We start from the raw sequence: 143,728 nt of genomic DNA on the forward strand, positions 1-143,728 counted from the left end.
TGCATACTTACCAGCTAGGTGACCTTGGGCAAGTCACTTAACTTCTGTCTGCTTTAGTATCCTCATCCGTAAAATGGAGATGAAAATAGCAACTATCTCCCAGGGTTTTTGGGAGACTTTAATAAAATAATATGCTTTACAAAATTGCTATAGAAATGCTAGCTGTTATCATCAAGAAATTCTATTACAGGAAGAAAAGATAAACTGGCAATAGTGGTGAAGGGCAATAGGCAAATGGCCAGTACCAAAGTGCTCCATTGGTATCTTCAAGATGTAGGAAGAAAATTAGGAAGGCCTCCAGAATATTGGATGGTGACCTTTTGGGAGAAGATGGACAAGAGTCAAATAAGATGGGTGTGCATGGATTGGTTATGACCTGAACCATTGAAAAGAACTCCCCAAACCAATGAGATCTCAGGTCCATTTGAAAACTGGAATTCTGAAGGCACAGTGCCTTGTACAAAGTAGGAGCTTAAAATAGAATTGAATGCAAAGCTTGTAGGTTGAACTGAATTTAGCAGCTAAATTTTTTGAGTGGGGCTAGGTGATATAGTGGATAGAACACTAGGCCCAGCATCAAGAAGACCTGAGTTTAAATCCAGCCTCAAACAGTTCACTAGCTGTGTGATCCTGGGCAAGTCATTTCACCCTGTTTGCCTCAGTTTCCTCATCTGTAAAATGAATTGGAAAAAGGAAATGGCAAACTACTCTAGTATCTTTGCCAAGAAAACTCCAAACAGGGTCATGAAGACATGACTGAACAGGAAAATGTTTTTTTAGAAAAAGATTTATCAGATTGGGGAGGAATAAGATTGCGCGCGCGCGCGCGCACACACACACACACACACACACTTATACTTGCACATCTAAGTATTTGCACATGCTAAGCAAGGCTCAAAAATTGTTCCTTAGGCAATACCATCCATATAACGGGTTGAGTTTTCACTATAACACGTGAGATTCCGGATCATAGGACAAATGCTTGCCTGAGCCTCAGTTTTCTCAATCTGTAATATCAGGATAATAATTTCTGGGTTTTATGTACCCTTCATTCCCAGTCCCCCTCCACCCTCCAGCAAATGAGATCCTGTATGCAAATTACCTTGCAGACCTTAAAGAGCCAGAGAAATGTTAGCTATATTGCTAACATATAGAGATGGAAGAGATCTTAAAGGGGAAGTGACTTGCCCCATAGGTCTGTGTTAGGGGCAGCTAGGCGGCTCAGTGGATAGACCACCAGGCCTAGAGCTCATCTTCCTGATTTCAAATCTGGCTTTAGACACTTACTAGCTGTGTGACCCTGGCAAGTCACTTCATCCTGTTCACCTCAGTTTCCTCCTCCATAAAATGGGCTGGAGAAGGTAATGGCAAACCACTCCAGTATCTTTGCCAAGAAAACCCCAAATGGGGTCACAGAGAGTCAGACACAACTGGACAGCAACTGCCATGGTTATGGATTAAAGGTTTCCACCTTCAGAACCAGCGTGCTTTTCATGACACTGTTACCCTTGGACAATGGAGAGCGCAATTTTTTCTGACCTTAAAAATATGGAATTTGTTTAAAAAGTCTCTCATCAATGCTTCCCACTTTGGGTGCTTTGCCATGACTGCCTGCTTTGTTTGTTGATTGAATTGCCTCCCTCTAGTATTGATTCAAGGGCATATATGTGCATAGAAGGTGGAAGGCAAAGAGGGAGAATTCCTAGTATAGTTTATATTATCCCAGAACCAGTGGGCATCAGCAGCCTGTGGTCCTTAACTTAGATACCACACTGGTCTGGCAGCACTCAGTCTGGCTAGGAAGGGGCCATAGCATAGATGAAGTATGAGAAAACAGTAATGGATGTACAGGAAAATAGCTCGTACTGAGACCCAAGACAGAGTCATGAAAAGAACGTTGCCCTGACAATCTGCAAACACGGGAAGAGGCATCCTCTTTATGGATACAGGGGGTGAGGTTCCCTTAGCCTCCGCTCCTTCCTTTCCTCGATCCGTAGGCCCCCCAGGTCGGATTCTGCTGCAGTCTCCTCCAATCCGGAGACCCTAGGCCTGGACACCAGCCTGGTCACTAGCCAGTGGGACAGCGAGCCATCCATCACCGTCTGGCTTCCAGCCAATCAGAAGGGCTGTTGACTTTCAGCCAGCCAATGACCAGAGGATGGTTGGGGGTGGTGGTAGTAGAAACTGGCTCAGTGAGACTATAAAAGGAGGGGGGGGGGTGGCGAGGGTTCAAAGCCGGAAACTCTCCAATTTGCAGTATCCCTCCCATCATCCATCTATCCACCCTGGCTTTAAGGGGTAGCGGGAAATGTGTGGTCCCTTGTTGCCCAGTAAGCGTGGAGTTCACATTTGATAGTGTGCAGGCAGGAACCTTGGTTCGTATACCCAGTGTTCTGAAGTTTCCTGGTGCCCATCTAATGAGGAGAGAGGGGGCACACTGAACCCTAGCACTCCCATCGATTCTCTCCCCCCCCCCCCCCATTTCTCCAACTGAGACCCTCTCTGGCTCTCTGGAGGTGGAGAGGAGAGAGTCTGGCCGGTGAGGTGTGGGGGGCGGAGTTGGGGAATGGAACGTACAAGATAAGGTAGGAAGCCAGGGAATAAGAAAGGAGAGCGGGAAGGCCGGGGCAGCAACCCGGAATTAGCTAATTTGCCTTTCCCGAAAGTCTGTCTTCTGCTAGTTCACGCGCCTCCTCTACATCCACGTCTCCAATTCTCCCACTCTCCTTTCCGCCAGGGGACTCCGGCCCCATGTCACCCGCTAATGAGGTCGTCTAAGGGGAGGACTGGTGCCAGCGGCTACAGCTCTGGGCAGCCAGCCAGACCCGCTGGGCTCTGGGCGCCAGGGAGGAGAGGGATGTTGGGGGAAAGATGCAGCCCTTCATTTCTCTCCAGAGGAATCTCTGACTTCAAAACTTTACACTTTTTTTCAACTCCCAGGAATAATTGCTGCAGCTCCCCAGTGCACCCCGCCCTTCCTCTCTTCTCTCCTCCCCTCCCATTGGGTCCTCTAGCTACCCTTCCTTTCTCGGCCCTTCCAATCTACCTAAGGTGGGGGCAAGGGCTTTCCCTGCAGTCCATACCTCCATCATCTGCAACCCGCACCTCCATCCCCTGCCACCCACGCCTCCTTCCCGTTTTGCCCTGGCCAGGGAAATTCTTGGACCTCCGCAACTCTCTTCGCCCCTAGCTGTCTCTCAGCTCCCCCCTCATTCTCGCCCCCCTCCCCTTCATTCCTCTTCTCATAACTCAATTAACTGAATTCTAAGGCGTTGGCACCGGATGCCAGGAAGGAACTGTGACCCCTGGCTCATCGCCTTACTGTTTCTCTTACTGTTCCCATCTCCTCGACTCTTGCCCACCCCACCCACTTTGGGTCAGTCAGTGTGATCCGGTTTTACTCTCCTGGGAGAGACTCTAACCCCTTCCTGCCTCCGGCAGACTGGAGTAGGAGGAGATGCGGAGGGAGGTGGCGGAGCCGAGTAAAGGCTGGGGCAGGATAGCCGCCAAGCTATTTTTGTAAAATCCCTCATTCTTTGTCGCCGCACTACTCTCTTGGCAGCCAGAACCAGAAATCTAAGTTGATTGCACTAGTCTTTCCCCTTCCATACTTGTGCCCACGTTGGGTCTATTATTGTGAAGACCTGTTAAGCTAGGTCGTATAAGGTGAGGGGTGGTGGGGGTGGGGGGACGGGATAGAATCTCAGCTGCCAGCATTGGCTTATTATTTATTCCCTGTTTGCTAGGAGTTGCAAGCAGGGTTTAAGTTGCCAGGTTGTTCTGGAGTCTCTAGGGAGGTACCCGAGTCGTACCTAGCGGAGGTGGAGGAGTGAGATGGAGGGTGGGGCCTGAAAGGCAAATCAGGGCAGAAAGGAGGGGCTGAGCTTACAGTTTTGACTGCTTTGCCATGCTCTTAGTTCCCCTCCAGGTGGTGCTACAGGATTGCAAATGTCGTCCCGGGGGTGGAGCTAACGTGAGACTGAAGGCTTAGACCGGGTCTAGCCCGGCCTAGAGACGGAGAACCCAGCACTTCCGAGGAAATGAGCCGATTGGGACCTGGATATTAGGCATCCTCAAGAAAGTTCTTAAATTGAATGCAGTTTCCAGGTCATGGCAGAAAATAGGAAAACAGATCTCTAGGCACTCTGACCACCTCTAATTTATCTCATCTACATCTTTTTTGCACATAATTGTTGCAAGATTATCTTCTCCATATCTTCTGTAGGGCAGGGACTGTTTTCTACCTGTATATCCCCAAGGCTTCGTACAGTGCCTGGCATGTAATAGGCAATTAATAAATGCTTGGTTCAACTTCATACTAAGGAGGAAGAAACTAGAACCCAGAGAGGTGACTCAAATTTCCCCTTGGTCATACAGGTTAAATGGCGGTTAGAATTTGAACCCAGAACCTGTGACTCCAAATCCAGGGATCTTTTTACTATCACCCTGGAGAAGGGGAGGGGGGGGGGTGATGGTATTGTAGAAGGAGCACGGCACAGAGCACACTAACATAGGTTCAAATCCTGCTTCAGACATTTTACTCTTGTCACCCTCTCTAATCCTGTTTCCTATCTATAAGACAATGGTAGAATCGCACAGGGTTGTTATGAGGCTCAAATGAGATAATATATGTAAAGGGCTATAAGTGCTATATAAATGTCAGCTATTATTATATTTCAGAGGGATGCTTGTTCATCTAGGACCAGATCTTGGGGTCCCTTCCAGCTCCAAAGGACAGATAACTGAGTCTGTGGTACCTGAGAAGGCCCCTCCACCAGCCTTTCTCCTCCCTTCCCAGAATGCTCCTGCGATTCTTTTACTTCCTCCCTGTGCACCCGCCCAATCTGACAACAGGTGTGTTCTCATAACCTATTTGGGTAGGTGTTCGGTCACATATTTGTGGTGGGCGATCCTCCCTGCTTCCTCCCAGCTCTTTCTTTAAGCTGCAAATCTTCCCTCTTCAGCATATAAACACAGACAGTATTGTTGTTTCGTCTTTTCGGTCATGTCCGACTCTTCCTGACCCCTTTTGGGGTTTTCTTGGCAAAGACACTGGTTTGCCATTTCCTTCTCCAGCTCATTTTACAGATGAGGAAACTGAGGCAAACAGGGTTAAGTGACTTGCCCAGGGTCACACAGATAGTAAAGCATCTGAGCCCAAATTTGAACTAGGAAGATGAGTCTTTCTGACTCCAGGCTCAGCACTCTATCCGTGGTACTGCCCTGCCCCATAAACACAGGCTACCTGTGCATATACGTGGCTGGCCTGAAGATGATGGCTAGGTTGAGGAACTCTCCAGAGTAGAGATAGGACAAAAAAAGACAAATGATGATGGCTAGTCCATTGTAGGTAAGAACCTCTGATGCATTGTGGAAAAGCAGGAAAAAGTGAGTGAGTGACCAAGGATCTTTAGTGAAGCCACCCACCATGTGCTGGCAAATACCACATGCTACTAGCATCCCTCCTCCCCCTTATTCTCTCATAAGATGTTTCACATGATCATCCTCATAGTCACACACAAACACAGGGTCACATACCCTGGGACAGGGGCACACATTGCCCAAGTTCCAGTCTCATACAGACACACAACCTCCTGGGTCAGGAGAAATAGGAAACCCCGGACAGGAGACAAAAGGTGTTTTATTGCAGTCCTCAGTGCCTGGTCTCAGGTCCCAGACAGGGAGACAAAAGAGTCCACCATTAAGGAGGCAGATCACTTGGTTGTCTTGGGGAGTGGGCAGGGGAAGGGATGACTAACTGATTCACCCATGAGAGTGATTCAAAAGTGGCTGCTGGGGAGTAATGAGTTCCCTATCACTGGAAGTCTTCAAATGGAGGCTGGTTGTCCCCCTTCAGGATCCAGCCTGTTTGGATGTCTGGGTACAGAAGATGACCAAAGTCCCTTCCAGCTCTGTGATTTTATGACTCAAAGGATAGGGTCCCCTCTGGTCAATGCATCAGAGGTCAAGAACTCAGGATTCTGCATTGGTATGAGGGGGAGGCTTGGGGAGGGTGAAAGGGAGGGACCCTCTTGTCTCTCTGGGTCCTCAGCATTTTACAGAACTGAGGAAATGGTCCGTGGAGTAGGCAGGAAGTTTGGTTCCTATGGTTTTCACTTTAGTAAAGACCACTTAATTTGCTCCTTGGCAGACTGCAGAACCTATTTTGGTTGGGGAGGGAGAGGTGGGGGAGAGAGAACAGGAGGAAAGAGAAGGAAAGTCATTCACCCTGTGACCCTGCAGCCCAAGGACTCTTTGTACTAGGTGAGAGGGCTCAGCTGAGTCTCAGCGTTGCCACAGGGCTGGCACTCAGCCACTAGGTGGCAATAGAATTTCTCTACCTGGCTAGGGGGAGGGAGCATTTGGGGAGTTTGAACTCTGGCTTTCTAGTCTTGGTTGGGATCCAAAAACTAACACACCCATCCCCTATCCCTCCTGGCAGCTCAAGGTTCTCTGCCATCTGCTGACACGTGGGCAAAGGGAGTGGCAGTCATGTTTCCCCAGCCCCCTCCACCAGCGTAGCAAGGCCAGAGGGAGCCAGGTCCCGCCCACGCTGATGCCAGTGCCACGTCCAAGCCTGGAGGCGAAGATAGAGAGGAGCTCCAGTGTTCGCCCCACCCAGGCACCTCTCAGCACACTGAGGGGCCCTGGGCTACTGTCACCCTGTCCAAACAGTCTGACTTTATCCTCTGGGGAAGGGTCTCTAAGCCGGAGGTGGTACGGCTTGGGTGCTGATGGCTCATCCCCACCCCATCTCCCTAGCACACCCAAACACAAACACGGAGGTATACAGAACGCTACGTGGCCCTGGAACTTGTGGAGACAGGCCACTCCTTCCTTTACAGATACACAAAGACACTCAGACACACCTGCAACCACCCAGGACCCTAGCATTTTACCTCTCTCTACTTAACAAGGCTGTGCTCACACAGGTCTGGGCTGTGGACATACCCTCCAGCATTGGCCCCAGGGGCATTAACCCTCCCCCTCCGCCTTTCCTTTCCTCCTCATTTCTTCTGAGATAGGCACTGAGCCAGAGGCTGAATGTTGAGTTTTCTGGCATATCCCCACCTGGAACCTGGTCTCTTATCAATCCTTTCCTCAGGGATCCCCCTCACTGAAGGAGTTAGCTCCTCTCCATCCCCTCCTGGTGACAGCTAGTCATCTGGGCTTTTGGGAGCTGTGCTAAGTGAGCACCTTCTAGCCTCTGTCCACCCCAAAATCTCTCGATGCAGCTGGCTCAGCCTAGCTGGAGCGTGAGGAGGCACAAGAAGTGGTAAGCTCGGGGGTGAGGAAGGAGCCCAGATCAGCCAGAGCTAGGGCAAACTGTTACAAGCTGCAGTAGGAAACATGGGTACCAAACCTGGGGCCCAGGGCAAGAGACAGGGTGAATGTGAGCGAGTCCTCTGGCCTCAGCTACGATCGCAGGGGAAGAAGGTGGTTAGTGAATGCCTGGAGCAGGGAGCTTCATGCAAACGGGATTAGTCTGGGTGGAAGGACCTGTGGGGGTGGATCAGGAGAGGAAGACAGACAGATAAGCAGGAAGTCTGTGTAGCTGGAAACCCAGTGGGACCAAAGCTGGGGGAACCCCACCTCCCCGCCAGGCATGGTCTTTAGAGGATGTGGCAAGTGTGGCTAACAGACTGAGTCCCTGAAGAGCCTGGTGTTACAGGTTTAAGGGTGAGTGGGAATATGGAGTTGGTAGGGGAGGATGAGAAGCAGGATCAATCCTTCCACAGGGTCCAAAAGTCCCCAGCCATAGCCATGAACTCCAAGGGGAAATGGAGAGGAAGGAGGGTGGTAAGGAGGTTCTTCTTCCCCTTCTTCCGTCAAAAGGAGAGAAGGGAGTAAAGACCTCTTATGGGAGGCTTGGGAAGGATGAGATTAGTTGATGAGGTCAAGTTCTTCTCATCCCTCTGGGGATCCCCAGGAGCCTTCTGTCATGTTCTTTCTTCCCATCTTTTCCCCCTCCCTCATCTTTGCCCCCTCCCTCCTGCAAGTTTCTAGGCCTGCTCCCTCTGCCCTGCCCTTCCTCAGGCTATCCCTTGAAATACTCTTCCCAACTTGGATTCCAGGTTCCAGGGTGCCTACCTGGGCCACACTCTGCTCAGACAGGCCACTGTCATCGACCTGTGGAGAAACAAAGCCAGTGGTGGAGGGAGTGTTAGAAAGAGTGGGGCATAGCAGGGGGAAGGGACACAGAGGCAGAAGACAAGAGCAGAGGAAAGGGGGCTCGGTGGAATGGTGGGGACTGTGGGGGATCCAGGGGCACCTATCTCCTATCTCACACCCAAGTTAAACCCTGAGATGGTGCTTTGGCAACTGTGACCCCTGGATTCCTCCTGATGTTTAAGGGAAGGAGTGAGGGAGGAAATCTCATCCAGCTGTGCGGGGAAACTAGACTAGAACAAATGACCTTCAAGGCCAAAGCAACCAGGAGACTTCAGGATCGAGGAACTTAGAGGAAAGGACCTAAGATACCGTCTAGCCTCACTTTATGGACAATATAATAGACCTCCCCTATGTAGAGCCTTGGGCCGCTAGGTGGTGCAGTGGATAGAGCACCAGGCCTGGAGAAAGGCAGGCTCATCTTCCAGAGTTCAAATCTGGCCTCAGACACTTACTATCTATGTGATTCTGGCCAAGTCACTGTTTGCCTCAGTTTCCTCATCTGTCAAATGGCCTGGAGGAGGAAATGGCAGACCTCTCCAGTATCTCTGCCAAGAAAACCCCAAATGGGGTCATGGAGAGTTGGGCACAATTGAAAACAACTACAACAACATAGATCTTTAAGCTTTAACACATGCTTTCCTTAAACAACCCTCTGAGATGATTAGCAAAAGTATTACTACTTCCATTTTATAGATGGGTGGTGTCAAACTCAAGTAGAAAAGGGGGGCACTTAGGGGCAGCTAGGATAGAGTACTGGCCCTGGAATTAGGGGGACCTGAGTTCAAATCCGGCTTCAGACACTACCTGTCTAATTCTGGGCAAGTAATTTAATCCTGACTACCTCCCAAAGAAAAAGAAAATCTGTACATAAGGATCCCTGTAGGCTGCATACTGACTTAGTTTTAAAATGTAATATTATTTACATTTTATTGTATTTCCCAATTACATTTTAGTCGGGTTTCCTGTCTGACCTAATATGACCTAACACCCAAATCCAGTGGCTTTCCTATTACCAACTCACTGCTTTTCTTAGAGGACATGGTTTTTACACCTCTTTGGCAAAGAGAGCTTCCTCCCAGTAGTGAGGACCAAGTGCTAAGAGATCTAAAGGGGTTGGGGTAAATGGGTAGTAGTTGGGGGTGGTGGAAGGTGGGTGGTTTGAGGTATAAAGGGGCAATGATCTTTCACTTATTACATCATCTCCACCTTTCTTTCTAGGAAACCTGCCCTTTTCTCCATTCAGTTCCTGGCAGCCCCAAATCGAGACAACCCTTGAGGGCCAAGTCAAGGAACAGAATGTCCCTGGAAGGCTCCAGCCTTCCAGGTATTGGGTACTCCAGTATCCAGTTAGGGAAGAAAAAGAGAAGGGAGAAGGAAGGGAGGTTTCCAGCCAACCCTCCCTGCTACCCGTGACTCAGGCTAGGACAAAGAAGGGAGAGAACAGAGATCCTTACCCGGAAGTTCACTTTCTGGATCACCTGCTGGGGATCATTCTCCAGAATTACACTAAAAATAAAAACAACAGGAGGAAAATGGCACAAAACTAGTTATCTTCCCCATTTCCTTTCCACTAAGCACCCCCTGAGACCAGAGACTGACTTGCTTTTGTTTGTGTCCTCAGCACTAACACAGTGCTTTGCATATAATAAATGCTTCATAAATGCTCTCCCTTCCTCTCTCCATTTCTTCTTTCTCCCCTTCCCTCCTTCTTTCCTCCCTCCCTCCTTTCTTTCCTTCCTCACTTCTTTCTTTCCTTTCTCTTTCTTTTCTCCCTCCCTTCATCCCTTTTTTCTTTCCTCCTTTCCTTCTTTTTTCCCTCCCTCCTTTCCTTCCTCCCTCACTTCTCTTCTTTCCTTTCTCCTTCCTTTTTTTCTCCCTCCATCCCTTTTTTCTTTTCTCCTTTCCTTCTTTCTTCCCTCCCTCCTTTCCTTCTTCCCTCACCTCTTTCTTTCCTTTCTCCTTCCTTTTTTTTCCTCCCTCCCTTCCTCCCTTTTTTCTTTCCTCCTTTACTTCTTTCCTCCCTCCCTTCCTTCCTTGCTTCTCAAAACCCAGGTGAACTCTCACCTCCTCCTGGAAGTCTTCCCTGATTTACTTGAATTGTATTTCCCTTTCCTTGCCCTTTTCCTTTAAATCCTTCCTCTGACCCCCATCCTGGCCCAGCATTTAGGCCTCTGTACTAAACAGTAAAATTTCATTCATTCAGACCCTATGACTTTGGACTTGGCACTAACCACACACACTGTGACTGGCATGACTCTCAAGTCATGATGCTCAAGCAGGCTAAGTGCTTTATCCATATTAGCTCAATAGGAGAAGTACAACAATGCTGGCAGGCAGATACCCTTGGTCTTATTATTCCCATTTTCATCTTACAGAGGAGGAAACCAAGGCTCAGAGAGGTTAAGGTTCCCACAGCCAGTGTCAGAAGCAGAATTTGAACCCAGGTCTTCCTGACTTCAAATTTAGCACCATACATATGTGTCTGTATATGTATATGTTATATATGTATGTGTATATTACATATACATATATATATGCCTATGGGGTAGAAATATCACAATTTTTAGACTAGCGGGCAGAGAGGATCCAATCTCAAATCCATAGCTTTTTTTTTTTAAATCCATAGCTTTTTAAAGCTACAAAATTAAGAGCACTTTCATAAACTATGCCCTCAACCTCCAGAGGCAGCTAGATGACACAGTAGGTAGAGCTCCCTGAACATCAGGTCCCTGGGATACTCCAGGGTGGGGCCTGGATTCAGGAAGACATGAGTTCAAATCCAGCCTCAGATAATTACTAGTCACTTCATCTGCCTGCCTCAGTTTCCTCATCTGTAACATGGGGATAGAAACAGCACCTGCCTCCCAGGGCAGTTGTGAGGATCAAATGAGATAACTGCTGCAAAGCACTTAGCACAGTGCCTGGAACATAGTAGGAGCTTAATATTTATTCCCCTCCCCCTCCCCTCAATCCAGCAATAAACTCCTGTACTTGAAAGGGCTCTGATGTTTGGGGAACATTCATATATATAATAATTAGGTCCCATTGCGAGTTATAATTTTTTCCATCCATTTTCCTCATTTTACTCATGAGCATCCCACTTCTGCCTTCAGTTTTAATATGCACCATCCTTTAAAGTATGACATGTTTAATAATTTAATTTTTAAAATAATCTTTAATAACACCATAATCAAAGGAGGCACCTTGCTTTCATGGATGGAGAGCTGGCCTCAGAGTCAAGAAGACTCTGTCAAGTCCTCAACTCCTACTTCTGACACATGTTGGTTGTGTGACCCTGGGCCAGTCACTTAATTTTTCAGTTTCCCCAGGTGACTCTCTGGAACTACGAATTGTGGAGCAGATGCCATCAGCATTGATCTAGGGAATGTCCTCACTGGGAGTGCCCAGTGCCCGTGAAATCACTGGTCCAGTCTCAAAAACTTAAAAGAGTCAGACTGGCCTTTTCCTTCTCTTACTCCAGATCACTGAGGTTTTACTCTGCTCCTTTATATTTGTTTGAATGTCAGGTCTGACACTTACTAGTCATGTGATCTTGGCTAAGTCACCTAACTTATTGGGGCTCGTTTCCTTATCTGTGGCATACTGGATATGGAGTCAGGAAGACCTGGGTTCAAGTCTTACTTTAGACACTAGCTGTGTGCCCCTGAGCAAATCAATTAACTTCTCTGTGCCTTCATCTGTAAAATGAAAATATCAGACTCGAGGGTCTATAAGGTTTCTTCCAGCTCTAAATCTACGCTCCTGTGATCCCTATGATCTCAGAGTGTTGTAAGGTAAGTGCTTTGTAATGTTCAGATGCTATAGTAATATGAGTTATGTTCTTTATATAAATGTGAGTTATTGCTAATTGTTTTCACTTTGCTTTATTGAACCCTTAAGTAATTTGTATAAGAGTTTGTGTGCATTGTGTCCCATCTTTCCATGCAGCTTGGGTGGTACTGTTTTCCCCCATCAGTCTATGGGGACTCCTAGAAAGCTGGGAATGCATCTACTTCCTCCCATAATGCCCCACCCTGAGCTCTGTCCAGGGTTCAGTCTGACAGCAGGGTATCCCCAGGGACCTGACTTTCAGGGAGCTCAGGTCAGTTTCTTTAGCTACTCCCTCCTGATTTCATAGTAAACCTCTCGAGATGTTCCACTCCTACCCGGTAAAAAAGCAAAGATTTTCCTAGTGCCAAAGCACCTCATTTTTTCCTGGACATTCTCTTGTAGAAATCCACTTCTTGATCAAATGTCTCCTCTTTTCCCAAGAAAGGTTGGGGCTTCAAGGAGACATTTGCTCTACTTTACATTGCATAAACTATCGGCATTCTCCCTATAGACACTGAGATCTTTCTTAGGGAGTGGAAAGAGTCTGGGTATAGAGTATCTTATGCTGTCTAAAAGGCCAAGGACATTAACCATTTTCTGATTATCTGCACCAATGCTGGGTCACCACGATTTAGATAATCCCCAAATAGTAGATAATCTAAAAAGTCATTTTTATTCAATATTCTAGCCTGTGTTTTTTCATTAAATCCAACTTCCTAAATCTGTTTGGCCTTGGCTAATATTAAAATTAGACTGAATTCTCCAAGCTCTCACTAAGTAGTGCGGGAAAGTGAATGGAGCCCATGCTGCACATTAGGAAGAAGCTGACCCAGGATTTACAAATAACATGTAATGTAGATAGTGGAGAATGATCCATATTGGTCCAGTTGTGTTTTTAAATCATAATAACTCATATTTATACAGGTTTGGAAAAGGGAGGAGACAGACAAATGATTTTATCTATGTAAGGAATTCATGATGGGGAAATTCCTTCTACCAAAGTAACTCAACAACTTAATGGTAATTTATTATCTTAGGGTTGCTTGGAGCCCTGAGAAGTTAAGTCACTGGCTCATAGCCACCCAGTTAGTATGTGTCAGAAGCAGGAACTGAAGCCAGGCCTTTCTGATTCCAAGGCTGGCCCACTATTCACAGGCTCCCTCTCGTGTAGAATTTTAGGTCTACAAAGTATTTTCTTCACACTCACACCCTCTGTTAAAGCTGTAGCTCAGAACCTTATCTGGATGGCACCATATGGATATCCTTGACAATTCTTGTGGAATGTCCCCGGTGGCCCTCTTTCTTACCCATGCCCTTCTTACCCGCCATCCACGATCTCATCCACCACCAGGAAAGCTCCATCCATGTTCTCCACCAATGAGCGTTTCTCTATGTTCCTCCTGAAGGTATAACCAGTCATCTGAACCACCTCCTGCTTCTGGCAGGGGATCATGGTCCCCCAACAATTTACCCTCTCCCATAAAACATAGAGGTGCTCAAGGGTTGGAGGGGGGGTATGGTGAGAGGGAGAAAGAGGAACATGTCTAGATATCCCTGATCCTTTGGTAGGACTTCTATTATCTATCCTGCCTCTCACTGGTCCAAGCCTTCACTTAAGGCAGCAACATCAAATCCATCAAGGGACCTAACCTGGATCAAAGTCCCCAGTGGCCATACCTTCTAAATGGCCATACTCTCATGGGTCAGCAGGCTAGGAATGAGAACTAGAGGAGGGAGGGTTCTCTTCCCAGTTCTGAGGAGGCTGAGGATGGGTGAGCATTAGAAGAAGGCACCTCCTTGGTGTAGAAGGTATCTGGAGGATGAGAGTCTTCGGGGCTCAGGGAAATGGCTCAACTCTGGGGCCACAGTGTCACTTACCGTAACACATGGTTCAGGGAATCAAACAGGCAGGTGAGGACTGACATGAGCATCAGCTGGGTGGGGGGAGTGGGGAGAAAAGAAAAAGAGAGTGGACCCAGTAAGGCCAGTGAGAGACTTCAAAAACAATACTAGATACCTGGGGATAAGTGGTTTTTCCATTCCCAGGAGGTATTGGGATGGTCCTGAAGTAGGGAGACCTTAGTAGGGAAGTGAATAGCTTCACATCTGAATGAAGCTGGATCATAGTATGAAGAGAGATCATAGAACCTCCTTTTATTGAGATGAGAAAAGGATAAATGGCTAACAAAGATAAGTCTAGCCTCATTTCACCTGGAGGCAGTAACATGGATGAGATTTTTCAAGGTCTCTTTTGGATCGAGGATTTTCCTCAGGTAGTAGGCTTGCATCACTGTGCCCCACAGAGAAAGTCAATACTCAGCCCATCAAATCCTCAGAGCCCCCAGCCCCTCCCCCAGTCCATCCCAACCCTCTTTCCCCCTCAACTCCCCCAGGCCCTTGTGTTCACCTCATTCTCCTGGGATGAGCCCACCACATACAGGAAAAGGTCGATGCTGCTCTTGTAGACAATGGTCATACCCCCAAAAAAGGCAATCTCACCTGAAAGGATGTTAGGAGGGAAGAAAGGAAGGACATTCAGGCTCCCTCCCACTGGCCTCATGGCCTAGCCTTGTCTCTCATCCCCATCTCTGTAGCTCCTAGAGATCAGGCACCATCCTTTGTCTTTCTTTGTATCCCCAGTGCTTAGCATGATGCTTGACATAGTTATCTCTTCCAAACATCACAGGAATTAGGGGCAGCCCCCCCCACCACCAGACATCTGGAAAATCTGAGTAAAATTTTTTGGCCCTCCCTTCGTATCAGAAAAGTCTGAATTTTTCCTTTTTCTTTTATGGGGTGTTTACGGTACCTTATTATAAAATTCGGATTGCTATTATAGCATACTATATATACATTCTATGCATTTCTGAGTCTAAACTTTTTCTGTGTCTTCTGCTGGACTTCAGGTGTTATCTGTGGCTTCCATAAAAGTAACCCAAAATTCCCATTTAATTTCTTGTGCTGACCCATGATATAAGAAACCTCAATGGGGAAAGTGGCGATGTGGAAGGGATAACTGTAGTAAGTGCTTAATAAATGTTTATTAATTGACTGACTACACATATTTCCACAACTTCCTTTCTTTTCCTCCTTGGAGCCCAAACATATTTTCCCAGGCTGGGTCAGGAAGGCTTTCCTGAAGGCAGGGATACAAGCCTACAGCCTAGAGATATAGTATTAAGTGAGGCAATCTACTGTCTAAAGTTTTCAGAGAGAGGAGAATTGCCACATGGAGAGCTAGGCTAAACATAATTTCTGCCCTTAGGGAACTCCAAGTTAGAGGAAGCCAGTAGGGAGGGGAGAATGGAACCCAAGGACTTAGAGGGACAGGCCTTCAGACACTAGTCTTGAGTAACAGGAGAGCATGGGTGTTGAGTGGGTTAGGAAGGCTGCTCTGAAGAGGCAAGCGGGAGGGATGTGGGAAGAAGGGCAGAAGGAAGGCAAGGAGCGTCAGAGTCAGAGAGCAATCATCCCAAGTAAAAGAAGTGGCCTGGATGAATTCTGAGGTGGGAAAGGAAGTGCAGAGGAGCCAGGGCCAAAGTTTGCCTGGTTGGAGGGTGGAGTTTGGGGGTGGAGAGTGAGGCTGAGGTGGGTTAAGTTGGGGGACAGCAATGGAAACACAATCACTTACTGTCAGTCCTATTAGTCTTATTGAAGACATTTTTCTCGAAGGCTTTCTGCTCCTTGATGGAGGGGAATGTATCATCGTAATACTAGAGAAAAGGAAGAAGAGATAACCACATTGTGGGCTGAGGGAGTGAGGGGCGGGGCTGGATGTTAAATGAAAGTGGCCGAGCAGCAGGCTGGAGTCTCAGAGCCACCTCCCTGCAAAATGCCCCCCTCTTATTGCTCCCTAGGGTCTGCCTAGGGCAGACACATTCAGCACAGCCCCACCCCATTGACTGCCAATTCCAAACAAAAAGATTCTAAAAAGAAAAGTATTTGTTTTTCAAACCTGCTAACTATCTTCTTTGAGAAAAAGCTGGAGGTCAGTCTGGTTTTCTCTTAACGGTCCTGCACATTTGCTTTGAGGCCTTAATATGCCAACTAGACTACATTAGGAGAATAGTCACCCTGCTACTGGCCTCCCCAATGGTTTTGGTCGCCAAAAAGTGGGTTAGCCAGAGTCCTGCATCATTTAAGGAACTCAACTCCTTCTGCAGAGAACTTTCCCAGAAGCAAATCTCACCCAAGTTTTCAGGGCCTGTGATAATTATTGGTGTTCTTGAATAGAATGAAGAATGGAACATTCCAGCTCTAGAACCTAGAGCCTCAAGACTTGTGTTTGGGGCCCTGCGTCCTAGTTTCATGACCTTGGGTAGATCACCTCCCCACTTGGTATCCTTATCAGTAAAATGGAGGGGTTGGGCTAGCTGATCTCAAAGGTCCCTTCCAGATCTGATATTTGGTGACAGTGAGCTGCTTTAGCATTCTGGGAGGGAAAGCCACCCAGTCAGGCAGTGAGGCACCAGGCTGGGGACTTTGTACAACTTCCTCTTTGCCTTGCTTCAAGGCAAAGAAGCTATGGCCTGAGCTTTGGACCACTATCGGACAGCTTAGCATGATGTGTCTGGGAGGACAAATAGCCTGGAATGCTTGGGACTAGGTATTTAGTTAATGACCTGGGACAAGGAGGGAACCTTGGGCAAAGAGACCAAAGCTCTATTTTTTTTAATCAAAGTCAAAGAAACTTGAGCTCTATTTCCCAGCACGCTGTATTGTATGAACTTACAATGTCATTTCTGGGCCTTAGGTTCACCATTTTTTAAAACAGGGATTTGCGTAGTCAGATGATAAATGAAATGAAATTGGTGAAAAACACTTTTCCCAGAAAGGAACTATAGAAAAATGTGGCATTTACCACGTCTGGATAGAACTTTAAATCTTAAGCTAGTTCAAAGGACCTGGGTATAAATCCAGCCTCTGACACTTACTAGCTATGTGCCATGGACAAGTGATTTCCCCTCCTCTGGGCTTCAGTTTACACTTCTTTAGAATGATGGGGCTGTACCCTTTCAGCTGAACCCTTTCATCTCTAAATCCTATGACCCTATGATTGTTCTCAGCTATAAAGGGCTAGGTACAGTTGAGTCTCAATTAACTGACTTGTGGATTTTCTACAAATTTTCTACGAATACGGTACTAGACCAATGAGCTGCCTCACTCCCTCCCCCAGAAAGCTTTGGGAGCATTGTCTGCCTGAGAGTACCAACTCCATTCAAATATTGTGAAAAGTAAAGCATAATTATTTAAATATCCAAAAATTCACTCCAAACTCCAGAGTGAGCAATTTGGAGCTTATGTACCCTAACTGAGACAACTATATAAGTGATGTTTTTTTTTCTAGCTAGGTCATGACTCTCCTCCGCCAATAAACACATAATGGATACATGACTGAGCGGTAATATGGCAAGATAGATAAAGCAGATTAGTAATCAGGAGACCCGGGTTCTAATCCTGCTTCTGCCACTAACTAGCTTTGTGAATTCGGGCAAGTTACCTCCCCTCTCTAGGCCTTTGGTTCCCTGTCTGTCAAATGCAGGGGGACGGACCATATAATTTCTGAACTATCTTCTAATTCTGACATTGGGATATTATGGCTGTTTGCTAAATTGAAAATAATGAACATAGTTAGTTGCTAGATCTGGGGAAACCGGGACTGCCGAGTTCCATTTATTTGTGGTGTTAGAAGACTGAATATGGTGTCCCTTCATTTTCTTGGGATCCATCTAGCCATTGGAAAGGGTGGAGAAAGATAAGACTCTATTCAAGGAGATACTGAAGGATAAAAACAACTCCTTTCCCATACCACATGCAACCCAAACTGAAAATCTGGAAGTGGCAAGGGAGTAGACCTCTCATAGAACCTATTCTGATACACCGTGGAGGAGGTCTAGTGTTTTACACTGGCCTATAGTCTAGGGGGCTCTCATCTTTGGGTTTCTGGATTGTTATATTCTCTCTGATGAGCTGGGGCAGTGGAAGCTATAGGGAAGAGGAGAGGTAGGGAGTTACCTTGGCCAGAAGCCGGTGTCCATCATTATCCAGGATGAAAACTGCTTTGACAGTGTAGAGAGATGGTTCCTGCAACTGACCCCAAGCAAAGGTAGAGTAAGCTGGCTGAGGACGGAAGTGACTCTCAGACCTATTCATCCCAAGGATTCCTCAGGCTTCAAGGGATCCCTTCCTTGGAGAGCCACACAGTTTCTGACTGCTCTGCAGAGTCACCTCCCTGCCCCAACACTGAAATTCCCACTGACTCCTCTTTTCTGAGGCTGCTGAGTTTCCAGGCAGCTTCTACTCTCTGCCTTAGAGGCCAAGGCCTGCTGCTGGGTGACCCCTTTCCGTGCAGAAGGTCCACCCAAACCCAAGTTCTGTCATGCACTGACTGCTCCAGAGTCTAAGTCGGAGTGTATCACAGAACCTGGGCTGGGGAGACTGATGGGGGTCCTTGTCTGACCCCCCCAGCAGAACCTTCTCCCTATTGATTCCAGAGCTTCAGGATTTGATCCAGGGCTGGGATCCACTTTCCCAGAGAGCTTGGGAATGTCAATCAGATGCAGAATCCGACACATCCACAGGGCTGGGTCTCGAACTTGACCAGGAGGAGGGGCAGCTTCCCCTTTCCCCACCCCCACCCTTCATCCCTTATCAAGTTGGCAGCCTTGCTCTTCTCTTTCGGGTTCCTAGAGTTGGCATGCCCACCTGGGACCCCCAGAAAGCAATGGGCACTCGGACTTTTTCTCAGTAAAGGTGCCCAGTCGAACTGTTCATTGTGCCCACACCCTGCACCCCCATCCCGGTCCCAAATCGATCTAGAATCCCAGCCAACCCCAGATCCAGAACCTTCCCCGTGAGTTTGGACCAAGAGCTCATAACTTTTTTTCCTCTCGTACCCCAGAGCCTTTCCTTATTCGGGCTCGGGACACCACTAGCCCTCCCATCCCTTCTGGCACTTTCCCACCCCCGCGCCCCAGCCCGGACGACGGCAGTGGCCGAAAGTTCCTGGAGCTGCGCCCTGGCCGCCGCCGCCACCGCCCCTGAAGCTGGGGAAGTTGTGAGTTGGCCGCAGCTCCGAACGCTCCCGAGCGCGCAGCGTACCCGCAGCCCCGGGGGCTCCGAGGCCCCAGCGCCCTGCGCCGTTCCCCCCCGGGCTGCCGCCGCCGCCTCCGCGGCGGCCCCCTCCCCTGGGTGCGGACGTGGCCAGGCCTCGGGCCGCTGCATTCCGCTCAGCTCCGCACTGACAGCGCCGCCCGGCTCCGGCCCCGCCTCCGCCGCCCTCCCCCGCGGGGCTGGCCTGGCCCGTCCTGGCCCGCGGAGCGCGAAGTACTGAGCGCTGAGCGCAGAAAACCGAGCTCGGAGCGGGGCAGCCCCCCGAGGGAGGGGACTGCAAGAGATCCTGGGCTGGGAGGGCGGAGGGGAGGCAGGCGAGAGCCTCGCCTCGTCCTCTGGTCCCCTCTCTTCTGCACCACCCGCCCGCCCCCCTCCTCTCTCTCTCCTCCCTCTACTTTTCATTCCCTCTTTTATGCTCTTTTTTCTTTCCTCCCTCTTCTCCCCTTCCCTCTCTTCTGCCTTTTCGCTCCCCATATTCTTCTCTCTTCTCCTCTTTTTTTCTCCCATCTCCCTTTCCCCCTCACCACCCCCCACCCCCTTCTCTACCTGCTGGACTGGGAGTCAGGAAGACGTGAGTTCAAACGTGGCCTCAGACACTTAACTAGTTGTGTAACTCTAGGCAAATCAGTTAGGCTCTGTCTGCTTCAGTTTCCTCAACCGTAAAATGAAGATAATAACATTACTAACTTCCCAGGATTGTCGTGAGGACCAAAGGAGATGATATTTGTAAAGCAGCGTGTGTCTAGCCTATATAAGGCACTTAATGAATGCTCGTTTCCTTCCCCCATTCTCCTCTTCTCCTTTCTCTACTCACTTGTCTTTTTCTGCTCTCCTTTGTTCTCTTAAGTAACTCTTTCAGTTTTCTTCTCCCTTTCCTGTGTTTCTTTTTTCATTCCTGCTTTTTTCCTTCTTTTCTTCCCTATTCAAATTCCTTTAAATTCCCCCATCTCTTCCCTCTGTCCTACTCTCTTTTCTACCTTGCCTAGCTTTCCTTCCACTTTTCATCCATTCTTCACCCTCACCTGTACTTCCTCTTCTCTTTTCCCCCTCAAAGTTTTCTCATGCCCTTGTTTCACTTGTCTCGACTACACACACACACACACACACACACACACACACAACCAATCAATAAACATTTATTAAGCTTCTACTATCTACTGGGTATTGTGTTGAGACCTGGAGGATACAAAAAGAGGCAAAGAGACAGTTTCTGTCCTCTTACAATCTAATGGGGGAGACCATATGCAAACAAACAAATGTATAAAACAAGCTATATACAGGATAAATAGGAAATAATTAACACAAAGAAGATATTAGAATTAAGAGGGGTTGGAGAAGGCTTCCAGTAAAAGAGGAGATTCTAGTTGGGACTTAAAGGGAGCCAGTAGGTCAAACAGTTGGAGTGTAATACAAGGAGAATTAGGAACCCCTGAGAAACCCCTAGCTACTGACAAGCACCCCCAGAAAGAATGGACTCAGAAGTCTTTGGCATTTAGCAAACCCCCTGGGACTCCATGACTCCACCAAGGAATGTCAATAGATAGGACCATCCCACTGAAGGATAACCTGGCAGACCCTTTCTAGCAGATATCCCTGGGGCTGCATGACTCCACCAAGGAATGTAAATGAGATTATCCCACTAGTACGATAACCTGACTGAATCTTTTGATCAGCCAGGACCTTTGTTGCTGTTCCCCCCCCCCACTCTGTACCCCCCACATAGCCTATATAAGCCAAGCCATCACCCCAACACATTGCCATTGATTTGTGGTGCCGTACCCCAATGGCCGCCGGCTAATAAATTCTCCACTTAAAACTTATACTCTGTGGTGTGTCTCGCTCGCTTCTGGTACAACATTTTGGAGGCCCTAGCGAGATGAGGCAGTATTTCGTGTTACCGCCCTGGAGACACACACAGAATTCCAGACCTCAACAGGGAGTCTCTGCCCCCGATCCACCTTCTCTTGCTTCAGAGGGCTGGCTCCTGGGGATTTCTTTTCCTAGGACTCTGATGTAGAGTGATGGTCTCGGAGAATGGGCTCTTTGCTGACCTGTCCCTTTTCGGCCTACGGAGAATTCTGGTTTTTTAGACCTCTAGAGGTAAGGTTTTTCTGGTTTGGTTTCTGGTTTGGGGCTAGCCATTTGGGTCTCTGTTATCATGCTAAACCCTGAGGCTGTGGTACAGAGCTAGAGGGGCTGGGACGCCACCCTTCCTATTGGGGTGTGGGAAGATTGAGGTATTTTCCTTGAAGAGGAAACCTGGTTTATTTTCTTTCCTCTGAGGGGACCTGCTTAGCCCCAGTTAACTCATGCCATTGGTTATCTGTTTTGTGTTGGGTATGGGAAGATTGGGGTGTTTTCCTTGAAAAGGAAACCTGGTTTATCTTCTTTCCTCTGAGGGGACCTGTTTAGCCTCCAATTAACCCATGCTGTTGGTCTCCGTTTTGTGTTGGAGGTGTGAGAGAGGTTGGGGGTCGTATCTTTGAGGAAATCTTTCCTCTGAGGGGAACTGCTTAGCCTTCAATTCGATCCACACCGTGAATTTTGTTACGTTTTGAGTTTGTCTCTGTTCGTATGTCTATGTCAAAATTGTGAAACGTCGTTTTAAAAAAAAAAATCTGAAACATAGGCAGCCAGAGATATCAGGCTGCCACTAGGGAAACAGACTCCCTTCTTTGTGGCTCCCGTTTGGCCAACGTGGAACTACGGGGGAATGGGTTAAAATTTGGCAAATTCTGGGTTTTAAATTGTTAAAAGTTTGGAAATTGGTTAGTTGAATTTGGGAAGAAAGAACTCCTGAAATTGTAAAGTCATTCCAGGAGCTCATTCTTGCTGAAACATCTCCTCCCAATGAATGCCTTCTGGCTAAAACCTCCGTTAAAGTCTTCAGTGGGACTCTCAAATTTGTCTTAGTCCCTGATTCCCTTAGATTCAAGTACAAAAGAGGTTTTTTGGGAGTGAGCAAGGGGGTGAAGTTTACTTGAATTACAATCATTGAGATCTTTTCACTAGGGCTGCAGTAAAAGAGCAGTTAAATCAAACTCCTCTCCTCCCAGATCAGATTAGAAGAGAATGCAGGAGAACTGTAGGGAAAAACTTAAATCGCCCTCCCCACCGGGCAAAAGGAGGAGAGGGACAGAAATTCACAGACTGACAGTCAGTCCTGTGCCCTTGAGTACCTTTGTAGCCTGTCCTTGTGGTAAAGTTTAAAAGGTAAATTTGTGAAAGAGATAGAAAACCTGTATAAGGAATTTAGGGTGGTTGTAGAATTGATGAGGGTTTGGGGTGAGAGGTGCTCGACACCCCAAAGTACCGACACACCGAGTCCTGCCGAAAGAATTCGACTCAAGCTTTCTCAGCCAAGGGAAAAAGAGTTAGTTAAATAAGCCTGCCCCAAGAGATCCCACCCCTTGTGAGGCCTGTAAGGAAAGAGGGCCAGATCAATCTGACCTAGATTGGATCTGACCACCTTCATGGAGGCAAGATGGAGATTATATACACAAAGATTGTGGGAGGGACTGAGGGGTGGTCTGGGGTGGCCAGAGGAGGGGTCTAGGGAGGGACTTAAGGAGGAGTCTAAGGAGGAGCCTGAAAGGACTGGGATGAGGTCAGACTCCAGGGTGGGGGAAATAGCTGAAGGCTATATGGAAATGACAGACCGTAAAGGGCTAGGGTAGCAGAGCTAGGGTATAGATATTTTGATCAGGATTAAGGATGGGAAACAGGATTAAGGGTGGGAAACAGCTGGAAAATAGAGGACTGGGCAAGGTAGGCATTTGGGCTTAATGGTTATAGCCTCAGGCCAAGGCCAGGTCAAGTGCGAAGATTCAAGGAGGGTTCAAGGGTTCAAGGGGTTCCCAGAGACTGTGCCCTCATCAGAATAGCAGTTTGAGATTACCTGTCTAGTCAAGAGTCCATGTGCTCCTCTTGACTGCCATGTGCTCCTGGCCTCACCCTTCCCCCACCCTCCACATTGAAAGGTTATCAGAGCTGAAGCTAAAAGGAAACTTGTAAAGAAATAGGGCTGGTTAGTTAGTGCTTGGAAGGGTAGGCTCCTTGCCCTCAAGGGGCTGCCAGGCCCCACCTAGGGAGGGGCCCTTAGAAAACTAAATGGGATTTTTTTCCTGCTCTTAAGGACCTTATCTTCCTTGGGAGTTGGGGGGGGGGGGCCGGGGAATCCTTTTAGGCATTTTTGTATAAGATGAAGCTTGGAAAAGTGGGTGCAAAATTAAGTTTCTCTTTCTTTCATAAGTTCATTCATGGCCAGGCAAAAGTTCCTATACCTGGGCCAGAGGTAGTGGTGCTGAAGAATATACATCTAAATAAAGTGTATTTGAGATGTTAATGTATTAATATATGTGATACATGTATTTATATATTAATGCGTTAATATATAATATCAGAAGTAATAAGACCAACAATTCCTATATTGTATCTGGAGGTTTATGGACTAATTTGTGAATGAATCCAAATGTTTAAAGGTTATTTTGCTTTAAGAAGGGAAAATGCTTTTGAAAAATGTTCTGTAAAAATCTTTTTGTATAATTTTAGAAGGCCTGCTGAATTTCCACCTGTAAGCCAATTGGTTGCAGTTCAAACCTATTGTGAGTTCTCGGAGTTTCTGGGTGAGAACCTTATTAGAATTATTAGAATTAATGCTTATCTATAGAAGCCTTGAGAGGGAGGTTGAAGGCCCATTTGATATCTTATTCAAGTTTTTTTTGAGTAAGGAGGTTCCAAACGACAGTCTGAATTCCTTACTCCTCCCCGCCCTTAGTTTAGATAAGAAGAAAAGAATTTCACCTTAGCCCACCTGTCAGAAGGGAAGGGAAGGGGAGGGGCAGCAATAAGAGGACGGTAGGGGCCAAGAAGCCTCCAACCTGGCTTCTTTAAAAAAACTGATAAGATTAGACTAAGACTTGAGATGGGTTTGGCCTGGCAGTTTAATTAGTGAAGTCTGCCATCTGATGGAGAAGAACCCACCCTCAGGGGGAGATGAGATGGCAGATCTTTTTAATAAGTGTTCCTTTTGTTTTAGAATGAGTTATCATGAAAAAACAAATCCCCTTTTTGTGTCTTTGTGTGTTTAAGAAGCTGGAATGGGATTCCAGTATACACAGTTATGACAATGAAAGTACTAACTTATGAATTGTTTTGTCTTATGGTTGAAATGTAAAGGAAGACTGAGTACTAGGTTTGAAAGATTTGGAAAGGTAAATTAAAGCTGAGGGAAAATAGGAAAGGCAGATAAGAAAGTTTGGGGACAAATGGGAGTTAGCTAAGCCTCTCCTGTCCCGAGAATGATAGTTTCAGAAGGTCAAAGTAAGTTGGAGATGAGTGTGAGGAAGTATTTAGAAGATAGAAAAGTTATGTAGCTTGATTTGATAATTGTTAGCTCAATAAAATTTGGGCAGTCTTATCTGAAGGACATTTATTTGCTATTTAAGATTTTATGGGACTACAATTTAATATTGTCTTAAGCTCTGATTACAGGACTAGGTCACATGAAGCCAGTTATGGCATGGCAGGCATTGCAAGCTGAGAACTTGAAAGGTCTGTGCCTGGGAAAAGTCTTGAAGATGACCTTGGACACAGCCTAGGTAGGATCTTCCTGACTTTATTTCCCAACTCTGCTATTTCCTTTCTGAAAAGGAAAGTCCCCACCTGGTTACTCCCAAGCCCTGCTTTCAGCACCTGGTGACTATAAGATTGGCTATGAGATGTGACTCGTGCCTGGAATCAAACAGAGCTAAGGAAGTTCTTTCCTTCTCTTAAGATATATGACATAGTCCCTCATTTCTTTCATAGCAAATTTAAATTATCAAGAAGTTTTGTAAGCACTATGCTAAATCTGTTAGGTAATAGATAGATGAATATTGAAATATCTCTGAGTTATTATAATAGGATACAGGTATGAATAGTTTACAATTTTAACTTATGTTCATGACCAAATAAAACACTGAAATAATATAGGGATAACATCCTCCAAAAGGGAAAATGATTAGGCAAAGCAAATAAGGCAAACATGTAATGTGATCAATGTCTAATAAAAGGAAGGGATAGCGAATTTTGAAAAAGGCAATAGGATCAAATTGATTCCCCTAAGAATTATGTACAGATGTGTATGATTGGCTCTAAAAATTTATCAATTCTGGAAATTCGAGCTGATAAGTGTGTTTTGGTAATAAGATCTTAAATTTGGATGCTAATACAAGAAAATTGTATAAGATAAAGGTACAAGTGAAAATATATCCCCTTTGTAAAGTATCTGTAAGTTATAGTAAGTTAAAATTGTCTGAGAATTTCTAGATCTGAACCAGAGAGGCAGAACTTAGCCCTGCGTGGCTGGGACCTATGTTGTGTTTCTTTCTTAATCATCAAATTACATGTGTTCTGGGAACCCCGTGTGAGGAGTGGACATCTGGGCCTATAGGAGCCTTGCCCTGCGGTTCCAAGAGCCTGAGAGGGACAGCACCGGACGCGGACGGCTTTCTCACGGGATCCTGAACCAGAACCTGAGCAAAGACCTGCTTTTTTCCCTTCTGCGTCCTTGTGTTCCCAAGACTGTTTTTCCTGAATTTTTATTATGCTCCCTCTGCTTACTTACAATTAGTTTACAATTTCTGCCCATCCCTGGGGATGTCCAAATACAGAAAAGGGAAAACCTGACTCCACCTGGAGCCAACGACCTAGCATTCCTTTTATTGTCACCCCTGCTTAGCGTTTTGGTTGGCCTCCTAATTTTATTGCTATGCTCCATCAGGTTGTTCCTTTTTTCAAGGATTTGAAATTCCCATGGAAGAAAGTGAGGAATGTAATACAAGGAAAATTAGGAACCCCTGAGAAACCCCTAGCTACTGACAAGCACCCCCAGAAAGAATGGACTCAGATGTCTTTGGCATTTAGCAAACCCCCTGGGACTCCATGACTCCACCAAGGAATGTCAATAGATAGGACCATCCCACTGAAGGATAACCTGGCAGACCCTTTCTAGCAGATATTCCTGGGGCTGCATGACTCCACCAAGGAATGTAAATGAGATTATACCACTAGTACGATAACCTGACTGAATCTTTTGATCAGCCAGGACCTTTGTTCCTGTTCCCCCCCCCCTACTCTGTACCCCCCACATATCCTATATAAGCCAAGCCATCACCCCAACACATTGCCATTGATTTGTGGTGCCGTACCCCAATGGCCGCCGGCTAATAAATTCTCCACTTAAAACTTATACTCTGTGGTATGTCTCGCTCACTTCTGGTACAACAGGAGCAGAAGAGGAAGAGCATTCCAGGTGTGGGGAACTGCCAGAGAAAATTCCCAGAGCTGACAGATGGAGAACCTTGTCCATAGAAAGGCACTGGGGCCTGTGTCACTGGATCAAAGAGTATTCACTGGAGACTAAGTTATAAGAAGACTGGAAAGGTAGGAAGGGGCTAAGTTATAAAGAGCTTCGAATGTCAAACAGGACATTTTGTATTTGCTTCTGGTGGCAATAGGGAACCACTGGAGTTTATTGAGTAGGAGTATAACATGATTGATAAAATCACTTTAGTGGCTGAATGGAGGATAGATTGGTGTGGGAGAAACTCTCAAGGCAAGCAGACCCACCACCATGCTATTGCAATAATCCAGGTGTTTGGTGATGAGAGCCTGTACTAGAGAGCTGGAAGCGTCAGAAGAGAGAAGAGAAGGTCTTCAAGAGACATTGCAAAGGTAACATTGATAGACTTTGGCAAAAGTTTGGATAGGAAGAGTGAGAAATCCAAAATGATTCCTAGGTTGCCAGCCTGATGGACTGGGAAGATGGTATTGCCTTCTACAGTAGTGGGGAAGGGGCGGGATATGGTTTAGGGGGAAAGATAATGAGTCCTGTTTTGGTTATACTCAGTTTAAGATGTCTTCTGGACATCTCGTTCCAGATGTCTGAATGGCAGTTGGAGGTGTGAGATTGGAGCGCAGCGGAGTTTAGGGCCGAATAGGTAGATTTAAAGGACATCAACATAGAGATGGTAATTACATCCATGGGAGCTGATGAAATCACCAAGTATAGAGGGAGAAGAGAAGAGGGCCCATGGCAGAACCCTGAGGGACACCTACAGTTAAAGGGCATTAATAAAGAGGATCCAGCAAACAAGATTGCAGAGAAGCATTCAGATAGGCAGTATGAAAACCCAGAGAGAGTGGTACCCTGAAAACGTAGAGAGAAGAGAATATAAAGGAGGAGAGAGTGATCAGCAGTGGCAAAGTCTGTGGAGAGGTCAAGAAGATGGAGGACTGAGAAAAGACCATTGGATTTGGCAACTAAGAGATCATTAGTAACTTTGGAGGAGCAGTTTTGGTGGAATGATAAAGTCTGAAGCCAGATTGTAAGAGGTTAAGTAGAGCATGAGAGGAGAGAAAAGTGGAATCACCTATTATAGCTTTTTTTGAGGCATTTAACCACAAAGAGAAGACATATAGGAAGATAGAGGGGATGGAAGGACAAAGTGAGGGTTTTTTTTTCAGGATGAGGGGGACATGAACATGTTTATAGGCAATAGGGAAGGAGCCAGTAGACAGGGAGAGATTAAAAATAAGTGAACACGTGGGGATGACAGAGTGGGGTAGTCTGTTGGAGGAGATGGGATGGAGTGGGATCACTTGAACAAGTAGAGGGGTTGGCCTTGGTAAGGAGTGAGGCCTCTTCATCATATGAAACGGGATGAAGGAGGAGATGATAATCAAGTCGTCTGAGTGATAGGAGATTCATAAGAGGGGAGAAGAGAAGCTCATAGCAAATGCTCCTCCATTTTTTCTCACTCACACATCCTATTCCTTCCTCTGGGTTTCAGATTCCCACAGGGGACTTACCAAAAGCAGTGGGCAGAGCCCATATTTTTGGTCTAGAATCAAGAGTCCAGAAATGTGAACTGTCTCTTCATATATTACCAACATCTCACTCAAAACTGGAAAAAGACTAGTAGTCAAAAACCCCAGAATTGATAAAATTAAATAGGGAACAACTTTTGGAGCAACCTTCTGAAAGCCTTGTAAACACCCTCACAGATTTAGACCTAGAATCACAGAAATCAAAGGCACCCTCAAGCTTATTTAGTCCAGTCCTCTTAGTCAACTCAATTGTTTGTACTATAGTAGTAGAGAGAAACGATGGCCCTCTTTTTTTTTTTTGCAGGGGGTAAGGCTGGGCAATTGGGGTTGTGACTTGCCCAAGGTCACACAGCTAGTACATGTGTCGAGTGTCTGAGGCCAGATTTGAACTCAGGTCCTCCTGACTCCAGGGCCAGTGCTTTACTCACCATGCCACCTAGCTGCCCCAACAATGGCCCTCTTAAACCAGGAATAGAGACATCTCAACTCTCTGAAATAATGGAAATTTATATTAGTGTGGATTTTGTCTTTTGGTCTGGATCTCTAAATTAATTATTAAGGAATCCTAGTATGTAATGCTGGCATTAGGGAATATCTACAATTCATTTGTAACTTGGGTTCTTTTGTGTATACATGCACCCATACATATACACATGCATATGTATATATTTGTTTACATTATAGTCATTTGCAGCTATACTCTTACTCTATCCCTTAACCCCTGGGAGCCCTTGCTTCTAAAAACAACAAAAAAGGTTAAGCAAAGCCAAACACCACCATAATCCAGTATGACTACACGTACAACATTCCACACCCATAGTTTTCCACCTCTCTTACAAAATAAGGGTGGTTGTTGTTATTGTTCAGTCATGTCCTACTCTTCGTGCCCCCATTTGGATTTTTTTTTGGCAAAGACACTGGAGTGGGTTTGCCAATTCCTTCTCCAGTTCTTTTCATGGATGAGGAAACTGAGGCAAACAGGGTTAAGTGACTTGCTCAGGTTCACACAGCTAGTAAGTGTCTGAGGCTGGATTTGAACTCAGGAAGATGAGTTCACTCATCCACTCTATCCACTCAGCCTCAACTTTTCTTCAGGTCTATGACTGATCATGATAATTACTCAACGTACTGATTCATATAACTTATATTCTTGGAGAGTTGCCTAGGACACTGAGTGGTTAAATGACTTGCCCATAGTCATGTAGCTTGTATATGTCAAGGGCAGGATCTGAGTCCAGGTTTTCCTCTAGTTATCAAGTCAAAAATCATTTATTAAGCAATTACTAAGTGCCTGACTTGTGGTAGGGCCTTCTGAGCTCAAATTGGTGTGATCAGCCCCGGCCAGATTCACTGTACCTTGACCCCAACATAGTGGTGTCATTTGGGTTCTCTTTGAGAACAAAGGAGAACAACCAACCAACCAAGCAAATAAGAGAGTGAGTGCTGTGAGATAATTATAAAAAATAATATCTATCCTTAAGGAGTTAATATTTGAATGTGTAAACAAGATATATCTACATGAGAGAAAGAATAGAGGAGAGGAAAGAGAGAAGGAGACAAAGAGATAGAAACAGAGAGAGACAGAGACAGGGAGAGACAGAGACAGAAAAACGGAAAGAGAAAATTTAAGGTAACATCAGAGTTGAGAATGGGGGGAGGACAGTGAGAGGCCTCTTGCAGATGGTTGGAATTTGAACTGTCTTGAAGGAAGCCAGGAAAGCCAGGAGGCTAAGACAAAGAGGGAGGGTATTACTGGCATGGAGGACAGCCAAAAAAGGACAGAGCTGAAAAACATAGGGGAGCATTTGAGGGCAAGAAGTCCAGTGTTGCTGGATCACAGAGTACTCAGAGGGGAATAAAAATTAAAAAAAAAAACTGGAACGATAAGAAGAGGTAAGGTTGTGAAGGATTTTAAAAGCCAAACAGCATTTTATATGTAACTCCAGTCTCAAAGCCCATCAATTTGGATGGAGATCAATGTACTCTGCATCTCTGAAGGAGGGGGGAGAAGGAGTGAGGGAGGGTGTGCTTCCTGACTATTGGAATAAATTGTTGTCATCCACCCATTCTGCACCTGGAAAGTCTTCACATGCTTGGTGTAGACACCCCCTAGCTCACCATTGATTGTGAGACCCCTCAGTTACCCTCAATCTGGTTTTCACATCGGGGTGAGGCTGCTGTGCAAGCTATAGTCCACAGCAGAGAGTTGAGTGAATCAGGTGGACACCGAAGGTGGGTGAGCAGCCCTGAAAAAGGGCCCAGCAAACCCTCACACCAGAGGGGCTAGTCCTTCCTGAATGCTCCATACATCTCAGCTCGCTACTCTAGAGACTTTGGGGAGTTTCGCCTTCAGTAAAGATCTAGGACTCTTTCTTGCTTGATCCCAATGAGAAAGCTCCTTCACTCACTATAGCCTGGTATATATTCTCCTATGCATACTTTTTCTGATTTTTGTTTTGCTACCAATTTAGATAAATGAGTTTTCTTTGATAATTGCTGTGTGTGTTCATTATAGAACTGGAATTTGGTGGGAAAGGGGTCAAGACCCAGATAGAGTACTTGGGAGTCCTCCTTCCCCCTAATATTGAAATAGTAATCAGAAGTTAGCTTGAACCTGAAAACCTCATCTACTATACTAATAATACTTAAGAAAGTATATATATTTATAATACTATTATGTTATATAATTGTGTATTATATTACATGTAATAATATAAATATAAGTCTATATATAGCTATTTAAATATCTAAATTCTATCCCACTATCCTCTCCCTCTGAAGACAGCAGAGTAGCCCAACTTCTGGCCCAAACCCCCTGCTTCCTCTCCTGGCAGGAATTAAGGTCTCCCTTGGAGAAGGATGGGGAGAAAAGAGACTATGGCTATCTGCTTTGGCTCCCTTCAGTCCATGTAAGGATGCCCCCATGCTACATGCAGGGTACAGGCCCTTCTTGCAACACATGGGGTCTCGACACATATTTGAACCTGGAGGTAATGGGGGCCACGGTAGTTTATTGAGTAGGGAAGTCACATGGTCAGACCTGTGCTAACTTTGGCAATTGAGTAGAAGGTGGGGTAGGCTGAGAAGACACTTGAAGAAGGCAGACCAACCGAGAAGGCCACTGCAATATTCCAGGTGTGAGGTGATGAGGGCCCTTACTGGGGAGTGCCTTTGTGAGTGCAGGGAAGAGAATTTATTAAAGAGGTCTTTCAAAGGTAGGCATAGGGCTTGGCAACAGATTGGACATATGGGATTGGATACGTAACTGAGGAGAAGAGGATGATGCTGAGGCTGCAAGCTGGATGGCTAGAGAAATGGTGGTGTCCTGACAATAACAGGGAAATCTGAAAGAGGGGAGGGTTTGGGGGAAAAGATGATGAGTTTAAGGTATTTACAAGACATCTAGATATTTAAACCATCCCTCTACCCACTACAGTTCACACTGTCTTTCTACCTTTTATTAAATTAAGCCACTTAAATAGAGCAAATCAGTTTGTATGTTTCCTTCATAACCCATCCATTCCCACTCATACCCTGCAACTCACAATAGAGTTTCTACTACAGTACTTAAGGGGACCTGCCTCCATTTCTCCTTACATTGAAAGGATTCCAGTGAAGCACTCAGGTTGTCATCCCTTGAGTTTGCCAGGTCACCAGCCCAGCTTCATTTTTATTCAAACATTTTTTTCTGATGCTAGGCTTTAGTTGAATTCCTCTTCAGAGCCCCTAATTAGTTAAATGTTAGAGCTGGCTTATACCCATCATGCATCTCTCCACAATTCTCTGTGTGATACTCATTTTTAATTAAAATAATTTTAAAATGTGCCATGACTCCCAGCTATACAACACCACTGGTGGACTGTTAGTATTAAAAAGACTTTGTTTCTGGGAGAAGTTTGGGATCATTAAAGTGATTTTACAAGTTACTGTAGGCAATCCAACCCGCTTGTCTATTCCTGCTTAATTCTTGGCCCACCTAATTTTCCAGTTGTGATCAAACAACATAATATTTGTAAAAGTGCTTAGCATAATGCCTGGCACATTGTAGGTACCTAATAAATGCTTATTCTTTTCCCAATTGTAATTACTATGCGTCCCATTTATATATGTGTATTTTATATATATATTTACAAATATAACCAAGCTTATATATACCAAATTTATATATATATATGTATATATACACACATATATATATACCAAATATTTGGTATACATACATATATATAAAGTTTATACATATGTATCCTGATGTTCAAGTTCATTGTAATTTTTTAAAATTACAATGAGAAATTTTTAAGAGATTAAAAAACACACAGAAGTAAGCTTGAATCAGGCCCAAGACTGAAAAAAATCGTCACAGATAATTCATAGAGGAATAATTGAGGGGAATCTAAATGCTCACTAATCTATAATTGAGACAGCTAGGGGGCACAGGAGATGAATGTTGGATCTGGATTCAGGAAGATCTAAATTCAAATCCTGCCTCAGATACTAACTGTGTGACTATGAGCAAGTCACATCATTTCTCTTCCCCTCAGTTTCCTCATTTGTAAAATAGAACAAAAATAACACCACCCTTAACAGTTTTTGCAAGAATCAAATAAGATAATATGCATAAAGTGCATTGTGAACCTTTTTACTGTTGTCGTTCATGCCTTTCAGTCGTGTCTGGACTCTTGGTGACCCCTTTGGGGGGGTGGTTTATGGACAAAGATACTAGAGTGGTTTGCCATTTCCTTCTTCAGTTCATTTTACAGATGAGGAAACTGAGGCAGAGTTATATGACTTGCCCAGGGTCATGGCTAGTAAGCCTCTGAGGCTGAACTCAGGAAGATGAGTCTTCCTGACTCCAGGCCTGGTACTCTATCTGTTGTGCCACCTAGCTGCCCTTGTAAACCTTTAATTGATTCATAAACTCTACGTTATTGTTTGCTATTATTATTATAACATTGTGGTATAGTTGGAAAAATACTGGATTTAGGAAGTCAGGCCTTGGGTTCAAACCTGAAGCTCTTCCACTCACTACCAATGTAATGTAGAGCCAGTCACTTATCCCAACTAGGCCTCATTTTTCTTATCTGTAAAAGTGTGGGTTTTATTAGGTGGCCTCTAGGGAGCCTTCTGACTCTATGCAGCTCCCTCCCTCAGTCAACCTTCTACCCTCTACTCCCCATTCCTCTGACATAGAGGTGTATCTCTTTCCCTAAAGCAAATTTTCTGTTCCTAAATTAGACGCAATGACATTTAAGGGTGTGTCTCATGTAGAAAGCATTTGTACCTAGTAAGAGTTGGGTGGAAATGATGCTCATTTACATAAGGTCAGCGTTGACAATGAACTTGCCCCTAGAACATAAGAGTCATTAGATTGTCTCAGTACTCGGTATATCCCCTCATTTAAATAGTTTATAAAAAGAGATTTAATTTTTAAAATCGGGGAACCAGAAACCCAGAGTTAATTGGTAACTATTGGGCAAATAGCCACTGTTTTACTACGGCCTAGGCTGCAGAGAGGAAGGTTTGGAAAGGGTACTAGATGACTACCATGAATTACAGGGAAGGAGGTAGAGGCTGTCCATGTGTTGGACATGTGCCCTGAACTGAGGAATTAGCAAATATTACCTCATTTGATCCTCGTAATGACCCTGGGAGGTAGGTGCTATCATTATCTCCACTTTATATTTGAGGAAACTGAGGCCAACAGAGGTTAAAGGACTTACCCAGGGCCACACAGCTAGTCCAGGTCTGAAGCAGGATTCCAACCCAGGTCTATCCACTGGGTCACCTTGGCTGCCTCTAGAGTAAAGTTTTTCATTGAGAGGACCCTTATCCTGGAACCAAGAAGAACTGTGAAGAGGAAAAGCTAAAACTTCCAGTCTGCTCCTTTGTGAGATATGGCAAGCCTCAGAGCTGAATGTCTGAGGAAGTAAAATTGGGGAGGGCTCAACCAGTCCCACACTAAGGTTTTCTGCTCTTACTGAAAAGAGCACACGGAACCCCAGTGAAGAGTGGTAGTTGAGCTTGTGGGGGTTTATGGGGTGTTCAAGGAGGACTAGCACTTCTGCTGTGAGGGCTTGCTAAGCCCTTTTCAGGGCTGCTCATCCACCTTTGGTGTCCACCTGATTCACCCAACTCTCACCTGTGGCTCCAAGAAGCTGTAGCATGCACAGTGATCACACCTCGGTAGACCATCTTAACAGATGGGCTAAACCAGATTGAGAGTATTCAAGGAATCTCAAACCCATCAGTGAGCTAGGGGAGTGTCTACACCAAGCATGGGAAGACTTTCTGGGACAGAATGGGTAGATGAGAACAGTGTGTTCCAATGGCCATGAAGACCGCTGAAGCAGGTGCTGTGGATGGAGCACTTAGAGCTTGGTCAGACATCAAAGATGCCAAGGTCATCCTCTACATCCAGGGCCATCTCCAGTCTTCTTGACTTTTGTCCTGTCACTGGACTTTTATGACTCAGGAAGAGAGAGTGAGGCCGACAACTATGGACAATTCTGACTCACTTAAATTCAATTTGCCTGCAAGTCAAGACATCACCCTGTGATATCACTGGTCCTCTTAGAAAACTAAGGACAAATAGCAACAGCTAGAGGTGGCAGAGACTTCGGCTCCCTATTAAGGAGCAAGGCCAGGTAGCCCAGTAGATTAACCTGTCTAGCAGAGGCACAATACCCTATAAGGACCAACCTGTCTGCCCAGCACTGAATATTGTGGGGATTCTATGAGGTTTTTACAAATATACCTCCCTACCATTGTGCATTAAGTTTGAACCCACTCTCCTCACGTAGATATATGTTTGTAGGAAAGTATGCCCCAGGGCTTTTGGGGAGGATTTTTTTTCAAGTCATTTAACATTTAATAAGTCATTTGCAAGTCTGCCTGTTTCCTTAACTGTAAAATAACTACCTTTCAGGGTTGTTGTGAGGATTAAATGAGATAAGCAGTGTGAAATGCTTAGTACTGTGCCTGGCACATAATAAGTGCTTAATAATTGGTTGTTTCCTTCCTTCCTTTTTTCCTTCTTGCTGTTCTTACTCCACAGGTGAGGAACCTGTGACTTTGAGGCCATATGTGGCCCTCTAGGTCCTGAAGTTCGGCCCATTGATTGAATCCAAACTTCATGGAACAAATCCCCTTAATCAAAAGATTTGTTCTGTAGAACTTGGACTGTCAAAAGGCTGCACCCAAGGACCTAGAAAGCCACAGGTTCCCCACCCCTGTGGTACACCATTTGGTTAAATGCCTTTGCTAAGAGCTCATTTAGTCTGTTGTCTCATTGTTAATAGGTAACACACTGGTGAGGGCTCATGATCTATAGTTTTTAGAAGGATAGTTTTATCAGGTACCTATAGAATCCTAGGCAGCAGACACTGCTCTGAATTCAGGTTGGAAGAATAGCACCAAGGAGAGCTGAATGCTAGAATGACTAGGGAATGAGACTATCTGTTCACAGGATTTAGATTTTGAAAGCCCCCTTAGAGGTCATTTAGTACAATTCTCTCATATTATAGATGAAAGAAGGGCCCTAAGACATTGCTACTTGAATTTCCTATCTAGCCAAGACTAATCTTCTACACCACTTTTTGGTGGTTGTTGAGTCATTTCAGTCATATTCAACTCTTTGTGACCCCATGTGGGGTTTTCTCTGCAAAGCTACTGAAGTGGTTTGCCATTTCCTCCTTCAACTCATTTTACAGATGAGGAAACTGAAACAAACAGGGTTAAGTGTCACATAAGCCCAGTGTCCCATAGCTAGTAAGTATCTGAAACCAGATTTAAACCCACATCCATCTGACTCCAGGCCACCATGCCACCTAGCTGCCCTACACCACTTAGAGATCACCAATTTCCAAAGAATTTGAATATAAGAAACTAATTTATTAACCAAAACTTTGGGAAACATACTTTAATCTTCACCTGATGTTTCAGAAAGCACTTCAGGCTCTTACAGGGAATCAGGGTTTTCTCTTGAACATGAACCATTGCTATACACACTGTAGAAAAAAACAAGTATCCTGATTATTTGGAGTCTAAGTAAATGTGATTTTCAAATATGTCTAGGAATTTGTTTTGATTGACTTAAGTAAATACAACAATATAGCTAGCATTTAATATAGAAGCACTTTCAGGTTTGCAAAGTACTTCACATTTGACCTTATTTGAGTCTCACAACAACCCTGTGATACACTTGCTAATAATACCATCCCCACTTTACAAATGAGGAAACTGAAGCTGAGATAATTTAAGTGACTTGCCCAGGTTCACACAGGTAGTAAATATCTAAGCCAGGATTCAAACTCGGTTCTTCCAGACTCTAAATCTAACACAATTCACTGTGCCATCTAGCTGCCTGGGCTGGTCAGTTTTTATTTTGTAGTTTTCAGGCTGGTATAAATGGGGCTTATTCCTTCCTTCTACTACCTACATCATGATACCTTTCTTAAAAGAATACCTTTAGGATGGGTTGGTATTAATAGAAACATAGTCACATTGTCTAGGAATAAGCAAGACTTGTTGGGAAGTCAGGAACGTTTTAATTATAATTTACATTTACTCCCCCTGAATTAAAGAGTACCTCCCCTCAACAGAGTATAGGAGAAAGTACAAAGGACTCAGATGGATGCCAGTCCTTTAATAGACCCTCACCTCAAATCTCCCACGAGGCTCTTCATTGGCCTACATCATGCCCTCCTCAAATGGCTTGTTTAAGCACGCGTACAAGCCTCTGACCTTTCACTCAACCCACCTGAGGCCTGGTTTCTGCTAAAGCTGGGGTGGGGGAGGGGGAAAGGTATACTTTCGATTCTGTGGAAACAAAAGTCCTCCTCCCATTTCTTACAATTTCCCCCCTCTTCTTTTATTCAAAATTTTGTTTCCACATCTTTAATACTCCCTTACTCTTTCTCATCTGAATTTTTTTCCCCTTAACCATCACCCCTTTAAGTAAATATGGGAAGAGGTAAAGGTTGATCGCGGCATTGACATATCAAAGGGGGCAGTCCCTTTGTAAATACAGATACAGAGACCCAATAAAACCCCAATAATGCAATTGTCCCTTTAAGATTCAAAAGTCTCTTCCCATACAGCTGTCTGTCAAGGAGCATTGTTGATGAAGCCCTCTGATCCTTGGTATTTGTTCCAGCCATCTCCAGCACAGCATCCCAGCATCTTCTTCTTCTTATCTTCTTGTAGGAACCAGCTTTCTTTCCATTCTCCTACAAAAGTTACCTTAGCACATTTTTAAGTTACCATTTCTAAACCTTATACCCTGATCATTTTTACAAATTCAAAATTGGAACTTTGGCCAATTATCATGTTTAAGAAATGCACATCAGAACCCAGTTTCTTATACTTTACATTAACTCATTATTAATTTTCTCATCAGGAGGATGATATTTCACTAAGGAATTAACAACAGGCTCCAGTACATACATAAATACATAAAATAATCAATTTTTAACAGAGTACATATAACATCATAAACTTTTAGTCATGCCATATTTCTTTGATGGCATTTACAGAATAAACCACAAGCCATTCTTCTTTTAACATTACTAATTGTAACAAAGCTTTAGACGAGCATGATATTAACCAAATAACAAAATAATACCATTACCAAGAATATAAACTACCCTAACTTATACAGGAACACTAGTTTCAGTCCTATAGTAACCTAAGATGTTCCATAATCAATTATTTTAACAGATTTGTTACTGTACTTACAAAACCTTCTGATTATAGAAATTTGCCACCAAGAGATTAGGGACTTAGAATAAGGGGACCATGTTTTCCCCAGCTTCCTGTCACCTCCAGGCAGAAGTTATGTCAAACTGCAAGCTGCATTGAGCCAAGCTTCAAGTTTGCCAGGTTTCAGTTAAGGAAGTCAAGAGAATCCCACCTCAGCACATGCTGAACAGTTGCCCTCTCAACTTTGCCAAGAAATCATACCTGCAGTTCATCCCTGCACCGCCCCCCCCCCCCCCCCCCCCCCCCCCCCCGCTGCCGACACACATACACACAGGGCTGCTGGCATCTTGGGTCAGCCTTCCTCGATATTCACACCTAGAGTCACAATTCTTAGCCTAAAATTTAGATTATAAGAAAAATTGCTTTTTCATAAATTCCCAAATTATTATTAAATTCCTTGTTATTACAAAATTCCTAGATATCACAAAGTTTCCAGATTTTCTATTCACAAAACCTCTTGTATATAACAATTACAACAGGAGATTCTCATAAAGTCTTAGTTAACAATCTCACAAATGCTATTAAGTGATAGCAAAACAATTTTAACTGAACAATAACAGCTTTTTAACCCATTCAGCATTTTTCTCTGATAGTACAATTTTTAACAACATTTAAACTATACAAATGTATGTTTAAACCATACGAATTTAATGCCTTAAACATTTTTATGTATTTAAAACTTGCATAACCAAATATAACAGTTTCAAACTATTACATTTTTATCACACCCTTTTTTAAAAGATCAATTAATATATAACAAAATTCAGACCTCACAAGGGTCTCTCAAATTTTACAGCCTAAGAGAACTCTGAAAATACAATTTAGAAATAAGATGACTCCAATTACATTTTCAGATTATCACATATTGAAATTATTGATCCTATTACTTCTGGTATTTATATATTAATACATCAATACCTTAAATACATTTTATTTATTTATTTAGCACTGTACAGCTCCTCCTAGCCAAGTGTTGCCTCTGGCCCAGGTATTAGGAATATTTGCTGGCCATGAATGAACTTAGAGAAAAAAAAATTTTATTTCACATCATTACTTGCTTTTATAAACCATCCAGATTTGAATTTGGCACCCTGCTTTCTCCAAGCCTCATCTTATGCATTCCAATCCCTGACTCCAATTCTTCAGAGTTTTTACAAAAAAGTTTGAATTAATAAAAGGCCTGAGGAATTTGAAGAAGGTGGGCCACTTCCCTTTCAAGCAAAAAGACCTTTGGACTCTAAGTCCTCTAAATAAAGATGAGGAGGGAGTGGTTCTTAAGAGCACAGGGGCTTGCTGCTCTCCCACTCATCTTCATACAAACTAATTCTCTATATCGAGCTAAAATATCTTTAGTTTTCCCTTCATCCTGCTGCCTCAGATAACATGGAGGGGAAAATCCCTTTCAGTTGCTAAAGACAATTGACAAAAGGTGAGTTGAAGAGGAGCACAGGATTATCAACAGTACAGATCTCATCCCTAGGTGTATTACATTTGGGCCTGGCAGCCCTTTTGAGAACAAAGGAGTCTGCCATTTAGATAAGCTAATTTTCAGGGGGCTAACTTAATTTCCTATCCCTAGCTACTAGTATAATTTTATATAAAACCTTGGATTACTAAGGTTTTAGTAATCAGCCTTATTTTCCTATCAGGCTACAAGTTTCTTTTAGCTTCAGCTCCTGACTGACACACTCAGTCTTCTAAGGTGGAGTGGGGAGGAGGGGGTGTCCAAGAGTACATGGACCTAGTGCCATGTGGACTCAGCCCACCCAAATCCCTTATTTCCAGCTTCTATCTCTCTGTCTTTCCCAATCTTTATTGAAACATTTTACTCTCTGTATCTCCAATTTCAAGCTTTCTTTCCTAATCTTGACCCAAACTACCTCAAACATTTCAAATAAATGAAAAAAAAAATTATACTCACCAGGCTTCTTCTCCAACTGCTTTTTACCTTAAAACTTAAGAGTTAAATGACAACAATTTAATCACATTCTAAACAGACCACTGAAGCCCCAAAGCAATCATCCTATCATACAGAAGATCCCCTTTACTTCTATGATTTTTAAAACACTTTGCTTGATGTTAGATACACTGAGTTAATGCAAACACACAGATTTTTTTTTAAACCTTTAGGACCTAATCAAACCTTAATTCAGAGCTCCCAGCTTTCTTCTCTTATCAGCCCTCTCCTCCTCATTCCTTATCAGTTCCTTTATGTTTTCTCGTCCTCCCTCAACCCTGAAAACTCAACAGAGTCAATCCTCACAAGGACTCCCTGTTTCTTGTTCGGGATTTCTTGAGCGCTTGCTCCAGGGTGTAGAGCAGAATTTCCCTTATCTCAGAGACTGGGGAGGAGGCTGGTCAGCCTGCCTTCCTCCCTGAACATTAAGGTCTGGCCAAACTGTACCAGTCTCTTGGTCCAGAAATCGGGGTGCCAAGGCTTAGAGTCTGAGGTTTTATTAAAAAGCCCCCACTAAGGGTCCCCCCAAAACTCAAGCCTCCTGGTCTCCCCAATATCTAGCCAGACTCAACTGACCCCACCCTCACAATGTCACCCAAGCTTCCCTTGGGTTCATGCACAACCCACTCACAGCCAAATCACTTTCCCTGGGTCAACCCACCAGTGCTTTTCTTCAAAGCACTAGAAGAAATCCATTCTCCCCACCTAGGTCAAATATTTTAAGCTCTTTTCCCCGTTCCAAGCAAATCTTATTTCTCAACTTGGAGGGAATCCAGACACAACAAAGCAGGACTCCCCCACCTTGCTCAGGCACCTGACTTGTGCTGTCTATGGCCATTTTCCTTCCCTTTTCCCCCTTTACTCATGTTCCTGGGTTCCCAAGGATTCCAGAAAAATACTCCTGGGAAATTAGCAGTCGGAAGAAGGAAATTTTCACCTGCAGATACTAGGGCCCACTGCAAAAAATGGGGGCATCACCAATTCTCTGCATGAAATACCTCTTCTTCTGATGCTATATTGATCCCTCGATGAGCCCCCCAACTGTTAGAAACATACTCACATTGTCTAGGAATAAGCAAGTCAGGAACATTTTAATTATAATTTACATTTACTCCCCCTGAATTAATGGGTACCTCCCCTCAACAGAGTATAGGAGAAAGTACAAAGGACTCAGATGGATGCCAGTCCTTTAATAGACCCTCACCTCAAATCTCCCGCCAGGCTCTTCACTGGCCAGATACAACCCCCTGACTGCCTACATCATGCCCTCCTCAAATGGCTTGTTTAAGCACGCATAAGAGCCTCTGACCTTTCTCCTGACCGACCTGGGTTTTGAGGCTTGCCTGGGGTCATATGGGTAAGCCTCAGAGGCAAGATTTGAACCCAAATCTTCCTCACTCTAAGTCCAGCACTCTATATCAATTGTACCACCAAAATATGCTAGAAAAGAATGAAGTCATGAGGAAGAGTTGGTATATTCTTTGCTCCCCATTTCTATTTTACACTCTCCTCTGACATCATCTTACAGAAGCTACTTCTCCTTTAAAGTTCATTGCCTTCTGTGGGGCTCCTTTTTGCTGTTATTTATGGCCCTCAAGGTCACCTTCCCTCTTCTCCATTATGTGCATAGCTCATAGTCAGTTCCTCAGCTTCCTCAGCTCCCAAGACCTTTGTCTCTAGGCTACTTCAATTTCCTAGGAGTGGTCATACTTAATTCCTCCTCCACTCACCCTCTAACCTAGAGAATCCAGGTGCCAGAATTCCAAGTTACCAGTTACCATTTTGGGACTGGTCAGTTAGACCCTTCCATCAATTATGACTCCTCCTTCTGACTACCACTCTGATGCATTGTGTACGTTGGGACTTGAACTCAGGTAATAGATTCTCTGTTCTTTCTGTTATAATGGTTGTTGTCCTTTCTTCTTGAAGAGGACCAAAGTGACATCACTATGTTGGGTCAAGGTTCAATGTGTTCAGCTGTGGTGGATCAGACCAATAGGGGCTTTGAAGGTTCTACCATAAGTTGTGCACAAACAGTCCATATGAACTTTTGGAGTGGAGATGGCCCTAAATTTGCACATCTCCCATTTCTTTTGAGCTAACGCAATTCTGCTTCACTCACAGAGCACAGGGCCTTCTTTGATGAGGGCACACCATGCTGAGCTTCCTGTGCCAGTAACCTCTCATGTATCACAATCGATTCCCAAGTTCTTCAGAGAGACCTTGAGAGTGTCCTTGTATCACTTCTTCTGACCTCTGTGTGAGCTCTCCGTAAAACAGTCTTTTAGGCTAGCCCTAAAAGTTATCTTCATTGCAGTAGAGTTTGAATGCTTAGCAGTTCAGCTCAAGAAAAGACCTCAGTGTCCAGTACCTTATCTTGCCAGGTGATTTTCAGAATCTTCCTAAGACAATTCAAATGGAACTGATTCAGTTTCCTTGGCATGGTGCTGGCAGACTCTCCAGCCATACATCAGGCATACAACAATGAGGTTAGCACAATGACTCTGTGTACTTTCGATTGTTAGGTAGCCACACTTTCCTTTGGAGCCTCCCAAATACTGAGCTAGCTCTGGCAATGTGGGCGTCAGCCTCGTCATCTCTGGAAAGCATACTGCCAAAGTAAGTTCACTTATCTATAGCATTCACAATTTCTCCATTTGCTGTAATCAATGGTTTCATAGATGGATGGTGTGGTATTGGCTGGCGGTGGTTTTCTTACTGTTAACTGTTAAGCCAAAATTAGCACAAGGAGCAGAGGACTGATGCATACTTTGTTGCATCTCAGCTTCAGAGGCTGCATTGAGTGCACAATTATCTGCAAACAAAAAGTCATGCAACAACTCTCAGTCCTAGTCTTGACTTCTAGCCTCTTCAAGTTAAATAATTTATTGTTAGTGCAATAGCTGACCTTGATGTTATTTTTATCCTGGTTAAAGGCGTCTGACAACATCACTGAAAACATCATGCTAAAAAGCATGGAAGCAAGCACACATAGCCTTGCTTTACTCCACTGGTGACTGGGAAAGCATGACGGCATCGATAATTATCCAGGACCCATGCAAACATGCCATCGTGAAACTGACCTACAGTACTGATGAACAACTCCAACCAACCAAATTTTGCTGTTTGTGTGGATAGGTGCACTTTTTTGTCTAGGAAAATGATACTTTTTGACTATGGTTAAGATATGAAGTATGTTTCCAGTTTCAGTTGGATGTATTGCACTGAACCATCCACATACTGTTTAGTTTTATTTATGATCAAAGGTTCCCATGTCTGAACTGGCAGGAATTGGGGGTGAAAGGTATGCCTATGGTCCCAAAGTCCTACTCTAGTGCCTCATTAGAGGTGACCCTAGGTTCTTGAAAGCTATGCTGGCAGAGAATAACCTCTGCCAGGTTCATAGTCCTCAAGAAAGGCTTCCAAGTACTGTTCTGGAGAAAGTCTAATTTCTGCAGACCAGCCGACTAAGTATGGATAGGCTCATTACTAGTAAGATGGATGCTTGATGGTGAATTTTTTGACCACAGGAACTCAGGAAGGGCAACTGGAACTTCTAAAGTGTCAAAATGTAACAGGAAATCAATCACTGAGGCTATACTGCTGACAGATATTCATAATAAAGATAGGAATTCAGCTGGTTGAGTGGAGAGCCTCTGAAGACTCTTTAGGTAAACTAGGTGGCCCAGCAGATAAAGAGTGCCGGGTCTGGAGTCAGGAAGACCTGAATTCAAATCCAGCCTCGGATCCTTGCTAGCCGTTACTGGGCAAATCACTTAACCCCTGTTTGCCTCAGTTTCCTCATCTGTGAAATGGGATAATAATAGCACCTACTTCCCCGGGCAAATGAGGAAATAATTATAAAGTGCTTAGCAAAGTGCCTGGCACATAATAAGTGCTACATAAATATCAATTATTATTATTCTTGCCGCCACCTTTGTTTGGGCTCAAATTTGTTTGTATGCTAAACCAAAGAGGTTTTGGGAATATCCAACCCTAAATTAAATAGTTCTCTATAATCGATGGCTTTGGTCTCCTTCACACTTCAGGATTTGAAGGATTTAATCCTAGCTGTGGGGGGACACACACTCAGCCTGGCTTTTTAAGATGGGAAGTATCATGACTAGAGAAATTATAGCCACTATACTCTGGCTAACTAAATATGTCTGAAACAGTTTGGGTGGGCCAGAAGAGATAAGTCCGGAAGCTAGTAGCAAGGAGCAAGGCCCAGCAGAGACAAACTTGTGGACCAGGAAACATAAGTGGTCTTGTAATGCTCCTTATACATGATGTCTATGTGATCACCCTACTCAACCATCAATGATATGAGAGTGTAGCTTAAGCACCTTGAGAGGCAGCCAGGTGGCGCCACAGTGCACAGCGTGTTGGTCCTGGAGTCAGGAACACCTGAATTCAAATCCACCCTCAGACACTTAACTAGTTGTGTGACCCTGGGCAAGTCACTCTACCTTTGTTTGCTTCAGTTTCCTCACCTGTAAACATGGAGGTAATAATGGTACCTAATTCCCAGGATTGTTTTGAGGATTAAATGAAATAATAATTTTAAAGTGCTTAGCACAGTACCTTGAACATAGTAAGTGCTATATGTTAGCTGTCATCATCCTCTTTCTAGCTATGTCACTCTGGGCAAGTCAGCCTCTGCCTGTTTCAGTTTCTTCATCTATAAAGTGGAGGTAATAATAGGACCTACTTCCCAGGGTTGTTGTGAAGATAGAATGAGACAATATTCGTAAAGAGCTTTGCAAACTTTAAAGTACTATGGAAAATTAGTTATTATCATTGTAAACACATTGGTGGAGGCTCATGAGTCATGATTTTGAGTGGATGTGGATTCACAGAACGACTTGAACCTAGGGTAGCTCTTCTAGGGGCCCCATGTGTAAGAAGAGGTTGCCTCAAGTACTCCACAAAACAAAATATAAAATGGCTCTAATTCTTGTGTGAGAGTCCTTTCTTCTTCTATAAATGGCATTAGCTCAGTGAGCTGGAGAGGGAGCAAAGGGTGTTCAGAATCACACAGTTTGAGATTACCTATGAACTTTAATTTATCTGTTTTTATTCCAGCAGATAAGGGGGGTTATTGTCCCATGACCTAGGAAGGAATGAATACACACACTACTGAAGAAATTGACTTGTATCAATCTTGACATTCCTATTTGAAATGAAACCAGAAGAAATAAAAACGTTACAGTTGGCTCATAGGTTCTCCTTGGAGTGATAAATAAAAGAGTTCGTGGAATTGGTTTTATGGTGCACTCAAAGGCAAAAAGAAACATTTTCATGGGACAGCTATTTGGTTATCTTGTATTCTACCTGAATATTTCAGTGATTCTGTGGGACTGAGGAAGACTGACTGATGAGGTCAAGTCCACTGTCTCGATCTCAATACATCCACTGATCTACTCAGTATCTTCAGGAAGAAGTCTTATTCCTCTTGTCTCTCTTCTTCCTTTCCTCTCTTCTTTTTTTCTTTTTTGTTCCATTCCCATCCCCTCACCCCACTTTTAAAATATTTTATTTTTTCCCTAATTACATGTAAAAACAATTTTTAACATTCATTTTTAAAAATTTTGAGTTCTAAATTCTTTCCCTCCCTCATTCCCTCTTCTATCTCCCTGAAAAGGTAAGCAATCTGATATAGGTTACACATGTGCAATCATTTAAAACACATTTCCATATTAGTCATTTTGTGGAAGAAATGATGGAACAGGATGATTTCAGAAAAATCTGGAAAGACTTTTAGGAACTGATTGATGCAGAGTGAAGAAAGCAGAACCATGAGAACACTGTATACAGTAAATGCAACATTGTAACAATGATCAACTGTGAAAGACTTAGCTTCTCTAATCAATATAATGATCCAAGACAATCCCAAAGGACTCATGTATGAAAAATATCTCGGTTTATTATATTGATTAAAGTAGCTAAGTCTTTCATGTAAGTCTTTCCAGGTTTTTTGGAAATCATCCTGCTCTTCATTTCTTATAGCTCAAAGTATTCCATCACAATTATAAACCACAACTTGTTTAACCATTCCTCAATTTCCAATTTTTTGTCATCACAAAAAGAGCTGCTTTTCAGTCCTTCTGGAGATGGTCTTCCACTGGATTCAGGCCCTACAGTCACTTCTGGGTTCTGGGGCCAAGCTCACTTCAGGTTGTTGAAAGAAAAGACTCTGGGAAGACCAGAGAGGAGCTGATGGTTTCCATCATGTCTCTTTCCCCAGCTTGCTTCTCTAGAGCTTTTGAGGAGTTTCCCATTGAGTAAGATCTAGGATTCTCTCTTGGTTCATCTGAGTTACCTCAATCACAGGGGGAAAGCTCCTTCACTCAGTATTGTCTGGTATATAATCACCTATGTATGCTTTCTCTGAATTTTGTTTGACTATCAAATTGGATAAATGGATTACTTTGCTGTTTGCTATGTGTGTTCATTGTGAAACTGGTGGGAAACTGGTGGGAAAGGGATCGAACCTTGGATATATAGCTTGGAGTTCTCCCCAGAACTGAACAGCAGTCAGGTATTAGCTTGAACCTGATCATGTCTCCCCTACTAACAATATTTAAAGGAGCTAAGCTTTCAAGGAAGGGAAGGATTCTGAAAGACAGGTGATGCCCCCGCCTGATTGCACATGTAGTGCTCCCTCTGGGCTACTCAAATAGTGTTTAAAAGGTTGGGTTCCCTGGGGGATGATTAACCCAGGTTCTAGATGCTCTTTGGTCTCTACTTCTAAAACCCTAAACTAAAGCTTACAAGTCTCCACTGTTGTGTTTACTTTTCATAGCCAAACAGAAGGAACAACTACTCAAGTCAATCAGCTTTTTCTGCAATGTCACAGTAAGAATACATTTTCCCTATAAAACAGGGGCGGGGAATTCTCCCACTAAAACACACAGGAGTAGTGAGAAGCAAGGTCATATGTAGTGCTCACAAGTGGAGAAGAATACATATGGCTAAGATAACTTATAGCCCTGCCATTGAAAAGATCACAAGATCTTAGATAGGGAGCTGGAAGGACTTTAGAGGTCATCTCATCTTACAGATAAGGAAACTGAGGCATAGAGAGATTCAATGATTTGCCAATGATCACACATCTAGTGGATGTCTGTGCCAGGATCTGAAACCAGGTTTTTTCTGAATCCAAGTCCGATGCCCTTTCTACTGTACTACATGCCCCCTTCCTCTTCTTGGGGGTGTGTGTGCCCCCCATCCATGTCTTCTCATGATATCCCTGCATTGCTGGGCAGAGTGCAGCATCTCTGCTGGGTGATTCATTCTACTGGGTTCCCTGGGTCTGCTCCTGGGCTGTTGGGCCCATGTCCCCATTGTTTGGCCATTGTCTCTGCTGGCTCCAGCTTTGGACTTAGCTGATATACTGGTTGAATATACAGGCTATACACAATCAGCAGGGCCCAGTATCCACACCATAGGACCAGCAGGAATCTGCCCTCTTTGGGGCAGGGTTCCAGCTCCACGAAATGGACCATCCACTCTCACCCACTCCTGAAATCCTCCATTTAGATGAATGGGCATGAATCTGCTCCTAGGCTTCCAAACTCTCCATCTCTCCTGTCTGAGCACAGCAGTGAGTGGGCAGAGAAAAAGGCACCTGAACAAACTAGTCTCTGCAAATTTCCTGACCTTTTCATATGCAAATGGACAACTCAAAGTTTCAAGGCCTTTATAAGTTTAGGATAGGCCACTGGGAAGGGACCATCCCAAAAGTCTAATGCTCCTGGCTAGGTGCCAATGAACAACCCAAGAGTTCCAGGATGGTTTTGCCCCACGTGGAGTGGGAAGATGGTGTCTCAAGTTCAGAGACAGGCTAACAATCTCTTTAGGTAGGAACATAAGAATGCTTGAAGGGCAGTAATGTAATGTTTTGTTCATAAGCCACATTTCTTGATTAAATTAATGAGACTGAGAAGAAAACATTGGGAGTAGCAGCTAGGAAGGCAATGTCTGAGAAGAAGAAAGTTTTTAAGGGCAGCTAAAATTGAAGCAAGGCCTTGAAATCTAAGACAACAAGAAAGCAAAAACATAGCTCTGTCTGGAATTGGTTTAGTCTGGGTGGTGGAAAGAGGTCTAGATTTGAAGTCACAGTCCTAGATTTGAATTCCAGCTCTGCTACTTTTACTGTCCGGGTAACATTTGCAAAGTCACTTAAGTTTCAGGGTTTTCAGCTTTCTCCTTTATAAAAAGGCAACTATGGACTAGATGACATCTATGGTTCCTTCTAGCTCTAAATCTATGATCTTTTGATCCTTTTAGAATATCTTCCTCCAAGGCAATCATCTTCCTTGCATAACTGAAAAGTCTCAGCCTTACCTTTTCTTAACAATCCGAAAGACCAGGGAAAACTTCAAGGAGACCACACCTGTGAATTCTTTTTCTTAGAACAAGTTATTATTGACCTCTTTTGTTTGTTACTCAGATTTCCCCTCATATCCTTCCATTCCTGCCCCCAGAGATGATGGGGTTATGGGACCTAGACCCCTAAAGGAAAAGACTACTTCTCTGGAAGCAAGCCAGTCCCTGAACTTTACCATACATTTTCAGCAGCCTAGATCATGTTTGGTCTAAGGCATCTGGCCCACCTTGATTACTTAGTTACTTGATATTCCTTAATCCCAGCTAGATCCTTTCACTGTAGCACCTGGCCCACCCCAGGCTATTTGCTACTCCTCAATTCCACCAAGATGTTTTCACTGACCCTTTTCCCCTTTTTTATACATAAGTATCAGTACCATCCTCATTAAGAAGCAGATTCATTCAAACTCCAGCCTGCTCCTATTGGTGTTACAATAAACCTTGCCACCCTGACTGAAAGGTTTGAGTGATTGAATTCTTTCTAGGCAGATTCACCCTGTACCCTTGCATTCTGGGGTTCCCAGTACCCCAAACCACAACAGAGTTTTCTTTTTTCTTTTACTTTTAGAGGAGTAGGAGAAAAAGGAATCCTATAAAACACATTGAAAAAGTCTGATATTACATGTACTGTTCAAGACCCAGGGTCCCCTATCTCTGCAGAGTAGTGAAAGAGGCTTCTTCTCCCATCTCTTCTTTGGAACCAAACTTGTTTTTATAATTCCACAGCATTCAGTTTTGATTCATTGGTGGTGATTCTTCTTTGCATTTACTTTGTTGTAGTCATTATGTATATTGTTTTCCTGACTTTGTTTACTTCACTTTGCATCAGTTCATAAAAAAGCTTTCCCTACTTCTCTACATTCATCATTTCTTCTTGCACAGTAATACACCATTACATTCATGTACTTAATTTGTTAAACCATTACAATTGATAGATATCTACTTGGTTTCCAGATTTCTACTACCAGGAAAAGTGCTGTTATAAACTTTTGGGTATATATGGAGCCTTTCTTTTGTGTCATTGATAAAAAGTCCCATACAGGTGTATATTTATGAATTGTAATAGACATTTCATAGTTTTCTCTGTGCAACTCTCAGGATGAAGACTTTCTCCATTGATGCAGTTTCTACTCTAATTTACAATAGTCTTAGATTGCTGTCTGGGGGCACTGAGACATTTAAGTATCATGACCTTACAGCCAGTATTTGCAGAGGGCAAGACTCAACCCAAATCCCTCTTGACTTCAAGGTCAGTCCCCTTTCTACTATGTCATGGTGCTTTTTGTCTTCCTTCATAAGCCCAACTTCCTTTGCATTATTAGACCTAAACACCTAAATCTCCCCTATCTTTCCTCTTTGCCTCCCAGATGAACATCCATCAGGAAGGGAGTCATGACTTTGGGTCATGGAAGGAAGTGGAACCCACCTTTCAAAGTCTGTGTCTACATTTTCTGCTTATCTGGGAGTGGTTCCCTATGACCATTTTGTTTTATTTTGCCTTTTTTTTTTAACCCTCAGTTACTTTAATAGATCTGATGACATATAAGTATGGGATTGCTGTCCTGGGACCTGTTTGTGATTATTGTTTCATTTTCCTAATTAGAGCTGTTGGAGGCAAGGGTTGAGCAAAGAGAGAGAGAGGGTTTATGTCATTTTCTCTTCCTGAAACTCACACCCTAGATTTTATAAGGTTCTTCTGTGGATTCTGAGCACAAAGGTTTGCACCTGCTCAGACTTGATCTGGAAACCTAGACAGAGCCACATCTTTCAGAAGTGACGTTTAAAGCTAAGCTGGGTTCCTCCATTCCTCCACTATGTAGGGGGATGGTATCAAATAATCCAGGCACAAATACCCTGCCTGGTCTAGCTGTCTGCCCCTCATGCTTGGAATTTTCTCAGTCTCTGAGTTTGTTTCTCTTCTTAGCTCTCCCAGATTAAGGGAAATTCATTCAAACTCTCTCTCTCTATCTCAGATCTGCCTGTCTTTTTTTGTTTCTTCCTAACTCTCTAGGGCTGATTGCCAGGGACTTTCCCCCACTAACCCCACACGTTTTTCCAAGCCAAGAGCATAATTCCTGACACACTCCTCCCCCACAGAAGTATGTTTATAATGACTGTACACATTTATATGCAATGTTTAAAACTTGGAGGAAAAAGAACATAGCACAGACATAACCCATGGCCTCAAATCTCAAGCTTGGGGGATGGGGGTGGGATCTCACAAATCACCCTAGTTCATGCAACTGGGAAATGTTTAACAAAATAAAGATATAATAATAATAATAACAATAACATTTACACAGTGCTCACTATGTGCCAAGCACTCACAACAATCCTGGGAGGCAGGGGCTATTATTATCCCTATCTGACAGATGAGGAAATTGGGCTCTCTGTCTCCTTTGTTGGATTCTCTTCCAGATCACACTCTCTAACTGTAGGTGTTTCTTGGGGTTCTGTCTCTTCTCCCTTCTATTCCAGTTTACTGGATCTCATCAGCTCCCGTGGATTTAATCACCATCTCTATGCTGATGACTGTCAGATCTACCTGTCTTGCCCCAACCTCCAATCTCCCATCTTCAACTGTCTTTCAGACATCTTAAAATTAATCTGTCCAAAACAGACCTCATCATCTATCCCCCAATCTTTCTTACCCTCCTATCTTTCCTATTACTGTAGGGGACAACACCATCCTGAGGCTAGCAACCTAGGAGTCATCCTGGACCCTTCACTATCTCTCACCCTCATATTTAATCTGTTGCCAAAACCCATGGATTTAATCTTCGCAACACCTCTTAAATACACCCCCTTCTCTCCTCTGACACCGCCATCACTTTTGTGTGGGCCCTCATCGTCTCACACCTTGCTTATTGCAATAGGCTGCTGCTGTGGGTCTGTCTGCCTCAGGTCTCTTCCTGCTCTGATCCATCCACTAAAGCGATTTCCCTAAAGTACAGGTTAGATTTTGTCACTCCCTTAATCAATAAATTCCAGTGGCCCCCTTTTTGCCTCCAGAAGAAAACAGAAAATGCCCTGTTCGGATGTTCAGAATTCAAAGCCCTTCACAACCTATCCCCCACACCCTACCCTTCCAGTTTTCTTACACCTTAGTCCCTGTACTTAGTCTGTGGTCCAGTGACACTGGCTCCTTGACTTTTCCATAAACAAGATTCTCCAGCTCTGGGCTCCAGGTATTTTCTCTGGCTGTCCCCCATGTCTGGAATGCTCTCCCTCCTCTGGTGATCTCCCTGGATTCCTTTAAGTCACTACTAAAATCTTTTACTGGAAGCCTTCCCCTACTCCTTAATTCTAGTGCCTTCTTTCTGTTAATGACTTCCCATTTATGCTATAGATATCTTTGTATAGCTTTGTTTGCATGCTGTCTCTCGAATTAGATTGTAAACTCCTTCAGGACAAGGATAGTCTTTTGCCTTTTTTTGTTATATTACCAGAGCTTCATAGTACCTGGCAGACAGCAGGAGCTTAATAAATGTTTATTAATTGCCCAGGGTCACACAGCTGGTAAAACCAGATTTTAACTCTCTTCCTGACTCCAAGCTTGGCCCAACCCACTGTATCACTTAGCTGGCTCTATAAACAACATAGATAATGTTAATTTATGGTTTTCTAAATCAACACCTTGGGGATAGGCCAGTGGGGAGTGAGGGTGGGGTGGGATGCTGGGGTGGGAGGGGTGGTGGGGGTATCCCTTTCTATTTGAGTTTGACACCAGTGTTCCAGGCTCCTCTACAGTTGGAGTCTTCCTGAAGTGGCTAGAACTGGGATAGTCTGTTTTGTTCTTTCTACTTCCAGCACCTTGTGTCCTGTACATTGTAGGCTCTTAATAAATGATTATCAAATGATGAATAAAGAGTTTCTACCTTCTCTCTCTTCTCCCATCCCCCTAGCACAATGTTTGATTCCTACTTTTCATTACTACCACTATTATCCAGGAACAGAGGACAGGCTGACTTCATTTTCCCTCTCACCCTGCTCTGCATCCAGGCCAAACAGTCTATTTGCTCTTCTCTGTACCTGACACTCTGCTCTCATCTCTGTTCCTTTGCATATACTGAAGCCCTTGCCTGGAACACTCTCTTGTCATTTCTACCTCCCACACAGGACCTCTCTTGACTTTGTTAGCACTCCTCTGCTTTGAAATTTCCTTTGTACACGTTGTTTCCCCAATAAAATGTAAAAGCCTTGAGAGTGGGGACTCCCCAGAACCCAGGAAAGTACCTGGCGCACAGTAGTGAACCGGGCGTGCACAAAGTTTCCTTTCTAATCACGTGTAACTCAACACTTGGGTACATCAGGTATAGCGAACACTCTGGTTGCTCCTGGTTATGTGGTGGATATGTGCTGAAAAGACTTGGAGCTTTGAGGATGGCTTGTTTGCTCCAATCTACTTTCACACTAGCCTATCCAGGTTGGTAGAAAAAGATCACTACTACGTGGTTATTTTCAAATTCTCTCAGAGTCCTAGGGTTAACCCTGTTGCGGGGAAATAAACTCCCTCCACTAATCATTTTAGCTCCTGGGCCCCACGGATGAATTTCCATTTACACCAGTCACTCACCATGGTGACACTTTTAAATCATAAATATAACCTTTTACTTAGCAATAAGGCAAAAAGCAAATGAATGAATAATAAAATATACTTCAATGCATCCATAAGCCTTAGTCATATCACCACTGTACTTAGTATTTGTGGGGGAGATCGGGAGCATGCTTACAGAAACCTGTAGAGGAAACACATGAATGAGGAAAATCTGTGTGGACAAGGTGATAATAATCTTGGAACTGTAAATTTGTAAATTTTGTTGTCCTCCTTCTGGCTCAGGGCCTGTCCATAAAAGTTCATTGATGAACATGGCTTCTGTGTTGAGCAAATGCTACTATTACTAAGCTGAACTGATCTATATTATGTTTGATTGATACCTTATGAGACACAACCTCTCAGTCCATCTAGTCAACCTGCTTTGGGATTTATTTCTACCTCCAAGCTATTCCTCTACTCACTAGTTACTGCTTAACAGCGACAGTAATATCTATCACTTCCAGCTTCAGACTTGATAATGAAGTATTGAAAGCTATCCTTCACCTTTCTCTCTTGGCCTCCTTTGTTCAGACTCTAGCCCCTTTTTGTAAAAAAATCTCACCTTTTTGAGGTATGAACTAGTCCAATCATTTTGGAAATCGATGTAGAACTATGCCCAAAAAGCTGTAAAAATGTATATAACCTTTGACCCAGTGATACTGTTACTAGGTCTATACCCCAAAAAGATTAACAAAGAGGAAAGGGTCCACATGTGCAAAAATATTTATAGTACTTCTTTTTGTAGAAGCAAAGAATTGGAAGCTGAAAGAGTGCCCATCAATTGGGGAATAACCATAACAAATTATGGTATATGAATGAGATGAAACACTATTGTGCTTATAAGAAATGATGAAGGGGATGTTTTCAGTAAAACCTGGGAAGTCTTGTATAAACTAATGCGAAGCGAAGTGCGCATAGAAGGAAAAAACAACATTGTAAAGATAATCAACTTTGAAAGAAGTAGTAACTCTAATCAACACAATATTAATCATGATTCCAAAGTACTCAAGAAGAAACATGCTATCCACCTCCAGAAAGAGAACTGATTGTGCAGATTGAAACATATTTTCTTCTATATTGCTTTTTCTTCCTTTCCTCCCCCACCTTTTCCTTTCCTTCCTTCTTTCCTTCCTTCCTTCCAAACAGGACTATGGCAGAAATTTCTTGTTTATGTCTTTAACATTTGTAATAAATTTTATTTTTCTTGCCTTCTCAATACATGGGGGAGGGGAGAGAGAATTTGGGAATTAAAATAAAATAAAACATAACCTAATTTTAAAAATTCTAACCTTTGCTTGTTGTTAGTAATGGAATCTCATATTCTGTCTATAATCTGATAAATTACATTTTTCTCTTAACTATCAAAAGGTTCTGATGTGCATATCTGGTTGGTATACTGCTTCTCACATTCAAAAGTACAACTGCAAAATGATCTACTTCTTGTCCAAGAACTGAGTCAAAAAACTCTTAACTTTTAAGAGCTCTGAGCAGACTTGACGCTGCAACAGATTGGCTCCATATGAAGAGGCACACTCTTACACAGACAGTACTTTACAGTATGATTCAGCAAAGTCATAGGTTGGTTCTCCTCCCATTTGGTTATAGGGCAGTAGGGCAGGGTAGAGAAAGCTTCTGGCTTGATCCCTTCCGCAAACTCTCCCATTGGGCAAATAGTTCTATCACTAGGCCTTCCCATGAAGGGACAGAAAGTTTAGGCATCTCTCTTTAGATCCCTCTGGTTGAGTATGCGCCCGCATCTATGTAAACCTTCTTCCATTTGTATTTCATTTGCTGTGTAGCCCATACCAATGGGCTTTGGGCCTGAGATTACAGCTGACTAGATCACTGAACATCATTCTAACGATGGACATGACCATAAAGTGACTGCATGAGTTCAAGAGGCTCTAGATCTATGACTGGTAGCAAGGAGAGCTCCTTTGAAATAAATAACCCGTTGCAAAAGACAGACTGGGAACTGTTTGGACAGTAGAGAGCCAAGGTGAAATGCAGAATATCTATTCAGTGGGCCTATAAACTTCTTTATGTTTTCATGAGGTTTTAAGTATCAGCCTCCCTAGAGCTTCTAACAGTGTTTATAAGTAAAACTTTTATATTGAAATAAATATCCAGCCCATACTTGATTTATATTGTACTCTCCTTTGGTAGACCCTAGACATGTTCTCCCTAAGCATTAAAGAATTTGGTGGTGGTGGGGTGGGGCACAAGTTGATTTAAGGAATCAAAGATTATGAGAAAACGTTCTCTTCCATGCTTGGAATGACTCTATTCAAGTTGCATCCGATTTAATAAGCACTTACCAAGCACGTAAGTGCTTGCAACCTGCAGGGCACATTGCTCGGCGCTGGGTATTAGGAGAAAAAATCAATTAGTTCCTGCCCCGCAGGAGCTTACCTACAGTTTGCTTCTCAGTATGAACTTCTTCAAGGCTCAGCTCAGGTGCACCTTCCTTTGTGAAACACTGCCTGCTCTTCCCAGAGATGTCCCTGATATTCTCCTCTTAAAACCCTGGATCATATTTATCTGTGAACATGTTGCAACCTATCCAGGAGGGTTTAAGTGCACCGAGGACACGGACTTACTTTTTCATTTTCCTAGCACTGTGCCCAGTATGGCACATAGTACCCATTTAATGAATGTTCACTGAAGTGGGAATTAAGACTTCCCGGCTTCCTTCAAATCCCAGGTAAAATCTCAGCCTTTCCTGATCCCACTTAATGCTACTGCCTTCCCTTTTTATTATTTTCAATATAGTCTGCATATAGCTTGTTAGGGACTATTTTTTGTCTTTGTATTTCCAGGGCCTGGCACATAATAGAGTGCTAATTGGACTGACCGGAGGAGGTGGCATTTGAATTGAAATGGAGGTGGGAGAGAAGACGTTTTGGGCTCAGGGGAGTCGGTGCGAGCAGAGCAGGACAGAAGGTGGCAGATTTCATGGTGTTTTGTAGGGCAGAGCAGAGCACCATGGAGCAAGTGGAGGCGAGTTATCGCTAGACGAGGTTGGCAAAGTGGAGGGAAGGGGACACCATTACCCCTGAGGAACAATCTAGAGCTAATTCCTGTGATACAACAAACTCGTGCCCCCAAAATGCAAAGTCGCCTCCTTTCCCGGAGGACTGAAAAAGAACCTTCTACAGTGTCTCCTACAGTGGGAGCAGGAGCTTGAGACCTCCCTCCCCACCCCTTTCGTTGTAGCCACGGCAACCCGTCAGTAGAGGCAGTCACCAAGCGGGGTGGGCGGGACACTCGCTTCCTGACGTCAGAAGAAGGGAGTCAACCGCAGTGCTAGGAGAAAGCGTCAGGAACGACGTTGAGAGCGAAGGTCGTAGTGGAGGGTTGAACAGAGTTCCACTTCCCGGGCTCAAGATGGTGGCGCCGGCGTCACGGGCCCCAAGACACGTGCCTCCGGCTCCACCTCGGTTCCTCCCCCCCACTCCGCCCTCACTCCTCCCTGGGCTTCTGCAAGTCACGGTGAGGTCCCCTGGAGGGGGACTCCGAGCCCCGGCGGTGACACCCCTTCCCATCCAGAACGCAGGGACTTAATTTCCCATTCTCCTAAGGCCACGTAGGGACCTCAGCAGAAGGTTTCTAACCCCAGGCCAGCACCGAGGCCCCCTCAAGTTCGAGGAAGAGGGCTCGTGCTCCGAGCAACTGGGTCTCTTCCTTCAGTTATTGGTGGGGCCACGCCACTAGGAGGAGCCGCACACCGATTGGCCCGTGACACACGTCAGTTAGGGCGGGGCGGGGGCGCATCCAACCATTGGTCCGCTGCTCCAGCCCATCGTACGGACACCCGGCAGAGGGGTGTGGAGGGCCGTGAGCTGAATCTCGATTGGTGGAGTCGTTGCAGAGCTGCCGCGGGGGCGGGCCTTCTAGTGAGGTGGAGGTGGGACGGAGAGGGGAAGCGGCGGCGTCGGCGGAGCGCGCAGGGCCGGCCGGCGTCGGCGAGGCCCAGGACGCTGGCCTACGGAGTTCTGGGGGCGGCGGCGACCAGACTCTAGCAGTGGGTATTGGACTCTTACTTCCCCAGGCGGCCGGGCCTGGGCACGGGGCTGGTGGGGTTCGATGCCCCGAGGTGAGGGGGCGGAGCCCAGCTGTGGGAGGTGGCCCGGGTGGGGTCGAGGTTGTGGGGTCAGGCCCCGGGGAAGGCCGCACTTGTTTCCTTCCTCGCCGACCCAGAGCAGCTGGACCTTGGCTTCGGGAAGGGGCATGGCGACTTGGCCGCGTCAGGACTCAGGGTACCTGGGGCTGGGCCTGGGGAGCCGGGCCGGGCTGGGTGGAGGTGCGGGGCAGCTGCGGAGGCCGGGGCTGAGGCCCCACCAGGTCCTTAAAGGGATTTATCGCATATGTCTGGTATATACACATTTCTTGTGTCTAAGTGTGTGTGTATATACGTGTGTGTATGTATACGTCTGTATATGTGCACTTGCCTACAGCTATATGATGTATGTGTACAGACTACTAAATTTTCAAGAACTCTCCTCAGACTAATTTATTAAACCTCTGTTGTGAAAGTGAGAACTTTGTGGAAACAAGAATGCCGAGCTGCGATTATAGGTTTACTCTTATTAAATGGAGCCCAGGTGGTGGTGTCTCCAAGGGATGCCCTTTTCCCCCTGCCCCAAACCATGGTTTGGTGGAGAGCAGTAAACCCTATAATCCAGGCAAATCTATGCCAGGTTGCCCTGAATTACAGGGTTAATGAACCTGACAAAGCCTAGCTCAGAATGTGGGAGGAATGAGGAATTCGCAACTCTTTTAACAACTTGGGATAGAAACTTAACTCCCCTGGATACTGTTACTGATTTTTACCCCAAAGGTCATATAATGAATGAACATTAAGCTACACCTTTCTGGACAAGTTCTGTCCAGGGAATAATTATGCCCCCCACAACATCAAGTTCATAACTCCATCTGGCTTTTCCATGATAGGAAGGGGAAACTATTTTGAGGCATCCTTTTTACTCTAGGGTGGTATATATCCCATGTATCAACAAACCCTTATCCAGGTTTATAACGTCTTCCTACTGCAGGGCTTATCTTTTTCTGCATTGTGAATCACTCTGGCAGACTGGTGGACTCAATGTACCCCTTTTTAGAATAACATTTTTAAATTCAAAAATAAAACACGTAGGACTACAAAGGGAACCAATTGTGTTGAAGTAGTTACCAAAATATTTTTCTTTAAAATTTAAGAGACCTAGACTAAGAACTTTGCCCAACTGGGACAGAAGGGGACAGGGACAGTGAATTTAGAGCTGGAAATGATCTACCAACCACTTCCCTCATTTTACAGATAAGGAAACTGAGGCACAGAGCGATTAAATGATTTGCCCAGAGTCATATATCTAGTGTCTGAGGTAGAATTTCAACCCAGATCTTCTTAACTCTAAGTCCAGTGTCCCATCTACCAGGCCATGCTGATAATCTAGGTAGTTCACGAGTCTTTCTTTCCCGAGACATGGGAAACTGACTCCTCAAACCAAAAATAGAATCTGGGTAGTGTGTGTGGGAATTCAGACAATATTTATGCAAAGTGTTTTGGTTGCTTTGTGTGTTGTCTGTCTTCTGTATCCAAAGCAGTCTCTTTGGGAGTGGGAGGTTTAATTCAGTAAATATTACACTTTAAGAGAAGTAGTATTCCTACAGAGCTGTATCTTTCTTACAGCAATATTTTCTATGGGTGTGTCCTCAAGTAATTTTTCTCCTGTAAAAGAAGTTTTCTCTTTTTAATCCAGTATTTGCTGACATGAGAATTTTTCTACCCTGGTCATTGGTGTGTAAAGTATAGTGTCTTATCTTATTTGCCTTTCTAATTCCTGTTTCTAGGTTTTTCTGGAAACCCCCTTGGTAATTGTCAAGGAAGAGGGACACTCTGACACAAGACATTTTACATCTTCAGCCAAAGAAGTAAAACTCAAGGGAAGAGGGAAAGTGAGAAAAAAGCCATCAGTTGTCCTTGAGAACAGCCGAGTGAAGTCACCTAATGTGAGTGAAGAGAAGGTGAAGCGACTGTATGTGGACTGTGGGGTCACGAAATCACATAAGACTTTTTTGATGTTAGGTCTGGGTTAGAAACAGCTGTACTTTCAGAGAGGTGATGAGAACTGAAAGTGAATGTGGTCTGGAACCTGGATTCGGCTTCACTCAGAGGGCATTCCTTCAGAGGCGTTGGTGAGCTCTGACCCTGTGTTCTACCACGGTTGGCTACAGGATTTGGCACTAAGGAGTGTGACTTACTGGCTGAGCAGTGGTCTTGATTTGTATTCTGGAAGATTTAAAAACTGAAAAGAATAAACATTCTGGTCCATCAGCAATGCTTTCTCTGAAGAAATATTTAACAGAAGGACTCCTCCAGTTCACCATTCTACTAAGTTTGATTGGGGTGCGGGTGGACGTGGATACTTACCTGAACTCACAACTCTCTCCACTCCGGGAGATCATCCTGGGGCCCAGTTCAGCCTACACACAGACCCAGTTCCACAATCTGAGGAATACCTTGGACGGCTATGGGATCCACCCCAAGAGTGTAGACCTGGACTATTACTTCACCGCCCGGCGGCTTCTTAACCAGGTGAGGGCCCTGGACAGGTTTCAGGTGCCTACCACAGAGGTGAATGCCTGGCTGGTCCATCGAGATCCTGAGGGCTCAGTGTCTGGCAGCCAACCCAGCTCAGGCCTTGCTCTGGAGAGTGCCAGTGGCCTCCAGGATGTGACAGGTTCCGAGAGTGGGGTACGAGAAAGTGAAGCTGAACAGGGATTCGGGGAAGAGTTGGAAGACCTTGGGGCGGTGGCTCCTCCAGTCAGCGGAGAGTTAACCAAAGAGGTAGGCAACCGTGGTTGTGGGTGGTTTAGGCCTGAGGGGGAGGGAGGAACTGTTTGCTTGTATTTGTATTCCCAACTCTTAGTACAGTGGCACATAGTATGCCTTAATAAATGCTTGTTGACTTTCTGTTGCTTCAGTTATGGGCATAGTTCCAACCCTTCCGACAAACCAGACCACTTCAAAGAAAGACTTTACCCTCAGGATTTCACATTGGGCCGGTAATAGGGTTGATTTCTGTGACTCTAGGGATGAGGATCGACAAGCTACATTGGATGCACTGTGTTGGGCATTTGTCCCCGCTTCAGCAGTAATGGGAGGTACTAGTTGATGCTGTGATGTTTTTATCAATAGAACTCCTCAAAGCAGAGAGGAAGCCATGCTGTGTTCTGCTGTCTTGCCTTGTATAGCTTTTGCTAGGAAACAGATCTGTGGTTTCTGACCCTTTCTTCCCCACTATTATACACATGTCCTGGGGCAGTTTTTTCCTTCTTTCTTTAGCCCTCACTCAGTTATTGAGACAAGAGCAGTTGGTTTTCTTAGGCTTATTCAGTGAGCAGATTTGGTGGTTCCAGGCAGCCAGGTGAGGGCTGTTCTCTCACTTCTCTAAAGACCTAGAATAGAGAGTAAAGGGGGTGGGGGTGGGAGCAAAATGGCAAACTGCATTTTGCCACAGAAGTCTTGCACTGGTACAGGAGATTGCTATTTCTTATGTAGTTAACAACATCACTTGGGACAGAAAACAGTGCAGTTGTACTCCTCTCCCCGATCCCCCAACCACATTTCTATGAAAAAAGATAAAAATAGCACTACATGTTTTTGGGGCTGTCTGGTTTAGCTGGCCACCCAAAACAGGGGCCTGAAAAAGGCGTAGATAACTGTCTCACTCTGGAGGGAGAGTCAAGGGTATTCCTTTGGGCTTGTTGAGGGAATGGGGTGAATCTTAGGGAAGCTGAATAGATTTCTCCTTGAGTCCTCCCACGTTAGACCTTTGCCTCACTGTGCTGGACCCACACTGAGAGAATATGGCCGACCTGGAAGTCCAGCTGGCTCTGAGTCTGCTTACAGAGAGAGGCTGGGCTAATGTGGGCACAGGCCCAGGAGCAGGAGTCTCCTTCATCCTCCATTTTTAGATCTTTTTTTTGTATCTCACCTTATGCTTTCTCTTCCAGTATATTCCTTCCTTCCTCTCTTTTGTTCCTAGTGTTGCTGTTTTCTGTTTGCCTTTTCGTCATCACATTCTGCTTTGCCCAGGCCTGCTTCATACTCTTGGGCATGAAGCAAACTCCCAGTGCCCTCAACTCCAGCATTGGCAAAGTACCCTGCAGTAAAACACCTCTCAGTCTTCTCCCTTCCCCCTCTTTTTCTCCTCCCCCCAAGCTAATTTCCCGAAAGGGGAAAGGGTGGGCATGACTGTGCTTGCTGCTTGGAAACTAGAGTGAGAAGGCTGAGCAGTGGCTAAGTGTTCCTGTTCCTTTGCCCAGGCCTCCTGAGACGGGTGGGTGGAATAGAGGAAGCGACTCTGGGAGGGGGACCTTCGGCTTGGTGCTGACTCCTGGCTTTCACCTCCAACCTTGGTATTCTCATCTCCTGTTGAAGTCAGAGATGAAAAGAATGGGTCTTGGGGGTTGAGTGGCTGGGGGGCTTCCCTGAATAGGCCGGATGGGAGACGTCATATTCTGCCTGCCTCAGGTTTTGCTCTCTTCCCTGGTCTTGGTGTTTAGATTTTATGCCTTAGTGAAAGAAGCTGAGATAATGGCTGACTTTGACATTGCCTCTGGCTTTCTTTCCTGGTCCTTGGCTCTATTTTTCTCAGAAAGGTTGTGCTTGAAATTTTTTCAAAGAGCTTACCAATTCTTTTGAGCATAAGGCACCAGCATACTAGGGGAGGTGTGTGTGTGTGTGTATGTACATGTATTGATTTTAACATTTTTACAGCAACTGAGGGATGAGAGGAGGAAAGATAAAAATACTCAGCTCTGGAACATGTGATGACATTGCTGGAGCTGGTATTTTCTCCAGGGTTACAGGGCCCCCACTCCCTGTAATGGTTGGGCCTATGCAATAGCCAAAGCCCTAGACAGGGATAGGATTCCCTTCAGGGTTGGCATACTGCCCAGAGCAAAGGGGTGAGGCTGGGATTGAGGTGGGGGGGTGGGGTGGGCTGTTTACAGTTCTTTCCTGGCCATGAGCAGCCTGGGACATGCTGTTTCTGCTGACCTTAGGCCCAAGGGGAGCAGGAGGGGGAAGGGAGTTGGATTTTCCTCTTCCAGATAGCAGTCCAAGGAGTTTAACTTGCCATTATTTTGGTGAGTGCCAGGGACTTTCCTTACTGGGCTATATTAGGAGAAGTAGTGCAAAGAACCCAAATGAAAGAAGGGTTAAGGCTGAGGTCATAGGGTTGTGGTTAGGATCCCTATGGCACCTGTCTCCCTAAGTGCTGGTAATAGGGGCAGCTGATACTCTGCTGGCATGTGACTAGGCCCTGCCAACCCTGTGACATCACTGCACATGTGCAGACAGCTCCCACTCCCTTCCACTGGGTCTGACCTATTTTAGGGTAGCCAGATGCCTATTTCCCAGTGGGTCCAGGCCTATAGGGTTCCAGCTCAGGCTTGGTACTTGGGCCCAAAGTTCCCTTGGGTTTGGATATATATTGAATCCAGATCTCCAGGAGGAGTAGAAAAGCTGCTCCCACTTTGAGAGAAGAACTTCAATTCCCAGGAAAGGATCACTTATGGCAGCTGGGAATAGCCCTCAGGGACCCTGCCTGCATGTCCCTGCCTGGCCTTGGTAAGCAGGATGCGCCAGCAGGGGGAGCAGCGTCTCCCTCCCCCAGGACTTTACTGCGCCACCCCAGCTGACTAGCTGGGCTGGGTGGGGCCGCCAGCCCCTGGGTGCATCTCCTCAAGGAGACCCTGGGATGGGATGGGTCCGTGCTGCGGCTTCTTCAGCTGCCCTGGCACAGAGATTGGCTCCAGCTTGCAGCCTAGGTAACCAGCTTTGGGAGGGGATTGGATCTCCGCGGCTCCGGCAGAGATTTAGGGGAGGGGATTGGCTCCTATTGCCGCCTAGGTAACTAGAGTGGGAGGGGATTGGCTCTTTGCGCAGCCCAGCGGCTGGCCTGGGGGAGGGGATTGGCTCTCTCCGCAGCCTCGGCAGTGACCTGCGGGGTGGGGGGGAGGGGATTGGCTCCTTGCTGCAGCCTAGGTAACAAGTTTGGGGGGTGCAAAGGGGGGAAAGAGGGACGAGCAGGGTGTGGGGTGTTGGGGGATGATAGGTCCAGGAGAGAGTTCTTTCTCTCCTCTGCAGCCCAAGCACGCAGCATGGGGTGGGAATCCCATCTCACTGCAGCCTCCGCGGTGAGCTCAGGGTGGGGGCTACCAGGTACCTGAGTGTAGAACTGGGGTCTTAAGGAGGGAGGGGGCTGGGCTAGGTTGCCTGGGCAGCAGCACTGGTGGGGTACCCACTTCAGGCCTCTCCCGGCAAGTAGGGGACTACCCTGGCGCTCCAGTGCATCTGCCGATTGCAGAGAGCTCAGCCCAGTCCCTTGCCCAGTTCCCCTGATCCGGCTGTCCTGGGGTGCACTTGACAGACCATGACCCTTCTGGACCGCAGCATGCACAGTGGTGGGGGCCATTCCAGAGGGAGCCAGCCTCTTAACTCTTTGCTGGCAGAGGGCAGGGCAACCCAGCCCCTCTCTGATCTTTGGTCCAGGGCCTCTGCTCAGGTTGGTGTGTGTGGGCAAACTGATACAGGGAGAGATGCTACAGGAAAGTTTTGAGGGACAGAGTGGAGAATGGAGGGAAAAGGGTCCCCTGGGACCCTTGGAGAAGGTGGGTCTGAGAGTTCTGGTTTACAAGGTATCTGGGAGTTAACCTGTAAGTGGGAAGGCAAGTATTTTGAAATCTGATTGTAAGGCAAGGGGATCTGGGGAGTGGGGAGAGAAGAGAAGCTTCATGTCATGTAGGTTAAGATAGTCCTGCTCTACCAGGGATCTGCAGAGAAGAAAGGGGAGACAGGTCTGTTCTGTGAAGATGTTGAACAGGGCTACGATGTGACAGTGCCCTTGAGTGGAAGGCCAGGTGGGGGTTAAATTCTGGGGTGTGGTGACTGTAGGAAGTATGGTCTTCCCAGGACAGGGAATGGACCTGTTTTCTTTTGTGAGGGGTGTGTGGGTGGTAGGGGGTACAAGCTCCTGACTCCACCCCAGGACTCTCTTGAGATGGAAGCTGTTTTCTTGGTACTGCTTTGAATGGGAATTGAGGGGAGCTGCCGAGAGACTACAGGCAGGTTCCAGAGCCTTAGGTTCTGTGCCTCACCCGCTTTGCTGCCAGCTAGGGGAAGTATACCAGAAAGAAAGTTGGGTAGGGGGCTACAGGAAGGGGCCATCTGCTCTATTGCATCAGGTGGTTGGAAATGTAGGGATTTTCCTTTCCAGCCCAGCCCACCCATTTATGCAAATGACAATGGCACCACTGGCTGATGCAAGCTCCTCCACTAAGAAGCAATTCTGCATGACAATTCCGCCCTTGTCTGCCTGGCCAAGATCAGGCCCTCCTGAGCCCTTAAAGCCACAGAGTCTGTCCCTAAATCGAGATTTCCCAGGAGTGAGGGCTGAACACCTGACCAGGGAGTTTCTTTTAGTCCTGTAGCCCACCAGGACAGAATTATGATAAACGACTGGGTCTGCTGGCTACCTGGGTGGGTCCATGGGTCTGATTATAGGTCCAGGGATAAATAAAACTGCCCTGATGGGAAGGAATGTACCTAGTGCTGGAGGTTGGTGTTGGGCTGTTGTAGGGATGGAGCTTGCTGGTTGTCAGGAATTATGGAGACATCTGGCTTGTAAGGTGTATTGGGGGCCTGAGAACTGAGATCTGGTCTATCTTTCAGGACATTGATCTGATTGACATCCTTTGGCGACAGGACATTGATCTGGGTGCGGGGAGAGAGATATTTGACTATAGCCATCGCCAGAAAGAAAGTGAAGTGGACAAAGAGCTGAGCGATGGGGGGGAATGTGGGGACAGCTGGCCAGATGAAGGGACTGAGGCCCTGGCTCGAAACCTGCTAGTGGATGGAGAGACGGGGGAAAGCTTCCCTGCACAGGTAAGAGTTCACCCACTTCATTGTTCTCTTCTTCCCATTTGTCCCCTAGACATCAGGGTGACTTTATTAATGGATTGGCTACTTTATGTTGGTAGTAAAGGAAGATGGAGGTCCTGTGGGATTGGGGGTAGTAAAAGTGAGGGAAAATCGTAGGAAGAGGAATACTCTTCAGACAGCTCACCCTAGCCAGGGACAGGATGCCTAGCAGACTTCTTGCTTCAAACCTCAATTAGGCTTTCTCCTGGGGGCTGAGGCCCTGGGTTCCTCTTCTAGAGAAATCACCTAGAAAATGACTATTCTGTTCCAGATCCAGTTATGGCACAGCATGAATCAATCACTTCTCTCCTCCCCCTTTCAGTGCGCTGGGGGAAGGCTTTGGCCTTGGGGCAGCCCTGGCCCACTTCAGTCACACTTTTTGCCATAGGTACCTGGTGGGGAAGACCAGACAGCCCTGTCCCTGGAGGAGTGCCTTAGGCTGTTGGAAGCCACCTTCCCCAAAGGGGAGGAGTCTGAGGTGAGCAGGAAACCCTCTGCACTGGCTAACCTTCATTCAGGGCATATGTCTGTATCAGTCACAGTGTGCCTACCCAGGTACCCTATAGGTGCTGGGGCTGGATTCCGAGACAGGAAGTGAGAATTAGGCAGTACTTTGTGGGGTGGGAGCTGACGGCTGGGCTCAGAATAGGGTAGTTTGCTCCCTCTCCTTTCCCTTATTTTTCTCCAGTGAAAACCTGTGTTTTTGTCCTCAGTTTCCAGCTGCAGATGTTTCCAGTATAACAGAAGCTGTGCCTAGTGAGAGTGAATCCTCAGCTATTCAGAACAATCTTCTGTCCCCACTTCTGACAGAGACAGAATCTCCATTTGATCTGGAACAGCAGTGGCAAGACCTCATGTCAATCATGGAAATGCAGGTGGGAATGGATGAAGGGTCTGAGCAGTAGCCCCAGAGCACTTGGGTGGGGGGGAATCTTCTGCTTCTCTTTGTCTAGGATCCCAGATGTGGGCGCCGAGATAAAGTCCCGAGTTTCTAGTGTTAAAGCCAGTGCCATCCTGCTCAGCACAAGATTCTCTCTGCCTCCTAGTGAGTCCCTCTTCTCCCATCACCTTTCAACCAAAAGACTAGGCATGTGGTCAAGATGGAGGTCAAGACCTGTGGTCTCTTGCATCCTCCAAGTAGAGGGAAGCCTGGTCAAAGAATGTTTCAGTCGGTCAGTTTTGACTAAAGGTGGGGACTGTAGGAAACATTTTGTCCTTTAATGGAACAGAACCTGTGCAGTTCACAGCTAGGTGCATGACTTGGAGTCATGAGCACCTGAGTTCCAGTCCTGCTTCAGACACTCCAGCTCTCATCCTTAAAATCGAGATAACAATAACTGGCATTTATAACGTACGCCTACAAAAATCTTGTTTTATCCTTATTACAACCCTGGGAGATGATATCCCATTTGACAGATGAGGAAACTGAGGTAGATGGATTACATACCATCTCTCCTCACAGTATAGTTGTGAGACTCAAATGAAATAACATGTAAAGTGTTCTGCAAACCTTAGAATGCTGCATCCTGTTTTCACCATAACTCTGGCATTGTCCTTCTCCTTAGTGCTTTAGACCGTTCATCTACCTGTTCTTCTCTGCCGCTGCCTTCTCCCCACTCCCAGGGGAGGACGCTTGCCGTACTGACCACTGTTTCTCATCTCCTAGGCTATGGAAGTGAACACAGCAACCAATGAAATCCTCTACAGTGCCACAACCGGAGACTCACTGAGCACCAATTATAGCCTCGCTCCTAGCACTCCCATCAACCAGAATGTCAGCCTGCATCAGGCGTCCCTGGGCAGCTGTGCCCAGGACTTCTCGCTCTTCAGCCCAGAGATTGAAAGCCTTCCTGTGGCTAGTGGATCCACCCTGCTCCAGTTGGCCCCCAATAATTCTACCAGCCTCAACTCCACCTTTGGTTCCACCAACCTGACAGGGATCTTTTTTCCTCCTCAGCTCAACAGCACAGCCAATGAGACAGCCAGCCCTGAGCTGCCTGACCCTTTGGGTGGCTTGTTGGATGAAGCCATGTTGGATGAGATCAGCTTGATGGATTTGGCCATTGAAGAAGGCTTTAATCCCGTGCAGGCCTCACAGCTCGAGGAGGAGTTTGACTCTGATTCGGGACTTTCCCTGGACTCGAGCCATAGCCCTGCCTCTCTGAGCAGCTCAGAAGGCAGCTCTTCTGCCTCATCCTCTGCCTCCTCCTCTGCCTCTTCTTCCTTTTCAGAGGAAGGTGCTGTGGGCTACAGCTCTGACTCTGAGAATCTGGATTTAGAAGAGGCTGAGGGGGCTGTAGGTTACCAACCTGAATACACCAAGTTCTGTCGCATGAGCTACCAGGACCCCTCCCAGCTCTCCTACTTACCCTTTCTGGAGCATGTGGGACACAACCATACCTACAACATGGCCCCTGGTGCCCTGGATGCTTCAGACCCCCAGCTCCCTGGGGCCCTTAAGAAGGGCAGTAGAGAGAAGCAGGCCGACTTCTTGGACAAGCAAATGAGCCGGGATGAGCACCGGGCCCGAGCCATGAAGATCCCCTTCACAAATGACAAAATCATTAACCTGCCAGTGGAGGAGTTCAATGAGCTGCTGTCCAAGTACCAGCTGAGTGAGGCCCAGTTGAGTCTCATTCGAGACATCAGGCGCCGAGGCAAAAACAAGATGGCCGCGCAGAATTGTCGCAAACGGAAACTGGACACCATTCTTAATCTAGAGCGGGATGTGGAGGACCTGCAGCGGGACAAATCCAAGCTGCTCAGGGAAAAGGTGGAGTTCCTCAAGTCCCTGCGCCAGATGAAACAGAAAGTGCAGAGTCTGTACCAGGAAGTGTTTGGGCGGCTGCGGGATGAGAACGGGCAGCCCTACTCCCCCACGCAGTATGCCCTGCAGTATGCTGGCGATGGCAGCGTCATCTTGATACCCCGAACGCTGGCCGACCAGCAGGCCAGGCGTCAGGAGAGGAAGCAGAAAGACAGGAGGAAGTGAGCCTGCCTGGAGAGGAGGGGGACAAAGCTCACCCTGACAGAAACTGGAGAAAGGCTGTGCCTGGAAGTGCTGGAGGAACTTTGATGCCTCTTATCCAATATATCTTCTCAGACGTGACAACTGCCGGTCAGTGTACAGGAAGATGGGCGGGCCCTGCACTGTTTGGCTCTGCTCGCCTTGGCCCTTCACCCTCCTCCACCTCCACTGGGGCTGGGGCTGAGGGCACCACGGGGCTCATGGGGGGGATAGAGGCCCACCCACATCCATTGTTTTTTGGAGGGCAGGGATGGAGCTGGCATTGCTGGGGGTGGGAAGAAGCTGAAAGGTGGGTGTCATTGTGAGTGACAAAGGAAGAGCCTTGTGAAAGAAGGGGTAAAGGAAAGAGTCTGATTTTTGGATAAAGGAAAAAACACCCCAAAAAATCAAAGCGGGAAGAAAACCATGGGGAAGCCTAAGCTGGGATTCCAGGCTGTGGGTTTTTGTGACTGAGTCTTGGTCTTCTATGTGAATAAACCCCACTTCACCCCAATTTGGGGGGGGGTGACTGTCACTTTACAAAGTGGGTTGGGGGAGGGGGCACCTATTAACTCTTTAAAATTCCATGTACATCAGCATTCTTGGAGGAGAGCTCCTGGAGACTCCCTCCACCCCCCCGATTTTTTTTTTTTTTTTTAGCCACTTAGGAGCTATTGAGACCCTATTCCAAATACCTTGGGAGGGTTTTAGGGTCAAAGGGAAGAGTGAGCAGGGCAAGGGGTGGAAAGAGCCATTAGGTCACATTTCCCCCACCCACCAAGCATGTGGCACTCACTGCCCCCACGCCTCAACCCGTCCCCAGCCAGCTCCTATATTGCACCATTCCCACTACAGCCTGCATGTGAATGCTGTCTTCTTCCTGTCCTCACTCCCCACTGGCTGAAGCACTTTGACATTTCAGAGGTTCCTAGGGGGAACTCCTGGGTTGAGGAGGTGCCTCCTTCCTGCTACCCTTAGGAAGAGGAGAGGCCTCCAGCTGCCACCTTAGGGAGAGGTAGGAGGAGAAGCCTCTGTGGCAATCTCCAATCAGTATTCAGCACAATGTTGGGGGAGTAACCCATTCTTCCCACCCTCCCTTCCTCCCTCCAACTGGGCTTGTCACTGAAAAACTAGGCCTCTGTTAGGATTTCTCAGAATTTATTTCTTACGCTTTGATTTTTTAGGGCTTGAGCCCCGTTTTTACTTGTAGGGTCTAGAGTGTTTGTGTTGAGTAAAAAGGAGATGCCCCAAATATTCAAAGCTGCTAGATGTTCTCTTTGCCATAAAGACTCCGTGTGACTGTGTGAACAATTGGGATTTTTCTCCTCTGGCCTGAGGTCAGTCTGTCTTTTTTGGATTTCTTTCAGGAGGAATATGTAGTGGATATGGTGGGGGCCTAGTGCACCATCCCACTTTAGGGCAGGGATGACTTTTTCTGGTTGCCCCAGCTCAGCAGGGGGATCATGGGACCTGGTAAAGGCAGGAAGGGGAGACATCCACATGTGGCTTAGGCTGAGGGTCCCATCAGCACCTGAGGCACCGGTTTTTGTTTTTGTCTTGAATTTAGTTTGCAGCCACGACCACCTCTGGCTGGGTTCTCATAAGCAGTTTCTGCTTCTGAACCAGTAGGAGAGGTTTGGGGGGATGGGGATGGGATCATTAATTTCCGAGCACCCCCCCCCCCATCAGGAGGTCTCCATAAACAGCAGGAACAGAAAAGGAGTAAGCTTGGAAAACGCTTAAATTATTTTCTTCTTAGATTTTATTTTTAATTTATCTCTGTGACCTGCCAGGGAGAGAGGAGAGAGAGAGAGAGATGCTGTGAGCACATGACAAAATAAAATAAACTATAATAAAATGGCTGATTCACTCAAGTGCAATTTTTTCCCCTTTGAGTTTAATTTTGGGGGAGCAAGGGCCCTGACTTCCAGTGGAACTGCAGTAAAGGGCCCTTAGCTAGTCAGCCATTTGTGTGGCTGCAGCCAGACCTGAACTGATAACTAGGGAAAGCAGAATGGGGAGAAGAGTGGTTTTTTTGTTTTTGTTTTGTTTTGTTTTTTAAAGAAAAATCTTAACTATATTTTTTTAACCTTTCAAGTATTGTGCAGGTGAGCTGTGTTTGGGGAGGAGGGTCTCTTTTCCCAGCTGTGTCAGCTGGTCCCTGTCATGTTGGAGGGGAAAGGATTAAAAATTCACTTTTGGCCACCCACACAGTGCTGGCCTGGTTGAAGTGTTATTCTTGGGGAGCCCAGGCTAGGCCCTGACACCTGGCCCTTGCTTCCTGTCTCTTCACCTGCTACGACTTGTATTTTTATGCCTGACCTTGTGCTGTGTGTAATTTGCTCCTGTGGCCCCTGCCTGCAGATAATTACAGTGCATTCTCGTCCTATGAGCCACATTGTGCTGTAAAGCCCAACATTGCAGCCTTGCTAAACGAGGGCTCATGATGCTGGGGTAGGGGACTGTCTGAAATAAATGCCACCAAGCTGGAAAGAAGGTTTGTTGAGTTTTTAAAGGGATGCTTAACACTGAGGTCTAAAATTTAGAGAAGGGGTGGTCTCAACACTCCTGCTGGCTAGTTGGGATAATCTGGGTTAGAAGGAAGTGGACAATTCTGAGCCCTTGGGGTAGGGAAGGACTGTTTTAAGTTAAGAGTATTTGGGGTAGATGGTTTCCAGGGTGTTCAGATACTTGAATTAATTACATTTATCTGGTGACCAGCTCTTAGTGTCTGGGTGTGTGGCCAGGTACTTACTTAGGCTAGTGTGCTTAGATGAATCTATGACAATCTGGATCCTGGACTTCAGACTCCAACTCTTGTGGTCTTTACATGCACAACTGCCTCCTTAGTGTGTTATTGAGCTCTGTGTTATTTCCACTTAACTCAAAGGGCATCACAGAAGTATTTAAAAAAATGGACCTTTAATTAAGCTTATAATAGGCCCTTCAGTACTTTCAGATCACAAAAATTTCAACTTCTACCCAGTGTCATGTATTGTTTCCCCCTCCCCCCTTCTCTCACTCACACACACAGAAATTACTGCTTTATGTAACGGGTGTTAAGATTCACTGTCTCTGCCATTCAGCTGTGCTGGTACACCCTGGAGTGGGTAAGGGCTATTCCTCAACCCCAGTTCTTCCTGCTGAAAAATTGTATGTATTCAGTATCATCCGAATGGGGTCTCAGGTGAAGGTGGAAGGTGGTGAGCCCTACCAAAACTCTTTTTTGATGCTGGCAGAGGCATCGAGTGTTACAGGCTCAGAATTGAAGACCTCCACCTCTCTGGCAATTGCCCTGGCAATTCTCCACCTGCATTGCTGCCCTATACTCTGGGCAGAGTAGGGCCTGGTATATCTGGAAACTGAAGAATTCTCAGATAATGATTGGTTATGGCTAGCTTCTTAATCACCAAAAGCCTCATAAGACTAGCCCTCTTTCCACATAGGACTTCAAATAAACAGTGACATGGAATTTCACCCAACAGTTAGATGTGAAGACAGTATCCCAGTGAATCAGCCACAGTGCTCATGAATGAAGTGTCAGGTAAAGAAAACAGGGATTTGGAAAAGGGACTGGATACATTCATTATGTTGGCTGTATTCCTTCCTTAGGTAAAGGCCGAACCATAATTACTGGGGTATTGAAAACAGTTTAGTGGGAGGAGGCTGTTTCAGCCAAGTCCAGCTCTACCCTGGTTGGCCCCCCAACTTTTGACCCAACACTCAGCTGCCACAGACCTTTTTGCATTTTGACTTCATTTGGCAACCAGTTAGAGCAAGTGCCCTCCACAAAGGAATACAGTCTTCTTGCCTCATCCAGGGCATATGGAGATGGGACTATTCAGGTTCTTTGCATTATATTATATAGTCAGGAGCAGAGAATTTTCTAAGTTGGCTTCTTAAGCTAGACTTTAAGCAAGTTTATCAAAGCAAGTCTCCTTTTTGCTAAGAGGAAAGTTAGTGTTTATAACCAGTGGTAGAAGTCTTCCAGCAATTTTAAACTAGGCTAGTGTTGGCCCCTTGGCAATGATACTTTTTTTTCCCCAGATACCTGTCATTTGGAAGGTAGGCCAGCCCATTTACTTGATAATCTTGTCTTCTACCCTTCAATCACATCCCATATACTTCATCAGGATAGCTTTCCTCTAGCCCCTTAAGTCAAAACTGAACAAGGAGTGTGGGTAGGGGTAGAGTGGTACACAAAGGCATACTTGGGAAACTCAAGAATGTGACCTTAGGTGTTATCAGGGAGGAGTGGAGTTCAACCAGATAGCTCTGTGCTCCTGCCAAGGGAAGTTAATAGAATCAGGGTAGGCTGAGTTTACAGATAATTACAAACAGTTCTAAATGGAATTACTCCCAGCCTAACTTAAATTGGAAAACAAAGGCCACAAATTCTATTGCATTCTATATTCAAATGCTACTTTGACCACTTCAAGAAAACAAAAGTTTACAGTGGCTAAGGATAAACACTTGAGGAATTGAGTTGTGCTTTTTAATTTTAAACATTAATTAAATGGACACGATTTAAACTTTCCAGTCACCAGTTCAGCACTGAGTGGAGACCACAGCAGTCAGCCAGCCAGCTGCCCAGGACCAGGACCCAGAATTGTCCAGTCTCAATAGAGGCTATACAAATACAAACAGGCATGGTCAAAGTCAGCTAGGATTTTAGGGTAAACAATAGCTTTGGTCCAGGCTCCCAAATGTATAACATTACATTAACCAGATCACACTATAAATCTTGTTCTGTTGGGAGTTTAACACAAGCTATGTAACAAAGAGTAAACAAGATCTTTATAAAAGCTTAATTGCCCTTCACACATTCTAAGCTCAGTACTTCAGCACGAAGTCCCTTCTGACCCTGGCCATGAAACTGAGTCACCCTACTTTGCCTAAGGAACTTGGGCCTGGCCTTCCTTTCAGAGGGCTGTTTCAGATTTCATTTCCTTTCAGCACATCTGCAGTCCATTCAGGATGAAGCCGCAAAGGCAGCATCTCTAAGATGAAGACATGATCTGTGGGTTGAAATTTAAAAAGCACATCCAAATCCATGAAGAAAATTTAAATGTTGGGCACCTTGTCTGACCTACCCACTAATGTAGTCACAGGCATTGGTAAGATCATTTGTCAGAGACTTCCCTTTTTCAGTCTAATAAACATATACCTCTGGATCACAAACGGGAACACTAGATTGCCAGTAGCACTTAAGTAGAATATGATCCAGTCACGTTTTTAGTCTGAATGGGTATCGAGTGGAAGAGGCCAAAATGGCCATTCCTAGCATTTGTAAGTGCTGGTAACTAAATGCTAATGAATACAACCCCTCAGCCACATCACCCTTAAAAGTTATTTCTGATGGCTCTCTTCCTTTGTCACCTAGGCTCCAAAGGCTTAGTTTGTAACTACCAAGAAAGGGATTTCTGGTCTATTGTTGTGAATTCCACCCTTTTGTCTCCTCAACAAATAGCAAGTTGCCCTGGCTACAGGGGGACACAATTGCTTTGCAAAATCCTGGGATGACACCTGAAGCTCTTCTACTCTCTACTAATACTTACTTCTGCCAGTAACACTCATTTCTCTAAACCAGCTGTTCTGATGCAGCTCAATCCATAAATCCCCACAGCTCCCGCCCTACTGATATCCCAGCAACTAATTGGAGCTGAACCAAAAAAAAAGATCTTCCTCTTTCAAGAATAACAGAGATAGAATACACCAGTGACTACATTTAGTGCTCTGAACAGGTATGAGGGAACAATTAATCCTAGCCAAATGTTGTTCCAAACTTTTAAAACAAATGCCTCCAAATAATAAATTTCCTTATAAACAGTCTTATAAATTGGTACTGCCTAAACTATTTATGGGCAAGAATGCTTATTGATCAGTGGAATTTTATAATTCATCTTTCCAATGATGATGAGCAAGATAAAGTTTAATGTTAAGTAGCATTAAAGACATTAAAAATGGGACCCAGTCACAAGTTTTAAGATTTGTGAATTTACCGTGTGAGCATATAACTTACATGAAAATGAGTCAAGGCCTGTCAGAATCAAGATGACCTAGTGGCCAAGTCGTTTAAATTCTTGGCATTCTCAGTAGCTCTTGGATATGGGACAGGTGCTGATGGGTCTTTAGGATTTTAGGTTTGTTATATTCCCTGTACACCTGCTAAAAACAGTTCCTGTTAAGGGTTTCCCAGGGTATTTTTGATGCCTTCTTAGCAAGGCCAGTATGAGCTGTGCTGAGACTAATGATGATTCTCGTTTATGTAGGTTTAAAAAGTGCTTCTAGTCCCAGAAGCAGAATTCAAAGAGCTAGTTTAGGAATATCACCTGTTATCCAACTCATCCAAAATCCTCCAGGGCTCACCAAGCTGACAGGTGGACCAGCCTCTGGTCCTTTGTTATCAGGCTTCCAACAATTTGAAAGTTCTTGGCAATAGGAGGTTTAGAGTCAAGACAAAAACCAAGGATTATAAATCTAAATTTTTATTAAGACAAAAACTGACAGAGCTTGGTATGAAGTTCAAATCCAACAAGTTTACATTTTAATCAAAGTTTTCACAGAAACTTAAAAACATGCTTTTAAAAAAAAAGACTTTTTCCTTTTTTTTTTTTTTTCACAATGACATTCTAGTATAGCCCACCCTAGATGACATGGAGAACTGGTGGGTCTCATGATTCAAGACATGAATGATTTCAGGGACTGGGTAATGGCCCAGGATTTTAAAAACTCCATTTTAACCATGTTTTCTTAAAAAAGAAAAAAAAAAAGGTGAACCAATGCCCAGGGTAAAAGTTCATTCTTTTCCTGAGGCTTTCTAAATCATTCAACCCTTGTGTTGATCTGATTAAACTTGTGCTGTCAGTGTTAGAACTCCACCATGAATGGTTTCTGAGTTCCAAAAAAAACAGAGGCTCCAAGAGTTACCTACCCTAAGACTGTGGGTCCTGTTGTCCTCTACCTCCACACATCATTGGCTGGATAAATAAGCTGAGATTTAAAACAACTCAGTTGGAGGAGATGGGAGGTTGTAGGATTTTCAGTTCAATTTCAAGAGTTAGCACCTTTAACTAAACAACAGACTGGCCTTTCTGTGCATCTTTCCTCTCCCTTCAAGCCCCCCTCCCCGAGCCCAGCCTCCACTCCTGGAATTCCATCTCCAATCAGCCTGGAGTAGTTTTTGGGAGATAGCACTAAATTCAGGCAGAGTATACCTTGGCTTATAGGTTTCAGACATTCACAGCTTTGTACAGTCTCTCACAGTCCTCATTTATGTTGCCAATGACCATTTAAAAAAGTAAAGTTTCTGGACATGGAACTGGATTATTGTCAGTTCACTCCCCCCTCCCTCCCTCCCCCATTTTAACAAAAAAAAAATGACCCTACTCATTCCCTTTATCCCTTCCCCCACCCCCTCCAAATGATACACCAGTAATAGCCAAAAACTACACACATGCTACGTGGTAAAAATGCAGAGTTAACACTATTGGGAAGGCGGCCGTGGGTTGTGGAGATGCTCTTTGAAGAGCTGCAGTATCCTATCTCTTTGTTCGACCCCACACCTGCTCCATAAGGTCTGTCCTTCATGGAAGGGCCTTTGCTTCTCCTCTCAGCAAAGTGAAGAATGGGCTGCCCCAAACACTTTTCCCCTCCACTGGGACAAGTTTGCAAAGTGTACAGCACAGAACTGCCTAAAGCCCTTGGGATGCTGCTGCAGGGCACAGGAATCATACTGGCTCTTCAAAGGACATCTTCTCAAGCCCCCTCTATGGTGTCAAGACAAGCAGAACTCCTTCTACCCTCCCCACTTCAAATCCACAGTCTGAGGGACACAGAGGCTGGCACATGATGGAATTAGTTTTTGTCATCTTTCTTGTCATCATCCTCTGAAGGGTAAGAATGCCACGTCAGCCTCTCCTCATAAAAGGAGATGACCACTTGGGGGCACTTGATGTTGGCTTCCTTGGCAGGAACTAGGTCAGCTTCATCAGAATTTTTCCTGCAGAAATAAAGCAGAGCCTATCAAGACCAAGCTGGATTGGGGGGTGGGCAGTGAACATCAAACTTATTTCCACAGGGTGAGAAGCATGGTCCAAGCAGTGTTTACTGATGACTTATAGTCAGGTAAGTTGCACAATGAAAATTCTTTTTTGTTTAGCTGATCACTTTTCCCACTGCCACACCCATGTGTCTTTGCCAAGAACTAACCAAGAAGCTGGCTCTCTCCATCCTACAATGGTATGATGGGTGTGGTTCATTCTCTAAAGCAAGTTCACTCCTGAACTACAGTTCTATCAAATTCCCTGGAGAATTTAGAGCAGCCAGTCTAATGGTCACCTCTCACTTTTGATGAAAGCTGAGGTGCAGGGCCGTCTTGACTCCAAGTAAGGATGAATCCTCATCATTTTTTTTTTCAAACCTGAGTTAATGCAAGCAGACATTTTACTTTTCCCCCTAATTTTTATCACTCTGAATTTCCCTTTTGACAGTTTATCTCTGACAATAACATTACTAATTGGCACTCACTAACATGTCCACACATAACTTCTAAGGTCCTTTGGGATGCAAGATTATGGGGAATAATCAATATCTTTGGGGCATTAGTAACATCTCATGACAGAAGCGGGAATAGTACAACTGTCCATACCAGCAGCACAGGCCCCACAGATCATAGTTTAATTCAGATCTTACTAAATGCTGACAGAGAACAGACAACTGAGCTCTGGTGATAATACGAACTGACTGTTTTCTATGTAGCACTTTAGATACAGAACTTCAAATTTCTGTATCTAAAGAACTTTGCTAATGGAGGACCAAACCTGGTAATCCTACAGAAAAAGGGAATGTCCACTGACAGACTTCAGATGCCACTTAGCAGCTACCTGAGATGTTGAGAAAGCCATGATTCTCAAACTATGCTGAAAGGAACTCTGAAATACCCTAAGCTCTGTGTGCATGTGTATGTGTTTGTGTGTGTGTTTTAATTAACCTTATGTTATCTGGGCATTAAAAATCATTTTAGAGGATTTTACTACAAGGGTTCTGCCAAAGTTTGGTTTACACTAAAGGGTTCTATCACAGTGGAAAAATTGGAGAACCACAGTTCTAAAGCAAAGAAGTCAGTAGAGACCATCCAGAGGTGGGGAACCTGTGGCCTCAAGGCCACATGTGGCCCCTCTAGGTCCTTGGGTTCAGCCTTTTGACTGAGTCCAGGCTTTATTGATAAATCCTTTTATTAAGTGGCCTTGAGGCCACAGGTTCCCCACCCCTGCACAGTTACCAATTTGATAAAGTCTCAGAGGATGGGGCTTTTGAGGTGGTTCTGATTCTAGAGGACTGCAAATCACCTGCTCTAGCCACTCATTTTAAAAAATAAAGTAGATGAGATTCATTTTTTAAAAAAGGAACAAGAGATTAGACAAATAATATTAAATGAGGAAGGAGTGCAATTCTGTAGAATTTTAAACAATCTGTCAAAAGAAGTTTTACTTTATTTTAGATGCTTTGCAGAAAATTACCTACAATTTGTATATCCAATTGGTAACTTAAAAAGTAAATCCTTAAGTGAAAGCGGTTAGTGGGGGTTACTCTGTATTTGTTGATGAATCAAGGAATTGTGAGATTCCCTTTTGTACCAACTGGAAGAGTGTGGGACTAATCCAGTAAAGAGAATCACACAGCTCCATACAAATACTGAAGAATTAACAGAAGTTCTCCCCTGGGGCCAGTTCAATTTCTACTTGGAGGTGGTAGAAGAGTGTCCCATCACATTTCAAATCTTTTCCTGCATTTTTACAGCAGTGGAGCAAAGAACCACAGAATCTTAAGCACCAAGACTCCATACTCAAGTAACTGAAATTACCAGCTCTTTTTCTCTGGTACAGAACAGATATGGAGCACAGCCACCACATTCCCACCCACCCATCCAGAGGCACTAACAGACTCACCATTTCATCAGGAACATCAATTCCCCACTGGAATCTGTAGCCCCGATAATCCTTTCTGGCTCCAAACCTCGGGCAAAGCCTCGGGGCTTTTCTGACTGAAAGATCAGAAGTACAGAAAAATGTGTGGACTTTGAGTCCAGAAGTCTGCTTTGGTTCTAAAGTCTATGTTTTGAATCACTTATGCCTTCCCAATTTGAAAAGTGGCCACTTTCCTACAGGAGAAAGTTAATTTCTTACTAGCTTGTGCATGGTATGAATCCATAAGATTCTCACTCTGTCATAGGGAAATATTGCCTAAGTACCTTAACTACTTTAGAGTATTCAAACAGGAAAAAAATCTGAACCTTTAAAAAATGGCTTATAACTGAAAATATTAGTTGGGGACCTCTGTTCTATAAGATATAAACCAACTAGAGGTTGCTATCTTTCTCACATGATGATTAGGGTAAAAATATGGTCTTCTCAGCAGAGGATCCCAAAGTAGTTCTCTAAACATTAGTCTAAAAGTCAGAAGACTCAATCTTTGTTTCTTATGTTAGTGGGAAAAAAGGAGGATGAAGAGACTAGTTTACTTAAGGCTACACTTGTAAGAGTTTACTGAGTTAAGAAACGAACTTTAATGAGTTAAGTCTCAGTCCCAACTAATTTTATGGTATTCTTTAAAGAAGTATGAAATCTGGGCTAAGGATGAATTCTTTTTTCCAGTCTTACCTCCTCCTTCTTCTTTTTTGGTTTGCTCTCCTCTCCCCTGTCTTCATTATCTGAATCAGCTTTGCGTTTGCCTCCTTCTGTCTTGTCTGACTCATGGGCTGTTTTCTGTGATTGTAAAAACTCAGCAATGAGGTCAGGGCAATCCAGGTTCTCCTCTGGTTCCCAAGTGTTGTCCTCACTGAAACCAGAGCACCAAAAGTCAATTTTTCCAGCTAAACTTACTGTAATTCAATAGGGCTGCTGTCAAGTTAGCTGTTGAGTCATCATCAACTGGCCAGTACCTTATCCCACAACCACACTAACAAACTGAACCAATAAAGAAAAAAAGCTAGTGCAGATAAACTTTGTTCTTAGGGACAAAACAAAAACTCACTCTTTCAAAAATGAAGCTGATCTCACCCGCATTTTGCCTCTGATTTGGAGATACGTGGAGATGTCCTCTACCCACAAGTTCACCAACTGTTCCCCAGAGATCATGTTCTACCATTATAGTTATTTAGATACCTCTTATCTCCTCTAATAGATCCTAAGTTCCTTGAAGGCAAGACGAACTCATTTTATCCCAACAGCTCCAGCACAATGCCCTGAACATAGTAAGTACTCAATCCACAGCTTACTCAGAGAAGCCTTTCCACTTCAGGAGATACTCCACTTTGCCCTTCACCACCCGCCGGTCAAGGACTTTTTCCACCACATATTCTTCTTCCTCTTCTTCTAGCACTTCTTCCACTTTCTTCTTATTTTGCTTTTTTCCCATTGTACCCGCCAGCTTTCTGGTATAAAGGCTGACGCTGCTATAGAAACAAGAAAGGGAGGGAAAAAAGCTATCAGGACCAGAGAAGGGGATCTTTGGAATGATTTCCTGAATGGGAAGAAAATCAGAGACAGTAGTGTTCACTGTCTGTTTATAATTTTGTGCTATGTTCACTATGCCACTGAAGGACACAAGCAAAGCCAGAAAAGTTGTTCAGTGAAACAGATCCAACAAATCTCAGCAATTCTTCAGTACTCTCAGACTCAAGCTTAAGACTGCAAGATGCACACCTAAATTCAGTTGTTTTTCAGTCATGTCTGACTCTGTGACCCGATTTGGGGTTTTCTGGGCAAAGTTACTGGAGTGGCTTGCCATTTCCTTCTATAACACACCTAGACACCATACCCTAAGTCTTTAAAGGCAAAATGAGTTCAGCTTTTAGAAAAAAGAACATATCTCTTTTATCATCACATAGTGTACAAAATACTGTATCAAGAACATACTCTACCCGCCTCCCCCTGGGTCCCTTAGAAATGTTAATTATAAGAAATCTTTCCTACCCATAACCATGCTTTACGCTTTCAGTTTAAGCCATCTCTTGAGTTTACAAAAATTCAATAACTTCCTGTAGGTCATGCATATAAAAAGATTGCTAAACTGCTCCTTTCTTTTTTTTTAGCATATTTTTAAAATCCTACCTGTCCTCTCCATACAATCCATCACAACAGAATTTTCTGTGTCCCATAGCTAGGTAAATATTTGAGGTATATTATAGTGATGAAAGCAGGTATGCTCCGTTCCTCCTGCTTTAGAAAGGATTATAGATTGTTATTTTGCTTGCCACTAGATGGTGCTCCTGTGCCTATAAGCCAAACTACTGAAAAGTTTTCTGTACTCAACTAGCTAGATAAAGATAGCATCTGAGGCTTAAGGCTGAGCAGCAAAATAACGGTAGATAAGGAAGTACAAAAAGATTGTTCGATTTGGTATCAAATGACCTAGGTCATATAAGGCTTTGCTTATAACCAATGTGACTATCCTATCCTAAGTATAAGTAGCAAAAACCTACATATTGGCACAAGGAATTAGAAGCAACTAAAATTGTAGACTGCTTGTGTTATTAAGAGAACTGAACATTTAATAGAAACACCTTACTAATTTAGCATTACGAAACAACCTCTTTTAGATAAATTAGATTTTCCTAGATAATTAGAACATTAAGTCTTTTAACTCCTGACATAATGGAGATAACATACTTAAGCTTTAAAAAAAAAAAAAAAAGAGGCTTATAGATGTGGTGTGACAGTGAAAAGCGGCACAGGACCTGGGATCCAGAGGTCCTGGATTCCAAATCCTGCTTTTGAGAGAAGACGGGCAATCCACTGAACCATTCTAGAACATGGGTTTTGTTATGTAAAAAAAAAATTAGGGGGTTAAAGTTAGATGTGATCCACAAAAGTGTTCTCCGACTCTAAATCCTATGGAAATGTTTAAAATTCACTGCATCTTCATTTGCAACATTATTTTAAAGACTGTGGACCAGGGACACAGGAGATTCTGAACATGAATGTGAGTTATAATTTACCATGCAGCTCACATGTACAGGTTAGTTATACATTACTCTGAGGAATTATGATTTGTTTTATCATGACTCTATATAACAAATGCTTCGCCTTCAAAACTGCTGAACTGGCTGTGCATTCAGCATAGTAACCCCCACCCCATACAGCGAAGTCCTCTGAGATGACCAAAATAGGACTTGGCTTATTGACATTTTCATAAAATGTTTCTGCCCCACCCCATTAGTTGTATGACTATCTTTGGTAAGCACTGCTGTCATGACTTTCAGTGTTTCCATGTCTTCTAATCTCTGCTGCTCTCTTCCATCCATGTCTGTCTCCCATGCCTTTCAATGCTTGAAAATTTGGTTTATGACCTCTCATCACTTAACTGAAATGCCTCTTCAAAATTACCAATGATCTCCTGACAAATCTAATGGCTTTTTCACAAATCTTGTTCTTCTTGCACCATCTAAAACATTTAATACTATTGACCTCTTCCAGATTTCCTGATACTACTCTCTCCTGGTTCCCTTCCTACTACCTGACTGTTTCTGCCTCCTTTGCTGCATCCATTCCATGTTTACTAACAGAGACGGTACATCACCATGGGCCCTCTTGTACTTTCTCACTCACTGACCTCATCAGTTCCTATGGGCTTAATACCATCTTTATGCAGGTAACTCCTAGATTTTCATATCCAGCTCAAGTCTTGTTTTGTACCATCAGCTGCCTAGTGAACACTTCATACTGAACAGCCAGGAGGCATCTCAAATGCAACATGTCCAAAACAGAATTTTTTATCTCCCCTTCCCCCTTTCCCTATTATTGGCAAGGGCACCACTATCCTTCTGGCCACCCAGGCTCTCAACCTAGGTGTTATTCTTGACTCTTTTTTCCTCCCCCCTCAGTCAGCTGCAATCTTATCATTTATACCTTTACAACACCCATCTATTTCTCTCCTCCCACATAGCCACCACCTTTGTTCAGGCCCTCATCACCTCTTACTTGGACTATTCCAATACCCTTTTAATTGATCTCTTTGCCACAAATCTCTCTACTCCAAGTCATCCTTCACACAGGCACCAAAGTGATTTTCCCAAAGTACAAGTCTAACTATGTGACCACTCCAAATTTTTAATAAATTCCAGGGACTTCCTATTGCCTAAGGATAGAATATCAACCAACCAGTCAACAGGAATTAAAAATCTGCTATGTACTAGGCATTGTGCTAGCTGGAGATAGAACAAAGGAGTCAACCTCTCATCTGAAGGTGCTTACATTTTAATGGGGAAGATAACATATATTAGCATACAAAGAATAAAATACATGATAGGAAGAGCATTTGAAGTTAGGGAAAATCAAGAAATGCTATATGCAGAAGTGAGTACTTGAGCTCCATCCTGAAGAGAGATTTTTTGAAGCAGAAGCAAAGAGGGGGTTCATGCAAAGTCATGGAGATAGAGTGCCAAGTGTGAGGAATGGAAAAAAAAAAAAGACCAATTTGACCACAGAATAAGGAAAGGGAAGTAATGTACAATGAGGCCAGGTTGTGAGGGGTTTTGAAAAGCCTAACAGCTTGTACAGGGCATAAAGCCTAAAGCCACACTAAGTCTTTTTCACTGTGCTAGTAGTCTGGAGGATGGCCTTACAGTTGGGAAGAGACTTGAGGGATGGGAACTAATTAGGAGGCCATTGCAATAATTTAGGTTAGAGATGATAAGGGCCTTTTAATAAGGACTGAGCTGTGAGTAGAGGAAAAATAGGAGCTTTGTTATGGAAATAAGAATGGCAAGGCTTGGCAATTGATTGGATATGTGGGGTGTGAGAACCAAATTCAGTTCATAGTGATTTTAAGATTGATCACTAGACTCTTGTCAATGTGCCCTATTTTGTGAGATGTATTTTTGTAAAAGCTTTTTTGTTCATATGATTTTGAGAATGTGCTAACCACGGAATGTTCTAGGAAACAAGGGTACAAACCTCAAATTCCCTGTCCCCAAATGTTCCAATCTCAACTTCTCTGTTTAATTTCTCTTTTTTAACCACAAGAATTCTATCAATCACTAGCCAATCAATCAAATGAAGGAGCACTCATGTCACTCAGGATTATGTCATTTGATTTGTTCCTCTTTATTCACTACAAGAATGGTGTGTAAACCACCAAATGTTGTCATATCTACCTAGGAGGCCTTGGACCCAATTTATTAGCAATTGCTAGCCTTGCTAATAAACTGATATGCTTGCAAACTTTAATCTTGGTCCTTCAGATTTCTATCACAACAGTTGGTGAGACAGCCAGGAGGCTGAGAGGGACCATGGCAACCCAGACAGCCTCTTCAAGCAATTTTCTATGTAGGACGTTCCAGTTTGATTCTTCACCGAGCGTCTTCCTTCATGGAGGTCTGCCCCTTGACTTCAATCTCAAGTTTTTCACAGCAAGTTAAGTCCCTTGGTCCCTTAAAGACAGTTGGCAACTGTTGTAGGCAGGAGGTTGTAATCTATTCTTTCTCTAAAAAGAGGTATCTATCTATAGGAATTTGTCTCATCTATATATGGCATCCAGGGAATCCTTTATATAGCTAAGAGACTCAATTTTTGGCACTCTTTCCATAGGAAGGGGAAACTTTCCTGTTACAAAAAAAGAATTCCTTAGGGGAAACCCTCTTATAAGTAGGAGACAGGATGTGATCCAATAATAGTAGACTAAAATGAACCTCCTGTGCTCCCTAGAGTTCACCCTGGGATGACAAAAATGAAATTTGGTCTAAAACTGCTAAAAATTCAGCTGACAAATTATTTTGAACCCAATCTGGCACTTTTGATTATTGCTTCTTTTTTTGGGGGGGGGGGGGCAGGGCAATTGGGGTTAAATGACTTGCCCAAGGTCACACAGCTAGTACATGTGTCAAGTGTCTGAGGCCGCATTTGAACTCAGGTGCTCCTGACTCCTGGGCCAGTGCTCTACTCACTGTGCCACCTATCTGCCCCATTGATTATTGCTTCTTAAAGAAACTAAGATTGGCTATTTAACAGCCTCACCCAAATTAAATGAACCATTGAAACAGAAACTAAATTTGTGACTGAAATATTTTTCTCCAATAAAATTTCCAAATTTTATAAATTTTGAAATAGTGAATGCTTCAAGAAAAAAACTGAAAAAGTTTTAGTTCAAAGAAGCAAGGTGACAGGAAATGAACTGAAGTTCCCAACTGAATGAGAAGAAATAAAAAGAACTAAAAAAAGTTATCAGTGAAGTTCCAAAGTAAAATGAGAGAAACTTGTTAAAATCAGAAAGCAAATTAAAAAGTTAAGTAAAATTTACTTTAAAATAATGTTTGAATCTGCCTAAGCAATTAAGTCCTGTAAATGATAAATTTATTGGTAAACTAAAAACAAAGTCACCTAAAGAAATCGGAATAAGCTATACATGTGTAAACCTTTAAGAACCCCAAAGACAAATATCCTGCAATTAACTGGTTTCATGTAATAAAAGCTTGCATTAAATTGTAAAGAAGTTCAGGAAAGATCAGCTTTATAAATGATATTGTATGTGAATAAAGAAATAAAGGAAAAATTAGAATATGGTTCAGAAAAGAAAGCAATCTACTTTATTATAAAATAAGTTTAGTGATCAAAGTTCTAACATTCAATCCTTCAGAGCAGCTCAATGAGGATTAATAGAAATTCATTAGGAAAAACTTGCATATATCAAAATGTTTTTTGAAAGTAAAAGAATTTGTATAGTATTAATAGTGCAGGGCAGTTATACATTTAACTGTTTTAATTAGAACAAATGTGATATTCTCAACTTACGTGGTTAAGTATTTCTAAATGAGTTAATTTTGTAAAATAAAAGATGTCCTCCACTAGGCACTATTTTTCAGTAGCTTGATACCTTTCTAAATCCAAACTGTATACTGGCCCTGTTCTCTTTAACCTCCCTAAAATTACAATGAAAGGCCATGAGGAAAGGTGGAGTTAAATTTAAAAAACAGAGGAACTGATATAAAGAAAAGTTGTGCTAAGAGAAAGCAGTGGTAAAATGGGGATTTAAATATTTCCATTAGTGATTTTTTAAAAAATCTAGATTTAATTGTCAGAATTTTGTCCTAAAATTGAATTATAATTGTGGCAAATCAGAATATGCTATTTGAGATAGTAATTTACTAGAAAGTGCATGAATTAAGCAAATCTGAGTCAAAACCAGCCTCAAAAATTTATTAGTTAGGGCAGAGCCAAGATGGCAGCTGGAAAGCAGGGACTTGCATGAGCTCCCCTGCAGGTCTCTCCAAACACGTATAAAAAATGGCTCTGAACAAATTCTAGAGCTGCAGAAACCACAGAATAGCAGGGGAAAGCAAGGCTCCAGCGGGTCTATCACACGGAGCTGGGAGCAGAGCAGAGCCCAGCATGAGCGGTGCACCAGGACCAACCAGATGAGCGCCCTGAATCTGTAAGCTGTGGCAGTTACCAGACTTCTCAACCCACAAATGCCAAAGATAACAGAGAAGGTTAGTGGGAAAAGCTGCTGAGACAGAGTGGAAGGAGTTTGTTGTCAGCCCCCACCCCCCTCACCCTGGGGCTGCAGAGGTGGTGCAGCTTTGAGGCTGCTTCCAGAGCTACAGCTGCAGTTGCTTCCGGGCCTAGGCCCACCTGGTGGGAGGAATTAAGCAGTAGATTAGAGCAGGAGTTCGAAGTCTGCTTTGCCCTGCCTGGATCCCGGCTGCAATCCTGGTTGGCAGTTCTTGGGGGAGGAGCACTGGTGTGGCAGAGACTGCTGTGTAGAAGTAGCTCTGAAAACAGCAGCGCAGCCCCTAAAGCTTGGGACAAAGTACTCTCTACTCTATAAGCAGTTGTACCCCAACAAAAAGCTCAAGGGTCAAGTAGTTAGCTGGGAACATGAACAGGCAGCAAAAATGGACTCAGATTCAGACTCAGACTTTGGAATATTTTTTTGGTGACAAAGAAGACCAAAACATACAGCCAGAAGAAGTCAACAAAGTCAAACAGCCTACATCAAAAGCCTCCAAGAAAAATATGAATTGGTCTCAGATCATGGAAAAGCCAAAAAGGATTTGAAAAAGCAAGTTAGAGAAGTAGAGGAAAAATTGGGAAGAGAAATGAGTGATGCGAGAAAACCATGAAAAACAAGTCAATGACTTGCTAAAGGAGACCCCAAAAAATACTGAAGAAAATAACACCTTAAAAATAGACTAACTCAAATAGCAAAAAAGAGCTCCAAAAAGCCAATGAGGAGAAGAATGCCTTGAAAGGCAGAATTAGCCAAATGGAAAAGGAGGCCCAAAAGACCACTGAAGAAAATGCTACCTTAAAAATTAGACTGGAACAAGTGGAAGCTAGTGAATTTATGAGAAATCAGGATATTATAAAACAGAAACAAAGGAATGAAAAAATGGAAGATAATGTGAAATATCTCATTGGAAAAACCACTGACCTGGAAAATAGATCCAGGAGAGATAATTTAAAAATTATTGGACTACCTGAAAGCCATGATCAAAAAAAGAGCCTAGATATCATCTTTCAAGAAATTATCAAGGAAAATTGCCCCGATATTCTAGAACCAGAGGGTAAAATAGAAACTGTAAGAATCCACCAATCACCTCCTCAAACAGATCCCCAAAAGAAATCTCCTAGGAATATTGTCACCTAATTCCAGAGCTCCCAGATCAAGGAGAAAATACTGCAAGCAGCCAGAAAGAAACAATTCGAGTATTGCTTGCTGTCTTTAAGCCCCAACAAGTTAACTAATGACACCCTCCAAAAGATGCTGTCCTTGTGCAATTTTGGGAGAGATTTTATCTCCCCTGCTAGGGGGAACAGCTAGTCTGGTAGGTCTGATCCTCTAGCAAAAACTGTAAGAGATAGAGTAGGGGTGGTGTCTCATAAACAATTAACATTCCTTAATTGTCAGAGGGGCATTAGTAACCTCACCTAAATGCCAGCCCACTTTTCTTAGTATAGCCAACTAATGTTCCATGACTACCGAGACCCTTCTTGTATGTCAATAAAGGGGGTTCCCCCTTCTCATCAGGGTCACTGGCCTTATTGAGGTAGCCATTTTGACCCATTTTCTTAACAATTATATGTGTCATTGTTAAACTGAATTTGCTCAGAGTACAGGCCTCAGTTTAACTTTATTGAACTTAAAAGATGGAGTCTTGAATGCTATCAGCATAAACTGTCAAAATGTAATAAAAAAAGACTTTCTATATAGGATAATTTGAAATGCATTTGACTAAATTAATGTTACCTGACAAATAATAAGTTGTGTTGTTTAAATTTGGCAAGTCATTGCTGGTTTAAAAAAGATTTTTTTCTCTTCCATTTTTCATTCAACATAGTTCCTGCTACAAGCAGGCTTAATACTTTTTTTTTAAATTGCAGATTTTGCTCAATCCTACTTAAACAGTGCCTTGAAATACAGTACGCAATAAGAATAGTATTGATTGAAAATGTTTCTAGAAAAGCAATTTCTTCCTTAAATTAATTATGATTCCCTTTTAAATCTGAATGTTAAGATTATAAATTGGACTGTCCAAACAATGTGATAACAAAAAATATCTGAAGAGGTATGTTTTGTGCTAAGATGGATAAATAAAAACTTACTGTTAGATGAAAAGTATTAAGATATGAGGTTCTTTAGGGATTTGTTTTGTGAAGTTTGGATTCAAAGGCCACACTTGAGGACCTAGGCAGCCATATGTGGCCGCAGGTTCCCCACCCCTGAACTAGGACCTTTCCCAGTCAAAGTACGGAAATAAGTTTGCATCTAAAAATTATTTGGTTGTTAGTTATGCAAATTATGAAATTGTATGTGTTAATAAGTGGTATATGTTATTAGACCTTAAATTCAAAGATTTTAATCTTGCCCTATGGGTGGTAAATAGGCAATAACAGACTGAAGACTTACTAAAGACAGAATTTTCTGGGGGGTTTTGCACCAACTATTCACTGTATGTGAAAACTAGTATTCACTATCTATGTGTGAAACTCCAGAATAATGAAAGAATGTTTACCATACATACTGAAATATGAGAGAAGGAACAGTAATCTAAATAATAACTCTAAAACTGTAATTAGTAAAATTTTGTCATGAGGTAAAATCTTGTGGAATTTATAATTGGATATTTTTCTAAGTTTTGATTTCAGGTATGATTATCTGAACTATCAAGAAGCCAATAATCCACCATTCAAAGGGGAATGCCAGTGACGCCCAAAGAAAGTACAGTCTGAGAACTGCCACAGGTGGATGTCTATACCTGGGACAGTGAAAGGGATGACCCTGTACAAGCAAAGGTAGGATCCTCTTGGACTCAATTTCCCATAGTGCTATTTACTTTCAGAATAGGAAATTTCCCCACCTGGCTACAATACCCTACGAATAATGTGGAATTTTGATATATGACTCATGTATGAAATCAAACAGTGCTAAGGGAGTATTTCCCATATTATGGCTTATGCCCTTGAGGGGGCAGTTATACAACCATATACAACCCTCTTCTTCCTCTCATTGCAAATTTCTATAATCAGGGCAACTGACTGAATTTGTTTGATTCACTGCTTGAAATATTTGTCATATAGTCAAAAGATTTTCTAGAAGGCAGAACACATCAACAGAATAAGAAAATAGCTGGTTTTGAACGGGACATGATTAAGAAGTAACTTATTAGTATTATTTCTAAAGTCTTATAATACATATAAATCAGTGCTTAAACAAGCAAATACTTTAAGATTAAGAGCTCCAAGTGATCTTGCGGAAATCTGTGATAATATCCTCCTAAGGGGGGAATTAGAAAAAGGAGAATCAGAAAGAATAAGAAAAAAGTAAAGTTGTCTTCAAATTTGTCCACATCAGATATAGGGTTTAGGTTAATATAGTAACAGACAGTAATGGTAATTAGGGTGGGACTTTTTTTGTTTTCCCTTTTGGAGCACTGAAGTAATCAAGTGCCTTTGATAAGTCTGGCCTTTGTTTCTTTGATTGAATCAAGAGCCTCTGACCTGCTTAAGAAACAAGAAGGCCTAAGAAAGCCTAGTTCACATAGGTTTGAGTCCCATGGTTGTGACGCCCTTTGACCCTGAACATGGTATATAAACTCAGAGGTCAGCATTTTGTTTGGGGCTTTCATTCACTGGAATAGTGTCCTGTGACTTTTTTCCCCACTTTTATTATTTATTTAATATTTTAGTTTTCAACATTGATTTCCACAAGATTTTGAGTCACAAATTTTCTCCCTACTTCTACCCTCTTCCCACTCCAAGATGGCATATATTCTGATTCCACCTTTCCCCAGTCAGCTTTCCCTTCTGTTACCCCACTCCTGCCCCCCCGCCCCATCCCCTATATATCTTATTTCTCCGTTGCATGCAAAAACTTTTTTCTTTAGAGTATCTAATTTTAAGATTTTGAGTTCCAAATTCTCTCCCCTCTTCCCTACCCACCCACCCTCCCTAAGAAGGCAAGTAATTCAACATAGGCCACACATGTATCATTATGTAAAACACTTCCATAATACTCATGTTATGAAAGACTAACTACGTCCTTCCTATCCTGTCCCCCTTCACTCAATTTTCTCCCTTGACCTGGTCCCTTTCCAGAAGTGCTTGCTTTTGATTACCTCCTCCCCCTATCTGCCCTCCCTTCTATCATCCCCCCTTTTTTATCCCCTTCCCCCCCTACTTTCCTGTAGGGTAAGATACCCAATTGAGTATGTATGTTATTCCCTCCTTAAGTCAAATCCAATGAGAGCAAGATTCACTCATTCCCTTTCACCTGCCCCCTCTTCACTTCCAATAGAACTGCTTTTTCTTGCCACTTTTATGTGAAAAAATTTACCCCATTCTATCTATCCCTTTCTCCTTCTCCTAACATATTCCTCTCTCACCCTTTAATTTTATTTTTTAGATATCATCCCTTCATATTCAACTCACCCTGTGCCCTCTGTCTATATATGTGTATATTCCCTTCAACCATCCTAATACTGAGAAAGGTCTCATGAATTATATACATCATCTTTCCATGTAGGAATGTAAACAAAACAGTTCAACTTTAGTAGGTCTCTTATGATTCCTCTTTCTTGTTTACCTTTTCATGCTTCTCTTGATTCTTGTGTTTGAAAGTCAAATTTTCTATTCAGCTCTGGTCTTTTCATTGAGAAAGCTCAAAAGACCTCTATTTTATTGAACGTCAATATTTTGCCTTGGAGCATTATACTCAGTTTTGTTGGGTAGGTGACTCTTGGTTTTAATCCTAGCTCCTTTAACCTCAAGAATATCATATTCCAAGCCCTAAAATTTATGGCCCTAAGGCCTGCTCCAGGCCAACTCCCAATCTGGTCTGTCCTGGAGCGGCCCATGCTGGGCTGCGCTCTGCTCTGTTCCCAGCTCTGTGTAGACCCACTTCCCTCTGCTATTTCGTGGGTTCCGCAGCTCTAGAATTTTACAGGTGTTTGGAGGGATTTGGGGGAGAGCTTAAGCAAGCCCCTGCTTTCCAGCTGCCATATTGGCTCCATCCCCCATGTCCTGTGATTTGACCAGACGAGACTCTGGGTAGCCACTAGGACTCCCCCGCCCCCAGCTTTGAAAACCCAGATGTTAGTGCCTTTCTCTCTCTAGTAACTATGTAATTCTTTGGTCAGACAGCTAGAGGCCTGTCTGGTGATAACTGAGTCTGTTTGGCTCTGTTTATATTGTCTCTGTTTGTATTTGCTTTGAAGTTCAGGGTGCTGGCTTTTCCCCCTGAACTAAGTGAATGGTATATGTATGTTTGATTAAACTGATATTGTAACCCCTTGAAGTTGCTTTCCTTAGAAAAGCAGATCAAAGAACCCATGCTAGCAGCCCTCCCATGTGCTGGTGTTGGCCTCCCCCCGAGCGGCTGCTAGCAACATTGTTGTTAAACAGCAAAATGATCATATAAACTTGGTTAAATCAAATCAAGGTTACGATCAAATTTAAATTGTATTGAGTTTTGTTACAGTAAGATTTTAGTTGAATTCTCTAGAAATCCCAGCAACTGCACCAGAGAAGTGGATCTGCTAGGATCCTCTTCAGAGCTGCCCTGAGAGTGAAACCTATTCCAGATGCCCCAGGTAGTTATGTGGAACAGGTCTCATTCTCATGAAGAAGTAGCCTCCATGCACTTCTCCAATGTGAACGCCCAAACCTGGTATATGTGGGCCTCAAGATACACGAGCTGATTGAACGGATGTTGGGAGTGGGTTTAATATAGATGATTGTTATTGTGTTGCTTCAGTGTTTTTTGTTTGTTTCATGATGTTTATTGTTTGCTGAATTTATTGACAAGCATAATCAAATGGATTCTTACTGTTCTATGATGACAATTTGTGATATCCATAGCTGCTGTGTGATTGTTTCTGATTATAAGACCACTGGGACAAATTTTTGACCAATCTGGTCCTTATTCCTCCTTAAATAAATAAGATGGATACTAAGGAAGATGACTCCATTGATTCAAGTTGTTTTAATGAACTCCCTTTGGTACCTTAATGCAGTATTTCTGCTTCTGTAATTACGATTTCACTACTAGAAGAACGTTGGGCTTGGGAAAGCCCCTAAAGCGGAAAATTGATTATTATTCTATATCAACTGATGTATTGACTGTACCACTAAAGTCTCTTCTAATTTGATTCCATAGAAACTTACGAGGTTCAGGATGGTGATCATGAATATGCGATTCTAGTTACATTAATTTACCTCATGGATAAGTGATCCATGTGGAACAGGTTCCTCAAGGATCAAAGGGCGGAACTGTGTGAAAACCAAATTCAATTCATAGTGATTTTAAGATCGATCACTAGATTCCTGTCAATGTTCCCTATTTTGTGAGATGTATTTTTGTAAAAGCTTTGTTCATATAATTCTGAAAATGTGCTAACCACAGAATCTTCCAGAAAACAAGGGTACAAACCCCAATTCCCTGTTCCCAAATGTTCCAAACTTAACTTCTCAGTTTAACTTCTTTTCTAACCACAAGAAGTGAATCAATCACTAGCCAATCAATCAGAATGAAGGAACACTTACAACACAGGAGTATGTCATCTGATTTGTTCTTTATTGACTGTAAGAATAGTGTGTAAACCACCAAATGGTGCCATATCTACTGAGGAAGTCTTGGACCCAATTTATTGGCAATTGTTAGCTTTGCTAAAAAAAAAAAAACTGACATACTTGGAAATTTTAACCTTTGCCCCTCAGATTTCTATTGGGACAGAAGTGAGGATGAGAAAAGAGTCAAGCATAATGCCAAGCTGGAAGAATGGCTGTCCTTTTGACAGAAATAAGAGATGTTTAGAAAAGAGGTGAGTTTTAGGACTAATAAGCTCAGTTCTGGATATGTTAAGTTAGAGATGCTCCAGGAAAACCCAGCCTGAAATGTACAATAGACATTTGATAAATGTCTTTCAAGGGAGAGAATGGGGGCAGTTATAGAGTTCTATGAGTTATCTGCATAGAGATGACAACGGGGTTACCAAAAGTGTATATGGAGAGAAGAAAAGGGGGCAAAGGAGACTGAGGAATAGTTAGATAAGTAGGAAAAGAATAAAGAAAACCCAGAGAGAAGTATTCAGGAGGAGGTTAACACTGGCAAATTCAGCACTGAGGTCAAGAAGAATGAGCAGAGAGAAAAAGCCATCAGATTGGCCAATTAAGAGATCTTAAACTACTTGGAAAGAGCTGTTTCAGTTGAGCAATGAAGTCAGAAGCCAGAAGGCAAAAGAGCCAAGGAAGTGGAGGCAAGGAGTGAAGACAGCTTTTTCTAGGAGCATGGGTGAAAAATGGTAAGGCAGATATAGGACCAGAGCTCCAAGGTGTGGGAGGGTCCTAGTGAAGGTTCAAGAGCAGGGGAAACAAGCATGTTTGAAGGCAGTAGGGAAGGAGGCAAAATAGAAAGATACTGAAGATTTGACAAGTGTGTTATATGTAGAAGATATATCAGATTCCATGCTATCTTGGGGGGAGGGGGCGGGAGGGAAGAAAAACTGGAACTCAAAATTATGTAGAACCAAGTGTTGTAAACTAAAAGTAAAAAATCTCAAAAAAAAAAAAAGATACTGAAGATTAGAAAGAAGGGATGATGGAATATCAACACTTAAATTGGCTTTTAAAGCTCTTCATAAACTAGCCCTCTTCCAAACTTGTTCCACGTTGTTACACTCCTCTTACATACTCCATATGGCCTGGCAATAATGGCTTTCTTGCTACTGCTCATATAGGACATGTCATGTCCAGTTTCAGTGCCTTTGTACTTGGCTCTTCCCCATGCCTGAAAAGCTTACACTCCTCACTTCAACCTCATGGAATCCCTGGTCCTCCTTCAAGTTCAAGTGTGACCTTCTACATGAAACCTTTCTTGATTTCTAACCCCGCTCAGGTGCCAGGGCCCTTCCTCTCCAAAATGGTTCTGTATTTATTTTTTAAAATCCATTTATATTCATGTAGTACCCCTCTCTATAAGAATTAGAATAAGCTCCTTGAGGGCCAGTGATCTTTGTCTTTGCATCCCCAATGTCTGTTGGCACATAGTAGGTGCTTCAATACCTGCTTTTGGATTGACTTCTTTCAGCTTTCATGTTAAATGGCCTTTTACAGACAATCACAGTCAATGCACTTGGTTCCTTCTGATTTGGGAAGTCTCCAACCCACCAAAGATGCACATTTATGAGGTTCTTACTATATGTCAACAATTGTTAAGTGCTGGGGATACAAAGACAAAATGCATTCTACATTCCAGCCAAACTGTTTTTGCTGTTTCATACACATGACACTCCACCCCCACCCCCATTTACTCCATCCTGACTTTCACCTCTTCATATCCCTAGTTTCCCTGCAAAAGTTTAGCTCAAATGCCACCTCTACCTGAAGCCTTTAGTGATCTCCCCAGATTCCTTATACCACCTCTTCCCAACAACTACCTCATTTATTTTGTTTACACTTATTATGCATTTACTTATATGTCTGCATGTTATGGTCCCCTGCCTTTCCTAGAAGGTACCCCAAGGATATTTTATCTTTGTTTTCCCAGTGCCTAGCACAGTGTTTGGCACATAGAAGATGCCTAATAAAATGCTTGTTAATTAAGAAAGCAATCCCAGTACATAACAAATACTCACTATCTGGCTCTTTTCAGTTATTTCCATTGTTCCTGATTGCCTTTGCCACTGTGCCTCCCTCCCCACCATGTCTGAGTGGGGTTGAACATTATTCAAAATTACAGAATCATAGAGTGTCAAACCTAGAAGGGGTCTTGGAGCCTATCTAGTCAAACCCAACCCTTTCCCCCCAACAGGTAGAAACTGAAGCTTAGGATGTAAAAGTCTCTCAACTGGCAGAGCTAGGCCTGGGTACTTGAGGTTGCTAGAAGGCTGCTAATCAGATAAGAAGGTTAAAAGAAATGAAATTTTGACTAACTTTGGGGAAAAAGGAGGTCCCATATGTACAAGCTTTGGTCCCTGCTGCTTTTTTTTTCACATGCAGCTACATGGGGCCCTAAGTCTCATATGAGATTTTGATAACAGAGAAGATGAAGGGAAATTGCCTAAAATCATCACTAACATAGCTAGAAAGACCATAAAGTGATTACCTTTATTGTCAAATTGGTATTCTATAAAGTAAATAAAGCTAGTACTAGTGAACCCCTGGCACAGTAGGAAGAACATTTGTCTGGGAATCTGGATATCTGAATTTTAGTTCTAGTTCTGTTACTGTGTAGCCATGGAGAAGTCAGAAGTTCTCTTTGGCCCTTAGTTTCTTTATTTGTTTAAAAAAAAAAAAAGGGAGGGGGGTGTTTGACTAGGTCAGAGTTTCTTAATTGCTGGTCTAGGGGTTAGCACTGTGCCTGGTACACAGTAGATGCTTAATAAATGCTTGTTGACTGATCTAGAACATTCTTACCAGTTCACAAAATTACTAGCAAGCCTCACTTCTTAAAGCACCTCCCCCACTGCTGAGTTAAGGAGGGTAGAAGACTGCCTATAGAGAATTTAATCTTTTACCAATCCGTTGTACAGTTTGGGTTGGGAAACACTGGACTAGATGATCTCTAAGGCTCCTTCCACTCTATGACACTGCATCTGTATCCAATTAGAAGGTTTTAAATTACAAGAGGAGAACTAGGAGTCAGAACGAGCAGATTTTTTTTTAAGCTGGTCGTACATCTTCAGGTGCTCTCAACGTTTCGATCTTGCATAAACCAAACAGAAGCAAAAAATGCATGTCTCTCCTTCCTCTAACTTTGTCACAAAATATCTTTCTTCCACATAACACCCAGTAGGCGATTCAAATTTTGAAATATGTGATGAAGTATTCTTAAAATTTTAAAGTCACTTCACATTTTATCGATTATTATCCAGATAAACACTATAAGACCTATAACATAGGCTCTTTCTTTTCTTCCTTGTGTGTGAGGTAGTGAGAGAATCAAGTGTGAAGGCTTCACGGGGTATATGTATATATATGTATTTATATCTAAAATGTTTGAGAATCAATATTTAGAGAAAAGGGAAATGGGATAAATTTGAGTCTGTGGGAATCTGATTATTTAGCCTTTAGGAATGCCTTTCTCCCCCTCCTTTAGATTTATAGATGTCACCTTAGCTGTGAATGGAATACAAGATTGTGAAAGCTTCCCTATGAATAACTCAGGTAAGGCAATATTCAAATAGAGATAGTACAAATTTAGTTAGGATGTGAACCTCACCAGGCCTAAGTATCGTTTTCCTGTAAATCATATGATTTTGGGGAAACCAGATGATATTCCCCTCTCCCCCCTCCCCTAGCCTACTTACAAACAGTCATCTTAGCATTAAAGTTTCCCTATAAGGTAATTCTGTAGTTTCTGTGCTTGTATTGGGTAAAAACTTATTCCTGGTTAGATTGTGAGGCCACTTGTCTCCACAAATGTGGACAGGGGTCCAGCCTCTGGGGTGGGATTTCTTATAATTGTTTGTACAAGGGTATATATCTCCCTGCTTGCCTTCTTCCCCTCACCTCTCTTCACTGCTATCTCCGCCCTGGTAGTGAGAGATGCCCAATTCTTGAGACTTGATCAAACAAAGCTTCTGGTTTTTTTCTGCCTTGAGAAACCGAGACACCTCTGTTTTTTTTTTAACTTGAGTCAGTGGTCTTTTGACCCACATACCTGGCTCTTAAGATAATTTAAAATAATTTCAGAATTTAAAAAAAAACTATCTTCATTAGTTAGATTCACTAGCAAATAGGTTTTTAAATAAAAAGGTCTAAATATGAGTTTATCACTGAATATACAGAATAACAATCAAATACATGAGGAAATGTATGAGAAGCTACCAAAGTTGGCTGAAGAAAATAGTTACACAAGACTATGCTTGCCCAAGTTATCAAAGTATTGATGGTTAGGACCTAGGACATGTTTCCAGGATTTGTTTTGACCCCAAGCCAGGAGCAGTCATAAGTCACGGAACCATTATGCCATATTATACATCTTTACCTGCCTAGTAATGTAATGGATGTCCTTGCAGCAACTTTCTAAACATTTGGGAAGTGATAAGCCCCTCGGTGAGCCACCGAGATGTGCTGAATCTTCTATTTGAAACTGAGTAATACACTTCTGAAAATCAGAACTCAGGTCCATTGGCAATCTGATCTAATCTCTTTTCCTTTTGATTTCTCATTGTGTATTTAGTGGAATTGCCTGCTGAACAACATTTTGAATTCAACAAAGTCAATATTTGACAACAGAGAAACAGAGCCTATAGGGACTACAGAGACTTAACAAACAGCTTTTGGGTACCGTGTAAGGATATCTACTCCCTCTGCTACCTGGTCTTGGGAATCAGAAGGTACCTGCTTCATCTGATATACAAGTAGAGAGGGTGAGTTACCAGTAATTCAAAAATAGTGATAATTCTCCTACAACTATTCATCCTAGTCATCCACCTAATTTAAGGCCAAAGATGCCCTAGAAATATGGGGGAGGGGAGGGGGGGAGTGAAGGAGGGGCATTCCATTTTGGTCCTATGGCTCCAAAGTACAGGGATATTCTAAATTAGTGGCTGCCTACATAAAAGGCTGGATGTCTCTTACTCAGAAACAAGACTGAATGTTGACTGCCTGATCCTCCCTCCTGTAGTCTAGATCTACTATGGAAAAAACCAGGACGGCTGCTGGCTTATCTCCAGGAACTACAAGCTTCTTTCTGTGTCATTAACATAGTATCCTTATGGAAGGGTCATGTTAGAATGGTAATTTTTAGAAGTGGGAGCAGAATGACTTGGAAAATGAGAAAACCTCAAACATGGCTTCTCTTAATTGTTCTCTTTGCCCACTGAACTAATCCTTATAAGTATTAGCTTAAACAGAGTAAGGAAAATTTTAAAAAGAAACACTCAATCCTATCTCAGATCTCTTAACTAAATGCCTACCCTCCCCAACTTACCTCCCTCTGTGTATGGATCCAAATAATTCCAGCATAACTTACAGCCCAATTACCTTCAACCAAGGACATCTCTTCCTAAGGTCCTGGGAAGACCAGACTTCAAAAAGCTCAGATATCTGGACTCAGCATCTTCCACATGGTGGCCAAAATTACATTCCTTTTAAAGAGCACATCTGACCATGTCATTCAAGAAGCTTCAGTGGCTCCCAATGGTCTCTTAAGATAAAATACAGCACAAAAATATTTATAGCAGCTCTCTTTGTGGTAGCAAAGAATTGGAAATCAAGGGGATGCCCATCAACTGGGGAATGGCTAAACAAGTTGTGGTATATGAATGTAATGGAATACTACTGTGCTATAAGAAATGAGGAAGATATGGACTTCATAAAAACCTGCAAAGACCTGCATGATATGATGCTGAGTGAAGGGAGCAGAACCAGGAGAAGATTGTACACAACCACGGACATACTGATTCTGTGATGACTAACTTTGATGGACTTGGCTCTTCTCAGCAATACAAGGTTCAAAGACAGCTCCAAAGGACTCATGATGGAAAGAGCTATCTACATCCAAACAAAGAACTATGGAGTCTGAATGCAGATTGAGGCAAACTATTTGCTCTCTCTCTTTTTTGGTTTTGTTTCTTCTTTCTCATGATTCATTCCATTGGTCATAATTCTTCTTTACAACTTGACTATTGTTGTAAATAAGTTTAATGCGAAGGTGATCGGATTCCATGCCGTCCTGGGGGGGGGGGGGGGGAGGAAGGGAAGAAAATTTGGAACTCAAGGACATGTGGAACTGAGTGTTGTAAACTAAAAATAAAAAATCTAAAAAAAAATAAATAGGATTACAGAAAAAAAGATAAAATACAAACACATTTATTAGGCAGTTAAAGCCCTTCAATATTTACTCCTTCTTATGCATTCTGTGCTCCAGCCAGAGTGATCTATTTGCTGCTATGCTTTGTACATAGCAGTTCCTCTCTAACCTATTTATTTTTGCAGTCCCTTATGCCAGCAATGCCCTCCCCTTTTAGACCCCTACCCAGCTTCCTGTAGGGTTCAGTTCAAGTGCTACCTCCATCCAGAGACCTGTTCTGGTTTTCTCAGTAGTTAGTCCTGCCTGGCCCCTCCCCTCCCCTACCAATCATTCCACATTTATTTTGTATATCTCCTCCATTAACTTACAGGTGATCTAGTTGTATCCCATACCTGTCCCCCAGTAGAATATAAGCTCTCTGAAGATAAGAACTCTCTTAGTCTTTGTATTTCCAGTGTGTTGATACCTGGTGTGCCATACCTGGCACAGAGCAGACTATAACTACACAGCAGCAACTCACATTTATATATACTACCTTAAAATTTACAAAATACCTTTCTTACAACAATCTTGTGGGGTAGTTAATGTTGTGTACGTTCTCATTTTACAAACGGCCAAAAAAAAAAAAAACCTTAACCTCAGAGAGGTGAAGTGACTTGTCCATGGACATACAACCATTAAGCAAATTCAGATTCCCCATCCAGCTTGGGCTGTTTGGTCTGAGGCACTCCGTCAAGCTCATCTACTGTGACATTTTCTTTCTCATACACCTAGTTACTTGGGGCCAAGAAAGCAGGTTGTCAGAAAGCATTATAAGGGGGTAGACTCCCCCTTCCATCTTAATCTAACACACCCCTAGGAAGACCCCCCAAGATCAGAAGTTGAAAAAAACTCTTCTTAAAAGTGCTCAAAATTAGCTCTCTTTCAAGGAAGATTTCCCCACAAGCAAACTACCTAGTGAGATAAGGTTGTTATGTTTATGCCTATTTGAATGACATGTTACAGATGAAAATACTTCTGACATTTCTCCACCAAGCAATTCCACCTTGTGAACTAGGGCTGTTCAGACAATTGTTAATGGGATATATGGAGAAATCCATTTAGCTGATGTTTTACCTACTTCCCCTGACACCTTTCAAAGTTCACCTTGGCACAAAAGATGCCCCCCTCCCCCATCCTAGTATTACAACCAAAAGGCCAAGTTCTAAAGGAAGATAAAGGAAGTTTGTATGAAGAAAGTAATTATGATACCTTATTCATTCTAATTTAATCATGAACTACTCAGGAATTAACAATGACATTACCATCCTCAGGTGCTGACAATCATATAGGAAAAAAACAGAAAAAAGATATTGTCTCCATCCTAAAGTAACTTATGGATCCATCACCCAATGAGTACCAATCCATTGCATGTTCTTATAATCATGTAGCCAAAGCAAATCAAAGATATTCCAACTTTTTTTTTGGAGGGGGGAAGGCAGGGCAATTGGGGTTAAGTGACGTGCCCAAGGTCACACAGCTAGTGTGTCAAATGTCTGAGGGTGGAGTTGAATTCAGGTCCTCTTGACTCCAGGGCTGGTGCTCTACTCACTGTACCACCGAGCTGCCCTGATACTCCAACTTTTTACTAAATCTTTACCAGCTTTATTTTGAGATACCCAGGAGACACGTATCTGCTTATTAATAAGACAAGGTTATTGTCCCTTAAGGTGAAAAATATCCCTGAATAGGAAAATTAGGAGTCTCTTGAGCAAGGTTCCCACTAATCTCTTATCAATATTCTATGAAAGGCACTATTAATGAAAAAATACAGGTAATACCAGAGCTTAAGTAACCCTGATATTGCAAGCAGGATTTGTGATGGCCTTAAATAGGCACCAAACAACAACACACCAGCAAACATAAAATCCTAACAAGGCAGAACTGTCTAAACAAAACACACAGCAAGTAAGCTGGCCAGGAACTCAACATCTGCCAAGAAAATGTCAATTTCAAAAAAGTACAGAGTGATAAAAGGCGCCTGAACTCACAGTAAATTTTATCAAAAGAGCAATTTATTGAGAGTCTATCCCTCCACCTCTCAAGTTGTTGGGAAGACTAGAAGAAAAAATGAAGCAACAACTGCTCTCAAGGCAGACAGTAAATTAATTATCACAATATGTAGGTGCTAAAGCGATTAATTTAATACTTTAGGGATTCATGATGAGTTGTGTGACCCCCCCAATTTTTTTTAAATCTTGGATAAAATATGCAGAACAAAGTCTACTAGATAGTAATTATTTTCCTTGGCCCCTGCAATCTACTTCGATAGATCAGTAATTGGCTATAGTCAACATACTTTGAGAAGTCATTCAGACCAACTTTGGGACATTACAGAATAGGTCTTCCTGCATTAGAAAGACTCAAGCTTTGCACAGATAGTTAAAGAAACAATCACCACCTCCCCAGGAATACTGTCCTCAGTAGAACTGTAAATGGATGCCATCTTTCCTCTGTCAAGTGCAAGGTGGATAGGAAGAAAGAAAAATCTGAGATCCTCTCTACATAACAGTGGGTTCACCAGGGAAAACAGTTTTTTGCTCATATGAAAAGAGAGCTTTAGAACCCTGTAGGAGCAAGACATTCAGGTCTCTTGGTTTGTGTTAGGGGTTCATGGAGGTTGTTTCTTTCCTTCCATCACTGGAAAGTCCATTATCAGGTGACTTGAAGGCTGCTGGGTCTTCTGCAATTCTAGTAGCCTGAACCTGAATAAGGTCCATTGGTGGTGGCTTCTGAGTACCTCTGTAGGACTAGACACTGAAACCTGAGTTGGATTTCTGAAGGGTTCTTGGTCCAAAAACCATTTTTGGACCATTTTTCAGATGAGGGTTTGTCTCTATCTCCATTTCCAGAGTCCATGCTGCTGACATCTAGGCCAGGTAAGTAAGTAGAAGATCCATGAGTAAAACCAGCCTCTGGGCTTTTGCTTGGGAGAAGAATGGGGTATACTACTTGGAGAAGACTGGATTGAAGCAATCAGTCTATTTTCTTTTGTCATTTCTCCATTTTGTAACTTCAATTTATGGACTGCCTCTGCCACACAGTGGTACTTGGTTTCTTCTGTGGTGAGGCCTTTATGGGGAGTGTATCCCGCATCTGCCAACCCTGCCTACTGCTCAAAGCACTAGATGCTCTCGTGTCTGTTTTGTAATTAGAGAATTTATGACAGTGTGCATAGCCTTGGCCTTCACCACTGAGGCCTTGTTCATTTGATTACTGGAAGCTGAAGGGGTTACAGAGAAACTATTTTCTCTTTCTTCAACCTTGGAAAGCTGTTGGTACTTCCAATCTGGAATGACCAGCTTTTCCCACAGAACCTTACTGCACATGTCAGATGAAGGCAGAGTCATTGGGTGTGGGATCCTCCAGGACATTATCATAACTGAATGTTTGACGATGCATTCCAATTGGCATAGACATTTTGCCTAGAAGCCTACCTGTGCTGTGCTCAATAGCAGGCACATATGGCTCTCTGGATGATGCCATGAAAGACTGTGATCCAGGTGTTTCCCTAGATAGATATCCAGAACTCAGATTCCCATGGTGAACGTCTATGGAAGTTATGCAGATAAGACAAAGATGTCAAAAGGGAACATTCTGCAGCTAGTGATGAACTAGCAAAGAGTCCCAAGCAGCTCTCATGCAGAGGCTCTACAGACAGCTGCATTTCCGTGGGGAGGTAGGGTGGGACAAAGGAAGAGGGGTGGAGTGGGGGAGACAGTCCACATCCCGAGGCTCTGCCACTGACAGGAAGCTAAAGCTAACAAGGCTCCAGGCCCATCACTCCCAAAGCAACGAAGCACAAGACAAACAGAGGCCATTATGTAAGTAGCACCCAAGACACAAACAGACCTCAGCTAGAAGTAAACCGTGCCCCCCAGAATTAAACCACTTGGTGGGTAAAGCTGGTGATGAATCTTTCAAAATAAGGTTGGCCCTATACTAGGTCCTAGACCCATTACTACAGTCTTCACAAACCTGGGATAACATGGTAAACTTCTCTCTCTCTCTCTCACACACACACACAATTTATCTTATAGTTTGTTCTGAGACATTTAACAAGTTAGCAATCTTATCCATATTCTGATATACTCAGAAATGATGCATCACAGAGAAGATGATCTTTCTTGAATACCAAGGCCCCATAAAATTTTGGGAAGTACATGGGAGACTGCTGTAGGGAAGTTCCACCTAGGTCTCCCTGAGAAACTCAGTCCTCTCAGAAATACAAGCAGGAACTGTTAACAGCTATTTCAGTATATCCCCATGATCCTGGTGACTTGTTAGTCTGGAAAATCAAATGCCAGCAGTGAGTTTAGTAAGCAGTTGTAAGTAACTTGACATTCAAGCAAATCAGTAAGCCTCTTCAGCAGTTCTGTGGGTCAGGGGTGGGGAACCTGTAGCCTCAAGGCCACCAGCAGCCCTCTAGGTCCTTAAGTACTGCCTTCTGACTGGATCCAAACTTCACAGAACAAATCCCCTTAATAAAAGGAACTGTTCTGTAAAACTTAGACTTAGTCAAAAGGCCACACACACCCAAGGACCTAGAAGGCCTCAGGTTCCCCACCCTTGCTGCAGGCACTATAGCAAATAATCAGATGGATCTGTGATATATTTAGTTGCTCCACTCAAAGATTTAATTAAAATCCTTTCATGTCCACTTATCCTGTTAGGCTACTGTCCATACTGTTCATGCAAAGAAGAAAAATAAATCTCTTCTTCCCCTACAGATCCTAAAAAGCAAAGTAAATGTTTAAATGACCCTTTTCTCTGGAAGAATTAAATAGCCATGTTCATTTGGCTCCAACTCTCTCTTCTGCATGACCAGAGCTTAGGCTCTGGTGATTGGTTCTTGAGTTGGCCCCTCCCCTTAGGACCCTGGGAGGTTCACATCCACATAGATTAGGTTAACACCTAATAGTAAGGCATGGCTCTGGAGTTAGCACCTCCCCTTAGCCAGCCCCACCTTGGGTCCCACCCCAGTTGCCAATCCAGACCCACATAGGTTCCACACCTAATGGGGGTTTGGGCCTGGGGCTTAGCACCTAGTAAGGATTACTCAAAGAAAACAAAGGCCATGTTGCTTACCAATATAGATGCCTGATGAAGTAAAGAGTTCCTAATTCCTGAAAGTATCCAAGCACAACTTATACATAGGAACTCCTGTTCAAATATGGGTTAAACTAAATAAAGACTGATAGTTGAGAGCAGGATACAAAGAACAAAGGGAAGAAAATTAGTCAGGAGACAGTACTAATAACACAAATATTTCTCAGGCCTCAAAGCTGAAGCACTGGAATAGAAAGGAAAGAGGTAAAAAGATGGTAAAAGTCCTCTTGAACAGAACAAGAAGGAGCATCAGAAGCATTCCCTGAAGGAGCTGCACTGCTCAGCTAGAGAACTACAGCTTTGGGGCAGTGTTGCCTAGATTGGTGAAACTGAACCAATTCCAAACCTAACCATACCTTACTCTGACCATCTCACCATCCCACTCTACCTTCAGCCAAGTATTCCCTTCCTCAGTCAGTCTGTCAGTCTCAAAGAGGCCAGCCCATTTAATGGATGGGCTCTGCCTTACTCACTTACAAATGAGAACTTGAAAAGACCTTAGCTTAAAAGGGCCAAGGTTTCCCACTGCATTCTGGGCCATCTCCAGTAGTCCTGGTAAGTATCAGGCCACTGGACCCAATGGCTCTGGAGGAGAAAGTGAAGCTGGTGACCTTTGCACAGCCCTCTCTCACTCAAAGTCAATGACAAGTCATGTCATCATCTTCCTCATGTCATGGTCCTCTTCAAGAATGAAGGACAAACCACACACAACCAGTCAATAAGCATTTTAATAAATGCTTAATAAAATAATAAATAAATGCTTTAATAAAAGTCTACTATGTATCAGGCACTGTGCTAGGTGCTGGGGATACAAAAAGAAGCAAAAGAATGTCCCCTGTTCTCAAGGAATTTATAATCTAATAGAGGAGACAAGCAAACATGCACAAACAAGTTATATATAGGATAAACAGGAAATAATTAAAAGAACAAAGGCACTACAATTAAGAGGGATTGGGAAAGGCTTTCTATGGGAGGTGGGATTTTAATTTGGTCTTGAAGGAAAGGAGGGAGAACATTCTAGGCATAGGGGACAGCCAGAGAAAATGCCTGAAACTTGGGAGTGTCTTGTTCATGGAACAAGCAAGAAGGCCAGTGTTACTAGATCAAAGATTATGTGTGGTGGGGTTGTGAGGTATACGAGTGGAAAGATATATGAATGTATGAGACTGTATGAGTGTGTATGAGTGTGTGTGTGCGCGTGTTTAGAGGGGTGAGGGGTGGTGGGTGTTGGTTATGAAGGGCTTTGATGACCAAACAGAAGATTTTAAATTTGATCCTGGAGGTGATAGGGAGTGACTGGAGTTTATTGAGCAAGGAATTGACATAGACTTGCACTTGAGAAAAATCACTTTGGTAGTGGAATGGAGGATGGACTGAGATGCCACTTTTGTGTCAGACGACCAACCAGCAGATTATCACAATAGTCCAGGCATGAGGTGCTTGCATGAGGGTGGTGGCAATATCAGAAGAGCAGAGGGCATATTAAAGAGATGTTGCAAAGGTGAAATCAACAGGCCTTGGCAACAAATTGGATATGGAGGATGAGAGACAGTGAGGAGGTTAGGATGATACCTAGGTTGCAAGCCTAGGACAAGAGGAGAGTAGCATACTTGATGGAGTAATAGTGGAATTTGGAGAGGGGGGTGCGGTGATAAGTTTAATTTTGGACTTACTGAGTTTAAGATGTCTACAGTTTGAAAGACAGTTGGTGATGCAACACTGGAGGTTGGCAGAGAACTTAGGACTGCAGGGGTAGATTTGAAAATCATCAGCACAGAGATGATAAATCCTTAAGAGCTGATTAGATCATCAAGTGAAATGTAATAGGGAGAAGAGGGTCCAGGACTGAACCCCAAGGGACACTGATGGTTAGTGGGTATGACCTGGATGAGGATCCAGAAAAGGAAATTGAAAAGGTCTGATAGTTGGAAGAACCAGAGAGAATGGTGTCCCAAAAACCTAGGGAAGAGGACAGGCTGCAAAAGAGCCAAGAAATACGATGGCTCAGAAAAGGCCAAAGGATGTGGCAATTTGGCGTTGGAAACTTTAGAAGAGGTAGGAAGCCAGACTGCAGGGGGTTAAGAAGAGAGTGAGAGAAGTGGAGGCGCCCATTGCAGAGTCTTTTCAGGGAGTTTAATCACAAAGGGCAGACAATGTAAGGGACAACAGTTTAATGGAGATGGAAGGATCAAGTGAGGGTTTGTTTTTAAGTATGAAGGAGACATGGGCATGTTTACAGAGAGTGGACAAGAAGCCAAAAGTCAGAAGGAGACTGGAGATCAGTGACAGACAGGAATGACAGAGAGGGGCAATCTATTCAAGGAGATAGGATGGGATAATATCATTTGTACAGGCAAAGGGCTTTGATCAGGAATGAGTAGGTCTACCTCTCTGTGTGAGACAGGGGTGATGGAGGAGACATGGCAGAAGACATCCGGATGATATGAGATGCTACTCTGGGAATAGATATCAAATCAGTATTTCATTTTTATGCTTTTGGAAAGGGCACGTCAGTTGTGGCATACAGCATACTCTATTGCTCTACTCACTGTTCTCCGTGACTTCCCAGGCCACCACTACCTTGTATTGCTGTTTCCCCCATCAGAATATAAGCTCCTTCTATGCAGGGACTAGCTGGGGTTTGTATTTGTATCCCTGTTGCTTAGCATCATTTAAGAGCTATGTCTAGGCTACCTGAGGCTCAATCTAGACAGATGAAAGAATCAGTAAATATAAAGTAATTCCACCCTTCATTTCAGAGGTAGGTAAAATGGAAAGAATAGAAGCTGATTTTTTTTTTTGTAATTTGTGCAATTATCCCAATGCTAATGAAGACAACTTCAGGCAAGTGTGGCCTTGAGATAATTAGACAAACATTTATTGAGCCAACGGCCTGAGCGCTGTGCCATGTCCTAGAGTATACAAAGTTTAAAGAGACAGGGTCACTGTCCTTAGGAAGTCTAGGAAGGAGATATGTGCATTTGTCACTGTTGACCACCCTCCTAGATAGTCTCCCCTGAGTTTTCCCAATACTACTCTCTCCTGGAGCTATTCCTGGCTGACCACTGCTCTGTCTCCTTTATTAACTTGATATCTAATCATCTCTACCTGATCTACACCATGCCCATGAACTGTACTGTTTCCAAAACTATGGAATGTCCTAGTTCCTCTTCTTTTTCTACATACTCTCTTGGTCATAATCAGCTCCTTTAGGTTTCTCATCTCTGTGTTTATGCACATAACTTATAAATCTATATATCTGTCCTCTGAACTTTAGTCTCCACATCACCAACTATGTACTTGACATTTCAAATTGCATAAAAATCCTGTATATTTCAACACATCCAAACCAAAACTCATTACCTTCCCCCAACTCACGTCTCTGCCAAAGGCACCCCCATTCTCCCAGCATCTCAGATTCATAACTTTTTCCTAGTACTCTCCCTCACCCAGCATATCCAAACAACTGCCTTATCATTTCTACCTGCACATCCTCTCTTCCATCCATTTTGTTCCCTAGATTCACATAGCCAACCACCTTGCTTCAGGCCTTCATTGTCTCCTTTTCTCCAGACTATGGTAATGGCCTAGTAACTGGACTTCACTACGTCAATTCTCACTCCAAATCCATTCTCCACAGAGCTGCCAACATCATTTTTACTAAAGCCTAGATATGATTACATCACTCGTCTAAATCCCAGCGGCTCCTATTTTGTTTAGCCTTTAAAGGCCTTCACCTTCACATACGGCTCCCATCCTGTCTTTCTAGCCTCACTTTACCCTGCTTACCTTCCTTTCCCCTTCACAGGATCCTTCTCTTCCTTTATGACGCAGCTTAAGCACCACCCTCTACACCAAGCCTTCCTGATATCTCAAATGCTCCTCTCCAATACTCCAATTTACATAGGAGTCTCTCCCAGAGAATGTGAACTCCTGAAGAGTAGGCATTGTTTCATCTTTGTATTGGTAGCTCAAAATTAGCCTAACAAAGGCAGATGCTCCGTAAATGCTGGCTGATTTCAGGAACACGAAATGTGTAAATTTGCAAGAAAAGCGCAAAGTTCTATGTGAACTGCAAAGGGACTCACTGGAAGATCAAGGCAGGCTTTCTACTAAAGGAGGCATTTGAGTTCAGCTTTAAAAATTAAAGAATAATTCAAAATGTGTCTGTATAAAAGGGGGGGGGAATTCCAGGAAAAGGAAAAGGGGGGGAGCAGGGGTGGTAAGATTTGGATGTAGTATGGTAGTCCAGTTTAGCTGAGCTAAAGAAAGGAAAGCAACAGGAGGCAAAGCTGCAAAAAACAGCACATAGTAGTAAATCAATCAATAATCATTTATTAAGCATCTACTATATACTGGGTGCTGCGTTGGGGATACAAAAGAAGAAAAAGACAGTCCCTGCCTTCAGGAAGCTTACCAACTAACGGGGAAGACAACATGAAAAAGAAAGGAAGGGGTGGGGAGGTGCCTGGTAGGGGAGGATGGAAGGCAAAGAAGCCCAAAATAAATATAGTCAGGAGAGAAATGAGGTCTGTCCTGTCCTGCCCCACCCCTTCCTCAAATGGAAGACTTGATGGCTCTTCCAATTAGAGTGGCAGAAACTGTAAAGCAATAAATGCCTACTATGTGCCAGACCCTGTGCTAAGTGCTGGCCATACAAAAAGAGGCAAAAAACAGTCCCTGCCTTGAAGGAGTTCACAATCTAATGGCCAGAGAAGCTACTGAAAAAATGTGAATAACAAGTCTGACTGACAGTTTCAGATTTACTGATCAGTTTTCCTGATTTATTTTTTTGTCCTCTTCCTCTTTTTATTTTTTTTCTTTAAAAATATTGTTATATGGAAAGCTCTTTGGGAGGGAGTACTGCGAAAATTTCAAGTGATATAAAAACAAAAGATATAAATAAAAACAAGCACTTGTTTATGATGGTGATCCCCTCTTTCACCATCAACATGAGGTCAGGACTTTAGTGGAGGCAAAAAAAACCAAAGACTGTATACTCTGCAGAAAGACAACAAACTAACACCTTTATAGAGGTACTGAAGGACAATGTTTAAAAGGGGGAGGTGGGAGGAGTATAAGCCCTTAAAGAACTTAAACTCTAGTTAGGAAAAATGACAAATGAGGAAAAGTAAATATAAATAACAGTTCAAGACAAAGAGACAACAAATAGAAATGGTACAAGATAGTACTAGACTATTTGTAAATGAAAGACTCAGACAACAATTCTGTAAAGGGATGGAATCAATCACTTGAGACTTAGATGAAATTTAAGCTGGATCCAGAAGGATAGGTGTGTCCCAATTACAATGTGAAACATGACTAAGAGAAACTGAGGCAATAAAATCCAAGCATAATCAATTTATTAGCAATTGCAAATAAATGGGATCCAAGGCTCTTCAGTAACTGACAAGGATGCTTCATGGGGTTTTACAGGGCTCTTTTATATTCAATAAAGAGGAACACAAAAGAGGAATCAAAAGTTACAGAATTTTGAGTTACATAGGTGTTATTCTCATGAGCTGGAGCATTACACAAACATATGTTTGAAATATTCTGAAAATAGGGGACAGAAAAGGCAAGCTCATTCAGGGAATAGGGTATCAAGCTGATCTGCAATAATAAGTTATTGGGTGAGTTGGGGAGAGTGGCAGTATCAAGCAGTAACACCCTTTTTTCCCTACAGGTTAGGGTATTAACAAAGGCTAGAACAAGTGGAATGCTTGACATCATGGCATAGAAGGGGACTGGTTAAGACTAGTTGAGAAGAGGAACTTGGCACATCAGCTTATTTCCGCAGGAGCTCATCTTTGCATAAATAGGGAAGTTAGCAACAGCCAACAAATGCCCTGCTATCCTGCGGAGGTACAAGCTTCTATCTCCCCATTACTAAAGTAACTTATCCTAATATGATTTATAAGGTCAAACCTGCAAATTCAATTGATTAAAGAAGTAACTGATTACAATTTCACAGGTGGGATTTAGAGAAGAAAACTATATTCTTCTAAAGGGAATTTCTATAGAATATAAGCTCCAAGAGGGCAGGGCCTATTTTTCTTTTCTTTTGGTAACCCCACTGGGCCAGCACAGTGCCCTACTTACAGTAGTATGCGTTTAAGAAATACGTCTGGATTACGTTATTCCACCGAAACTGCTCTCCCCAAAATCACCAATGATCTCTTAATTTCCAGATCTTCTAACCTTCTTCTAACCTCGTTCTTGACCTCTGCAGCCTTGGACACTGTTGATCACCCTCTATGGATACTCTCCCCTTTTCTGGGTTTTCATGACACTGCTTTCTCCTAACCTGACTGCTACTTCTTAGTATTCTTTGCTGGAGCTTCATCCAGAAGACATCCATGAAATGCACCTACTACTCAAGGATATGCTGTCTTTTCTTTCTCTATATCAAGGGGTCCTTAAACAATCTCCCCAAAGGGTCTATGGATAGATTTGAGGAGAGGGATCTGTTAACTTGGTTGGGGAAAAAAAAATCATTTATTTTTACTAACCTCTAGCTGAAATTTAGCATTATCTTTAATTATAAATTAAAAAACAACAATACATTATCCTAAAAAGGGGTCCATAGGACCAAAAGGGCCCTTGACACAAAAAAAGTTGAAGCCCCCTGTACACTATATGACTTATTGGTCTCATCAGTTCCCAAGGGTACAATATCATCTCTATGCAGGTGATTTCCAGATCTATACATCCAGTCCAAACTTTTCTCCCAAGCTCCAGTCTCATATTACCCACTAACTTGCCTCTTAGAAATCTCAAACTGGGTACTCCAAAGGCATTTCAAACTCACCATGAACAAAATAGAACTCATTATCTTTCCTCAAAAAATTTCTCCTCTTCCAAACTTCTCTACTGCTGTCAAGGACACAACAACCCCTTCAGTTACTCTGACTCTCAACTTTGCTGTCATCCCCAACTACTCACTTGCACTCATCTCACACATCCCATATGTTGCAAAGTTTTATTTCTGCCTTCACAACAGCTCCCGATTAAAGACCTCACCACTTCACACCTGGACCACTGCAATAGCCTCTCTAACCCTTGATCAATAAACTCCAGTGTTTCTCATTACCTCCCAGATCAAATATGCTATCCTCTATTAAGCTTTTACAATCCTTTATAACCTGGACCCATCCTACCTTTCTAGTCTTGCACACTTTATTTCCCTCTATGTAATCTATGTTCCTGGCTTTCTTGCTGTTTCTTGCACACAGCCCTCCATCTCCTGACTCTGAACTTTTGCGCTAGCTGATCCAGGCCTGAATTTTCTTCCCTCTCACCTCTGTCTCCTGGCTTATTTCAAGACTTTGCTCAAATCCTACCTTCTGCAAGAGGCACTTCTTTTATCTTAGTCAGCCCCCCTCCCCTTTCTCCCTATGAAGATGTGCCATTTAAACTGCATATATCTTAAAGGTACTTAGTTATTTCTATGTTGTCTCCCCCATTAGAAAGTGAGGGCAAGGTCTGCAATTTTTGCCTTTCTTTTTATTCTCCAGGGGTTAGCATAGTTCCTGGCACACAGTAAGAGCTTAATACATGTTTGTTGACTGAATGGCCACTGGTAACAGCTTTAGCAAGAGCATGGAAAAATGAAAAGCGATTACAGTTGAAGCTGAGGGCTTCTGCGTAGAGAGGGTCAAGATTGTAAAGATTATTTGGGCCTAGACAGCGTTAAGGCCTTGAATACCTAAGAAAGAGTTTGGATTTTATTCAGTGGGCAATAGGGATACTAGGCAGACATGGGGAAATTTTTTTTTAAGCACTCAAATTACCTAAATCAGGAAGATCAGCAAGATGAACCTGATTGACAGCCCCAATGGTAAAAAGGAAAACTGATGTGTCTTGTCAAAAGTACTACAGAGCTGTTATTAAGAGGCAGGTGAAGCCTAATCATACACAGCACAGGTGTCAAACACACGGCCCCGCAACATTCCCAAATGTGGCCCTAACCAGATTAAAAAGTAATAGGGAAGTGTTCCTGTTTCTATCTGAGTTTGACATCATTGACATATAGCATCTTCCAGTGATAATTCAAAAGTACCTTTTGTTTGTTCCTCAAGATGTGGTTTTATTGGTGAAAGGAATGTTTTCCAGATGAAAAACCTGACAGCAGAGAACACTAATTCACATAATGAGCAACAGTTCCACTTCCTAAAGGAGTCCTGGCCTTTGGGCACTCTAAGGACCCCATGCTAGGCTCTTCTGTGGGACCCTTCATAAACCACGTTTGAGATGTCAATGGTTACTTTGGCAGTAACTTGTGTAGATGAAACCACTGTAAGTCGAGGCCACAGGAGTCAGTATTGTTCCCAAAATAGATATAGAACACACTGACCTCTAAGGGTCAAAGTTTACCTACTATAGGGTCCTTCTCCTAAAGGCCTTTTAAGGAAAGGAAGAAAAAGTCCAACAAAGCTAGAATCAAATCAAAGTTCAAAAAAAAAAATGAGAGTTTGGAAGCATCCAAAGATAAAAATCTTCTCCCTCCATGAAGGTCCAAATTACTAGCAACAACTTTCAATACAGGCCTGTAAATAGTAAAAGAAAACGTTTCTCAGATAATGTATCACAGAACCAAAGCTTTTTAAGGGTAAGAAACCATAGAGTTTCAACTTCTCATTTTACAGATACTACTTCTGAGGTTAAGTGATCCATCCAAAGGTCACAGGTACTAACTGGCAGAGAAAAGATTAAAACACAAGATCTAGTGAGAATATTGTGGAATTTGGAATTTTAAAATGTCAGTTCAAATCCCTGCTTCTGCTGCTCCTTTCTACTGTATCAATTCACTTGACATCTCTGTATCTAGCATTCCTCTTCTGTAAAAAAGAGGGAGGCTTGCCTACATGGCTAAGGTCCCTTATAGCCCTAAATACATAAATATTTACAAATCTAAAGCTCCTTCTACCATGATGCTTCTCACTTGTAAGATCCTTTCTCAGCAATCACAAAATCTAAATTTAGCAAAGACTAACACAGTAGAAGTCAACTAATTCAAAAATTAAGGTCTTTTATTTGTCCCTGTCCAGAATTTTGCTCACATTTGAATAATTTTTCCACTTTATCTTGGAGAGGGTATTCACCGATTTCAGTTGTCCTTGCTACTTGGGAAATCCTTGCTATTATTCAACTCAGTGGAGGCAGGGGATCAATTTCACCAGAGACAGTTTCTGCAAAGTTCATCATATGTTTGTTTATAATACTGCTAAAATTCTACTCTGTATTTAAAGGTGTAGAAATTAGACCTGTGACTTACTTGGTATGGGGAGCTCCAGAGTGAGGAAACTCAATGCAAATAGGTATCTTTTCTGCAACTTCTTACTCATAAATATACTTAAAGATCAAGGACCTGGAGACTATTTTGGTTCCCAAATAAGTGTAAGAAGGGATATTACAGTATCTTGTTTTGCTCCCACAGAAGTTATTGGGAGATAATCAATAGCTGTGGGGAAGCTCAATTATCTTAATTTACTAAGACAATGGCCTCCTAGCACCAGGGGGGACTAGAAAGGTTGAGATGGGACAACGGGTTCAAACCTGAGGGGTCATGTCCCAGTCACAAGTATCCTCACTTCCTACCCGACTACCTAATCTGCATTAGGAGGGAATGCAGGGTAATGAAGAATGTAACCCTGAGGAGTTTGGACCAACCCTAATTCTGAGGGGAACGGTAGAACTGTTTAATCTCACTCCTGCTTTTGTAAATGTGTGGGTGTTCCTAGTGAGCACCACACATGGCCTTCTTCCTGAGAAGTGTAATAAACCACCTTCCTCTGTTTCTGAGTTTTTTCTGTGAGAATGGGTCTATTATGTGGATCTTCCTAAGGGCTTGCAACTAGGAAAGCAATGAGCTACAGCAGCATGCTCCGGCTTACTTCCTGACCCTGCCTGGGGAGTCCTGTGATCCTGACAACAGTGTTTCTCACATAAATATATTTAAGATGTAAAAGAAAATGATCTCAAAGCTTAAAAGCTTTTTCTATTCTTGTAAATTTCATTGATTTCATTATTTTATTTCTATGTGGTAAGACTTTTCACAGAAGAATCTAAAAAGTACAAAATATCAGGTGCCATGTGCAGCTTGTAGGATTTTCCCTTTGATAACCATCAAAAAGTAGAGTTATCTTACAAGGCCAATGCAGATATCTACAATATACTTAAGAACATAAATCTGATCCTGGGGGGCTTATTTTAAATGAAGGTTCAGTGAAGCACATCATGAGACTCATCAAGTTATCATACTGTGAAAGGAGAAGAAAACTCTAGTACCTATTAAAAATAGCAAAGAGGATCAGTGGAATAGACTAGATGAGGAAAAAACAGAAACCTGAGGGCACAAATTACTTGGGGAAGAACTTCCTATAAGACAAGAATTGGGGAGGGGGTGGGGGGGAGTGTAAAGCAGCTGGACAAAAACTGGATTTAGAGTAATATCAAAAGCTATAACAGGACAACCTTAAAAAAGTAAATGAGATCTGAATATGAATGGTCATATGATGAAATAAAAAAATAGAAGGAAACTAGATTAGGTATCTCTCACAGGTATGGCTGGAGGGAGAGTTCTTGACCAAAGGAGTGAACACAAAAGACAAAATGGATAATTTTGATTACATAAAATTAAAAGGGTTGTGAATGAACAAAATAAATGCAATTAGGATAAAGACAGCTGTCAATTGGGGCAAAAATCTTTGCTTCATATACCTCTGATGTCTAAAGATTTATAGGGAACTAATATGAATATGTAAGACAAAGAGCTATTTCTTCAATGGATGACTGAAAAAAAAAACACACACAACACAGTTCTCATAAGAATGACCAATTATTAATAGCCATGAGAGACTGCTTCAAATTACTAAGAATTAGAGAAATGCAAATCAAAACAGCTCAGGTTTCATTACCAGGCACCAATACACCATTGGTGGAGCTTTAACTTGGTCCAACTATTCTGGAAATCAATTTGTCAAGTGACTAAAATGCACGTACCCTTTGACCCAGAGATCTTTTTTATAGGAGTAGGTTAAAGACAAAAGGTCCCTCATACACCAAAACATTCATAGCAATACTTTCCAGGGTAGCCAAGAACTGGGCAAAAACAAAACAAAACACCCACCAACTAGGAAAAGGCTTAAAACTGTGGTGTATTAATTCAATAGGCTACTACCATGCCATAAGAAATGGAAAATAGTAACAATTCAGAGAAGCATGGGAAGACCTATATTAACTGATAAAGAAAAAGGAACCAGGAAAACAATCGACAATGGAAAGAATTTTTAAATAATGAAAAAGGCTATGTAATTGTAACGAACAAGCTTGTCTCCAAAGAAGAAATGAGAAAATGTACCTCTCTCCTTTTGCAGAGGTGGAGATGACTATGGGTATTGATTACTGTATACACTATGACTATTAGTCAGGTGATGTGCTGATTAGATTTGCTCAAGTGTTTTTCTACTTTTTTTAATCCTTTGTTACAAGTTAGTTTCCTCATCTGTAAAATGAGCTGGAGAGGGATTTGGCAAACCACTCCTGTATCTTTATCAAGAAAACCCCAAATGAGGTCATAAAGTATCAGACACAACTGAAACAAGTGAACAACAAATACCACACCATTACAGAATAAGTCTCTATAGGAATATTATCGACTGCCAGACTCAGTATTCAAAGAGCTCCAGAAGCTCCCTACTGCCTCCAGGTTAAAATAAAAACTCAAATTCTGTTTGATATTTAAAGCCCTTCACAACATGTTTCTAGACCTTTCTAGCCATGTTACACCTTACTTGTCTTTACTCATTCTACATTCCAGTGAAACTGCCCTACTTGCTTGCCCTTCCTTCATACGTGACACTCCATCTCAGGTCTCCATCACAATCTATTTCTATCTCACCTCTTCTCTCAGAAGTCCTACTTTCAAAGCTCAGCTTCAAACGTCCCATTCTACATATGGCCTTTCCTGATCCCCCAGCTACCAGAGCCCTCATCTCCAAAGATTGTACAGTAGGAAAGGTCAGGGACTTTTTTGTTTTTCTTTGTATCCCCAACACCTGGCACAATGCCTAGAACACAGGTGATTAATAAATGCTTCTAACTAGGAAGCAAAACTTCATCTACTGTTCTTATGATTCTACAATATCTTTTGAAAAATGACATTATGTAGCAATCCTCTTTTTAAGGTGTACTTAAGTTTTCTCATTTAAAAATTCCTTTCTAATAGACTACTGGCATATTTAAATGGTATCCTTTCTCTAGAAGGGGTAAATAAATGGTATCCTTTCTCTAGAAGGGGTAAGAAAAATTCAGGTATCTAACCATATGTACAAAGAAATGGAGGAAGAAAACAGTAGGCACATTTTTTCTTATGAAGAACCTGACAGTGGGCTGTGGCACTATTATCCTGTAGGCACTACTATATCCTCTACTCACTTTTGAAAAAAAACAATTCGGAATATATAAGCTATTGGGAGCAAAAATGTCATCATAGGGAAAAAACAAAACAATGAAGATTTTCCACAACCCAGAGGTTTCCTTTAACTGTATGTATTACCTTCCATATAAGGGTCTGGAAGGATTCTAGGGAGGATCACAGCATCAAATGCCTCTACTCACTTTCAGATCTTTCAGACATTCATCTAACTGCTGAGATGACTCTTCATTTAGAGGCAACAGTGAAAAGAAAGGAAAGAAATCATTGCCCTTAGGTAGCTTCATCCAACAACATGCATTTATTAAGCCTCCTGCAGTCACAAAGCCTACATCCCACAGGGGAAACAACATAAACACATATAAATAAATGCAAAATATACTTAAGATATGGGAGGGTAGAAGGTACTACAGATTGGAGAAGAGGAAAAAAGAAGAAAAGCCTCTTGTAGTAGGTGATGCTTAGCTGAGCTTTGAAGAAAGCTGGAATTCTAAGAGGCTCAAGTGAGGAGAGATTGCATTCCAGGCACAGGAAACAGCCCTAGCAAAGGCATACAGACAGGATGCCTCCTGCTAATATAGTAATATGTACATACAAGCCCTAACAGAACTTAGAACTTAGTCTTCTGGGTAGTGTTGAAAGAGATGAAAGTTGCTGTTTTTAAATAACTCAAAAGGTGCTTCTCAAATTTAGGATTTCCCAGGTTTGGCTTCCAAGAAATCCCTCAATTTACAAAAGGACAGAAAGAAAAGGCATCCTCTCCTACACACTTACTCTAACAGGGCAATTCTTTCCAAAGGAGGTAGTTGACCTTAACAGTCAACACCCGCCACCAAGGGCCCAAATTTGTCAGACAAAATGCTGAATAGTGAAATACAATTCTAGCCTACTCCACCAAAGCTAAGCTGCGGGTAAACAAACACCTAGGCTTTCCCACCAACTACTTTTTAATTTAATTCATTTAAAGTACTTGAGTCTCCAGGTTCTCTTTCAGCTCGAAACCAAAGTTCCAAAGATCTGTGGAAAGCAAGGCCACCATCCAGTGGGGGAGGGAAAGCAGAGAGAGCTTCCCACGATCACAGATTTAGTGCTGGAAGAGACTTTAGAGGCCATCGAATACAACTTCTCTCGATTTAGAAACTACGAAACTGAGACTGAAAAAAGGTTAAGGGACTTGCCAAGGATCAACCTGCTAGTGTCTAAGGTGGGATTCAACCCCACGTCTACCTCACTCCCGACTCTCGAGAAAACTTGAGCACAAGTTTGCCTCCACGGTCTTTTGTGGAAAAAGGTCTGGAATGAAATGGGGGATGGGGGAGTGGGAACGTGGTGAAATGAAATGAATGAAAAGTTGCATTTGCCTTGGAAATGATTCTTCTAGTGTAACATCGGTGGCATCTTATTTCGAAATTTCGTTACTAGTTGCTAACATTAAATACATCTGGCAAGAGCCCTTCGGTTTCTCAAGCTTTTTGTCTTAACGCTTCGTCAATCAATAAGCGTTTATTAAGTGCCTACTATGAGCCAGGCACAGTGCTATCTATAAGCATCCAGGATACAAAAGAAAGAGGAAGGTAAATCCCTGCCCTCAAGGAGCTCATGGTCTAATGGGGGAGACAACTCGCGTGCAACCACATACCTGTCAAGTCGACAAGCATTTACTAGGCGCCTTCCACGTGCCAGACACGAGAAAGGCAAAAGGCAGTACCTGTTCTTTCAGACATCTCGGGAGGTAGACAACATGCAAACTACGTACAAACAAACTACGAACTGCATCAGTTGGAGATAATCCACCGCAGGAGGAGGAGATGGGGAACTGAATTCCTGAACGTTATTCAAACCTCAAGTTTTCTTCTTAAACGCATAAACTTGCATTTGCTACAAAAATCCAGCACCCGAGAACGGCCGTTCCTGGAGAAGGGCGTTCAATGCCACCTATGCCTCACCCCCTTTCTTTTACGGAATAGCGGGTAATAACCACACCGGCTAAAGTAGCTAAAGCTCCACCCCTCCTCCCCCACAGCCCCGGGGTCACATTCCTTCTCGCCGGTGGGCCCTTACCCGAGAGCCCCCCAGCAACTAGTAGTAGAGAAACGCCCCCCCGCCCGCCCCACGGGCGGGGGGAGGGGGGGAAGGGGGCCTGACCACCACACCGGCCGTTTCCGGCTCGGGATTCGCCTGCGCCGCGCGCGCTCCACCAGCCCCGCCCCCTCCCGGGGTCTGCGCGCGGGAATGAACCGAGGGCTGGGGGAGTATTGGGGGAGGGGGTCGGGGGGGGGTGTCTCCCGCGCGCCAGGCTCCTAACGGCTCCATCCCCATCGGCGGAGCGCCTTCCCCGCCCCCTACCGCCCCCCCCCCAACTCCCCAGTGTCACCAGACACATACTCTCATATACACACTCTCACACACACAAACACACACAAATACACACACCCCTCCCTCTTTACCTCAGAGCAGCGTCGACTCAACCCGGGGGGAATCGGTGTCGCGCCGCTAGCGCGTCGCAGGAGGCTGGGGAAGACGAGGAGGAGGGTGCGCTGTCTAAGCCAGAAAGAGCGGCGACCGCGGCTAGCGCCTGGTGCCCCTCCTCACCTAAGCTAGGCTAAGCGAAGCTCCCCCGGGCCCAGCCAATCGTCCCAGCTCCGCGGAACAAAAGAGCCCCGTACTCAGCTCTGCCCGCCGCGCGCAACGCGCAGGCGCCGCGACCCAACGCGGAGCAGTGTGGAACTTGAAGTCCCTTCCAGACTACAACCCCCAGGGTACTGCGAGGGAAGGAACGTGGTGACGTCACCCGACGAAGCTCCAAGCTCAGGGTAGCGGCTCCAGGGACTAGTAGTGTCTGATTGGATTGTGGCACGTGTAATCATCTCATCTAGCAACAAGCATTTATTAAGCGTCTGGAGACCGGGCAGGTTGCTAGGGATACAGAGAGACAAGTGTAACAGTCCCTTCCCTCGCGACAACCTAGACACAGAAGCACGTTCACATATGTCTTTGAACGAGTCTTGTGAATTCAGACGTCTTGGCAGTTCTCTGTAATTTCTAAATTAAGATCTATATTAATTACAATACTTATTATAAATTAAGAGATGTTACACTGTTATAAACTAAGGTGCATATTTATTAAGATACAAATCTAAGAATTGGAATACTGTTAAGCAACTTGCCTCGGGAGTCAGAAGTAGAACTTAAACCTAGGTCTTCCTGACTTTGAGACCCGCTCGCTCCCCACTCTGCAACACTGCTCCCTGGTTGCCAAAAATGTATACAAAGTAACCAAAAGATAATTAAGTAACCACAAGATACTTTAGGCTGCAAGGCACTAGCAAGGATAGGATCAGGAATGATCTCAAATAGGAGATGAGGGTTGAGCTGACTTTCTCTGCCACGGAGTTTCAGTTTTCTTTTGAACGAAGCTAGAAATTCTTTGAGTCTCAGAAGTGAACAGGGAAATCATTTCTAGGAAAAGGGCGGGAGGACCAGGGCGAAGATGGAATGTCCTTGATGAAGAACAAGAAACGCAGTTTGGTGGGTGTAGAATTCAAGAGGAGTGCCGGGTGGTAATGTGTATTAAGTTTGATAAAGAAGGTTGGAACCTGGTTGTAAAGGGCTTTAAATGTCAAGTAGAAGAGTTTGTAGGGGAGAGGGTACTGGACTTGAGCTCAATTAGGATTTACAGCTCTGCAATCTAGGCAGGCAGAGAATGGTGCATTAAATGTTACTGGATACTCCTTTTATCTTTGTTTGCCAAATCACGGAACTTAAAGCCCATGGAGCATCCAAGCTCTTCTTTTTTTTTTTTCCTCTGTTCCTCACAAGTATATCTTTCCTACAAACTTTTTCTTCCTTTTCTTCTCCCTTCCGAGGCTAACCTGTGCTCTTAATCCCTCTCTCTTCACCCCTCCTCTAAGATATTGATCTCTCAATTACTCCTCCTTCTTACACATTGTTCCCAACATTCAGTCTGAGATCTATCCAGACTTGTTTTCTGACTGTTTCTTACCCATGACATTCCCTCTCCTGACTGTATCTTTGCTCTGGCTGTCCCCCATGCCTGGAATTCACTGCCTTCTTTCAGAATCCCTGGATTCCTTTAAGATTTAGTTCAAGTTCCACCTTCTACATGAAGCCTTCCCTGATTTCTGCAGCAGCTAGTATACTCTTTTCCCAAACTACCTTGTAATTATTTTGTACATATTATATGTATTACATACATAAATGTAAATGTCTCCCCCGTTGTAATGCGAGCTTCTCGAGAGCAAAGATTGTTTCATTTTTGTCTTTGCATCCTCAGTATTTAGTATATAGTGCCAGGCACATAATGGTGCTTAGTAAATGCTTGTTAATTAATTGAGTCCTCTCAAATCTTCAATCTTCTTTTCATTTTGCTTATTTCCTACTGTCAACAAGTATGCATAGATATTCAACTCACAAAAAAACCCTAAAAGAACCCTTTCTTTTGACCCTGCTTTGCCTCTAGGATCTATTATCCTGTTGCCCTCTTCTTTTAATCAGATAATAGGCTCTTAGGGCTGGAAGAAAACTTGTAAGTCATCTAATCCAATCTCCCACTCCTTTAGAAATCCCTTCCATAAGATCCCTGACAGCTTTTCATCCAAGCCTATGCTTGAACAGAAATGCCAAGTCATAGACTTCCTTCTTCTCTACCCCCAAGTCTTTCCCACTATAAACATCTCCAGCTCCTTCACTAATTCATGTGAGAGGCAGCATGGTTTCATAGCAAGAATATTGAACTAAGTTGGGAAAGTGGGCAATCCCATCCTTATCATTTGTGATCTGTGCTGACATGGCAGAAGTAGTGACCCTTCAGACCTTCCACAGACCCTTCCTTTTCCCCAAATCCAGGGGGAGTTTATCAGCTCACCTTTAGAACTGGTGTGCAAAGAGTTGACTGGAGGGTAAGTAAACCATCCTTTATCTCCACCCTCTACAACCAGTTCAGTCTGAGACCAAGCCTCATCCTATCCAACTATCCTGGCTCCAGCCCCTGGAGCAGAACACACAGTCACAGCAGCATATGTATGTTGCCACGTGCTCTTGCTGTACTTTTTGCTCTGGCAATCATAATCAGATCAGCCATACTACTGTCACACCCTTTCCAGCAGTAGTAGACATATCCTGTAACTTTACTTGTAATTCAGAGTCCAGGCTGCCTAGCTTACATGGTAAGCTCGTTACTTATATGATAGGACGAAGGGCAGCAGGATCAAGAGAAGAGTGGTGTTTTTTTTTTTAGCAGGATGGCTGAGGGCAAGTTTTGAGATAATCAACAATCATTTAAAAAAATTTTAAAATTTCTTTACAATTAACAAGAATTTATTTTTCTCACTTTCATCTCCACCCCAATGGAAAAAAAGACAAAAATCCTTGTAACAAATATGCAAAACAAATTCGTGCACTGACCATGTCCCAAAACGCTTATCTTATTGTGCATCTCGACTCTATCCCCTCTCTGTCAGATGGTGGGTAATATGATTCATCATTATGCCTCAGGAAGTATGATTGGTCCTTGTATTGCTCAGAGTTTTTAATGTGTGGGACAAAAGACCACTACTCAAATTAATCAAGACAAAGACTTGTATACCTTGGAAGCAGAAAGGGGTTTATTACTTTCTCGGAAAAAGGGTACAGCCCCAGGATGCTCAGAGCAGCGCTGGACAGGGAGAGAGAATACTATTTGGGAGCTGCACCCCTGCCTTTTATCCCTAATGCAACATTTCTCCTCCCTAACCCCGTTTCCTCATCCCATTGGCTGGGCCTCAGAGGGCACAGTGTGTTAGAGGGAACCTTCTCCCACAGCAAAAGGAAGGGTAGTGGAAAATTACAGAGTCTTGCCCAGAGACATAGAACAAGAAAGTTTCTCTGCCACGTTCTCAAAAATAGGGTCTGGGGGGCTTCTGTACAGCTGCAAAGTATGTTTTCTCAAGGTCAGCTAGCCGCAGGTGCTGTTTTGTAAGGGAGTACGTTCCAAGGAGCCCAAGGCCCATTTTCCCAAGGCCACTGAGGGGCTTCACAAGTTTGATTCCCGCACAATCCTCCCTTTTTTATTTCTTAAAATTTGAAGCCTCCTCACGCCATTGTTGGAACACTAAGTCTTCCTGAGAATCACCATCGGGGTGGTCCTGGTCTTCACCCACTGGCGCCTAGCCCTGACTTTTTAGGACCATCAGCCTGACTTCACTTCTCCCTTCAAGTTTAATTAAGTGGGACAGGGAATCCTGTACTGTCCTAGTTATTAGCTGCATCATAAAGGGAGACATACTGGGAGTAGGATGATTCCACTGAGAACTACAAGGAGAAACCAGAGGGCTTGTTTCCACCGGGACCCACTAAATCAGGAGAACCAAGAGGTGTTAAAGGGAGAATTCCATGTCTGGACAGGGACATGTGCTAGCTTCCTGATATTCTTAGTAATACCTTTAACCACTTCTGTGTTATCATCGATCTTCATGAAGCAGCTGCAAAGGTTTGACTTCCCACAGACACCTCCTCCTTCTGCCAATAAATAACCTAAGATCAATCAGTGCTGAAAAACAGCCCCACTAGTTTGGGTGGCCTGATCTGCTAATAGGTCAATGACTTGGGCAGTCTGGTTAGTAATTATCTCAATTACCACCTGAAGTTGAATTAGCCTATTAAAGATGTATATAGAGGTTCTATACCCCCAGCTGCCATCCTGTGCCCATGTTGCTGACCCACAAGTCTGAATGATTCAGGAGGCCAAGTGTCACCCCATCCATTTGCACCCCTGTACTAGTGATAGAGGCATCAATGCTCCTCTTGTTTCTACCCAGATCATCATACAGTCTTATCTCTAGATAATTTCTTTCACTATCTGGTAGGAAGAAGAATTTGGGCCAGACTAGGCCTATGTAACAAAGACCTGTCCAATTTATGGGGAGGTGGGTATAGGCTGTGAGACCACAGATCCAATAATGGCCTCTTAGAGTCGACTGTTATTGTGGAAACATTGTGGAGGTGTTCCTTGCAACTGGATAATACTGTGTGTCCTGGAACCCTAGGGGACCACTTTCTATAGCAGGAGTTCCATTCTGCCAGTATTTACATTTCCATAACTGCTGACCACTCCTCCAGTCACAACTTTGCACAATAGAGCTTGATATCCTATTTTCCTTACTCCAGAATTCCTCGAAATATTTTCCCCCTCTCTCCTCTGAATTATTCCTCCAACCCCATTCTATAAATGGATATGGGTTAGCAATCATGCCTTCACTCCTATTTCTGTCACGACATTCTGCCAATTTAGTTCAGTCTCCCTTCAACAGAGTGCTCAATCATTCCTCAAGTGTACTGGTTGGGCTATTGAGAAGAACGGCTGTCCCGCATGTGTCCACTATTTTCTGGACCCAGGCACCATTGCTTGGCCGGATACGAGTCTCATTCCACTCCTTTTTAAATCTACTACAGCTAGTAGTATAATTTATGCTCTCCACACTATAGGTCATATGTCACTCACTTTCCCCTAACCATTCTCCCTTCCCAGTTTGATTAAGGCAAATTCACCTCTCCTGGTTTTGGCTAAGGGCCAGGAGTGCTTTTCCCAAGATCCCCAGAATCCAGTGCCATTGTGGACCTCAGATCTATTACTTAAGATCCATTCAGGGCTCAGGGGAACAGGAACCCAGGACCAACTTTTGAACTCCCCTTGAGGCCCACCACAAACCCAGCAACTGGTTAAATTAAAACTCCCTGCTATACTCTCCATTAATTGTATGTACTGATTCTCTCCTCTGCAGGGCAGGGGGAAGCAACCCACGGACCCCAAAAAAGATAGAATTATGACCAGGTGCATTGTAGTGAAAGTGGTTAAAGCCTGGGGGCAAAAGACAAAAGAAAATATCTGAGGCAGACAAAGAAGGGTTATGGCAACTAACAAACAATAAAATTACAACAGTTCTTTCAGTCATGGGTGGATCGGTCCCTTCTTCAAGGTTAATTTTAAAGTTTCAGGATCTTGGGATGCCACAGCCCACTGGGTCCGAACTGGTTCTGGTCCTTTCACCCAGGTGTGATGAATCCAACCTCTTTCTCTGGTTAGAACAGCAGTGTTGGCAGTGAGGAGGATCTGGTATGGATCCTCCCAGGCAGGAGTCAGTTTTTCCTCTTTCCAGGTTCAGATCAGCACCCACTCTCCAGGCTGAAATTTATGAACTGGAAACCCTAAAAGAGGTGTTTGAGCAATTATTCCTTTCTTTTGTAGCACCGATAGTTGTTGTGCTAAAGATTGTATATATTCACTAAGCAACCTATCGTTCAGGGTGAGTGAGGAGAGATCAAGAGCTTGTGTGGGGTAGGGGTGACCATAAAGAAGGTCATAGGGGGATAGGCCAATATCTCTCCTTGGTTTTGTTCTTATTCTAAGGAGCGCTAGGGGTAAACACTTTGTCCAGGGCAATTGGGTCTCTATCATCAATTTAGTTAATTGGGTTTTTATTTCCTGATTCATTCTTTCTACCTTGTCGGAAGAAGGAGGATGCCATGGGGTATGGAGTTCCCAGGATATTTCTAAGGTTTTCATAATAGATTGAATAACTTTTGCTGTAAAATGGGTCCCTTGATCCGAGTCTATGCATTCCGCCATACCATACCTAGGGATTATTTGTTCCAACAGAGGCAGTAGCCTATGCAAGGGGAAAAGCCTCCACCCAAGAAGTGAAGTGATCCACAATGACCAACAAGTACTTTAGTTGTCCCACCAGGGGCAACTCAGTGAAGTCCACCTGTATGCTTTAAAAGGGTCTGATACCTGAGGGCTGCCCTCCGATTGGGGTCTGGTATTGCCTGTACTTGTTTGTCCTTCGACCACAATGCAGCATCAACCATTTTGTGTGCCAGTGTATACATTCCAGGACACACATACCAGGTCAAGACCGCATCACACAGGTTCTGGACATCCCAATGGCTGCCCTGATGTAAGTGCTGTCAGACCTGCCTCATGCTAGGTTTGTTCAGTATCTCACACAGTCGGGTAGAAGCCACCTCCCCTGAGGGTCCTTCTCTGCACCCAAGTCTACTGCCTGCTGCTCCTCTTCCCTAGTCAGGAGTGGTGGAGTCAGTTTCGGGTCAAAGGAAGGAATGAGGACCAGTATAGGTTATTCCCTTAGTTCTAGTTCTCCAGCCCTCCTGGCCTCCTCATCGGCTAGCTGATTCCCTCTAGCTTCAAAGGAATTTCCCTTTTGACAGCTGTTCACATGTACCACAGCCACTGCTTTAGGGAGCTGCAAATTTTCCAAGACTTGCCTCAACAGGGTGTCAAGGGCCAATTCTTTTCCTCCCCTATTTACCATGCCCCTTTCTTCCCAGATTTTTCCAAAAACATGAGTCACACCCCAAGCATATTTTGAATCTGTGAATATGTTTCCTTCTGTTCCTTCCAGTAATTTTAAAGCCTGATTGAGGGCATATAGTTCACATGTTTGTGCTGACCACTTACAGGGGAGTGCCCTCTGTTCTACCAGGGAAATTTTATCTCCATTTATGGTAGCATATCCATTCAACCGTTTTCCTCCCATTACTCAGGAGGACCCATCTATGAACAAATTAAGGGCTCCAGGTATTGGGGACTCTTGTAGATCCTCCCTAGATTTGGTTTGGTAATCTATTCCAAACAACAATGGGTTCCTTTCTGATTGTGATTAGGAGTACTGACAAGGAAGGAGGCAGGGTTCTGATTGCTATCATGAGTGAGGATCAGGTGGTCTTCTTCCATTAGGATGGCCTCATACTTTAGAATCCTAAAATCTATGAGCCACTGCCCTGCCTTTTGGTTGAGTATAGTCCTCACCTGGTGGGGGATGCTGACCACTAGCCTTCCCCCAAAGGTGAGTTTCTTACTCTCTTCCACCAAGAGGGCAGTGGCAGCTACTGCCTGAACACAGGTGGGCCATCCCCTAGCTGCAGGGTCTAACATTTTAGACAAATAGGCCACTGGTCACTGTTGCCTACTGTTAACTTGGGCTAGGACTCCCAGGGCGGTACCTTTATCCACATTTACAAAAAGATGGAAGGGTTTGTTTAGTGAAGGCAAAGCCAACGCCGGGGGAGATGTCAGAGTCTTCTTCAATGTGACAAAACTCTCCCTCCCTTCTGGGTCCCAGATGATATCAGAGGGTGCCTCTTCCAAAAAGTGTTTATAGAGTGGTTTAGTGAGGATCGCGTAAGAGTCAATCCACATCCTACAGTACCTGACCAATTCCAGAAATTTTCTCCTTTTACTCCAGAGATCAGAAGGGTTTCTTTTCCTAATTTCACTATCATAGGTAATTTGATTACAGAGGACTGGGTAGCTCTGGTGTCAATCAGAAATGTATATTCCTGTCTGTCTCTGCCCACCCTTAAATTTATCAAGGGCTTAGGGTGGGCCTGTTCTATGAACCCCTGACACCCCTAGTCTTCAGCTTCCATCAGGTAAAAGATCTTACTCTCCTTGTTCTTTTGTGGGCAATCCTGCCTCATGTGCCCAAGTCATCTGCATTCAAAACAAGTAAGGGGAGCCCTACATTCCCCAGAGTTCCCAGGGCAGGGTTGATAGCCCATAGGACACCCACGTCCTCTGCCCCTCACTTGAGGCTGCATCACTGATTTAGCTACAGTCTGAACTGTTTGTAGCATAACTCAGGTGTGTTCCTCCTGTTGCTTGAAGGCTTGCATCGTGGCCTGAGTCTGCTTAGCCCGCTTCCGCTTGACTTCCTCCCCACAGGTGACATATACTTTCTGGGCAATTTCTAATAAAAAGGAAAAAAGCAAAACAAAACAAAAAGAGAGAGAGCAGATAGTATGCTTGGATCTGCATTCAGACTTCATAGTTCTTTCTCTGGATGTGCATAGCATTTTCCATCATGAGTCTTTCAGAGTTGTCTTAGATCCTTGCATTGCTGAGAAGAGCTAAGTCTATCAAAGTTAGTCATCGCACAATGTTCTCTTGCTTCTGCTCTTTTCATTCAGCATCAATTCATATAAATCTTTCCAGGTTTTTCTGAAGTCCACCTGCTTATCATTTCTTATAGCACGATAGTATTCCGTTACATTCATATACCACAACTTGTTGGCCATTCCCCAAATGATGGGCATCCCCTCAATTTCCAGTTCTTGGCCACCACAAAAAGAGCTGCTACAAATATTTTTGTACATGTTGGTCCTTTTTCCATTGTTATGATCTCTTTGGGATACAGCCCTAGAAGTGGTATTGCTGGGTCAAAGGGTATGCACATTTTTATAGCCCTTTGGGCATAGCTCCAAATTGCTCTCCAGAATGGCTAGATCAGTTCACAACTCCACCAACAATGTAACAATGTGAGGGGGACGTTTTTACGGCCTGGATAAGAGGTGGCTAAGAGTCTGAATTAGGGTGGTGCCTGAGAGCCTGCATCAAAGTAGTGTCAGAGGAATCATGAGGTGGGAATTGGGAATTTGACAAGGCCCCCATTTAATTAATTCATTTCTATTCTATAGTATAATCAGACTTTCCCTCTTCCACTTAACACAAATTTTATTGTCTTCAGATTTGAGGACCAGTCAAAGATCCTCATGTGGAGGCTTGCTATTTTTTTATTATCAGTGTGATATATGTACTAGGGTCAGTCACTAAAAGGTCAGGAACACCCCTGGAACACTCAACAGAAACACCCCCCAAGGAAAATCTTACACATCAAGCTACTTCTCTATTTCTGTAAATTCTATGAATATATTAATATTATGAATATCTATCACTCTCATGAATATGTATTTTGATTAGTTCCTCCTTTTTAGACTTTAAGATTGTTCTGTATTTTCCCATGAGAGGTCTTTGGTTTCTGAGAAGCCATTTTTTTGTTTTGTGAAGTTGTTCAGTTATGTCTGAATCTTCATGATCCCATGGACCGTACTGTCCATGGTGTTTTCTTGGTAAAGATACTAGCCTCGTTTGCCATTTCCTTCTCTAGGCAAACAGAGGTTAAATGTCTTGCCCAGGGTCACACAGCTAGTGAGCATCTGAGGCTGCATTTGAGCTCAAGCCTTCCTGATTCCAGGCCCAACACTCTATCCACTGAGCCACCTAGCTGCCTCTATAGAGAGGCCATAGCTAGTGATTGCTAGCCTTGAAAATAAACTTGGAATTCTGTCTCTCTCAGTTATCACTGATTTCCAGATCTGATAGGGGAGTATATAGAAAAAATGTTGTAAAGGTAGAAACAAGACTTGGCAACTGATTGGATATAGGGGATACAAGAGTGAAGTATCAAGGACGACTCCTGGTTTGCAAGCTAGGGAAGATGATGGTACCTTTAACAGTAATAGGGAAGTTTGGGGGGGAGCGTGGATTTTGGAGAAAAGATAATGAGTTCAGTTTTGGATATGTTGATTTTAAGCTGTGTTTAGGACATCTAGTCTGAGATGTCCAATAGGCAGTTAGAGGTGTCAGAGTGGAGGCCAGCAGATAAGTTAGTGAGAGACAAATAGATCATCTGCATAGAGGCGATGGTTGAATCCATGGGAACCAAAGGGATCCCCAAGTGAAATAGTATAGGAGAAGAGAAGATGGCCCAAGACTGAACTTTGGAAGATTTGGAGTCAGGAATACCAGAGTTCAAATCCAGCCTCAGACACTTAATAATTGTGTTACTCTGGAAAAGGCACTTAACCTCTCTCAAGCTTCAGTTTCCTCATCTGTGAAACAGGGATAATATTAGGGCCTATTCCGAGGTAGGTAGGCTCCTTGTGAGGATCAAATGAGATAATTATGTAAAGCATTTTGTAAACTTGAAAGTATTATATAAAAGCTTGCTCTTATTTTTAACAAAAAAAAAACGAGGAGAAGATATATAGGATGATAGTTATATGGAGAAGGAAGGATGATGTGTGGGGTTTTTTGAGAGTGAGGGAGACATGAGCATATTTGTAGGTAGTAGAGAAGGATCCAGTAGACAGAAAGACTGAAGATTATTGAGAGAGTGGGGATGACAGAATGGGCAATTTGTTGGAAAAGATGGGATGAAATGGGACCACTCTGACTTTAATACAAGAAGAACCACCTCATTATGTGATAAAGGAGTGAAGGAAAAGAAAGTCGTGGAAGGTATCTGAGTGATATGATGGGAGAAGAGGGACCTCTCAGTGAATGGCCTCATTTTTTTTTTCTTTAGTGAGTATTAGACAATGTTCTCAGCTAAGAAGTAGAGGAAGGAAGAATCACGAGAGATCTGAAGAGGGATGAAAAGGTTTGGAAAAGCAACAGTGGTGAATGGGATCATGAGTCAATCACAGAGGCTATGTAACAGAAATTTGAATCAGGGGCAGAGACAAGATGGCAGAGTGAAAGCTGGGATTCACCTGAGCTTTCCCACAAATTCCTTCAAATATCTCTAAAAAGTGAATCTGAAATTTTAGAGTGGCAGAATTCACAAAGAGACAGAGTGTGGTCGATTTCCATCCCAGGACAACCCAGAAGGTCAACTGGAAAGATCTGTTGCACTGGGCTGGGAGAGGAGCACAGTCTAAAGCGCAGGCTGCACCAGCGTAGACCCGATCATGGCGAGGCCTCAGCAGACTCCAGCAGACTGAATTGCTAGCAGCAGTGGTGATTCCCAGACCCTTTAGCCCAGGAAAGGGATCTGTCAGAACTGGGTGAGAAAGAAGGGCAGTCCTGTACAGGGCCTGTTGCAGCAGCAGGGGCAGCAGTTACTCCTGGGGCTATCAGCCCACAGACTAAATGTTTGAAAGTCACCTATTTAAATTTCTTGGAGCCAACATTGCAGAGTAAACAGTAAGTGCTCCCCACCCCCCACCCTGCCCCTTGTTGACCTTGAAAAACCCAGAGAATATTGCCCCAGGAAAAATCTGGGACATCCTGAGCCCCAGAGTGGTGGAGTCGGCAAGCACTAACACCAGGACCCCAGGCATGCCTTCCAACAGCCAGGGGAATCAGCAGACACCAGCATGGATGGCATATACCAGCAGCAGAGCCTAACTCTGCTCTAGTGCAGACCTGGGGGAGGAGGAGACCTCCAGAGGCCTGTATTAGCAAGGCAATAAACACAACATGGATGATAATTGTGAAAATGCCTATGTAGTTCTGTATCACAAAATATGAGAGACTCTCCATTTAGAAGGTAGAAGGACTAAAACATTTATTCAGACACCAGAGGACCAAATCCCATAACCAATAAGTCCATCCCATCCAAGCAGCAACCAACTCCCCAGACCAGTAAGCCCAATTTATCACAACAGCAAAGAACTTAAAAGACAATATCACAGCATGGAGCCTCACCATCCCATAAGCCTTCCACCCCACTGCTAGGGCCTTGGACCTTGCCACCAACAAACTCACAGCACAGCACACGTCTGCTCTTTCCCTCAGCTCTAACTGCTCTCTCAGCATTTCCTGTGACACACTCTCCTTTTCCTCTCAGCAAGCTCCTCCTACCACATGTGACTTAGGCTTCCTGTGACATAAGCAGGTCACATGGCCTATTAATGGACCGGAAAGATCTTCAAATCTAAACTGTCATTACAAGGCCAGAACACCCCTCCGTCATACCTCACTCCAAGAGCTTCAGTGTAACCTGGGGGAAACTCAGAAAGACCTCACCTGGCCTCAGCGTTGGCACACAGCAGCCAGCTCCAGCTCAGTACCAGGTAAGCTACAGCATTATATAGCTCCCAGCTGCCAGAACCAGAAGCCACAGCACACAAGGCCAGTAAACCGGCCCCTAACTCCTAGCACAAGAAGAAAGGGACAGAGCTCCCTGTGCCCCAGAAACAGAGATCCACTTTAAAAGCCAGGAAAAAGGCAATCACAATGAGAAAGAAGCAAATTTGAAAAACAAAGACTATAGAATCTTACTATGGGGACAGAGAAGACCAAAATATGAATTCAGAAGAGGAAAGAATTGACATTATACCCACATTCTGCAGCCCCAAAAGGGAATATGAACTGGTCTCAAGCCCAAAAAGAATTCTTGGAAGAGCTCAAGAAGGATTATAAAAGTCAGATTAGAAGGGAGAAGAAAAATCAAGAAATTCTTTTAAAAATACAATTGACAAAATGGAAAAAAAAATTCACTGAAGAAACTAACTCCTTAAAAAGTAAAATTGGCCAACTGGATAAGGGGGTACAAAACCTAACTGGAGAAAATAACTCCTTAAAAAGTAAAATGGGGGGGGTGGAGCCAGGATGGCGGCTGATAAGCAGGAACTAGTGTGAGCTCCGCACGGAGTCCCTCCAAAAACCTATAAAAAATGGCTCTGAACCAATTCTAGAACGGCAGAACCCACAAAACAGCAGAGGGAAGCAGGGCTCCAGCCCAGGACAGCCTGGATGGTCTCTGGGTGAGGTCTATCCCACATGGAGCTGGGAGCTGGGAGCTGGGAACGGAGTGGAGCAGAACCCAGCCTGAACGGCGTGGACCATCCAGACCAGAAGCTGGGCGGAGGGGGCCCTAGCACCCTGAATCAGTGAGCTGCGGCAGTTACCAGACTCCTTAACCCACAAACACCAAAGACTGCGGAGAAGGTTAGTGGGAAAAGCTGTGGGAGTAGAAGGAGTTCGAGGTTCAGCTTCCAGCCCCGGGGGCAGCGGAGATGGGGCAGCTACAGCTGTTGTTACTTCCAGCTCCAGGCCCACCTGGTGGGAGGAATTAAGTGGCGGATCAGAGCAGGAGTGCTCAGCCTGCTGAAGATCTAAGCCCCGTCTGGGTTGGGGGTTGGGGGAGGAGCAGTGCTGGTGTGGCAGAGCTGGCACCTCCCCCCCAAACGTGGAACATAGAACTCTGTAGTCTACAAGCAGTCATACCCCACTGAAAAACTCAAAGGTCAAGTTAGTTGGCTGGGAATATGGCCAGGCAGCGAAAACGCACCGAGATTCAGTCTCAGACTTTGCATTCTTTCTTTGCTGATAAAGAAGACCAAAACATACAGCCTAAAGAAGTCAATAAAGTGCAAGAGCCTACACCAACAGCCTCCAAGAAAAACATGAACTGGTCCCAGGCCATGGAAGAGCTCAAAAAGGATTTGGAAAAGCAAGTTAGAGAAGTAGAGGAAAAATTGGGAAGAGAAATGAGAAGGATGCGAGAAAACCATGAAAAACAAGTCAATGACTTGCTAAAGGAGACCCAAAAAAATACCGAAAAATACACTGAAGAAAACAACACCTTAAAAAACAGACTAACTCAAATGGCAAAAGAGCTCCAAAAAGCCAATGAGGAGAAGAATGCCTTGAAAGGCAGAATTAGCCAAATGGAAAAGGAGATCCCAAAGACCACTGAAGAAAATACTACTTTAAAAATTAGATTGGAGCAAGTGGAAGCTAGTGATTTTATGAGAAATCAAGATATTATAAAATAGAACCAAAGGAATGAAAAAATGGAAGGCAATGTGAAATATCTCATTGGAAAAACCACTGACCTGGAAAATAGATCCAGGAGAGATAATTTAAAAATTATTGGACTACCTGAAAGCCATGATCAGAAAAAGAGCCTAGATATCATCTTTCAAGAAATTATCAAGGAGAACTACCCTGATATTCTAGAGCCACAGGGCAAAATAGAATTTGAAAGAATCCATCGATCGCCTCCTCAAATAGATCCCAAAAAGAAATTTCCCAGGAATATTGTCGCCAAATTCCAGAGCTCCCAGATCAAGGAGAAAATACTGCAAGCTGCCAGAAAGAAACAATTTGAGTATTGTGGAAACCCAATCAGAATAACCCAAGACCTGGCAGCCTCTACATTAAGAGATCGAAGGGCTTGGAATACGATATTCCGGAGGTCAATGGAGCTAGGATTAAAACCTAGAATCACCTACCCAGCAAAACTGAGTATCATGCTCCAAGGCAAAATATGGATTTTCAATAAAATAGAGGACTTTCAAGCTTTCTCAGTGAAAAGACCAGAACTGAATAGAAAATTTGACTTTCAAACACAAGAATCAAGAGAAGCATGAACAGGTAATCAAGAAAAAGAACAAGAAAAAGAAATTGCAAGGGAGTTACTAAAGGTGAACTATTTTGTTGACATTCCTACATGGAAAGATGATTTGTATGATTCATGAGACCTCAGTATTAGGGTAGCTGAAGGGAATAAGCATACATATATGTTTATGTATATATATGGGTGAATGTGTATGTATGTATATATCTATGTGTGTATGATATACATACATATATAGAGAGAGAGAGATAGAGAGAGAGAGAGAGAGGGAAAGAGGGAGAGAGCAGACACAGGGTGAGTTGAAGATGAAGGGAAGACATCTAAAAGAAATAAAATCAAATTAAGGGATGAGAGAGGAACATACTGAGAGAGGGAGATAAGGAGAGATAGAATGGGATGGATTATCTCCCATAAAGGTGGAAAGAGGAAGCAGTTCTGTGGGAGGAGGGGAGAGGGCGGATGAGGGGGGAATGAGTGAACATTGCTCTCATCAGATTTGGCCTAAGGAGGGAATACCATACATACCCAATTGGGAATCTTACCCCACAAGAAAGAAGAGGGAAGAAGATAAAAAAAAATGGGGGGGATGATGGAGGGGAGGGCAGATGGGGGTGGAGGTAGTCAAAAACAAACACTTTGGAAAGGGGACAGGGTCAAGGGAGAAAATTCAATAAAGGGGGATGGGTTGGGAAGGAGCAAAATATAGTTAGTCTTTCACAACATGAGTATTGTGGAAGGGTTATACATAATGATACACATGTGGCCTATGTTGAATTGCTTGACTTCTTAGGGAGGGTGGGTGGGAAGGGAAGAGGGAAGAGAATTTGGAACTCAAAGTTTTAAAAACAGATGTTCAAAAACAAACAAAAATGTTTTTGCATGCAACAAGAAAATAAGATACACAGGCAATGGGGCGTAAAAATCTATCTTGCCCTACAAGAAAGGAAGGGAAAAGGGGATGGAAGGGGAGTGGGGTGACAGAGGGGGGTGCTGACTGGGGAACAGGTCAACCAGAATATACGCCATCTTGGAGTGGGAGGGGAGGGTAGAAATGAGGAGAAAATTTGTAATCCAAACTCTTGTGAAAATCAATGCTGAAAACTAAATATGTTAAATAAATTTAAAAAAAAAAGTAAAATGGGCCAAATGGAAAAGGAGGTACAAAAGGTAACTGAAGAAAACAATTCGTTAAAAATTAGAATTGGGCAAGCAGAAGTTAATGACTCTATGAGGCATCAAGAATCAGTCAAACATTCCCCAATAGAGAAATGGTTAAAGGATATGAACAGGCAGTTTTCAGAGGAAGAAATTAAAGATATCTATAGGCATATGAAAAAATGCTCTAAATCACTATTGATTAGAGAAATGCAAGTACCACATCTTTCCTGTCAGATTGGTTAACCTGACAAAACAGGAAAATGATAAATGCTGGAGAGGATGTGGGAAAATTGGAACATTGTTACATTGTTGGTGGAGTTGTGAACTGATCTAGCCATTCTGGAGAACAATTTGGAACTATGCCCAAGGGCTATAAAAATGTTCACCCTTTGACCCAGCAATACTGCTTCTAAGGCTGTATCCCAAAGAGATCACACAAGAGGGGAAGGGACCTATATGTACAAAAATATTTGTAACAGCTTTTTTTGTAGTAGCAAAGAACTGGAAATCAAGGGTATGCCTATCAATTGGGGAATGGCTAAACAAGTTGTGGTATATGAATGTAATGGAATACTATTGTGCTATAAGAAATGGGGGAGATACTGACTTCATAATAACCTGGAAAGAACTACATGATATGATGCTGAGTGAGAGGAGCAGAACCAGGAGAACATGGTACAGAACCACAGACATATTGATTCTGTGATGACTAACTTTGATAGACTTGGCTCTTCTCAGCAACACAAGGTTCAAAGACAGCTCCAAGGGACTCATGATGGAAAGGGGTATCTACATCCAAAGGAGGAACTATAGAGTCTGAATGCAGATTGAGGCAAACTATCTGCTCTTTTTTTTTACTGTCTTGTCTTTTTTGGTTTCTTTCGTCTTTCTCATGATTCACTCCATTGATCGTGGTTCTTCTTTACGACTTGACTATTACGTTTGATGCCAAGGTATATGTAGAACATATATCAGATTCCAGGCCATCTTGGGGGGAGGGGGGAGGGGTGGGAGGGGAAGAAAATTTGAAACTCAAAAACTTGTGGAACTGAGTGTTGTAAACTAAAAATAAAAAAATCTTTAAAAAAAGAATCAAACAAAATCTAAAGAATGAAAAAATAGAAGAAAACATAAATATCTCATTGGAAAAACAACTGACCTGGAAAATAGATCCAGGAGAGATAATCAAAGAATTGTGGGCCTACCAGAAAGCTATGATGAAAATAAAGAGCCTGGACAGTATCTTCCAAGAAATCCACAAGGAAAATTGCCAAAGGTCCTAGAACCAGAGGGTAAAATAGTCATAGAAAGAATCCGCTGATCACCTCCTGAAAGATATCCCAAGTTGAAAATGCCAAGGAATATTGTAGCCAAATCCCAGAATTATCAGGTCAAGGAGAAAATACTGCAAGAAGCTGGAAAGAATTCAAATATCGTGGAACTACAGTCAGGATCACACAGGACCTTGCAACTTCTACATTAAAAGATTGGAGGGATGGGAATATGATATTCCATAAGGCAAAGGAGCTTGGACTACAACCAGGGATCAACTACCCAGCAAAACTGAGCATAATCTTTCAGACAAGGAGAAGGATATTCAATGAAATAAGGGACTTCTAGACCTTCCTGATGGAAAGGCCAGAGCTCAATGGAAAATTTGATCTTCAAATACAAGACTCAAGAGAGGCATAAAAAGGTAAACAGGAAAAAAAAAAAGAAATTTGGATCAGTACAGTTTCATGCTTTTCTCCATCTTCATTAAGCAGTATGTGAGTAGGCGTACAGGCAGCACATGTTACAAGTAATTCAAGGCTGAGGCTGAGGAGGACCTTCGCTTTTTTTTTTCTACCCACTTTCCTAAAGGGAAAAATGTCTGGAAAACGTTTTAAGCTGGAGAAATATTATTTTTTAGTATTCCTAGAAAAATGAAAACGGAGATTTTTTTTTTACATGCTTTCACAATTTGCACAGGTCTTGTATGCTTTCCTTCCTCAACTCTGCTTTTAGAACCCTTCTCTGATCCAAGGATCAGCTCAAGGGCCATCTCCTTCAGCAGATCTTTCTTGATTCCCCTTGTTATCTCCCTACCTTCCTGCCCTCCTGTCCCCACAAAAAAAAGCCATTTTTCATTTATTTTGTATGTCTTTTGTATTTAATTATCTATGAATATATTTTATATGTCCCCAGTAGAATATATGCTCCTTGAGGACAGGGTCTGCCTCACTTCTGTGTACACAGTAGTTATCCTGTACCTAGCACAATGCCTAACACATAGTAGGTACTTATATAATGCTTGTTGTTTGATCCTGGGCAAGTGACAATTTCTCTAAACCTTCTCTTGTATGAAACGAAGGTGTCTCACATATAAATTGCAATTAAAAATCACAGCCCTGTTCATCTTAGAGTTCTTATGAGAACAAAATGGGATAATTCATATGAAAGCCCCTTTAGACCATAATATAATAAATGTAAGATGACATGACAATTTCCAGAATGATCACTTTTCTGGACAGGCTTCATCAATAACAAACATTTAATTTGTCAAGTATTTATTAAGCATTTATTACATTCAAGGTGCTATTATCTCCAAATTATTCTGTCTATAACTTGTTTGTATATAATTGTTTGCAAGTAGTCTTCTCTATTAGACTGTGAACTACCTGAGAGCAGAGACTGATTTTACCTTTCTTTATATCCCCAGACCTTAGCAGAGTGCTAGCACACAGTAGGCATTTAATAAACATTTATTGACTGTGCATTGTATTGAGAATATGACACAGAACCTGACTTCAAGACAGTTATGTTCCACTAAAGTTCTTGCCCTGAGCTCCTGTTTGCCAGCATTCTTTCAAAATGTTGTACCCAGAATAGAACATGACACTACAGATGTTTGACCAGTGTGAAGTACAAAGGGGAATGTGCTTGTCTTGTAGAGAAGGGGGTAGGGATGGTCAGTATGTACTATGACTATTATCTCCCTTGCTTTTCAATTTTTTTCAGCAGCTATGCTGAATTGTTGACTCATAATAAGCATGTAATTTTTAAAAATTGCCTTAGCATTTAGTGCTATGTTCTGCACACAGTATTTAATTAATATTTGCTGAGTTTAATTAATTAGTGAGAAGTCTGAACCACTTTTCATATAAACTTTTTTAAAAATTCATTTATTTAATTTATTTAATAGTTTTAGTTTTCAGCATTGATTTTCACAAGAGTTTGAATTGCAAATTTTCTCCCCATTTCTACCCTCCCCCCCACTCCAAGATGGCATATATTCTGGTTGTCCCATTCCCCAGTCAGCCTTTCCTTCTGTCACCCCACTCCCCCCCATCCCCTTTTCCCTTACTTTCTTGTAGGGCAAGATAAATTTCTATGCCCCACTGCCTGTATATCTTATTTCCTAGTTGCATGCAAAAACTTTTTTTTTGAACATCTGTTTTTAAAACTTTGAGTTCCAAATTCTCTCCCCTCTTCCCTCCCCACCCACCTTCCCTGAGAAGGCAAGCAATTCAACATAGGCCACATGTGTATCATTATGTAAAACCCTTCCACAACACTCGTGTTGTGAAAGACTAACTATATTTTGCTTCTTCCTATCCTATCCCCCTTTATTCAGTTTTCTCCCTTGACCCTGTCCCTTTTGGAAAGTGTTTGTTTTTGATTACTTCCTCCCCTATCTGCCCTCCCTTCTATCTTCCTCCCTTTTTTATCTCCTTCCTCCTTCTTTCCTGTGGGGTAAGATACCCAATTGAGTGTGTATGTTATTCCCTCCTCAGGTCAAATCCAATGAGAGCAAGATTCACTCATTTCCCCTCACCTGCCCCCTCTTTCCTTCCTACAGAACTGCTTTTTCTTGCCACTTTTATGTGAGATAATTTATCCCATTCTATCTCTCTTTCTCCCTCTCTGAATATATTCCTCTCTCATCCCTTAATTTGATTTTCTTTTTTTAGATATCATCCCTTCATATTCAACTCACCCTGTGCCCTCTGTCTATATATATATATATATATATATATATATATATATATATATACATATATATACACACATATATATACATACATACATATATATGTATGTATGTGTGTGTATATACATATATATGTACATATACATACATGTATATATGTGTATATATATATATATATATATTCCCTTCAGCTACCCTAATACTGAGGTCTCATGAATTATACACATCATCTTTCCGTGTAGGAATGTAAACAAAACAGTTCAACTTGAGTAAGTCCCTTATGATTTCTCTTTCTTGTTTACCTTTTCATGCTTCTCTTGATTCTTGTATTTGAAAGTCAAATTTTCTGTTCAGCTCTGGTCTTTTCATTGAGAAAGCTTGAAAGTCCTCTATTTTATTGAAAATCCATATTTTGCCTTGGAGCATTATACTCAGTTTTTCTGGGTAGGTGATTCTTGGTTTTAATCCTAGCTCCATTGACCTCAAGAGTATCATATTCCAAGCCCTTCGATTCCTTAATGTAGAAGCTGCTAGATCTTGTATTATCCTGATTGTGTTTCCACAATACTCAAATTGTTTCTTTCTGGCTGCTTGCAATATTTTCTCCTTGATCTAGGAGTTCTGGAATTTGGCAACAATGTTCCTAGGAGTCTTCTTTTTGGGATCTTTTTCAGGAGGTGATCAGTGGATTCTTTCAATTTCTATTTTACCCCGTGACTCTAGAATATCTAGAATATCAGGGCAGTTCTCCTTGATCATTTCTTGAATGATGATATCTAGGCTTTTTTTTTGATCATGGCTTTCAGGTAGTCCAATAATTTTTAAATTATCTCTCCGGGGTCTATTTTCCAGGACAGTGGTTCTCCAATGAGATATTTCACATTGTCTTCCATTTTTTCATTCCTTTGGTTCTGTTTTGTAATATCATGATTTCTCAGAAAGTCACTAGCTTCCATTTGCTCCAATCTAATTTTTAAGGTAGCATTTTGTTCTGTGGTCTTTTGGACCTCCTTTTCCATTTGGCTAATTCTGCCTTTCAAGGCATTCTTCTCCTCATTGGCTTTTTGGAGCTCTTTTGCCATTTGAGTTAATCTCTTTTTTAAGGTGTTATTTTCTTCAGTATTTTTTTGGGTCTCCTTTACCAAGTCATTGACTTGTTTTTCGTGGTTCTCTCACATCACTCTCATTTCTCTTCCCAATTTTTCCTCTACTTCTCTAACTTGCTTTTCCAAATCCTTTTTGAGCTCTTCCATGGCCTGAGACCAGTTCATGTTTTTCTTGTAGGCTTTTGATGTAGGCTCTTTGAGTTTGTTGACTTCTTCTGGTTGAGTCTGAATCTGAGACCATTTTTTTTTAAAGTATTTAATATACTTTTTTTTTTTTGCTTTTTGGCAGGGCAATTGGGGTTAAGTGACTTGCCCAAGGTCACACAGCTAGTACTTGTGTCAAGTGTCTGAGGCCGGATTTGAACTCAGGTCCTCCTGACTCCAGGGCTGGTGCTCTACTGACTGCGCCACCTAGCTGCCCCCTGAGACCATTTTTGCTGCCTGGCCATGTTCTCAGCTGACTTACTTGACCCTCGAGTTTTTCATCGGGGTATGACTGCTTGTAGAATGTAGAGTACCTTGTCCCAAGCTTGAGGGGCTGTGCTGTTATTTTCAGAGCTATTTTTATACAGCAAGCTCTGCCACACCAGTGCTACTCCTCCCCCAAGAACCGCCAACCCAGACCACAACTCAGATCTAAGCTGGCTCTGCAGTGCAGCTCAGATCCATCACTTAATTCCTCCCACCAGGTGGGTCTGGGGCTGGAAGCAATTGCAGCTGTAGCTCTGGAAGCAGCCTCAGAGTTGCATCACCTCCGCTGCCTCTGGGGCAGTGGCCAAACTGCAAACTCCTTTCACCCTGTCCCAGCAGCTTTTCCCACTAACCTTCTCTGTTGTCTTTGGTGTTTGTGGGTTGAGAAGTCTGGTAACTGCCACAGTTCACTGACTCAGGGTGCTAAGGCCTGTTCTGCCTGGCTCCTGGTCTGGTTGGTCCGGGCACCGCTCATGCTGGGCTTGGCTCTGCTCCCAATTCCGTAGGATAGAACTTACCTTGCAACCATCCAGGCTGTCCTGGGCTGGAGCCCTGCTTCCCTCTGCTATTTTGTGGGTTCTGCAGTTCTAGAATTTGTTCAGAGCCATTTTTATAGGTGTTTGGAGGGAACTGCGGGGGAGCTCATGCAAGTCCCTGCTTTCCAGCTGCCATCTTGGCTCCACCCCCCCCCCCATATAAACTGTTTTTAAGCTAGATCTTCCCTTATTCTATATTTGTGAAAATGACCTTTTTTAAACTTTAAAGGCACAACTTGATATTTATCCCTATTATGTTTCATCTTGTTAGTTTCAACCCATGTTCTAGGCTACCGAGATGTTTTGGATCCTAATTCTGTCACTTACATAACCCACTCCTTCTAACTTTGTGTCATCCACAAATTTGGTAAGCCTGATTTCTATTCTGAATGAACCTATTCTAGCTCCTAACGATCACCTTTTCCTTTAAGTGATTCACCAACCATATATGCTAGAATTTTGACAGAAATAACATCAAGTTAATTGGGCTATACTCAAACAGATATGTGTTGGCATAGATTTGGAAGTTCTCCCCAATGATACAGATTGTACTTTATCCATGCCTGCCTATCCTGTGATTCTTGTTCGTGTTCTTCTCTAAGTTCACCACTGGGGTCCCTTCAATGTGCGGGAGGCCTTCCTTGCTTTCTCTTGATGTCATGGAGCACACTGGTTGTCCATCTGTCACCCTTGTCATGTGACCCATTCATTTCCTTCCTATCATACAATCCCTTGATGACATCTCTTCTTCATCGAAGCTTACCATTGGTTATACAGTGCAGCCTGCTCTCACCCACTATTCCCCTTTCCATTGTCCTCAATATGACATTACTTTTTAATTGTGTGGAGACTGTTGAACTCTGCATTTGACTGCCATACAATAACAGGAGTAGGATGCTGCAGTTAAAAAGATGAGCCTTTGTTTTCATAGGAAGCTAGGGGGTCACTAAAGGAATTTCCCCAAAGGTAATCCAGCCTGCCCTCCTCCTTTTTAACTCTGTGCCCAACTTGTCTTCCACCAGTATGGACCATTCTAAATGTAGATACTGATGAGTAGGTTAATAGATTGTCTATTCCAATGCATGTTGTTATCTAGGAAATGGACATTCTTTTCCCACTTAGTCCATGTGGATAAAAAGGGACCATTCTGAGTGGATGATCAGATCAAATTTCTTTGAGTGATTAGTCCTCTTCCAGTAGGTTTTACAGTGTTCCAGGATTTGATGCAATCAGTCATCTGCAAGTAGGAACATTTGGAAATCCTCACCATTCTCAGGGAATCCCTCTTCAACTTGGACTCTCAGCCAAATCTCCTCCACCACAGTAGAGAATACTGTTGGCAAGCATATATTCTCCTTTTAATGCTTCATCTTATATTTTTGTTCAGAGAGTTATTTCTAAAATTATTTCTTGCAAGAAATATTAAATGGTTTTAATGTATGGATGGAAACCACTTTATTGAAAAAGAACCAATAGGCATTGTTTTACTCTAACAATATGCTTTTTCATAATCAACAAATAATAAATCCAATGGGATATATCTGTTAATTATTCGCAAAATACTAAAATGTAATCTATTGCTGAATATTGCTTGCAAAAGTCTGCTTGTTCCCTACTAATTCTCTCAGTTCATGTATAAATGATTCACAAAGATTTTTCTATAAATGGGAGAGCATCAACATAGGTAGTTAGTTATGGTGGTTTTCTTGGTCACCTTTTTCGGTATCAGATGCCTGGTAGATCAGTCCCTCAAAGCCTTCACAATTGCATTACGTCCAAGTGAGGTGGTTCCACCATCCTTCGTGGAGAAAACAAGTTTATTATAATAAGTTGTACAAATCTTTTTAATTTTTCTTCTTATTGTCTTTCTACTTTCATATTTAAATGCCTTTGGGATGACTTTGCTTAGATGCCTTGACAAACCTTCTTTATACTGGTTTTAACCTCTATTGCTTCTCTCTACTTTACGAAGTAATACTGCTAATAATTTGTCCATCATCCATATTCATAATATTTTACAGACAAGTTTATATTCTAAATCCAAGGTTACCTGACAACTATGATGCTTTTTGGGCTTTTTTGATATCCTTGTTATGGAGATTAATTTACATCAGTTAAACTTCTGCAAAAAATTGTGATAATTGGTATTTATATTTCCATTGTTCATTTGCTATTTTGATTGTCCACTGTTTAAATCTTTGATTATTTGTTTCAATTGTATACTGTATCTTTTTCTTTATTTTTCTTCTGGCTTTTTACTAATTTTGATCTTAGTTCTGTGTCATTCAATAGTCTGATTGTGCACAGACAGCCGATTGATTCAAGAATAGCTCACACATCAATTGTTGCGGTCTAGGGGTGCTGGGAACCCCAAAATTCAAGGGCAAAAGGAAAGAATTCAACTCAAGCTACCTTTCAGTCAAAAACAGGGTTTATTAAAACTCTTGAGGTGGGCAAGATTTTAGGATTCTGTGCAAATGCTGAGCATTTGTGAGGCTTGTATTGACAAATAGGCAGATTCTTAAGGAATCTGTGCAATTTAATGGCATGCAAGATGGACCTTATACATAGAAACACTGTGGGAAGATCTGCATCTGATCATGGAGTGGCCCATAGCTTGGGGTGACTAGGAGGTAACAGAGAAGTGGTCTAGATGGAATTAAGGAGAGACAAAATAGCCTGGCGTGGGGCCACATGCAGCCCATGAGGGCTACTGGGAAAGGGGAGTTGAAAGGATTGTACCAGGATGGGCCAAGTGCCTCAGGCAAATGCCAGAGACTTGGTTCAGGGGTTTTGGGCTCTTTTTAGGGGTCTAGCTGAATCACATACCCATTATTCCATCTATCAGTAACAAGACTTTTCCTATCTGCTAAAATAAAACTTTTTTGGGGGGGGGTTGCCTTGTCCAGCAGCTCCCAATTCTTTTCTTGAATAAATGTAAAAGCATTTATTAAGGGCTTTCCATGTACAAAGCATTGAACTAAGGGCTGAGGGAAGACAGAGAAAGAGAGAGACAGAAAGAGACAGAAACAGAGAGATAGGGAGGGAGACAGGAGGAGGAAGAGAGGGGGAGAGGGAGGGAGAGAGAGAGAGAGAGAGAGAGAGAGAGAGAGAGAGAGAGGTTGTCTATTAAGTGCTTACTAGTGCTAGGAACTATACTAAGTGCTAAGAATACAAATACACACAAACAAACAAACAAACAAAAAGACATTCCTTATCCTTAAAGACAGAGGTGGGGAACCTGCTCAAACAGCTGACATCCTAACAGAAAATCTAGGAACTTACCTTCTAACAGGTAGACAACACATATTGGTGGACTTAACTGCAAGTCAGTTAGAAAGGCTCTATGGTCCCCAGTATGAAGCAACAAAAAAGATGGTAATGCATTTTCTTTAATGTTATTTCCATTGATAAACCATATCCATTTCTGATGTTGACCCATTGTAACCAGAACGGCCTTTGTTTTCTTTGAATCACTCAGCTTACCTCATTGAGCTTCCCTGGACACTGAGGCTTTCTCTTCTGGGGCAGGAAGCCCAGCGACCATGCCAGGAATCAGAACTTCCTGTGTGATGAGTCATGGGGCTGGCTGAGGGGAGGTGTGTTAACCTGGTCTATGCTAGGGGGAGGGGCCAAGTCAAGAACCAATCGGCCCTGGTCATTCAGGCGGCGCTTGATGATGTCAAAAACTCTATAAGAGGGGAGAGGACAGCTTGAAGACCTCTTTCCTTTTCCGGTTGGTGTGGGAGCAACGAGGAGCGTGACTCTGGGCCAGCCCTTGCTCTCAGGCCGAGCCCAGATGTTGGTAACTATGAATTGTATTGGGTCTGTCTGTTGATATTTGTAACTTGTTTGTATTTTGGTTTTGAGGTTTGGGGTGCTGGTTTGTTTTCCCCCGAACTAAATGAATGTTTTGAACCTCAGGGTGCTGGCTTTTTCCCTTGAAGTACATGAATGAATCTGTATTTGGTATATCTCTTGATGCTTGTCTCTTTGCTCGCCTGAACTA

The 143,728-nt window shown here is 43.2% G+C and overlaps 3 protein-coding genes, 1 long non-coding RNA gene and 1 pseudogene across 15 annotated transcripts; 2 read left to right on the forward strand and 3 right to left on the reverse strand.

Annotated features, from left to right (window-relative positions):
• Positions 1-5,623: 5,623 nt before the first annotated feature.
• On the reverse strand, positions 5,624-19,260 carry COPZ2 (COPI coat complex subunit zeta 2). The gene is made up of 9 exons (XM_036757697.1): positions 19,105-19,260; positions 18,019-18,093; positions 15,635-15,716; positions 14,411-14,502; positions 13,882-13,937; positions 13,326-13,403; positions 9,627-9,678; positions 8,092-8,130; positions 5,624-6,161 (listed from the first exon to the last, which is right to left on the reverse strand). Exons 1-9 carry the CDS (start codon positions 19,225-19,227, stop codon positions 6,114-6,116), a joined length of 645 nt encoding a protein of 214 aa, XP_036613592.1. The 5' UTR covers positions 19,228-19,260; the 3' UTR covers positions 5,624-6,113.
• Positions 19,261-56,513: 37,253 nt separating this feature from the next.
• NFE2L1 (nuclear factor, erythroid 2 like 1) lies at positions 56,514-70,671 on the forward strand. Of its 9 annotated transcripts, none has more exons than XM_036755247.1 (6): positions 56,570-56,715; positions 58,542-59,538; positions 64,432-64,647; positions 65,072-65,161; positions 65,397-65,558; positions 66,350-70,671. In XM_036755247.1, exons 2-6 carry the CDS (start codon positions 59,029-59,031, stop codon positions 67,673-67,675), a joined length of 2,304 nt encoding a protein of 767 aa, XP_036611142.1. In that variant the 5' UTR covers positions 56,570-56,715; positions 58,542-59,028; the 3' UTR covers positions 67,676-70,671. The 9 variants fall into 9 exon arrangements, with proteins under 9 accessions (XP_036611148.1, XP_036611142.1, XP_036611146.1 ...); XM_036755251.1 differs by having other exon boundaries at positions 56,572-56,767; positions 66,350-69,899; XM_036755248.1 differs by having other exon boundaries at positions 56,592-56,787; positions 66,350-69,899.
• A 3,491-nt stretch (positions 70,672-74,162) lies between these two features.
• On the reverse strand, positions 74,163-118,232 carry CBX1 (chromobox 1). Of its 2 annotated transcripts, none has more exons than XM_036755257.1 (5): positions 117,977-118,232; positions 78,969-79,145; positions 78,352-78,529; positions 77,641-77,735; positions 74,163-75,692 (listed from the first exon to the last, which is right to left on the reverse strand). In XM_036755257.1, the coding sequence occupies exons 2-5, from the start codon at positions 79,106-79,108 to the stop codon at positions 75,548-75,550; spliced, it is 558 nt and encodes a 185-aa protein (XP_036611152.1). In that variant the 5' UTR covers positions 79,109-79,145; positions 117,977-118,232; the 3' UTR covers positions 74,163-75,547. The 2 variants fall into 2 exon arrangements, with proteins under 2 accessions (XP_036611152.1, XP_036611153.1); XM_036755258.1 differs by lacking the exon at positions 117,977-118,232 and adding an exon at positions 97,166-97,185.
• LOC118846561 lies at positions 82,896-96,553 on the forward strand. Of its 3 annotated transcripts, XR_005010200.1 has the most exons (4): positions 82,896-83,067; positions 87,826-87,984; positions 91,906-92,009; positions 96,371-96,553. It is a non-coding gene; the product is annotated as an uncharacterized LOC118846561 (long non-coding RNA). The 3 variants fall into 3 exon arrangements; XR_005010199.1 differs by lacking the exon at positions 82,896-83,067 and having other exon boundaries at positions 87,380-87,984; XR_005010201.1 differs by lacking the exons at positions 82,896-83,067; positions 96,371-96,553 and adding an exon at positions 95,285-95,321 and having other exon boundaries at positions 87,380-87,984.
• On the reverse strand, positions 100,486-101,419 carry LOC118846970 (annotated as a pseudogene).
• Positions 118,233-143,728: the final 25,496 nt, after the last annotated feature.

Source organism: Trichosurus vulpecula, chromosome 4, assembly GCF_011100635.1.
Source record: "Trichosurus vulpecula isolate mTriVul1 chromosome 4, mTriVul1.pri, whole genome shotgun sequence".
Taxonomy (NCBI): Eukaryota; Metazoa; Chordata; class Mammalia; order Diprotodontia; family Phalangeridae; genus Trichosurus; species Trichosurus vulpecula.

Excerpts from the sequence above, each read along its gene's own strand:
- CBX1 (XM_036755257.1), bottom strand. The coding sequence starts at position 79,108 with ATGGGAAAAAAGCAAAATAAGAAGAAAGTGGAAGAAGTGCTAGAAGAA. Across the intron at positions 78,530-78,968 it reads AAGTGGAAAGGCTTCTCTGA|TGAGGACAACACTTGGGAAC; the intron begins GTAAGCTGTGGA and ends CTCTGGTTTCAG. Across the intron at positions 77,736-78,351 it reads CAAAAAAGAAGAAGGAGGAG|TCAGAAAAGCCCCGAGGCTT; the intron begins GTAAGACTGGAA and ends CTGATCTTTCAG.
- NFE2L1 (XM_036755247.1), top strand. The coding sequence starts at position 59,029 with ATGCTTTCTCTGAAGAAATATTTAACAGAAGGACTCCTCCAGTTCACC. Across the intron at positions 65,162-65,396 it reads CCAAAGGGGAGGAGTCTGAG|TTTCCAGCTGCAGATGTTTC; the intron begins GTGAGCAGGAAA and ends TTTTGTCCTCAG. Across the intron at positions 65,559-66,349 it reads TGTCAATCATGGAAATGCAG|GCTATGGAAGTGAACACAGC; the intron begins GTGGGAATGGAT and ends CTCATCTCCTAG.
- COPZ2 (XM_036757697.1), bottom strand. The coding sequence starts at position 19,227 with ATGCAGCGGCCCGAGGCCTGGCCACGTCCGCACCCAGGGGAGGGGGCC. Across the intron at positions 14,503-15,634 it reads TAAGACTAATAGGACTGACA|GTGAGATTGCCTTTTTTGGG; the intron begins GTAAGTGATTGT and ends ACATCCTTTCAG. Across the intron at positions 6,162-8,091 it reads CTGAGCAGAGTGTGGCCCAG|GTTCTGCAGTCTGCCAAGGA; the intron begins GTAGGCACCCTG and ends CAACCAAAATAG.